At 31.4% G+C, this 144,179-nt stretch overlaps 1 protein-coding gene across 1 annotated transcript; it reads left to right on the top strand.

The window, feature by feature from the left end:
* The first annotated feature begins 44,476 nt into the window (after positions 1–44,476).
* On the top strand, positions 44,477–132,898 carry LOC121132258 (uncharacterized). Its single transcript, XM_040727625.2, has 17 exons — positions 44,477–44,541; positions 44,591–44,737; positions 91,928–92,367; positions 95,370–95,474; positions 95,846–95,954; positions 103,440–104,019; positions 105,733–106,030; positions 106,097–106,206; positions 112,071–112,657; positions 117,656–117,822; positions 117,879–118,115; positions 121,055–121,164; positions 126,818–127,154; positions 127,289–127,363; positions 131,780–132,241; positions 132,305–132,445; positions 132,517–132,898. Exons 6-17 carry the CDS (start codon positions 103,888–103,890, stop codon positions 132,594–132,596), a joined length of 2,736 nt encoding a protein of 911 aa, XP_040583559.2. The 5' UTR covers positions 44,477–44,541; positions 44,591–44,737; positions 91,928–92,367; positions 95,370–95,474; positions 95,846–95,954; positions 103,440–103,887; the 3' UTR covers positions 132,597–132,898.
* Positions 132,899–144,179: the final 11,281 nt, after the last annotated feature.

Genomic DNA, 144,179 nt, shown 5'->3' with positions numbered 1-144,179 from the left:
TCCAAAGTCTCCGATATAGAAAAGTCCAATGGGTTGAAATCTGGTGAGGAAGGGAGCTCTTTGGACCAGAATTATGCTATGTTATCTCTGCAGCACTTTTGGCAGTTGGCTAACTGTGAGAGGGGGCGTCGTCCTGAGTCCACACGTAGTTACCCTTTGGGTAGTTGGTCTTCACCCATGGCACTATGATGTACTTAAGTACCTTATAGTAGGCCTCCAGGCTGATTTTCTGTCTAGCCTTGAGAATGAAAGGAGACATCTTCTTTCCATCAGACCATTGTTTGGGTCGGATATATGGTGTGGCAAGCCCCTTTGACCTTTTCTTTTGTTTCTGTGAGCCAGCAGTCGTTCTGGCAGTTATGGAATTGATCAACTGTGAAAATCTTCCTGTCCCAGAAATTTTTCACAATTGACTCATTTGCTTTGATCCATATCACGATTTTCTTGCGCCTCTCGAGGCTCCTAGCTTTCATTCATCCTGTCCGAAGGTGCGTGTTGCACAACAATGGTTCGATCGATTTTGTTTTGATATTGCGGAGGTGAATGATGCACCTTGCATTGGAAGGCTTTTCATCGAAAATGTTGATGAAATCATGGAAAATATCCATTTTAACCTTCATGTTAACAGTCGCTTAGAAGCTGAAGATTAATCATAAAACTGTTATGAACCATTTTTAAATGGCTGGGTATAAAAAAAATTAATGAGGAGAGGAATCGTGTTTCATCAAGACAATGTCAGGCTTCCCACATTATTGATGGCGCGCCAGAAGCTCAGTGAGCTCGTATGGGAAGTTTGTATTCATCCGGCCTACAGTCTGTATCTAGCACCAGGTAACTACCACCTGGGCATGTCTATTGCACTTGCTCTAACAAATTTGGCTATGATGGAGGCTTATGCAGATTGTTTGTCCCATTATTTTTTGCCAATAGTCACAAGGGGCTGTACAAGAAGGGGATTATGAAGTTAGATTCTCGTTGGCAACAAACTATCGAAAAGAAAAGGGGGCATACTGGTCTTAAATGGGATGAATGTAACACTTCCTATATAGCAATAAATATAGCGAAAAAGATCAAAATTACTTTTTTTTCATTAACATATCAAGTAACACAGGGTGCAGTGAATTGTGTCCTTTCTTTCAAAATGTACTATAATGCCTTGAGGGAGAAAGAGGAGAAGAAAAGATATTTGACATTTTTGCGTCTTTAAAAAATGTTAAGGGTAGAGTTTTTAACAGTTTATAAACTCATATCAACAAAAACTCTCTATAGTGCAACTATTTTATCGGAAAATCCCTGGAAGAGAAGTTATGAACCTTTAAATGTGAAAAACGTGACCCACAATTACATATATATTTTACAATTTGTGTGAGAAAAAGGATTTTAAAAGGCTTTCGGGAGACAATTGTTAGGGAGTTTGGATTTGTGTGAAAAGTTATGGACTTTTCTTTTTGGACCCATCGAAGGATGTTGAAGGTTGGCTATTGAGAGAAATTTTTTGAGCGTAATAAAATGATTTAGTATGGTTTGTCAAGTGGATGGACGAATAAAGATATTGAGATACTGAAGAGTCGTCTTGTGTTTCATCTGCCGTCAATAAGCTATTTTAAAGAATAACATTGTTTTTTAATAGACAGAACAAGTTTACAGAGTTTTTTAATTTGCAACTAACATCTGGTATAAAAAGTTCAAAACAAGAAGATCGATCGAACTCTGCCCTCTCTCACTTATTTTTATTCATTTTCTTGTTTCAAGTGTAGCTACATAAGGATGAAATATATTTGGGTTGGGGCAACAAAATGGGGACTGTTAATTAATGGTTTTTCCTCCTGAATATGAAAAGGTTAATTGAATAGTTTTTGATATTCTGTTGCCGTCAACCTTTTTACATAAACAAACAGTACAATTACACTTGTTCGTCCTGAAATAAGTTCCTGATTTATTCCTTGCGACGTCATGGAGGTTTTTTCCTCTTCTTTTAATATCTCTGTTATAAAATAGAAAAAATCTAACTTAGTAGAAATATAATAAATTCTTTTTATACTGCATTATAATGAAAAATGAAAAAAAATTCCCCAAAATAAGTGCAATGTTCTTAATGTTTATCTCATATTTCCTATTTTGGTTAATAAATATTTCAAAATTAATGAAAAACTCAAAGTTTCGTATAACACTGGATGGCCATTTGACATCAATGTGTTCGTTGTTTTTCTCAAGGATTAGCCTTTTTTGTAAGACTTTCGGGTATGGTAATTTTATCAACCCTAGAAAGTTTTTCCTTAACTTCCACGTCCTCCTTTGTTCTTCGTGGATGTCCCCAGAAAGATAACAGTTCCAGAACATTCGAAACCCCAAGGTCCCGAGTGACATCAACCCAATTTCGACCGCAATTTGGCAAGGGGCCTGCTTCCGGTTCTTAAGAAGTGCTCCTTCACCATTTCTGTCATCATATTTTTTAATGGTCATGTATAATTTCAATTAAGAAAAAAAGGTATAAGGGTTGCTTCCTAACCTGAAGTTTTGGGTCGATACATATTTTTAAGAGTATCTAAGCCCTCCTGCGTTTGTTTTTACTTTTTTCCTTTTCATTTTTGATCTTTTTTTTTTAGAGAAGTAAACTTCAATTTCTTGACATACTGTAATATTTGGGCGTTTGGCGTAAGGAGTTTGGACGAGTAAATACGTCAAAAACGGCTAGAATTATTGAAGAACAACTTGAGGACTTTACACGATAAAATAAATGTTGTGAAGATTGGAAAAACGTGGGGATATGTGTATTGTATCCAATAGAAATAATTTTAGAGGGGACAAAACAAACTTCAATGATTCAATTTGAAATGTGTTATATTTAACATTTCCTTGTACTTTTTTGACAGAAATATATACTTTGTGTATAGACAATATTGTATGTACGTCAACAATCTCAAACGATTTTCTAAACTTTAACATGAAAGTTATAGGTACTATCAGTATCCAGTACAATCACACTTGTTGGTCCTGAAAGAAGTTAACAACTATTCCTTGCAACGTCATAGAGGTTTTCCCCCTTGTTTTAATATCTCTGTTATAAAATAGAAAAACTCTAACTTAGTAGCAATATAATAAATTCTTTTTATATTGCATTATAATGAAAAATGAACATTTTTTCCCCAAAATAAGTGCAATGTTTTTAATATTTATCTCATATTTCTTATTTTGGTTAATAAATATTTAAAAATTAATGAAAAACTCAAAGGATCGACAGTTATGGAGTGATAAGATCAGTCCTAATACTAAACTGGAACGAATAAATGAGGACCTACATAACATTAATGCTGATAACTTACACTTTTTAACAGCATATTTGCTGGATTTCTACTATATATAAGTCAATTTCATCAACGGATCCAGTAGGGATGTCTGTTTAACTTTTAGGAAATTGGGAAAAAAAGCTTTAAATCATGACTTTGGGAATATTTCTCAATTAAAATTCAAAAGAGTTAGAGTGTCATTTTTAAACTATCCCATTAATAGCTTTTTATATTCATTTGTGAAACGTATTTCATTATTATAGAGATAAAAAGGATTTTCATCACATTATTTGAATAGAAGATAAATAATGGTCTAGACTCTAGAAGAAAAAGATTATAAATCTTTGGTCGTTATTTATTATTGTAAGAGAGTAAAGTCTCCATATCTCAAAAGAGGTATTTCCATCATAATTTGCAGATATTAATCACTTTAAATTCATTTCTTTCAATACTAGTTCGTCACTTTATTGGAATGGTTGTCTTCCACTCATTGCTTGAAACCAGTACCCATATTCATGGATGCACCAATATTATTAAGTAAAGCATTTCTTTAACTTCCCCAGTTTAGAATGTCATTCTACATATGATCTATATACATAGTTAGACTGTTTTACAAATACATTATTGAAGTTAAAATCATGAGAAGACACCAAATTTTTAGTTTAAAACTAAAACTTTAGTTTTAAACTTTTGACCTCTAAGTGTAAACCTCCACATGGGATCCTCTAGCCTTGACCTCAACCCCCAAGACTTTGCAGTTTTGGGCGTCTTGAAGAAAAGTGTCTGACCCACATTTCATCTCCATTTTGATTCACCCTGAGATGCCATCATGACAGCGGGGTAAGCCATGGACACTAGTGTTGTGTAGGTCCTTATTTATTCCATCCGGTCCAGTCTTAGCACTGGTCTTATCCGTCCTTGGAATTTTTCGTAAAAATATCGATGGTTTATTAAGCCAAATAAGATATATTAAATATGTAATAAGATTATTGCACATATCTTGATAAAATTTTATATTTTTCATTATAATACAATATAATACGAACATATTATTTTGTTACTTGGTTATATAATTGATCCTATTATATGACGGAATAATTAAAGGGAGGAAAAACTCCCTCATGGACGTGAGAGGGATCGATAAGTACGACTGGACTGCGGTCATTGGTCCTAAATAAAGACCCACACAACATTAATGGACACAGCCTTCATCGCCAAGAGCTGCCAATCTGTTCACCGGTCTGTGGAACCAATATTGACATATTGGTTAAAAAATATAGCTAAATATAATATTTAAGCATATCACAAACTGGTTTTGAGTTGTCTTTTTTAGATTGAATAAAAATCAAATTTTTTATAATTTAATATGCTACTGTATGTTTTGGGTCACCGCTCTGTATATCCAACTGGACTTAAAAATAAGTCTGCTTAAATACTATGACATCCTAAGTTCTTGGGTAAAATTTAAGTTGAGTTGATATAATTGGACCTTATAGTTTAAATGACAAGCTACATTTGTTTCAGATAAGTGCTTATAAGCTTACCCCGAGCTTGTTTTCACAACAATTAAATAGTATAAAGTCACGAAAAGAGTATTGAAGGGTGGACATTTAGGAAATGACTAATTTTAGGAAGCACTCTACCTATCAATGATATAACTCCTTCTCCAAATTCGAATCGGGATCCCTACTGTAGTTACTCACTATATATCTACAAATTAAGCGGACACATTCATCAAATTATTAATTAGTGGAGATAAGATACTATGGAAATAAGCATTTATTTGTAAACTTATCGAAAATGAAATACTCAAAACATATTCAATATGTGGCCTGTCAACACAAAAGCAAGCTGGAATGATTTTTCTCAAAATGAAGTCTGGATTACAATGGTACTTAAAAAATTATGCTCAATATCCATCAACAAATTATTCTAACCAATTCTCCAGGGACACCCCAAATTGGAAACTTGTTATCACACATAAAAATTTGAAATTGATATATTCTAACAGTATAAGCGTAGGCCAAATTAAGTTGTATATATTAAATGAGGATTTCAAGCATGTATAGTTAATAATAAATTTATCCCAAAAATTTGAATACAAAACCTATAATTAAAGGAAATACGTATGTGAAATATTTTGTCTCTATGTTAATATCTATGATATAAAAAACATTTAGGTTGAGGAAAAAGTAATTTCCTACTTCCCGCCCCTTTTTTAAGTAAGTATATCTTCTTCATTATTGGTCATATCGGATCATACGATAAAGTGTTGTAAAGGTTTGAGTATATCTACAAATGCTTGGCTGAGTTAGTCGTGTATAATCATGCGTCGAGATGGAGATTTCAAAGGACGCAACCATATTTTACATTTTTACTACTGATAATCCCCCCCGCTTAATTCTGCCCTCTTCTATGAATAAACGACAGTTTGAAACATGTGATCAAACAAAAGTGGACAGCATTGGTGAATAGGAGACCACAAGACATAATCAAGACAACACCAAGTGATTATATCACTATAGTCACAAGTTCCTATCAATGGCAAACGCACTTGGGGGTACAAAGTTTGTTGCAAATATGAACAAGGGATTCTATGAAAGGGCATTATGAAGTTGGATTCACTATAGCAATAAGTTATCGAGCAGAACGGGCATACTTGGCTTAAATCGGTTGATTGAGCACATCTTATATATCTTTAAAATACAGTGAAAAATACGAAATTACTTTTTCCCAGCTTATTATTAGACATTTTTACTTTTTTAATTTTGGATCATGATTAATTTTGTGTGAATTCAATAGTTACGGAATATCATCTTCATTTTGCAAATTTAGTAAAAGTTGATTTCCATCTGATTTGCTGCATTGAGTCCATCTATGAATTATATTTTCACCACTATTCCTATTGAGAGATAAACATAAACATTTATAACCGTGATACTACATATATATATTTTTTTTTTTCACATTTGGACTAGCAAATAATTATAATCAAGTTTTGCATTATGAGTTATTTATTTCATTCCAAAAACTTGGCATTATACAAGTTTTAATATTCGACAAAGAAAATTAAATTACAATGAAATTTGCAAAATGGATTGCCTTATCAAAGCAATCAGCCCATATTTCAATATGGACATTCACTACATAGTTATACCTAGAGTTGTATGAAATAAGACACAAGTGATATTTTTTTCTAGTTTGCAATCTTAATAATTATTCAACACCTTAAAGAGAGATTATTTACCTAAAAATTAATCACAAGTACGTGTGCTCAGGAATGACTGAGTGTGATACTGATGATTAGTCATGTAAATCGTGTGTATTTCGGGCATGATAAAAAAACGAAAATGGATATGGTAATTAAATATTGTTTTAGAGGAGAGTAACTTAGCTGTCATGACGCTATCATCATCTGTGACCAGGAGAGAGAAGGAAATAAAAAGAAAATTGGCAAGAATTACTCCAATGTCGATCTTTAATTTTACTCTGAGTCAAACAAGGATTTACAGTTAAAACTCTGCAAAAAATACTTAAGGTTAGTTCCAGTCTTTTAATGAGCACGCACGATTATTCAATCAGGTTTTGAATATAACTAAATGTAATAGAACATGAATTTTTCTAATTCAGAAGCTAAATAATAATGACAACAGCTGAGACAAGGAACATTCTTCAGATTTCTAATTACAAAAAAAAAAAAAAAAGGTGAGCTAAAAATATACCAGATCTTCATCACTACTGATAATTCTAATGTCTTTATTGAACTCAGAGAAGAATTGAGAATCGACATCCAAGTATTTTCTGCCTATATCATTGCCAGAGATGGAGTGAATATGTCCTTCACTGACAGCTGTTTGCATTTGGTCTGAAAAAAAAAGTTAATTTATCTAAGTTGCACAACTCCAAGACTATAAGCAATTGTTGAATCAAAAACAACGACATCAACGTTTGTTTACCGGGTGTTTTTTGAAATCTGAAACACTTACTAATTTAATTTAAATAATGAAATTTGAATGATTGAAATTAATTCATATTTCAATAGATTAATGCATAAACAACTATTTAATGAGCAAAACAACCCATAAAAGATGACTTTATCCGCAGCGGGCTCTAGCCGCCTGGAAGCCATCATTACTGCTAAAGGCAGCTACATTAATGACTAAGAGAGCTCAATATATGCTCGTAGCTTCTCAAGCTAACCGGTGCGTTTCACTATTTTGTTTATAAAGATTTATTCTCCTCCAAAATTCTAATTGTCAGGGTGATCATATCATTTTTTCGGTTTTGCATTACCGCAAGTCAAATTACAGGATGTGTGGACAAAATCTGCGCATTTTAAAGACAACATTATTCCATCAACTGATGTCTGATCCGTCTGTTTTTAGTGTTAAAATATTTCCCAAATTATAGACTTTAGTTATTGTTTACCATTTGTAGTAATAGCATCATTTTAAGTGCCCAAGAAAAGTCATTATGTTCAATGAGCGAGATCGTAGGTGCGCTGCTATTCAGATTATGCTTAGTGATCACATTTAAGCAATGCCGACATCTCTGACATTCTGTCAATGCCCGTTAGAACGATCAGAAGTCTCAGGAAGCAGCTGGAGGAGTCATCGGACCCGATGAACGTTGTTGACAGGAAGAAGAAGGAGGAGAAGAGCACCAGGATTGTCCGGGACGTCACCTTCATCAACAAGGTCAGGGACATCATCGACGAGAACCCCCAGCGTTCCATGAGAGCCATGGCAAGTATGTTGTCAACGACAGGCCGTGGATGCGGCAGCAGGACTCGGCTCCGGCCCACAAAGCTAAGCGGACACAAGAATGGTTGAAATGCAATACTTTTGCGTTCGTACCCTTCTCCTCTTGGCCTATCTCATCACCAGATTTGAACCCTTTGGACTACTTTGTCTGGTCCTAACGTGGAGAACATGGCCAATTGTTCCTCCCATAACACCAAGCAGTCTCGTATCACCTGCATCAAGGAAAAATTCAGTGAGATAGAAACAGCGCAGATCCAAAATGCCTGTTCTCGGTTTCGTAGCCGAATTGAGCGGGGTTTGGCCGCAGACGGCGGCTACTTTTAATAAATAGCTGCTCTATACCCTAATAAAGACATTTGTTTTTTATTTTATCAATAAATATTATAAAATAAGCATGTAGTTTTTTTTTGTTTTTTTTTTTTGAAGCGGCAGATTTTGTCCACGCATCCTGTATAAACAATTCTAATTATACCTCTGTATAATATTCACTATGAGTCAATTATTTAACTTCATTAAGATTTTTTTCTAAATCACTACATTATTCTATATTTAGTTTCTTTCATTTGCAGATTGCATTTATATTGATACATTGCTTTGTATCAATAATAGATGAGTATAGTTTATAAGAAATAAAATTATGTATATCTAAATGAAGTGTTGAGATTCTATTCTTGTTTTGTATAAATTTTTTTTGCATTTTCCTAATGAGTTTAAGATCAAACATGTAGTATACATAGAATATTTGTATTAACTTTACCCAGTGTGTCAAACCTGATGGCACCTACTTATGAAATTAATATTCGTTCATTCAAAAATTTGCAAAAGAAAAAAGAATGACTAACTTAATTTTAAATAATGTGTAAAACACTGATTTAAATATTAAAAATAATTTTTGACAAATACTGGGTGGAAACTTGAGACTTACACACTTAGACAGAAAAAAGGAAATAGCCTTCCATTCTTTAATTATACATTTAACAAAAATCTTTATTAATCATTTTCTGATACATAGCCTAATATTAAATTAATTTATACTATTTGGACGCCATTGTTCTCAAAGATGGTGACAATCCTCTTGCAAGTAAGTCGAATGAAGTTTGATTCCATGGTACCCAACTCCACGTCGGCGGAAGCCTTCATGGCTTCAACGTTTGGGTGACAGAGCTAAAATCCCCCTCTCGATGTGCAGCCAGAAAAAAAATGTCGAGGTAATTGACATCCGTACTCCATGGTGGTCCCATTCTCTTGTGCCAGAAAGCGATGTTGTTAGCTAAGAAGGTCTGTGTCATTTTGGGGTTATGAGCAGGGACCCCATGTTGCTCAAAGACAATGCTGCCGTTGGGGAAATTTACCTGGACCTAGGGGAGCAGTTTAGTTTTGAAAACTTCAATGTACACGGCTGTTGTGAGTCTATAAGCCTCCAGATCAGGGACACCACAATGTCATTGGAGGCAACAATGCCTGGTGTCATGTTTGATACTGGATCTTTGGTGCTGGTCACAGTTCGAAGGTCCTCTTTGATTTTGCCTAAGCTGACATAACGGTCATTATGGCCATTATAGACGGGATCGACGTCAAATGTCATCTCATCAGAGAAAAGGATGACTCTGTCTAGCGACAATCTTCCTGTTGTTGAGGAGTCCCTGGCAACGTTGAAGATGGGTCATCTTCATGATGGCTGTGAGGAGGGGCCTCTCAGACCTCACCAGGGACTTTCTGCCCAACTTTTATAATATTTTTGAAGATATTCGTGTGAATGACGTTGAGATTTTTGGGATGGGCGTGGAGATACTTTGTTGGATCCTTTATGATGGTGTCATTCTGCACATCAGCATTTATTGATGGTTTTTTTTTTTTTTGGGGGGGGGGAGCCCTCTTTTATCTCTATGGCCTGCTTGTGGTTTAGCCCCTTCTTAACATTGTAGATTGTCTTATGACTGGCCACCTCTGTTGGAGTGTGACCCACAGGAAGATGAGTTGATGCCCTAAGCCTTGAATCTTTCTCGTCAAATTTTAGAAATTCAAAAATCAGCCTATTCAATTACAGTTCTAATTTCTTCACACATAACTTCTCAAATCAATATAATACAATTGGGTACAAATTGCAACTATTTACTTGAAAATATTAGTGAAAAGATTATTCTATTGCATTTGCTTACAAAATATTAATGCACGTTGCTTGATAGAATTAACCAATCAAGTTCATGAATGAACTAATCAACAAATAGGCTATTATTGAGGGGGAAAGTTTTTAATCTATAATATTTATTAATCATTTTTATTTTGGCATTTCTTCTTATTTTGATATACAGGCCTACATTTTTTCTAAAACGAGAATTTGAGCATCTAACAACGACATGAAGAACTCGAAGCAGGCCATCATTTCACTTCATTTGGAAGGAAAGAGCTGTAGGGCCACAACCAATGCCCTGAAAGACCTCAATGGGTACAAGTAACCGGTCTACTACACGATCAAGCGATATAAGGAGACTGGAGGATCGATGACAGGCCCAGAAGTGGTTACCCGAGGTCCATGAGAACTCCCAGGTTGATCGAGGTAACGAGGTCGAAGATCAACCACAAAAAGAAGCGTTTCATGAGAAAGAGGACTCATCAGGGTGGTGTATCTCGAGAAACCATGTTTAGGAGGACCTAAGGATGAAGCCGTATCGTCTACAAAAGCGGCAGCGTCTCAGCGAGACCACAATGGCCAGAAAGAGCTACTGAAACTGCTCAATGCCTGTACGCACATTTCAATCATTTAGACTGACGAGAAGATCTTCACTATGGAACTGGTTTACAACAGCCAGAACAATCGAGTGCTAGGTTGGAGCATCGATAAATAAATATTTGGCTGTTGAAGTTGTTTAAACACTATATATATAAAAAAATGTATATATAACAAAATAAAAAACATAATTTAAAATAAAGGGCTCTAGATAATATTGTCGCGAACATTTTTGCCCTTTTCACAACCCTTTCCACCTATGGTAATTTTTACTTTTTATTTTCTCATTTTACAGGTTCGAATTTTACCTTTAGTATTGACCGTTAAACATTCATTTATTTCTAATCATAGACGAGTTAATGAATTCTTTGGAAATAGACTACTGATCGCAAATCCGTGACTCATTATTCCTTTCCTTATAAAGAGTTTTTTTTTCTATCTAAGTAGTAGAGATAGAACAGTTAAGATCTAAAGGTAATGTTTGACCATACAGAGTGCCCGGAAATAAACTTGAACAACTTTGATGCTAATTAACAACATCTGATTAGCGTTTGTTTCAGTTTATCTAAAGAAAACAAATAAGAAACTGTCATTTTTGTTGATTCTAATAAATTACCAAGAACCAAATTGGAAAAATATTGTCACTCAACTTCAAGCTCAAAAGAACCCAAAGGAGATTGTAGCCATTGTTGTGGTGTCTCTGGTCACTGTCTATGCCATAAAAAAGTAGAATGAAGAATAACCACACAAAGAATCCCTCCCCCATTATGGTCTTTGAGATAATTTGCAGTCACTGGAAGAGGATGCCCACCCTAAATTTTCGAACAGAATCAGTCTCTCGACACAAAGGTCTACTACAAGGTGCTTATGTACAATGCAAACTCGTTGAATGAAAATTGCCTCAATAGTTATTATTTGTGGGAGTAGAATGAGGCTCCCTGTCGTTCAGCAAAAACAAAAACCCAACCTGTCTTAAGTCCAAATTTGTAAATTTTGATCCTTGGACTTCTGGCCACCATCCTCTCCCGACTTCGACCCTTCAGACTATTATTGATGAAGCATCGTGGAGAGTTGGATGTTTCACTTCATCCCCGAAATTTGAATATCAAGCCCATAATTGACAGAAATCTATATTTATTGACACATGCCCGTATGTTTTTATGAAGTGAAAAGCATATTGAGAATATTTATTTTTCTTAATAACTATTCGAGATTGTTTTGTACGGACGTACCATTAATTTATTATATTAAACAAATATTTCTGTAGCTGTGGGAAAATCTTATTATATTATTAGTATTCCGTAGCTTTAAAAAAAATTGTGATATAAATTCATTTAAAATATATCTATATACACATCAATGTGCTACATTTTAAAGCACCTAATAAATTCATTTGAAAGTTTTTTAATAAATATAAACACATACATACATATATCAAAAGATGCAAACAGATTTTAGTGAAAAGATGTGTTCCTTTTTAAATAAATATATATATGTATATAATGCATCAAGATCTTGGTATCTACGGATATTATTTTTTTTTTTTTTTTCTGGATCATCTCTAAAGCCATAAATTTTTCTTTCTATTTCAAAATAATTATAATATTATGTATAAAATCATTTTATAATGAGGTGTCAAATATATTTTTTTCAAAGATCTACATTTTTCAAACTACATTATACAAATATTTTTCACAGACAAGGAGGTTGTGAGATAATTGCTCTTTATAATAATAAATAATTATTTTTTTAGAGAAGCAACTCAAAAAGTGATTTGTTAAATAAGTATGAATGCTCAAAGTCCAATAAAAGCTGTTGTCGTTAACTTATATATGGAGAGTTATAAAGACTAATCACTTTGGATATGATAAAAAAAACATTAAAACCAAAAATGACATTATGATTCTGTCAATTTAATTAATATTTGGGATGATATCAGCTGTAAATGTAAAAAAAAAAAAAAAAGGATCACCCCATATCTTGGGAATCATTAAAAGAAGCTTCAAAATGCGTTACCCTTCGTTCATGGTTTAACTATGAATATAAGCTTTTTTGTGTTCCCAATCTGAATGATATGGACATTTTATCTGGAATCCTTCCAGAAACTACTTGATTAAGTTCCTAAAAAAGGTGCCAGCTAGGTTTTTATTGTTTTTCCCCCAAATTCAGAAATAACGACAACTATCAATGCAAAATCAAAAGACCTTTTTACCTCATCACTCATAGACGTACGTGTCATTAAGGATATTAATACACTCCAACGAGTTTTAAACAAAATGATAAATCCCCCCCCTCCCTTAATTCATACAAAACAATGGCTACCATTTCCACGAAGCAAGACTCTCGGATTTCAACACCATTTACCTCACAAAACCAAATTTAGACATTTGCGATCATAGTTTTCATTATAGATCCCTTAGTCTCTGAAATTCTAAATAGTGGTATCTCTATACTTTGGCCAAGGAAGTGCAGCTGACCTCAAGCTATTTTTAGTTAATTTTTATTTTTTGTCTAACGTATTTATGTTATTTATATTTAAGGATTATTTTATGTTTGTTAATTATTTCTTTACACTTTGACGTTTTTTTAAATTTTAATTTACTTATGTTAAAGGTATTAATATTACTAACAATGATAATTTTTATTTTTTATAAATAGTAGTTATAAATCAACCATTATAGGCTTTGATTATGACCTATGCTTGATAAAGGTATATATATATCTGGCAATGACGTAGTCTGGTATTCTGCTGTCGATCATCAACTCTGACTCTAACAAGGAATTACTCTTCAAACTTTCCAACAAATCCTCTGTATTAGGCCCCATCTTGATGAGTACAAATAAATGCAGTTACTTTCTATTTCGATGTTCTTTCTTCAAGAATGAAAAATTATGATGACAGCTCAGAAAATTAAAAACTTCAGCCCTTCATTGTTGGCTTAAAATGTCTCAACTATTGATTTATGAATTTGTATCTCGATATCTGGACCCACATTGTAATGAAGACTTTTATAAAAACGATATTTGCATTCTTTGATAGTATCTTACCGGGTGGTCCACTCAAATCTGAAGCCTTAGTAATACAATAATTAATTAAGGTTGAGTGATAGAATTTTATTCATATTTCGATGTATTAAAGCATACACAATTAGTTACAAAAAACAACAAAGTTGAGCTGTCTAGCTTACATATAGGTTGAAAAAATGACACTTGAAGGTGATAGACGAATTTCCATTGGCACACTCCTAGCAACTGGGCGTCTCCAGGACCAACATCTTCGTATTTGGCAATTCCAAAACGTTGGAGAGGAAGAATGGCTCTTTCAAAAAGGCCAAACTGGATCTGAAGGAGTTAAATAAAATACCCCAGGTGAATCCCCTCAAGTCCTTGAGGGGCCATACAAGATATCTCTAGATTTCACACCAGACTGTCTAGAGGGCTATAAAAAAATTGTGAAGAAAGAGCCTTATGAGGGTGAAGAGGCCACTTTTGATACCAACAATGATAGAAACCCATCTCCTTGTTCGCAGGATCCTTTTTAATGATCTCTAGGACGAAAACTTTTGGCCCCTTTCAGCCCTGATGCCAACCCCTCCACCCCACTTTTTGAATGCATGTCAATGGGAAGGCCTGCAGTGTCCGTCATCCAAACACTGCAGCCACCAAAAACCACTGTCAATTAGCACTGGTACGCCATGACAGAGGACTATATCCCCAGTGAGTTCTAGGCCTTCCACCCCCGCCTGGAAGCTATCATTGCCACTAGGAGCGGCTACGTTAATGAATAAGAGGGCTCAGACACGCATCTATTCACAGTATTATTTTTGTAGAATTTAAATTGGTAATTAATAAACTATATCTCGTTTAATTTTAAAATACAAAGTGTTCGGGTTTTAATAGATCACTCCGTATAAATATTTATGCCATGTTTTCAAAAAAAATATATAAAATAGATTGCAAAGTTATCAGATTATTTTTGAATCTATAAATCGCAAAAATACAGTCACTTATCACGACAGTTTCATTGGATATTTCGATCTATACGATTTGTTTTATGATACAATCAATCTTAGTTTTAAGTTATGGGTACAAGTTTATGTCTATTCGTTTATTCAATAGACTTGTATTCAAAATATATTTCATATATTTTGCCTGTCAACACAAAAGCAAGCTAGAACTATTTCCCATCAAATTTTATGTCAATTACATTTGTATTCTTCAAAGAATTATCCTCAATTTCTATCAAAAAGTTATTTTTATTTACCGATTGGGTGTGCTGTAAATTGCATCTGAAGTAATAAATAAAAGAATGAGAAATTGGCAAATTTATTTGATGCAAATATATATATAATTATTGGGTATTTTAACCCGTCCCACAAATTTGAATAAGAAGTGAAAAAAATAATTAGGATTTTCTCTTATTTCTGATTTTTGTTCAAGATTATTTTTATGTTGACGCATCCGATATTTCGCTTTTATCTATGCTATTGCACATAGCACAAAGTTTGATAAATACAAATTAATAGAGTAGTACTAAAAAAATGTTCATATTGAAGTTGGTTTAATGGAGATTTTATATATATCTTCGGTTTTTATGCGGAACTTTTATATCATTTAATTTACTACTTTCTTTGTTACACAAGTCAACTGACAAAAAAAAACCTTTTCGGTTCCATTTCTTGTTTTAGTAACCTTATAGATCCTAAATGCATCGGAATTGTCAAGAATCGGCCTTTTTTGAAGTATTAGAATCTGCTCAATAATCCATATTCCACCAATACCTTCGCATATTTATTTATATCGATAGTATGACTTATCTGAGCTCATTTTTCGATAAATAACTACGGTTATAAATCAATAAAAAAGCTGGGCTGGACAACAATTTGCAGGTTTGTACAAGAAATTTACTTGAAAATAACAATTTAGAAATAGTCATATTTCTTCATACATTTGAATTGTATCATAAGTCGTTCAAGAATCCCGTACACGTAGGAGTTGGGTAAGGTGGTTTACTCGGAAACCATTAAGTAACTTTTTCACTAAATATTTCTTTTTTGTATGTTTGTTGAACAATATTTTTTATAACAGAACTAAAGTTGAGTCCATATTTTCTAGGTCAAGTTCAAGTTATCAGTAATGTCCCGGGTACACTAACAAAGATAAGAACCGGACTCCAGGAGTGTTTTATACATATTTCAATTCATTGGGAAAGTATATAAAACTCAGTTAGGAACTGGAAACAGTTCAAGGTTATTTGATCTCATGTGGGCCAAACCAGTAAAATAATGGAGAGGAGCCTTTTCTTTGTGTAGCAAATATTTATTTTTTATCATGGAAGGATTTGAAATTAGATCATAGGCCAAGGATGGAGGATTTAAGTATCTAACAAAGGAGGTGCATCAAACTCTTTAATATGAACCAACCAGAAATTAATTTACTCCTGAACATAGAGAGTAATTAACTGTTTTAAATTAAAATTTATAAACAAATAACTATGATAGATAAATTAAATGGTTTTTTTTAATCCTATCCCCAATTAATAACAAGGTTAAACATTAAGAAAGTAAGCCAATTTGTTATATTTTATGAAATTCCATTATAAATAATTAGGAATCAGAATTGTCCATAAAAGTAGTTTCAGAGTCAGCGTACAATTTGGTATGGGGTACATCCCTAATCCTAAATTATGTATTTTTTTGATTTTGTGCAAAACTTTATAGGTATTTTTACAATATTAATACGTTTAAGCAAACTTGATAGTAAAATCGGTAATTTTCAGGAAAATATATCCCTTTTTAGCAAGTTTTAATTTTTTTTTAAACTTCAAATATGACTCTATAACTAGTCCAATGAATGCCTTTTCACTTAAGAACAAATAAAACAGTGAGGCTCGACAGAATGAAAGGTTCATATATAAAATTTTAAGCCATATTTGAATTACCATAATATTTTAAAGACTATATGTATATTTAAATGTGAACTATTTTATTTTTCATAAATTCAAAAATTGCCTCAAATCTATCAATTCTCTAAAAATACTTGAAATCCAGATTTGACACAAAGAAACTAATTACGGATTTGTAATTACTTTGTCAAATATTGGTAAAACTATTATTGGAACCTGAAAGATTTTTTAAAGTACACTATTTTTTGTTATTCTGTGTAAGAAATTTAATTTTTGTACATAGAAACTCTACCAACAAAAGGAAATTTGAAAAAATTAACGTGACATAAAAATTCGTAGTACAGGGTGGTTCATTGTAATTTGAGCACTTACATATTCAATAATTAATGATTAAGAGATTGAAATTCATTCATATTTCAACATATTAAAGTAACAATTAGTTACAATAAAACCCTGATCTCTCTAGCTTACGTACAATGACACTTGAACGTGATCGACGAGTTTCCACTCGCATACTCAAAGAAGTTGGGCGTTGAAAGACAAAGAAGAAAGTTGAAACCAGTGAAATCTTGCTTTTATTATTTTTTATCCCATTGGCTCTCAGTTCTAAACAAAATGTCGGACTTTGTGGATGTGTGCAGTACTAATTGTTGTAAAGTTTGGAATCATTTTACTCAAAATAGAAAAGCACATCAAGGCAGATGATTGGCAAAATTTCAATAACTAACAATTCCATCAAAAAAAGTTTTCAGAATTAACCAAATTTGAGCAAGAAGTGTTTAATATCATTGGATGCAATAAAAAATGTATCCAAAAAATACTTTGAATTAAAATTAACGCAAAATTAAGATTTTTAATTCACATAGGTATTCATTTTTTTCAATTTAAGAATTGTTCTTTTTTCTACAGATATTACATGAATATCAATCTCCTAATGAGCTTTGAAATCAGCTAAGAGATGATACTATTTATGCAATTATTAAGCACAAATGGCAATTTAAAGAATCTAAACACTAAAATATAAATTCAATTTTTGTCGAGGATTTTCCCAATTTTTTTTTATAAATTATCTAATTATCGATTACTGGGAATACCAAAAGGATCGATAATTTAGCACTTTTAATTATTTATCACTTGTATTTACTTCTGTCAAAGTAGCTGAACGGATTTTTTGTTTTTTTGTTTTTGCTTTTGTTTGTTTGTTAGTCCCCAGGATTCAGGCAAAAGTTACAGATTGACTATAATCAAACTCCCTAAAAAGATTAGATATTGTCAGAGTAAGAGACCATTAAATTTTAAGTGGTCAAGGTCAAGATAACACAAAATCTTAAAACTAGATAATAGACCAAAACTTTGTAACAAATTGTCTTGATAGTTTGTATTTTCATTAGTCCATTGTATTCATGGATTTGAAACATACCCATAAATAAGTCAATTTATAATAAATTATCTCTCTATATAAGCAAAGCAATTCACGCTATTAAAGCTTTACTTAAAAGCTATTATTTTTGAATGAGAATATTAATAATGCACTGGGGTATATGCCTATATAAGTAAGTAGGAAGGTAGGTTGTTTGGTATACTTGACAATCAACTTATTACCTTTTCTATTAAGATATATTAAAGCTTCATTTGTTGGTATGTAAGTGAAAAGTACTGCTTCCTGAAATTGAATATGTTTAAAGTTCATGATGTCACAGGGTTTTAAGTATTACAGGAATGATCCCATTTTATGGTTTTTGTTAATGCTAAAAAAGGAATCAAACCAATTTTTAACATCCTTTGATAGACACCTATGTATATATTTATAACCAAAATATGTATACGTAGAATAAAGTTTATGAATAAGTTTTAACAATTAAGTATTTACAGTTGACTTTAAATGGATCCTTAGCTTATACATAGGTATGTAGTGTACATGGCTTATAAACAAAGAAAGTCTGGTATTTGCTAAATAATTTATGAGCATAGTTACAGAAAAAGTGGAATAGATTGTATAATTTTTTAATGAAGTTATCTAAAACTACAATATTTAAAATTCAAATTGTTCACCATCTATGACCAAACTCGCTTCAAGATGAGGTCAGAAGCTTTTGCATGCTCTGCCAATTCTGATGTAATCACTGGAAGCCCATTCCCAGATAATGGAAGCTTTTAAATCAATGAGATTAACGTGGTAGATTGTAGAGGCCTTCTTATCAACGTTTCCTCAAAATAATAGTCGTGATGATGATGGCGGCCATTTTTACATAGACCACAATCTTCCAAAGTTATCCAAACACCATTTTTGGGATTTGTTGATTGTATGGCATGGAGCTCCTTCTTGATGTCATATATAATATCTATTGGGATAATTCGCACCTATTTCGGACTTTACAACATCCTGGAGAACCTGGATGTATACTTAAAATCCACTCCGTCCTTTGGAAAGAAATATAGTGAAAAGGCCGCAAAGTAAATCTACAACTCCTTAACTTTAGCGAAATTGTATCAAATCAATGCTACATTGTTTAATTAAACATCTAACAACGTTATTCATTTTTCCACAAAACCATTTTGTCCCCATGATATTTCCCCTAAATATGTATATAAATAAATAAGGTTTAAAAGTCGTTATTGTTTATCTTTGGTTAAAATTGATGTTCCGTTTGAATTTTCCAAATCAAAATATGTAATATTTATTTTTTACAAAATGCATTAAATGTTAGCTTCCTGTTGGAATAAGGATGGAATTATGCTCATAACTCATATTATGGTTGTTTGTCAATCCATCAGTCTTTTCTAGTCTGAATAATCCATCATGTCTTATGATAATTACAACGAATGAGTAATTAGCAATTTTTCTATTCGAATTGTTGCCATGTTTATTTATTTTTGTTTTCTTATAGCAAAACTTTATTACCTACTTTGTTTCTGATTCGAATTCATTAAATAGTGATATTTTGTTGGCGTACGGATTGGAATTTTGGGGCATGATTCCATCTTGTTTCCAAAAGAAAACAACTATTTTAAAGTTTTTTATAATAATACAAATTACGTATTTCTATTAAAAAATTACGAAAGAACATTAACTTCAGCCAAAAATGAAACTATAATTTTTATACATTTATATATTAATGAAAATTATCGTTGGACCAAAAATTCTCTAAGGCAAAATGTACAAAGGCCAAATAGTTTTAGGCAAAATTACCAAGGGCCATCTATATACAAAATATATGGTATATAAAGTAAAAAATAATAATAGGTATTTTTATAATGTTGACGAGCCAGAATTGCAATGTTTATTGGTTATTTAGGTCTAGTTTTGTATGATCTCTATTAACCAGCTATATTTGATAGATGACCTGTGGAATTCTCTATTTCAGCAGTTTGACATTTTTTGTGGGTCCAAAAACTTCATGGGTGTAATTCCAAATATACAATTAATGGATCATTGGACAAAAAAATGCGGATTTCTTTCTTATGACAATGTAGTACCGGGTGCGGTGAAAAAATCTTTACACTTTCAATTTATTTCAGCAACCAGTTGTAACAGGGTATAAAATTTAAAACATGTCAATTTCTAAAGATACACTCAACAATCTTTGAATTTGACGGATTTTCAAAAAAAATTAAAAAACTTTCTTGTTCTTAGAAATCAAAATGATTCTAACTTCTCTAACCACGCATGAACTTAGTGCACATTTTAAGGTTATTGAAGGGGGTAAGGGGCGAGGAAACTATGTTTCAGATTTCATTTCAGATAGAATAAGGAAATATTTCATGGTCGAAATGGCTTATCACCATTTTTTATTATAGGTGATCTAATAAATTATTAATTTGATAATAACAAAGACTAATATACCACTTATGATCAGATGTATCGAAAACATGTATTTGAAAGTTATCTTTTTAATCCAGAACAACTTTAGATATCAATATCTTGGCAACCCTTGCACCCTAATTTATGAAAGTGTTTTCATCAGATTTAACTGACAAAACCGTATAAGAAAAAATACAAAATTATTTAATGGTTCTTCAAATACAAACACTCATTATTGGGTTACTTTGGGCCCCGGAGCACGCCCAATGAGATTATTGAGGTTACTAAGCTCTCCAAATCAACTGTTTACGATGTTATGAAGGCTTCCAAGGAGTCTGAGGGGCCGGGAACACCTGCAACTACTCACTCCCTACTTCTAAATGTTTTGAACAAAGGTAATATCACTTCCTTGCTAGCTTTGATTACCCTGTGTGGGTCTTCTAGGAAAGCGAACTCAATAAATGTAAAAATAACACTGTTGACTGCTTTCAGGCCTCCATTCTTGAGGCAGCGTCCAACATGGACAAGGAGTTCCTCGTCAAGGCCTGTACCAGATTCAGGGGCAGGTTGGAGGCTGTGTATTAAGCTGGAGATGTTTTGATTGAGTGATTTGACTGCATGTACGAGAAATAGATTTGTGAATTGCAGAATTAATTTAGGAAATAAATTTCTATATGTAAAATCCTTAAATTTTCTGGATTTCAAATCTGAATTAATTTTCTCATGAATATAGGAAGGTTAAGTGATTATTTCTTGAAATTCTGGGTCTGCAATCCTTTATGCATAAACAAATCATATTAAATATTCCATCATCTTGAGTGAGCAAAAAGCGAAAAGGCAGCGCATCTCAGATCTCCTAGATGCTGAATTTGAAGTGGTGTAGATCACGGACATTATGAAGTGTTCCAGGAGTCTCGTTTTCAAGGTGGTCGATGAAGAATGATGGAGAACCCCTCTCAAGGAAAGCAATAAGTGGAAGGTCCAATTTAAAGAAGGATCCTGTCTAGTTCCTGTCCAGCTTCGAGAAGAAGATATAGGGAGATCCCACCAAATCGATGAATCGCCTGAATTACGACTTCTCCGTGGCTACTAAGACCATCAGGTTAGCTGTAAAGGGCAACTTTGTTCTTTTTATACAAAAGGACACCAAGTTACCTTTTTACAGGGGTCGTGCATGTCATAATGCTCGAGAGTCAACGTTTTGCGGTCCCACCCTGTACGTTCACTAAAATAAACCGGTTCGAAACTTAAACTTAACCAATATATTATATATTTATAAAAAAATATATAACATAGTTCATAGGTATATATTTCTGGCATCAAAAGATATAAATACATACTCAGTTAATGTTAAAATACAACTTTGGCAATATGTAGAGAGTCATAAACTCTTTTAAATCTTCACACTCAATCAACAATGTCAAGAGGTTATATCTATTTGGTATGTAGTGTATTCTAGAAAATCCATCTAGAAAAAATCTTATAATATTTTTAGTAAATCTTTACAAGTTACATCCATCACAGTGTTCCCTCGCTCACACAAAAATCCACGCATCATTTGAGGCTAACTGTCAGTAAATATTGCCTCTATACTCGTTTTGATAAAAATGTGTGGGACGTCTGCGAAATATCTTTATTTTGCTTCTCAATGTTGATTGGTTGAATCCAAATTTGTTCTTGTCAAGCTGTGAATAATTCCAAACAACAAGTAAATAATAATTCCACAGTTTGAAACAAATTGGCCAACTCCAACTGATTTTGGGTCTTTTTATGTTTCTTTTTGGCGGAAATGTTCTGTGATACAAAGAAAGTAATAACGCAACATATGTATATGTATCAGATAAATCAACCAGGGATTGAAGATAAAAAATAAACAAGTACAATAAACTTAATATTAAATATAGCTACACGCACAAAATAAATTATATATTTTTTTTTAGCGAATTCTTTTTTCGAAATAGGATCAATAAAAATGTTGATGGACGTTTGTAACAAATCAGAAACTAGAAATTATTGAATATAATGGACTAAATAACATTATGAAAACAAATTTATTAAATAATATTGGATAATAATTTCATTAATGATTTTTGGTTGATTTTTTTGGCCCGAAAGAGCTACAATATCTTGAAAAAAGAGCGCCCAAAATATCAAAATTGAGTAATTTGTTTGTAAGGAAAATTTGATTTTGATAATTTAAAATAATTAGTTTTATTTTATATTTATCAAAATGTATTAATTAATTTTGCTGTATTTTACGGAACAATCAAGATTTTAGATAGATTTTCTTCCGTTAATTTTTGCCTTGGATCAATATTGGTATCTCCAAATTAGTAAATGTAGCAAATTTGAAGTTGGCGTGATCATCAAGAGTATTGTTCAATGGAGGCATAACAATTTAGTGCAAAAGTATTTATCCTTTGTCGTAAAATACCTGAGTGATTAATTAACACTCCTCTACCTGGTGGAAACTTTAAATTTACACAATTAGCCTGTCATTCTATAACTTTACAAATACAAAAATCTTTATTAATCTTTTTCTGATACATAGCCAAATGTCAAATTGATTTATTCTATTCGCCCGCCATTGGCTTAACAGATGACGACAAGACTCTTGCAAAAAGAGTTGCAAGTATTCCGAATGAAGTTTGGATCCATGGCAGCTCACTCTTCGCCAACAGAGGCATTTGTGGCTTCAACGTTAAGGTGACAGATGCTGCATGCCCTCCTCTCGATACGAAAGGAAAGTTATGTTGGAAGCTAGAAAGGTCTAAGTAACTTTTGCATTGAGAATGGGGCCCCATCTTGATAAAGCGTCGATGAACATGGCTGTTGTGAGGCTGTAACCCTCCGGGAACAAGATCACGGGGGTCCTAATGGGAATCCGCATTTATTGATGGTTTTTTTTGTTTTGCTTTTGGGAGCATTCCTTCCTCTCTAAAGTATCGTAGTGGTCTTGTCTATTTTTAAAATTGTAGACGTCTTAAGAGTCATTTCTGTCACCCTGGCCACTTCTGTGAAGTGTGACCCACACGAAGAAGATTTGATGTCCTAAATCTTGAATATCTCTGCAAATGACATTTCTAGTCTGTTTAAAAAAAATCCCAAAGCAGCAAGTGCTTGAGATACATGGCTACACATACAATTACAGACAGCTCAAATTTCCGCACATAGAAGTATGTAAGTTTCAAGTTTCCAACCGGTAATTGGTATTTTAAGCTATAGGAAAGAAGAAGGGAATATAATGACGACTAATGTACCCCACGTAGAAATATATTTTCTCTTTCCTATCCTTCTTTTGTGTACTACAGGTGCGTATGTATTGCTCTGTAAACTTACTACGTAAAAAATGTACTAGTTTTGATTTAAAATTAATATGATTAAATTAGTTTAAAAACAGAGGTACAAATATAATTTTCAGACTACATACATAGAGGCCTTTCTGTAATAAGGCACTTTACCAACAAAATAATTATACATATTTGATGATGATTTATCCTTTAACACTACGTAAATAGTATTCACATCCATGGTACTCCAATTTTAATTGATAAACTTTTTAATTATATACAACACATTATAATTATTAGGTATTAATTAATAATTAATTAACTGATAAATTTCATTTTGAGGATACATAAACAACTGAAACTAGAAATAGGAGTATGTCTAAGTATGAGAAAGAGTCTGAAGTTAATTAATTATTGGGCATCAAAATTAATTACACATTCTTGCCGCAGGAATTATTGTTTATATCGGCAATATGTTCATTCAAAGTGGAATTCAGTAACAAACTATTAGCTAAAGTACCCGTGCTCGCTGTAAACACACTGTAAAAATGAATACCTATATAAAAAAATTTGAACAAAGGACGAAAATAATAAATTATAAAAAATATGTGAAACATGTCACACACTCTCATACCTCGTGACAACTTCATCCTTAGTCTAAATCAATTCAACTTGACAGAACAGAGCTTGAAGTCGAACTGAGAAAACATTGTGAGAAATATGATACTTTTTTTCAAATTACCCTCAGAAAGATTGACTACAGCTATGGGATTCCCCATTTTTACAAACAAAAACTATTCTAATGTTACTCCAATTATTAACAAAATGGGAATTTTTGGGTATGACTTGCAATTTTACAATAAATACAATTGAAGAATCAAAACTCTAACTGGAGAGTTTTTTTGAATTTGATTTCGGCCAAATATTCAAATATGGCTCGAAAGCAACCGTCTAACGTGTCAAACAGCACTTGGGTAAGAGTGAGGATGTCAGAGAAGCTGGAGGTATGGATTGGAGCTTCAGTAGTTAATGTTTTTGGATATCCAATCATCCAAGGGCATTAACTACATTAGCTGACTTTAAAGAGCAGCTTATTTTTCCATGGATGTCAATTTTTCAAGGTCCACTGTGTCAAGTTGCATCAAATAGTCTATTAATGTATCCCTACAAGCCCTAAAAGTATCACTCCTTATATCAAATACGGTGCAAATGTGAATCATCAACTCTTGACCTCCTCAATCACCAGATCTGAATCCCCTGGATTATAGTATCTAGTGGTAAGAAATGTTCCAGGCCTGCTGAATCTGACACCAAAAATTTAAAGCCTTAAAGGACTTTTTTAATGAGCAATGTTAGAAGTCTGTAAGCCGTTTTTACTGCCTACCAAGCTCATATTCTAAATTATTTATCCTAAATATCGTTATTATAAATTATAATATTAAATATTTTCTAGATATTCAATGCACAGAAAATTATAGATCATTGTTTAATTCGTTCATTGTAGTCTCAAAACTTTTGCATGACCTGGTATTTGAAAGATCATATCGGAACTCAACAAGGTCAAACATTCGAAAAGATTAATTTATATTTACCAACGTTAGTATTTTGACATGGTCAATTATAAGTTGTATTTTCAAGAGTGTCAAAAGTAGGTGCAAGTTTGATTATATTTACATCAAATGGATAGAAAACCACAAACAATCTTGTATACAAGAAGGTTCAACAATATAAATTTACATATCATTTTTAAATAGTAGTTAGTTTTAGTTAAGAATTTTAATATAAATAAACTAAATATAAAAAAATATATATTTTTTTATTGGCTATCTTTAAGAGTCTGAAATAAGAGGCGCTAGTCTGAAATAATCTTATTTATCAATTTTTTGTTGTATCAATAGTATATATTGTTATACATTTAATACCATTGAGGGCTTATTAAAGTTCCAGGCAACACCCAGAAGTACCACCTATTAATAGGACAAATATATATATATATATAAATATTTTACAAAATATAAACAATAAATAATTTTGCAACAAATTGCCTAGTTTCTTGGGTGTTTAGAATTACTTTATATATAGTTAATATTTTACCAATCTTGCATACAAAATTTTGACTGAAAACTTACTTTTTTGTGCAGAAAACGTTTGTTAGTATTTTTTTTAAATTTCCAACTTAGAAATTGTTTTCAACATTATCCTATACATTTATCATTTTAAATAATGTAATAGATTTTGAAAACAATCTGATCAAAGACGTATGAATATACATTAAGGCTGGGGTTTTTCTTTAAAAACTTTTTTCGAATTTTGATTACGGCTAGTGCGGAAAAATTGAAATATGCTATGAAAATAAAAGTTATTGACGTCAGCTTTTCATTATTTCTACTCTATCTGTTGACATATGAATATCCTTTGAATTATTTATTAATTTGATATCAGTTGATATAGTTATATGATAATTCAAAATTGAATCATTTACAATATAACTTATATTAATTCATGTTTTCTCTTCAAGAGTGAAAGAATTATAATAAGATTTTGAAAAAAATGATATTAATATCTTAGGACCACTTAATATTTGATAAGACAACTGTCCAATGTCTATCTTACCTATAAGTTATAAGACATTGACGCATCTTTCAAAAAATTCAAGGATCAACTTTAGTTGCTTAACTAGTTACATGCACATAATGAGAGAGGCCCTTTCCCAATAAGAGGACCTTTTTAAGATACTACTTACTTGTTTTAACGTACACAAAATAATCATAAATATTCGAAAAGTTTAATGATTTTTTCCCTTGTTTTTACAAAAATATAATTGACACTAATCGATCTTTAAAAATATATATATATATATATTTGAAATGTATTATATGTTGAGATTTTATTTTTACAGGTGATTTTTTTACTTTGAAAGATTTAAAAAAAAAAATCATTAAGTCTTTCAATGAAATAGACAAGTTATTTTTTGTTTCATGGGGAGTGGGCAATTTAGTAATTAACTTTAGACTCTTTATTATACTCACAGAAGAAAAATAGTTAAGCACCAATAAAAAAACTTAGATATTTTTTTATAAAGAAAATTAATCTAATCACTGTAGATCGGGTCTTTATATAACTATGGTTTTTTTAAAGAAAATATAGAATTATACATTAGATTAGTTTCTTTTAATATTTTATGGAATTGCTATAAAATTTTGCTATTTCTAATATCCCATTTACTTTTTTTTTGCTCTCAACTTTTATTAATTATCAGATATTGTGTACGCTGCATAAAATATTATAATTGGGGATTTTCTTTCAAATAAAACATTTTGAGTTTTTTTACTCCAATGCCCCTCCAATTTCCCAACTCTGTATATGACAATGTTTATTTCTATAATTTTATTAAGTTATTAAGTATTTCTTGAATTTTAACATTGTAGTAATATTCCAAGACGTACAAGGACTCGAAAATTAACGTGGTAACCCTGACAATTTTTTTAGGAGGAGAGCTGCTTACTTCTCATAACATTTCATTAGATTTGGTGCAAGAGTGCTATAATGTTAGAGAAATGAAATAAACACCAATCCTTAGTGATTAAAATCGTGTGCATACAGGGCATATTAAAAAACCGAAAATCTACATGGTAACCCTGACAATTTGAAGAATGTTTTGGAGGATATCAGTTAAATCAGCAGTGATAAGAAAGGAGAGGGAGACGGAAATAAACAAGGACATTTGCAAGAATTACTTTGATGTCGATACCCAATTATACTCTTAGTCCAACAAGGACTTACAATTCACAAGATTAGTCTTTTATAAGCACACACGAATATTCAAACACATTTTTGAATAAAATATAATCTATTTGGAAAAGGAAGTTCCCTCCCTACTTATGAATTTAATAATAACAACAAAAGCTAAGGAAAAAAAAGTTCATTCTTCAAGAGATTGGAGATTTGAAATGTGGCTGGAGATCAATCTTGATTCTGACGACAAAACACAGCACCTTGACAAGTCTAAGATAGGTCGCTGAAGTAGCTGAGTGGGCAATGCTATGACTTCATTGGAAATGAAATATGGCCCCCATCATTCCAGATCTTAATCGGATAGATTATTTTATATAGAGCTACCTTGAATCTAAAACAAATTGAATATATCATGTCATCAACGACTCTCTGATTGCCTGCATGGAGGAAAGAATGGCAAATATGGCAAGGAATTACCTTCACAACACCTTCTCCTCCTTCCGTCCGGATCCAGAATGTGATTGATGGTGAAGGCAAATACATAAAACAAGCTCTTTTTCAATATTCATACGTACAATTCAAGTCAACTTTCAAGTAAATCCGTCCCAAAATATGTGCCCTCAGTGACAATTTGAAGATTTTAAAAAAAAAGTGCAAATTACTGTTCAAATTGTAACTACAAAAGTCTTGCACACGTTTGAATCACATTTTTTACAACTCTGGATATCAATTTTATGACATTGGCAATAATTTCAATTGCAGAGATACGGAAACATTACAACGTAGTAAAGACAGAGACTTTGCATATAATAAATATATGCTTAAAATGATTGGCTCTGTAATGTATATAGACGCTATAGATCCCTTTGTCATTCTTAGGTACAGTTTTACAGATACGAAGAAAAATAACTCAGATACCGAGTCACAATCAATATTTATTCACTAATCAATTCCAGAAAACCTCTGGGGATCCTATTTTATGCCTACTCCATAACAATGACTGTCGTCAAAATGGTGGAAAACGAAGAAATAAATTATTTAGGACACTCTCTGTAATTGTCTCATTGCAACGCCTTCAAAATATATAGACCAGTTTAAGATCCAGTAGATTATGTCCAGAATCCAATCCTTTATTTATGCCACAAAGGTATATACTCAAATGGGCTTTGATGGTATGCCCCACTGTTCCCGCCTCAATTAATTTGATGGACTCTTTCTTTTAGTAGGGGAAGCTTTTGGTCTAATACTAATAGGTAATATTTATTTATAAACCAAGCCTCATGGAAACAGGTATTAAAACATCAATAAAGAGAATGTAGATCATATTTTGATATTAATTTGGCTTTTCCCTAATTCCGATTTTTTCTTGGAAACATGCAACTACTAAAGTGTCATAAAAAAAAATAATATGGGTCAAATTGACAATGAAATTTTATATAATATGATAATTTTTCGATATAGAAGCTTTTATTCATTAAAATATGAACGCTTGTCAAATTGTAGTTTGTTAAAATTATGAAATATAGACAATTTATTTGCTACGTACTGAAAACTAAACTCTTGAAATTTTGAATGTACTAGGGACATTACGATAAAAAAAAATTAAAGTCACACGTAGCCATGCCCTTAATCAGAATTGGAATGGGACGTAAAAGTTGTCCTATTAAACAATCTTTGCAGATTACTAATTTCGCTAATTTTTAAATGGAATTTTTCCATTGACAGCTTCTCACCTCTACCCATAAAACAAAACTCTATTAAATGATGTCATCAACAATCAATCTTCATCAGAATAATATATACTTTAATGAGTGCTAAAGTAAGAATACTGACAAATTAGTTCGCACCTAAAGGATACTTAATGTTTTACTAAACTAATTCAAATGGTAAAACGAAGTACTAATATACGTTAATGCTTGTAAAAATGATGTTCCGTAGAGGAAGTTTTAAAATTTGGGACTTTTTGTGAGGGCCAGCCAAATGAGCAGGACCGATTTTAAGCCAAATTTAACTTATTGATAACATTCCAGAGGGCTTTTGAATTATTTTTTTTAAAGTATGTTTAGTTTTAATCATTATGGAAGACGTCTATAGTTAAAGTATGAAAAATTCCATGTGAGTAATTGGTGCAACTTGCAGTTCAAAAGTCGTATATAGTTCCCGAGTATTTTTCCAGTTTCTAGGAACATTAAATCATTTATTTTTTTAAAGATACATTTCTCTTCTATAGCAAAATAATTACTTTGGATTTATGACGGATTATTTATGTATAGAATCAGTTTTAAGATTGGACTTCAAATTGGCTCCAGCCTATGTACGTTCTGTTCCTGTTATTGGTCCTTTTAAGACATCCCATATTTTAAACATAGTTTGCACAATATTTAATCAAAATGACTCATTTCAACAATGGAATTAGTTTAGTAAAACTTTAGTAATCTTTTATACACAAGAATTGTTTGCAATTATTTTTAAGGAATACTTAATCGAAGTTTTTTTTATATTATATATAATATAAAACTGGATTTTAAAATTTTGAAACAGATTTTTTTTACTAATTGTCGACTGATTTTGGGCCTTTTCCCATTTTTTATGGGGAATGTTGCAAAGTACAATAAAAGTTACCAAGAGTTCAACGTATCATGGTTTGTTTGTATCAATTAATTAACGATTAAAATCTAGAAAATTTGACCTACAATACTTTTTAACTATTGATTCCATCACAGAGGTATTACTCCTCAATATAACTATCCCGTCATAACATAAAATAACGTTAAACCTTAGTCATGCAATCATGAATATATTTCATACATTGATGCATGATATTCAAACGCATAAATTAAACGATAATTATGATAATTTATTTCCGTATTTGCCAATGTGCCGACCGACATTTATGGGAATTGCATGTTTGCTTCCCTCTGATTAAATTATAATAATTGAGCTAATTTACAGAATTTGAATTAGTTCGTGTCTTTTTTAATTATTTTTATTGTTGATTTAAGGTTTCTCAAATATATCTTATAATTTTGTAACTTCCTAGGATAGTAATCATAATTTGATTTATGTATGTTTGTGTTTTTATGCATGTAACTGTCTAAAGAGTAGGTATTTGTTTATTTATCCTTGATCTTTATGTCAGAATGCCGCAGAGCGCAATTTATTTCAAGTTCAACTTAACTTTAAATATTATCAAAAAAGAAAATCATTGCAATAAATATTTAGTGGGTTCATATTATCTAGAGGTAAATATTTTATTATTTTTAATTTTTCAAGAGGTTTTGTGAGGACATTTATGTGTTAGAACATCATCTGAAAATAGCGTTCCACACAATTTTTCTTCATTATGTGAGCCCTTATCTCTACTAATTATCTCAATACGGGGCCTAAATCCCTTGCAGGCCTTGACTATGTAGTCAGACTCGAGCATGGATCACTCCTACTTGATGGAAGCCTCTAGAGACTGAAAATTCCAGTGATGAGTAGAACACACCTTCTTCTCCAGACGCACCTAGATAGAGTAGTCCAAGGGGTTAACGTCTAGAGGGGAGGGTGGCCACATGTTGAGGTCCCTAAAGTAAGGAAACTTGTCTCTTAGCGGTGCAATAACAAAAAAAAACAAAGTTGTCCGAAGAAGTACTTTCTGATCCAGAAAAGTTTGATGTAAGTATTGGCATTGAGCCGTTCCTTCCTTTCCACAAAAATAGGGGGGGGCAGACTTCAACTGTGCTGGCTACAATGCCCAAGACCATGGTTAAGCCTGGAATTTTTGTTCTGAAGGCATCTCTCACTGAAGCTGACACGAGCTCCTTAGATATGGCCATGGGGGCATACTGCGTGAGAGAAACTTCCAAATTTATCTCCTTTGTTGATCCATTTTCTCGCTGTAGTTTTTTTGTTTTATACTTTGCAAAGGGAATCTTGAGTAACAGAACCTATTCATCACCGATTTTGAAGACAATCGAGGAATTCATTTCCAATTTATTAAAAAAAATATATTAAATGTTCAACTTGATCAGATCAACGCCGTATTTATTGTTACAACCCGATTAGATAATTGATCATACAGAGTCACGCTCAGACCTAATGAACTTTGATCTGTTAATATACACTGAAAATGTTGCTATTCTGATTTTATATTAAGGATATACTCTTCTTGAAAAATTAATAAATAAATGGAGATGTACCGATAACAAAATTTCAGCCAAGTCTATATTATGTATAAAGGCATTACATGAGCTAAATATAAAAATATTATTATTATTTTTTATTTGACTTTTTATTGATTAATACTAGACAAGAAAATACATAAATATATTAAGCATAACTATGATATATATTTATTTATTAATAATAATATATCAAAAATGAAATGTTTTTTATATGTACATATAGATATGACCAGAGCTTCTGCCATAATATAATTCACGCTTGATTCTTTCTCAAATCAGGTATAAGGAAGGGCTCACATATTTTAAACTTGAGTGAGAATGGAAAATATTATGTCAATTTACTTCATAAAATCATTAACAATCATTTTACAGAGAGGAACATTGCTTGAATCTCTAAAAGCTTCAAAACTACTTGTGCACACAATCGTTTATAAGATTTTTTTCCCCACATTTTTTTGACCCATTATAGAGTCAGTCTTAGCGAGCTAGATCAAAAATATTGAGAGAAGTATTTACAGGGCTCCTAACTTTTAATTTATCTTTTCATAAGATTTGTGCATATGAAAAAAAATCATCTTTATTTGAAAATACTTCTTTGAAATGCTATAATGTTACTAATTCATCGTAATGAACACTGACTTTCAGTCTATTTTCTTCAATCACTGTAGAATATACCTAGATCTGAAGCGTCAAATTACTCAGAACCATGATTTTTTTTAAATGGTTCAAAAGACCAAACCTAGTATCTTTGATGGTGTTAAAGGTCATTATCGATTTTACTACTTACAATTAAATATTAAACATTTAATTACATAATTTTTTTGTTATTCAAGTCTATTTTTACAAATAACTTCTAAAATATAAATTTAAGTAGGAATAATTTTATTTGGGCCCCTACAGATAGAAGCCCCAAGGTTTAAACATAAGTTGGTCTATAATATGATCCTCACCTCTATTTATTGCTTGACCATTTGAAATAACAAAATTTCAAAAAAATTATTTAAATACTTATTTAAAAGTAATGGTGGAGCAAACGAAAAAGTTTATAGATTTTTGTGACATCATCATAAGTCTTAAAAACACAACAAGAAATACTTACGATTACTTAATATAGACTTATAAATTGTTTATGTCCTTCATTCTTACTCGAGTCATAATTAGTTAGGTTCATTAGTGAAGATATGTGAAATTCCTGACATCCCCATGAGCGTACAAGGCGTGGTGCCATAGATAATAAATGTGATAACATATATGGCCACACAGAGAGACAACATATCTACCAGCAGAGATGACAATAGTATGTTGACTGTTGAGGTTTGATTTTTGAAAATATAGGTTAATGATTTGTTAAAAAATCACAAATATATTGTTGGTTACAACTTATGCAAAAGGTTGTTCCATTGCCTGTAGCTGTTTACTTTGGTTTGATATAGGGATATATTCCAACTCAGAGATTTAAAAATGTGTGTTTTTTGTTTTGTTTTTCTCTCTATTTTTTAAAAGAGATGCAACATTTTAAAAAGAATTCATATTCTAAAAGTTAAATGGACAACGATCAATGCTATTTTTTCTAAATATTTATACCCCTTCGGTGCGGCTGAGCGTTAACGTATTCTTGCAGGCATTATTATAAAGCCCATATAAATCATTTAAAATATATTATCATGAATTTTCAAAAAAATGTGTCTAAACTTCAAATAACAAGCCAACATATATGCATGCAAAAAATTTCTAGATGGGAAGTCCATCTTTTATTCTTTCAAAAAATTGCCAAATCGAAATTAACAAAGAAAACTGCAAAAAGTTGTTTTGCACTAAGTTTGCAAAAAGAATTATTTAATAGCATTTTAAAGCAAAACAGACAGCTATCAAAATAAAATTTGTACTTGTAAAACCAAAATAGTTATGAAAACTAAATTATTGAAAGAAAAAATATTTTTCATTTTTCCAAATGTTGCAAAAATTTTAAAAAAATGTTCCGGAAATTAAAAATACTATGAAATAGTATAAGGTTAATAAATATATGTCCAAAAGGCATCGTTTTTGGCATTTCTGTTTATAAATTGAAAATTGACGTTAGCTGAAAAAAAAAAAAAAATTCAATAAATGACTAATATTTCCGCTAAACATCAATTTTATGTATCAAATTTATATTCGAAGACAAATTTCTACAAACTTTATTTAATTTACAAATTCAATATACCATTGAAAATGCATTTTCTTGCACTTGAAAAAAAAAATGCGATTTTCACTGATTTCTGATTTTTCAGATATTTTTTTATTTTGAATAATTTTAGGAAATGTGATTATTCGTATAGTTGTATTTTGAGGCGCCAGTCAGCTTTTGATTGACAACTAAACCCCTTATCTAATCTCCTTGAGCTCCAAAAAATCATTCGTGTGCTTTTGGTATGGAATACACTCCACTTTCATGTTATAGTTCCAGCATCATGGCCTAAAGGCGGGGTCAATCATAAAAGACACCCAATCTGTTATATATAGAGAGAGAGATAACCCAGAAACCGCCATAAATTTAATAAGCTGAGTATATTTACTGTAAATAAAATTAAGAGGATTATTTAAATAGTTGGAGATGTGCTTCATTCAAATCAAGCTCAATTGATTACTTTTGTATTATGATGTATCTACAATTTTATCAAATACAACAAACAGATGTATTAAAATTTTTAAGATCAGAATATTTATTATCAGTTTTATTTTATTTACGAAATTTTGTGTACATATTTTAATTTTATTTTTTACAGTTATCATAGAAAAAAAAAGTTATTATCTTGACGTATATGTATACAAAAATAGAAAGTGGCTAGGTCCAAATCCTTGTCACCTCTCTGTATATATTTATCTATGGTTATAATCCCCACTATTCTTAAAAATAATTTATTGCCAGAGTTTAGCATTATTCTGTACATCCCAACATTTTATACCATTAAGGCTTTATTGCTACAAATTTACCATGGGTATTAAAATACTCTGATGAATACTTGCACCAACTCTTACTGTCAAATACCTACCTGAACTATTGCTATCCTTTCAAATAAGTCTATGACCTTAATAAATTGTCTTTACATTCCAAAAAAGTGTACATAAATAAATAATTAATTGCTGTAGTAATTAAGTAAAAATTTGGAATTTATGTGAAAATGCATTTCATATTCGTATTTAAATAAAAAAATTCTCACAAGTAATTTATTGAAATATTTGTATAAATTGTTGTTAAAACAAATAAAGAATTGATTCTATATATAATACGGTTCTAGAGAACTCTCTCAAAAACTTTATTACCAACAGCCACTTTGCCAAACGAACACATTGCGGAAAAAAATAATTAATATATTTGACAATGATTCATATTACAATACCATGTAATTATCTACTAGGCTACTGCTTGATATTTATGAGGTCAAAGATAAACCTAAAGTAAAGGAGTGTCACTCAGGACTTGGCCAAATACATAAGAGAACCAACAAATTTGATATAAGTAATTGATTCATTCACATTGGCCATTGACTGATTTATTGACGTCTTCTCTTCTTAAAATATTTTTACCTCCTAATTTATTTGTTTCATTAATTATTGAACATTTGAAATGATTCTTGTTTTAATAGCGGTTTGAGAAAACTTTTGGAGTATATGTATAACGAAATAAATCAATTACTAATTAATCAATGGACTTCGAGGCAAATAATTTACATTTTTTTCTTTTAAAATTAGTTTAACATGAATGGGAATCATAACACCAATATTAGTACATCCTGAATGATTATAAAATATATTTATTATAAGTAGATGTAGGATTTTTAGAGCCAAAATGAGTACAAAAAGTGGGATAAAATTTTGAAAAATGAGCAATGAAAATATCAAACTGAAGCAATTTGTAATGCAAGAAAAAAGCAGTTTTATAAAAAAAAAAAATTTAAATAATTAGTGTAATTTATATTGAGAATAACTCATTGATAAATTTTGTAAAACTACATACTTCGACAAATCAAGATTTTAAAAAGATTTTCTTCCCTTAATTTTTGCATTAGATCAGTAATAGTAGTTTTAAATATACATAAAGACTGTTCAACGTTCATATTAGTATTTGCAACAAATTTGAAGTTGACAGGATGAACAGAAGTGTCGTTAGACGGAGGTATCTTATCATCACCACCACTGATTATACGTCCAAACTTTTACATAAATGGAAATCCGGATTTCCATGATTGAAAGAAGTAATTTTTTCTCTGAAGAATTTTACTTTTTTTATTTTTTCAGAAATTGTTTTACTCCTTTTTTCAGGTTCTGAAAGTATATACAGAAAATACAGAAAAATTAGCTTTGATGAAAGGCTTCCAAGGGCTGGATCTTCAAGAACTTGCTGGCAATTTTCGATGGTGAGTGCATCTTTTAATTCAAATCATGTAAAGTTTTCTTTAACTCTTCAAAATAAGTTATGTAGTAGATGGTAGTCTTGACCCGTGACTCTCAACAGATTAGAGTTAAATAATACTATATTTAAACAGAATTAAGAAAAATTTGACGGAAAAGTGTTTTTCCTTTGTTGCAGATTCAAGGATGCTTATTCAATAATAATTTTGCGGCAAATTTCCCCTTCTTCTCATTAAATATTGTAAGAATCTGGCTTCCTCACATATCCAATTATGTAATCATAAGACTGATTACATCATATAGATAGAGGATTTTTGAAGGGAGATTTTCCCTCATGATGATGAATTTTTTGAGCGATTGACGGAGGCCTAACAAATCCTAATTTGGCAAAGTGTCTGTTCGACAAGAAGGTTTTTGGTTTGTCCTTGTAAGGTATATCACACACCTTTGAAACATAAAAAATATATAAATAAATAACGAATTTTTCTCTCCTTCCTCCTACATAATAGACATTTAAACTTGACATAACTAAAATCCCAAAATCCCCCTCCACTCACACAAAAACATCAAATAAACAAATCGAGGACAAACGTTAACTTTATTGATTTTCATTATTTACAAAATATATACATTTAAATATTTAAAAGCATACATAATGTATGCATAGATTGAATTTATTACTTTTTCGTTTGCAAGTCAATTGTCATTTGTTTTTTTCTTTATTTTAGTACGTGAAAAAAAGAAAGATAAAATAATTAAAAAATTGAATTTATTTATTAGTCTGTCCAGGATGTTTTTCTAATGGGGTCAATCATATATTTAAACAATCTTTTAGAGTTATTTTGGGTATGTCTTTCATATAAATTATTGCTACTTATTCAGTGGACAATCTTTTACTTATTTCGTGTACAAGTTGCGACCACAAAATGAGATAAAGAATTTGAAGTACTTTATGCGAGTCAATATGTGGCTTGTCCACACAAAACCAAGCTTGAATGAGATATTTTAGGATTTGTATTCTTCTATGATTAATTGTCAATTTCTAACAATAAATTATTCGTATTAGCTTTCTAAAAGTGTATCAAAAAGTAGTCAAAAAAATTTATCACAATAAAAGAATATGAAATAAATATATTTTATTTCAAAGTGGCCATAGATGGGCCTATATAAGTATCTTAAATTCAAATATTGTTTTAAACTATAGCCATAACGCTTGGGTATCTTAGCTCATTCCACAAATTTGAGTGTAAAGCGTATAATTAACTTATATAGAGGCATTAAATATTAGCCTATGTGTACATGATATACAAGCTAACTTTGTATCAAAAATTATTTTTTTAAAGGTAATTTTGTCTATAGGCAATTATCAAATTAAAAAGATAGAAAGAGATTCTGAAACCTTGCTGGATTATAATTTATTTTATTTTATAAAATCACCTCAAGCCTCAATTAAAATCTTTATACGAGGCTGAAAGCGCGAGCAGACCTTCGACACTTGGTCCCTTAGCAAATCCTGGAATTATTTCTTGATCCGAAGGATAAGTTGGTCTTGGGTGCTGTTGGGAGTTTAGTTTTAGAACTGACAAAATGAAGTCGCCACAATAGGCTGGTAGCCATTTGAGACTTTTTTTTCGAGGTATGGCAAGGAGCCGAGTCCTGCTACCTCATATAAGGAGGCCCATTCCTGAGTAACTTTGCGAACATACTTCCTAATGAGCCCCAAAGTTCAATTAATTGTTAGGTAGTTGCTCTCGGTGTGGATTCCAAGGAAGGCTACGTGCCTTTTTTAAATATTTGGGACGACAAATTCATCAATTGATCCCATTTGTTTATAACTGGTGCAAATTTGAACAAGCTATCTAATAAAAAAATTACTAATGTGTTGCAGAAAACTCCCCAAAATGGTTGCATAGAAACTTGCACAACCTGTCTATATGAAGTAAAATAGGGGATTGGCTCTTGTATTGGATTTTTGTTCGAGATAGTTTATATACTGACGCACCAGCTATATAGTAGATAGATTAATAAATTCATCCTCGACTCTTTTTTAACAAGAATTACTATTTGATAGTATGGACCTTAATTATTGTACTTAAAATCAGTGCTTGCCTTGTTTTCTTTCTGAGTACAAAAAAAAATCTCAAATTTGATTATGCCCTCTAGAAGGCATCATGGTCCTGTATGATGCCTATTAAAGTACCTTATTTGACAAATTGAATTTGTTCAGAAAAACTTTCATCCCCTGTTAGTGAACTGGGATATTATAAAACTCGAAATATATAAATAGGATTCTTAGTCCTTTGAATCCTCATTTAATCGTCAATCCTTTTAGTAAGCCCTGATAAATTGAATCCAATTATTTTCAATCCTATATTTATCTTCATAATGTACTCTGATAAAATACATGTAGTGATGACGTGAAGGGGTAGTTGACGCCGTCAATAATAATAAAAATGACCAAAACATTAGAATTGTAATAGTTGGCTATATTAAAAACATAGATGACCCTTCCAATATTTTATTTTTTTAATTTTTCATTGTAATGAAAATAATTTATTAGCCTAATTATTTGAATTTAGAGATATCAATAGATTTATAAAGTTTTTTTGAAGAGATTATTTGATGAAGTATATTAATATTTTATTAGAATAGTAATATTTAACTTTAATTTTATTTACATTTTTATAATATTAGTGATAGATTTGGGAGATTATTCTGACCAATTATTTCAAAAATGAATAATTTTTTTTATTATTAAATCGAACTAGAGTAGGTCAGTCGCTCATTTTTCATATCATTATTGCCAAAAATCCTTTGTCTTATTCTCTCTTGTTTTTGTTTCTTTTCTAAATCTTATAATTTCCTTTTAAAAAAGTGTGTAAAGATACATATCAACATTCATCAAGAATAATTTTTAAATTTGACAGTATTAATTTTTTGTTTTATATGAAGTAGTCGTTTGTTTCTCAAAAAATTAGTATTGAGAAAAATATTATTTAAAAGACCCTATGGCCTTGACCAAGAAAAAAAGGTAACCAAAATCATATCTTAAGCCATAGAAACTACATGAAAAATTTCAGGAAATCCCTTTTTTGGTATGATCGTGATTTCAGGACTGAGTATGGTCAAACATTTTTTGTAATATAATTATATTGTAGCTATTATTTATATAATACACGCAACTACAATATCAACTGATTAGATTCCCAAATTCGTATAGATTAAAGATTCTGTCGTAAAAATAGTATCATAAAAAGTAAAATTAAAGGTTTTTACTAAAAGAATAACAAATAATTTTTGAAACCCCAAACTGATGTTTTTAGGATTTTATAAAATAAAATATATACTTTTCTCGTAGTCTTATATGATTTAAGTGTTTTTCACATTTTAATTGATATTTACGAGTGTAAAATGGATGATGGAATAACTAAAAAAAAAGATATAAAAATTTAAATAATGTAATTATTAAAATCTTCAACTGTTTGTCATGTAATCAAATTTATTTATTATTTACTGGGTTTCTTTTTTTAACCCAGTCCATTAACCACGCTATCAAAAGGACGTTCACTAACGGAGAGTTTAGTATAATTCATCCATAGGAATAGTTTCCATCATTCTCAAGTTAGGCTATTTAAAATGTTTATTGATTATTCTGACAAATATGATATCCTTCATCTTTGACGTTGATTGATCACGTTAGATTGTTCTATAGAACAACTTTTCTGCCGATTCGGACGGGTCCGTAGGTTTGAGGATGGCAAAGGACTAGACGTCTAAACTTTGGGACCACTAGATCCATATTAGGGTGGAGCTTATTATTTAAATGTTCGAAATATGAAGTCCTTATGTCTCAGAATGTTTCTTTTTGTCTTGATATATCATTGGCTGATTTAAAACCATTTAAAAAAAAAAAGGATGTAGGTAGTGACTTATAATTCTTATGACAACTTCAACACCCAAAAAAGTACACAACTATTTATTTCTCGAAACATATTTTTACACCATTGAAATCACCGTAAAATTTCGTTCTAAAAGCGATGGTGCTCTATCCTGCTGGAATCAGTAAAACTCTTCCCAGTGCTATTCTTGTATCCACAGAGTTACTTGTGACTGTAACATGTCCACATAGACACGTAGATTGACCCTCACCCCCCCCCAGGAAAAAGATCCAAGGTATCAATAAGGCTGGCTTTTGGCTCCTGAACGCGCTGCACTTATTCATGGGATTGTCCACGATACTCTGACCCAGAACCGGGTCTTTGTGGATGTTGTAAGAAATCTGCACGGTGAAGATCTTCTCATCAGTCCAAATGATTTAAACGTGCGTACAAGAATTGGCGAATATCAAAAGCCTATTAAAATGGGTCAAGATCTTGGCCATTATGGGCTCCCAGTAAAGATGCCGGTTTTATATACGATACGGGTTCCTCCTCAGGACCTCTCTGAACATTCTATGGATGCTTTCTCGAGAACCAACAGCCTGATGAGCCATCTTTCTCATGGAGCGCTTCAATTTACGGTTGATCTTCGAATTTGTTGATCAACCAACATGGGTATTCACATGGACCTTGGGCGGCTACTCCTGGGCTTGACATCGACGATCTCGGTCTTCTTGAAACTGTTGATCATGTAATGGACCGATAATTTGGATATATTGAGGTCTTCGAGGGCCTTGGTAATAACCTTAAAGCTCCCCTTCCAAATGAAGCGAAATGATGGTGGAGATCGGGTGCATGATATCGTCGTTAGAGGATCAAGTACACGTTTTACAAAAAGTTTGTTTAACAACAAACAAAGATAGAGGTTACGTGAATTATATACAATAAACAAAATAAAAAAATATTCACCCATCTTAAAAAAATATTATGTTAAATTTGCAGGCCTAAGAGTGACAAATCACTCTGTGGGTAATTTTGCCTCGGGGAAATTTAGCCAAACGACATATTCGCCGCCGATTTATGTTTATACATTATCGGCTCGAACCTTAGTGTTGTATCCCGACCAGGAAAATAATATTACTAACATGATTTAATTATCATTTATTAACGAGGGATTAATGAATTTGATAGTCAGCCCTGTTCTTCTCTTATTTTGAACTGTATACATTTTTTGGGGGATTTTATATATTATTCAAAAATTTATGCGTTGCTTCAAATACCACGTAATGCTAATATAAGATTACTACTACTACAAATATTATGTAGCTATATAATTGTACAAAGTTCATTAAAGTTGACCAAGAGGAATTTTTCATTAAAAATGATCTGTTTTCAATACAACAGGTTGCGTGATTGGAGCATATGCTTCTCCAGATAATATTAGAACTGCATGGATATTTCTTTTTTAATATTATCTATTAATTATTTAATCATTACTTTCCTTTCTTGATCTTATCCTCGCTTTATAATTAATCTGATCAAGATATAACAGTTAAGTTCGAACCGATCCTTAAAAAAGACAGCGAAAATGTCACGCGGTAAAAAGTGTAGGCCATCAAATTACCTGTCACGGATAAGTGTAGCTACATAAACTCTTGTATTCCATCTATACGTCTGTACTTCCGCCGTTCACACCAAAGAGTACATGTTTGGATGACATTGACACTGGTTTTTTATTACATTTCTTTAAGGGAAATGCATATCAAACTAATTTTTATAATATACTAATGAATTGTTAGGCTGGGATAGGAACATTATGATACAAATTGTAACTTGTACAAAATCACAACTTGGACGTAACATATATGAGAAAAAACATTATAAAATTGAGGAACAGGAAGAGTTGAGATACATACAGTTTTTTGAGAAAAAATCCATTTCAATTGTGTACATTTTTAACAAATATTTGTTACAATTACTTTTAAATTATTGACATCTGTTTCCCTAAATAATATATTCATAAATACAAATGACTGTAACAATAAGATGATATCATTTCTACAAATATTGTTTAATATTTTCCGTATTAATCTATAGTAAATATGTTTACATATTTAATGTAGATTTTATCTATATGAAACTTTTTATTCATTAGTTGTATACAAACAGAAGAGATAAATTTTCGTGTATGAATGGAATAGTAAATTATTACAATCTTCCTTTACAAAGAAATATTAAAAAAAAAAGGTTTGGTATGAAACTAACAAGAATTTGCATATAATATTTTTTTGTGAAAAAAAATATTTTGCCTTATTATAGTATAATTACATTTTCTCTCGGAATTATGCATTCATTCAATGCGTTCTGCCATTTATGTACATATAAAATTACACTGCATTTCATTTTCAGCTGTCAATTTTTCTCCCCTCCCCCCTTTCCCCTTGCAGAACTCTCATATTTACCCAAATTTAACACATACACGAAACACGCGCTATTTCTCACGCACATGGATAGTAAAATCAATCATGATAGTATAACTTATAAACATTATAAAGACCTGAAAATAAGCTGCAGGTGCCGTTTAATACTTTATTAAAATTCAAAAAGTATTTTGTTTTTTGTTAAATTGTTCTTCATTTTTTAGAACTTTTTTTAAACCTCAGATCCAGTTTTTATAATACCTTTTTTAAGTTCAAAATATTGTAAAATTGGTATTAAAAACATTTGAATTGTATTCATTGATATCCAAAGATGGAGATGGTTGGAAAATAATAGGTTGGGAGAAAAATTATTTTTGTAATTCCCACTCTTTTTTTAACTCAGTATATCTTGTTTATTATTGGTCGAATCGGATCGTCCGATAAAGCCTTGTTAAGGTGTGAGTGTATAATACCAACGCTTTTTGGACAGTATTGCGCTTGGACTGTTCAGTCGTGAATTATCGTGCGTGAAGTATGGAGGTGTAAAAGGAAGAAATAAATCATATTTTAAATTTTTACTACCTGAAATGGAAAACTTAGTCGAGAGCGACAAGAAAAATTTTCAGTCATTGTTGCACAACAGTGGTTTGAGTGATTTCGTTCTGGTGTAGTGGACTTTCAAAGAACTAGCAGGCTTGCCGTTGAAAATGTTGATAAAACCACAGAAAATATCGAGATAGACCGCCATGTTAGCAGTCTTAGCATCCTCCAGGAGCTCAATATCGATCATAAAACCATTTGAACCATTTTTAGAAGGCCAGATACACAAAAAAAACTCGAATAGGAGACTAGTTGTATTTCATCAGGACAGTACCAGGTCGTACACATCTTTGATGAGGCACAAGAAGCTCTGGGAGATCAGATGGGAAGTTCTTATGCATCCACTACATTTTGAACCTGGCACCATGTGACTACCACCTGTTTTTGTCTATGGGCAATGCACTTGGGGTACAAATTTTGCCTTAATAGAGGCCTGTGAAAATTGGATGTCAGAGTTTTTTAGCAATTGGGACAAGGGCTTCTACGAAAAGGTCATTATGAAGTTGAATTCTCGTTGGCAACAGGTTATCATACAGAACTTGTCAAACTTGGTTTAAATCCGAAAATTGTAACACTTCTTATAATGCAAAAAATACGAAATTACTTCTTCCCCAATCTAATATAAGATATTGATTTTATAAGATTGTAATGCAAAGGAAAACTATGAAACTCTTTTCATTCTATTTCTTGACTCTTTGATGTTGAAAATCTTGGGTAATAATGAAACGTTTGCCATGGTCTAAAAAGTTTTTCCAGAATATCAAAATCCCTTTTCACGACTTTTTACCTCCGCCAATGAAGTTTAACGGAGGCTATGTTTTGCCTCTTTTTGTTTGTTAGACGCCAGAATTACAGTAAACATTATTCTTCGATTGTGACCAAACTTAGAACAAGGACTAAATATGGTCACAGTAAAAGGCCATAAAATTTAGAGAGGTCAAGCTTAAGGTAACACATAACGTAAACATGACTATTACGTTGGAACAAATTGAGATATATGACTCAATTTGATTTCAGGTGTAGATTTTGCAGTCTGCCGAGTGCCCATTTTTTTTCTTCTTATTATAAATAGATATATTTCATAGCATAAATGATAATGAACATTACTTATTACACCATAATTGTTACTATCTATATCGTGAATGAGTGTGCATTAAAATCAGAATCTGATAGTATCTGCCAATGTAAATTCCCATTTGAATGATGTTACGTAAATAAATATCACGAGGAATTTATTTCAAAAAATCTAGAGAGCCCTGTTATTAAATAATAATACCGTAGTTGGAGGGATGAATTGGCTAACCACAAACTGATTTTGAACTTTTTTTCAGTTTCTTTTCGGAAGAAAGGTTCTTATATACAATTAAAGTAACTTGTGTATAATGTTTAAAAAATCACATAAAAAGCAGTGTTTCTATGTTTACCAATAATTCAAAATTGATTGACAACGATCTCTAAGGAGAAATAAACAAATAAACACCATACAATACAGAAAATAAAATTAATCAGTCGATTGACGTATAATGAAAATGTATATGGAAAAAATTATATATCTATCTCTGTTGCTCATCGGTAAATATATAATATATCTCATAACTTTACTTAATGTAAATATATTTAGGTCGTTTGAGTCAATCAGCAGGGAAATGCAGATGTCCTGGACAAGATGATGATCTCTTAAAGAAGGATCCAACTCTTCGATATAGGCTTTATTCGTTAAGAAGAGATCTTATGAAGGATCGAGGGTTTAAAAGTGTATCGTTTTATGGTAGAGTCTTTCTTTATATTATTAATAGTTTCTATATTATATTTTTGTTTGAAAAAGATGCTTATCAGAAAATGAAAAAAAAAAACCCTTCATATATATATTCATATTATGAGTGTTATATCTAGGTAATCTGTAGCATAATAAATAGCTAAGATGGTGGAGTAATTGTATACAATTTGTAGGCGCTAATTGCATATTAATGTACCGTATTGTCCATATATATATTTTAAGCTAAAGTATATAGATACATGTTAAAATGTACCCATTTTTGATTAACATTTCACTGCTCAACGTTAGTGTATAACTATAGTATGTATAAGTCGAGCTAGTTTACTTATATCAATAGGGTGGACCCTAAGTACTATAACAAATATTTAAATTTATATGACTCACAAAGGTTTCGAGATATCGTTGCCAAACATTTCGTGGTAAATAAGTGCTCAATTGTCAACAAAGTTTTTCATTAGCATTTTTTCTTTTTTTTCTTGTCCTTCATTATTTTTTGTGATGAGTTAGTAATTTCTGTTGAAGTTATATTGAACTTTCAAAATGATTGAGTTTTGGCCATATCGGATGCTATCGGATGCAAAAGCGACAGTCAATGATGGAAGGGGAGCCGTCAGCAGATCTTGTAAGGCACCCCGTGTCAAAATTGACAGTTTAGAGTAAGTAAACACCATCCTGATGAAATATCTTCTTCCATGGGCAAATTTCCACCTCAAACAAGGTACTTAGACCTTTCAACACTTTATGACTCCTTCTCATACGTCAAAAATGATGTAGGGGTGATACAAGACTCATCTTCCTAGCTTTTGGAGGAGTTACTTTTGGCATCCACTAAGTCCAGATTTCAACTCAATAGATTTCGAAATCCCTGATGATTTGTTACAGAGTTATAAAAATAAGTCCTTTTTGGACTCAGAGTAAAATTGGGGATCAAGATTGGAATAATTCTAACAAATGTCCTTGTTTATATCCTTTTCTCCTTCCTCTCTAGTCACAGCCGATTTTAGTTGATCAAATGAACCGTCATGAGTATTATTCTTTCTCTCCTCGAAAACATTCTTTAAATTGTCCGGAATACCATGTTGATTTTCGGTTTCTTTTTTTTAACATGATCATTCTGTAGTGGATTCTCATCATTGCTCACCGTCTCTCAATAGCACACACACTCGTGGTATTTGGTTGTCCACTATTCAAAAATAAAATAATACTAATGATAGCTCTGGAAAATCAATTGTTAGCATATCACTTTTCAGTTTCTTTTTGTAGCATACCGGCAAGTTATATTTTCTACAACTCAAATCGTAATGTTGACACTGTCCAACAGCAAAAATTGTACAAAAACAGTTTATGCTTAAATTAGTAGAGTTTGATCTCCGGATTCCAAATATGGCCCTTTTTTTATCTTTGCTAGAATCGCGGCCTTCAGAAAAAAGTTATACTTTTTTTTTTTGTATTTTTGGCTATTTTTAAGGTTTAAATCATTTTTAAGCGCTGGGTGTTAACGATAGAGATAAGTTATGGGAATATATTTAAAAACCTAAGGTTAACAAATTCTAAAACTAGTTTTAAAATGTATGTATCATGCTTATACCTCGAGTTATCATTGTTCAAAGTTGAAAACAGGTGGGTTTTTAATCAGGGGCTCATAGCTACAAGACGAATTGATTCAAAAAGTTTAAAAGTATCTCATTCGATAACTGAAAGTATTAACTATATTTTTTTATAAAAAGACCTTCCCCAAATAAGCTATATATCGTTGTCAATTTGAAATAAGGCCACGACAATATTTAAAGGATAAAACTCATTTTTGAATTAATCTCGTAAGAAAAGTCCATATATTTAGACTTCCCCAGCCGAAACCAAAACCAAGAGAAAGAAAGAAAGAAAGAGAAACGAAGTGCTAAAGGTTTGACATAAAATCCCGCTTGTCTTTTATGATGAAGATCATGAATTATGGATCGACTTTCGCCAATAGAAAAGAGTGCATTTGTGGGGATGAATCCCCGCTAAACCATCCCTGACCACTAGGATCTGATTTTTTTTATAATTTTCTCCGAGTATTCCCTTGAATGTCTACTTTCTGGAATCCCTCACTCTTTACGGGTCGTAAACGAGTCATCAGGTTTTCCATGGAGTTTAAAATAAGCATGCCTAGATCAAGTCATAATGTATGGATATCTAGATGAGTAATGTTCATAGTACAGAATAAAAAGTTAATTTAATCATCAGAATATTTGTTCTAGGATTTCCTTAATAGGCTTTACTTATCTTATACATCACCAGAGTCTCACGTATTGATGAATCAAATAATATATGTTTAGCCAATGACGAAAAAAGGTAATGACGTAATGTTTCATGGCATTGTGTTCGGAATGTGTTCAGTCTATATTCTATGAAATCAAGAATAAGGAGATCAAACTCTACTAAGTTGACCATATGCTGTTCTAGTGATTTAAAAAAAGTGTGTTTTTGTTGGACAGTGTTATGCATATGCATGTATACTGATAATAAGTTGATGCAACTGAAAAACAAAGTAAAGATAAATAAATAGAGCTTATGTTTACTCATGGATCAACAACAAAATTCAATGAAGTATTGCGTATGTACAACAAGTCAATAAAATATGTTGTTTTGACTTTTTAGAGCAATGAAAACACGTTCAATATCTCAAAAGTTACATGCCTACAAACATATGTACATAAAATAGTTTATATTTATAGTTAAGTTGTGCATTGAATAATGGAGCAATCATTTTTGTTATAAAAATAAAAAATGCACTTATAAGATTTATCAAACTTTTATTTTAAAAAATAAAATAAAAATATTTCTAGAAGTATTTTCTTATACACTCATATATGCAGAAAAAAGAAAAATGTTGTTTTGGATAAACAAGACGTCAAATATCAGCCAAAGACTTGATGCAAACAACATAAACATACATTTTTCAAATATCACTTCTTTTAAAAGAAAAAAAAAATTATAGGACCGAAGTTGCAAATTTTTTTGTTTTTACTCAAAACTTGAACTTTGAATCACCTATTTTTAACAGAGACTGAAAATTGTTTGCTTAGGTTACAGCTCAAGGGTCAATTTGGGTTTGGACTTTACTCCAGACTGCCACACCAAAAGCCCTATGACTATTCCATGGGGGGGTCATTTGGCAAGCAAAGAAGCTGTGCTAAACTTAACCAAAATTTTGATTACCTCAAGTCCTCTAGCTGTCAGGTTGCAGTGGATGGCCATGTCTGACCCCTTAATCAACAAGTACATCAGCTCCATTAGGCCCAAGTTATAGTCCATGGTCGCAGCTAAAGAAAATCATTAGAAAGATATATCGATAAAGAAGTCTGTGATAGAGCCTCAATGCTGTACTTCTTTTCATTCTCGCAAAAGTTTGCCCTAACTATTCCTGGTCTATTGGCCTTTTGACAATTTTGACACATATGCTTTATGTTATTCTTTAAATGACAAATTTGACAAATAATTTTTTAGACAAGACGACAACTTATCCTTCAAATTCAAATTTAGAGTTTTTCAAAACAGAGTAGTTTGAACGATATCAATTACTTTTTAAAACAGGAAATTGATTATATTTCTCTCAAAAATGATGACATTAATTTTTTTTTTTATGACTTCATTTATTGTGATAGCAATATAAATTCCACAAAAGTGTGGGGGGGGGGCAATAGCCCCTATGGCTTGCCACAATTCTTCAAATAGCCATACATCCCAATACAGGGTGTCCCGCTAATTGCAGTATTAGGGATCAAGATAAAACCCCGTTGTTAAGGTACTTTTTTAGTACTAAAATCCGTAAAATGGGATAAATTAATTTTCAAGGTCCATTTTTTTATATTTTTCCTTTGTTTTTTTAGTAAGGTTAGAACAATAAAAACATTTTCTTCGGCATAAATAAAAATAATATAAGACAGACAACATATTTGTTAAATGGTTTGTAGAATTTAATTTTAATCAGTTACTTACTTTATTTTAAATGCAGTCAATTAAATACTGTAAAATTTAGAGAATCAGAACTAAACCAATATTTATTCATCAACCTTTTTAATTGCAAGTTTGTTTAATAATTAATATCCCAAATCCAATACTTACAGTGTAGATAGTAATCAAAAACTCCTCCTCAACAGCTACAAAAATTCGTTTTTACCTTCATATATTGTTTGTTATTTATAATTTATTATTGTATATAAAAACCACCATATGATGCACTATTTTTTTTTTTTTTTTTTTTTGCTCTTTCTAAAAAGTTTGAGTATCTTATGCAAAGTCCGAAAATGTCATGAAGCAATTGATGAATGATATCAAAGGCCCAGTCCCAAGTACCCTCGATTGCCCTTGGTATCTTCAACTCGAACGCTCCATATCTTGCCACCGCCGAAATTAAAATAGTAAGAATGTCCTCGCAAACCACAGGTTCTCCTACAATTATATTCTTAGCTAGGCAACTCTTTACATTTAATAAAGCATTCCCTATCGACTTAGCTTCAGGTGTACATTCTTTCTTTTTTGATGACATGCCGAATCGAACTATTGCCGTTATTATATTAACTTTATTGTCCTCCAGGCCCTTCAAAGTTTAAACTAATAAATGATCTCAGAATATGTAATTGTAGACATTCCGAAAAAGCGTGTCTAATGGTAATGAATAATTTACCACAATCTTTACATGGAGTGTTGAAAAATAAAATTCCTGTGGCTATCTGAAATTGAGCTGTTAATTTTCATCCATCAGTAATTCGGAAAGTTGAAGACATAATCCTATGCATCCAATTACGAGATAGATTTAGTTCCCTAATCCATCCATCACACCTTGCCGATGCAGAGACCTCTTCTTAAATAGAAAAAATCATTCTCAAAGGCCAAGGAACGGGAACATTGTGTAGATTGGCGTGTCTAATGATAGAAAATTTAAACTTCCCTTCAAAAAATAACAGAGTGAACACCGATATCATGTGTTGTTATCTGATTTTCTGTAAGTGCATCCCATTCCAACGACACAGGGTCACTTAAATTCTTAAAAAAAAGGTTTCTTTCCAAGATTCTTATGAATTATATACACGGCCGTTCCACAATCGTAAGTGGGAGTCGCTTTCCAAAGAACCCGTTGTGTTGCAGCAAACACAGGGGAATTGTTGTAGATATATCCATTTATAAGATCAGTTCCAAGTATAACATATTCATAGTCCCACTCGATGTGATGTACTCGATTCTTCGTAATATCAACAAAAACTTTCGAATAAATTTTTGTGATTATGTCCACAAAAGATTTGAGCCCCCCCCAATCGATTTCTTTGTCTCTTTAAAGCAGAAATGTAATTCCGATGAAAAAGATTCTCTAACCAAAAATTTCCCTTCAAAATGGCATCCTCCGGCAATATTGGTAAAAGAGATAGCTTTATTTAAAATATTTAGAATAACAAAAGTGTTATAAAGGTCTTTTCTTTATTGAAGGTTAAAATTTGGCAATCGTTTTGATGCGATTATTGACTCTCGTTTTTAATTCCAGCCAAATTAATTCACTGCAATTTTTTTTTTAAATTCAATTTTTTACACAGCCTCTTTCCAGGAAAAAATACCTTTCAAGCTAAGTACTGGCTTTAAAATTGTTATGGGTGCTTGACTCCTTACAATGAATAAATAAAGAATAATGCTTTAAACAAAACATTTTTGAACGAAAAAAAGCCCTGGACTTTTCAGCCCATTATTAAATAATCTAATTTGTCAACTTAAGGACTCACATTTTTGTAATTCAATATTATAATGTATACTTACTTTTTATCTTTCGGAGCAGTCGAATCCGGGTCTAAGCTCCCTTAAATTATCCTTCGTTTATATTATAAAGAGTGGCCCACCCAACTTTTTTTTTTATATTGCTATAAAATAAAGACCAATAGATATTTTTCAATAATTTGTTTTTTTATTTGAAAGCCTCAATATTCCGGTTAATGATGAAACACCATTTTATTCATATGGCCACCGTGGGTGGCCTTACAGTAGCCCATTCTGTCGAACCAATTTTCCAAGACATTTTAGGTTGTGTGAGCTTCAATAGCTGCAATGGCGACTCCAATTTCGTGTTTCAAATCGTCAATCATCTCTGGATGGTTGGCGTAACATATATCCTGGACGGTTCCCCACAAAACATAGTCCAACGGAGTTGCCGTTTCGGCTTATGATGCGATTGTCGAAGACAGTGCGCAAAAGATCCACTATAACATTGGCTGTGTGGTACGTAGCGCCATCTTGTTGGAACCAAATGTAGTCAATGTCTTCCTTTTCTATTTGGGAAGCAAAAAATCTTCCAACATGACCTGATAGCGCTCACCATTGACCGTAACGGCAGCTCCTTGCTCGTTTTTTCGCTTTCGGCAACAGCAGCAATGTTTTCGATTGAACGCACTGGACGAACACGGGAACGCGTTGTTTTATCCATTAACGAATCAGTTTCGCGCACACACTTCACAAATTTATCCACAAACTGCATGGAAGGCGCTTTATTTCGAACGACGTAATTTGCTTGCAGTTTCGTTTGAAGACTCTCCATTTTGGAAGTAAGTCTTGGATATTTTCCAATTTTTTTCGAGCGTAAACTTAATCATTTCGTAAACCGAAAACCTTTTACAAAATATTAAACACAATGAGAATGTTACTACAGCTGTCAGACATCAAAAAAGTGGTAGTTTAAAATGCAACCGCTATATGGGCCACCCGCTAAAATGTTTCCTTTAAAGACAAGATATCGCGTCTCCCAAAAAAAAAAAAAAGAAGATATTTTTGAAAACAAAATTATCGTGTAAAATCCGTAGAGTGGTAAAACATAACACTCCTCTAAAAATATATTTTTAACCTCAAAATCATTTTTCATCTAATATCTCAAAATAAACATAATAAATTTAAAGCTATACTTATTACATAATCATTCAACCATAATATCAAAGATAATTAAAAAATAATAAACATTTAAACTAATAAAAATATTGATAGGATGGATCACGATTTAAAAAATTACACTAAAAATGTTAAATAAGTTTAATACATCAATTTTAACATTTTAATATTGCATTATTTTCTGTTAATCGCTCCTTTAATTCAGGAGACGCGTTGCCCATCTAGTTCTTTATAGCTATATATTTATTCTGTATTCCATTCTCGTCAATGCGTCCACATCATCGTTGATATTGATGTCTTGATCATCCTCTTTATCCCTTGATGTCTTGGCTTTTATTAGTTCTTTCCTTGTACATGACTGTCTATATTTTTGTTATCAAGGCTTCTATTTGAAACTTTTCTAATTGACTTGAGGCTGTTCAGACTAGCCAATCACCCTTCGTGATTCAGTAGTTATATTTTTTTTTAAACATCTCCTCCACTGTGTAAATAAATTGTGTCACAGACAGACATTGGAAGAAAAGTTTCTGAATTTTCAATCGCCTAGGCACATAATGTGTAGTATTTAGTCCCCACTCCTGATTGGTTAGTATAGAGTAAGGATGTAACCATTCAAAATTGGAACCACTTTTGTTGATATGAAGTACAAGGCAAGGGTTCCCCAATACTGCTTTAAGATCCCTGTTAAACCTAAAATTATCACACCACGGTCGTGCCCTTTATCAATTGATGCACCACTGTCGAACTGCTAAGCTTTTACCATTTCCAATACTCTCTAATTGTTTTTGAGTACAAAGTATTAACAAAAATGGAGTCCGTGGGTAGATGAATACCTTTTTATTATTTTATTTGTTCCGTCTCACCTTGAAATCGAGAATAACATTGTCAAATTGATACAAATTATTCATTATTTCCACAAAATAATATGTACTACATCATACAAGCTTTTTAATGACCAAGAAAAAAAGTCCTATGGCAGACGTTCTGAAGTTAAAACTGCCCCTGTCTCCCCTACCATAGAATGTCCGGCTATCCTTATTTTTAAATACTTTTTTTACTCATAAAGAATATAATTATAGTACTCAAAATTGAAAATATAATAATATTTATATATCTATATGATTTATGAATCTGTAAACCTTATGTCTGAGAGTCTTCTTAATATCTCTTTTTCCTTCTTTTTCGGTGTGACGTTACATAGAATATAATATGGACATTTGACTATAAATTCTTTAAAATCTTTCTTTTTTTAGCTCATAAATTCTTCAAACAAAGATATTTATAAAGTGTCAAAGGTATATTATTATTATTTTATGTGACAAAAATATATAAATATTTATATATATATATATATTTGGCTACAATCAGCCAGGCCTACCTTTCCAAGTATATCTAAATATAATTTTTTTTCAATATATTCATAAACGTTTATAAAATATTATATATACCGGGTGATCCATTGAAATCTAAACAATTACCAATTCAATCATTAATGAAGGTTGAATAATTATAATGAATTGATATATCAATCTATTAAAGCATAAACAATTAGTTACAAAAAAAAACAAATCTGAGCTCTCTAGCTTAGGTACAAGCCGAGAAAATGACACTTGAACGTGATCGACAAATTTCCATTCGCAAATTCCAAGCAGTTGGGCGTCTCTTTGACTATTGCCTACGCTGTCAGCAAGTCCGAAACGTTGGAAAGGAAGACACCTCTCTGAAAAGGCCAAACTGAACCCGGAGGAGTTAAATAACAGCTCAGGGCGATCCCTTCAAGTAAATGAGGAACCATACAAGAGATTTCGGGGTTTCACAACAGAATGCCTTTAGAGTTACCAAAAAAGTAGGGAGGAAAGAGTCTTGTGAATGTAGAGAGGCCACTTTTGACACAAGCAATTGAAGAAACCCATCTTCTCCATTGCAAGCCTGTTTTGAATAAATTATTAATGAGGTTTTCGACACGTTTGGCCCTCTGCAGCCCTGATCCCAACCCCCTCGACTACACCTTTTGGATGCATGTTAAGGGGAATGCCTACAGTTTCCGTCATCCAAACACCCAGCCCCTCAAAGTCAATGTAAGCCAATCCTGGTACGCCATGAAAGAGGACTACATCCACAGCGAGTACCACCCCTTCCAACAGAAGCAGGCATTGCCGCTAAGGACGGCTACATGATTGATTAAAAGAGCTCAGACAATCATTTATTGATAGTATTAATTTTTTTGATATTCTATTATTAATTAATAAATAATATATTTTTGAAGTTTAAAATTCATACGGACCACTCGGTACAATACGAGTATTTAACTTTTATAACTTTTTTTCAATAAACTGAAAAACGTTTATAAAATATTCTGTATATAGAAAAAAATCTATATGTATTTATTTCACATCATTCTATTTACCATTTTAGTTTTCAATATACGAGATACCACGAGTGCTCACCACTTTGAAAAGATTATTATCAGTAACGGATAAAGATCAAATAAGGTGAAATCCTTTTTCGTCATAATAAAATCATAATAAGTAGATATTGTGTATTCTATTGATCCTCCGTGATAAAATAAATTTCCCATCTTTTGTTAAGTCACGAACTGTAATGGAGTTTTGTAAGATGAATGTCGTATTATTTGATCAAAACTAACTTTGAGTTAATTAGATACAATTTTGACGCAGATACATACATATATAATGATGTAAATTATGTGTATTTTTTGGCTGTTCCGCTGTTTTGGAATTGGTATTCTGAAGATTTTTTTTTTTTTTCCGACACCTGTTGTTTTTATTATTTTGCTTCTCAGTGGTGAACTTATTTTCCAAATACATTCAATTTTGTTACAAACTTGATTGAACATTCGTGTGTGCTCATAAAAAGACAGAGACTAACATATAGGATTTACTGGGGAGTTATAATTGTAAATCCTTGTTGGACTCAGAGTAGAATTGATGATTGACATGGGAGTAATTCTTGGCAATTTTCTTTGTTTATATCATTCCCCCTCCTCCCTTGTCACAGCTGATTATAGTTGACCTCATTAAATCTTATGAAAACTAAGCTGCTCTCCTCAAAACATTTTTCAAATTGTCAGGGTTACCATGTTGACTTTCAGTTGTTGTTTTTTGACATGCCCAAAATACACACTATCATCATCAATATGTATATTTTAATAGAGGGTGGGGATTTTAAATCCAGAAAATTTCAGGATAATGTATATTACAATCTATTTCCCAAAATTACTTCAGGATTTCAATAATTTTTGTAGTTGTCCAAGGGGTTCAGATCTGGGTTGCTATAAAGGCACATTTCTTTGTCAAAACATAAAGATAAAAAAATGTTGGTTTTTCTGCAATAGATTCGACTCTTATAACCAATTTGCACAAACTGTACCAATTTAAAATTATATCATGACACAAGGATTTCTTGATATCAATTTTAAGCTCTCTAGCATCATTATCCATGGAACTTTATGCATTCTTGGGGGTGTGCCGACACGGAGGCACACAATAATGGCCGCACAGCATTCGTATTCGGAGAAGATCTCTGAGATGGTGTATTTTTCTTATTTCAACTGAATTTGATGAACACACTTTTATAAACACAGATCTCAGTGTTACCAAGATATATTAGGTATAAACTGATTTGGGATATCAAAATTCTACTCTGTTTATTTATATTAGAGAAATATAGTTTTTGTAAATGTTTCACAAATAAAAAAAAGTTTTTGTGGACAAATTTGTGTCTTTTGTATATGAATACAGTATGTCTTAATATAACTCAGACACTTTTTGAAGCAATCATAGCTTCATTTCATTTCATTTATTTACCATAAAACTTTTGAAGATGTTCTGTTGACTCAAGAGCTTTAATAATTGCCTTTAATGATTATTTGAGGTCAATAAACATCCAAGTCATTTTATAACAAATTTGCAAATTATTTACTCTTTGTTTTATATATAAAATATTTATTGTGGACCATGTAAAAAAAAATCTGTGAGCAACAGGTATATCGCCAGGAATACAGAGGATGTGCCCCATTTGTTGGATGCACTTAAAGTATGCTCAATTTCTTATGATGTTTGGAATAATTGCCATTATATTACCTAGAAAACATTTTTATATCAGTAGCAAAAATATTTTGCCACGGTATATTTTTCCAGTTCTCAAAAGCTCCTATGGGGCAAAAAATTGTGTAGGGAACAATAAACACTTAATACCACACATCAATAACAAATCAATCCTACTTAATCCTCCGTTAGTTAACAGGGGTATTTTCACCCAGAGATTTATAAAAAATCTTCTTTTTCTATGAAACTACATTTTACAGCCCATACTTTTTTAGTATACTACTGTAACATTAAATCATATTATATGCAGTTCCGTATTTATCTTGGTAATACCTTGCTTAGGATTTATTTGTATATTTAGCAAATTTTAGTCGAGGTTTAGTGAGTTTAATTTACTGTATTGCTTAATCGTTCCTTTGTTTTCCCTTTTTATTTGTAGATTTTTTTTTTTTACATTGTAGCCATGATTAAATATTAGGCTGGGAACAAAGTAATTTGGTATTTTCCGCTTTATTTCAATGCTTTATAAGAAGTTTTGCAATCATCCGGTTTCAACCAAATATACCTTGTTCTGTTTGCTAAATTGTTGTGAACGAGAATCCAACTTCATAATGCCTTTTTCGTAGAAGCCCTTGTCCCATTGGTAAAAAACTCGACAGCCAATTTTGACAGGCCTCTAATGAGGCCGAATTTGGCCCCCAGTGTCAGGTCCAAAATGTAGGGTGGATGCATAAGAACTTCCTATCCGAGCCAATAGACCTTCTTGTGTGTTATCAAAGATGTCTGCGGCCTGTCGTCGTCTTGATGAAACACGATTTTTCTCCTAATTACCAATTATTTTTGTATCAAGCTATCTTCAAATACTTCAAAACGGTTTGACTTTTGAAGATCAGCTCCTGGGCGATACTACGACTGCTAGGATGACGTTCTATCTCGAAATATTCTATGTTTTTACCGAAATTTTCGACAACAGGCCTTCCAGTGCATGGTGTATCATTCATTTCCACTACACTGTAATGAAATCCCTGGAACTACTATTGTGCAACACGACCCGAAAGAGGATTTGCCCCCATGCAATGTAAATTTTCTTGGTTTCTTTCAGAGATTTATTTCCTTTTAAATAGTAAAATATGACGAATTTCTTCCTTGGGTACCTACATACTCAACGTAGTATAATTCACGACTGAACTGGTCAAGAGCAATATTTTTAAAAGCGTCTGTAGTATACACTCACACCTTTACAACGGCTTATCGTATGATCTAATGTGACCAATAATAAACTAGATATACTTAGTTAAAAAATACTAAATTACTTTTTCCATAACTAATTATAATACACGCAACCTCCTCAAAACTCATCAGTACTAATTTGATTCCCAAAATTTGGATATAAATAATGAAAGTAATCATAATAAATGATAAATTATATCTTATTGAAACTCTGTACTCATATTATTAATATTATTTTAGAATATTGATTTTTAATGTCTAATATTCATACAAGTATTTGATACATTTAAGAGTGCAAAATGGATGGAATAATTTTTAAAATGATTCAATTTTTATACGACGTAATTATTATAACTCGAAATATGTACCATGTAACTAAATACTCATTATTTAAGGGGTATATTTTTCCCCAGTTCATTAACTGTGTCATAGAGATGACTTTTATTAACGGAGAGTTCAAATGAATATTAGGGGTCAGGGAATTTTGGTCATAGGGACTTTCTCCTCCGTCATCTCCAAACTAAAAGCCTTTCACTATTAGGTGTTGATTGCCCTTGACAAAAAGGCCTGGGCTACCCTTCACCAAATGATCACCAGCTTAAAGATATAGGCCTAACTCTCCGAATTGATCTTAAAGTTATTATACGAATGAATTATTTAAAGATTGTAGAGGTGTGTTGCTGAATCAGCTGTATTGCTGAATGTTGACTGAGTAACATCTCTAAATATTTAGCTTAACTTATTATTAATAAAAAGTATTGAAAAAGTTTTAACTTTTTTATATATATCATAAAAGCGTCCGAGGAAAACTGAATATTTGGTACTATCCTTCTGATCATAAAGAAAATGCCTACATTAGCAATATTTATTGCAGTATCATCGTGACATTGTTTTTTTTACATTAACGATTGACCAATAGGGTATTAGGAGGCTAAAAAAACATTCTAATCCCCAACAAATAAGTAAACAAGCTACCAATAAATAAAAATCCCTTATGTGATGTGGGTGTTTTTCAATCTTTGAGCTGCAAGACGATGCTACTATCCTTGGCTATAAAACCAACTAGGTACTTTAGGTAGTGAAGGGATATAGTCAGGAATTACTCCAATGTCGATCTTCAATTCTACTCTGAGTCCAATAGGGACTCCAATAGGTGGTTGACGGGCACAGAGGGGTTCCTGTCTGATCCTGGAGAATATATGAGGTCTTCCCCTATCTTCTAACACACGGCAACATTGTGAATCGCCTTCCCTGAGCCCCTGTCAGCTCCCAGATAGCCTTCTGAGACAATCCCGTGTGAAGAAGCGATTCGATCTCAATCCTCTTCTCGTACTGTGTGCTCACGGTGGTGACCAGAACAATATGTTTTTTTTTAAGAAATGGACAACTAATTATGTGTTCTATAGCATTGTTCTTCGGTACAATGTAAAAAAAATGAGCCTTAATCTCTTAAAATTTGTATAATATAGATGAGTAAATGATAAAGGTTGATCCTCTATATACAGAGTGGGATGTGTGTTTGTTTTTGTACCTCTGGCAACAGCTTGTATGTGATCTAATAAAACATTATGACGACTAAGCTGCTCTTCTCGTAAACCTTCTCTATGTTGTTAGTATTGCCACGTTAATTTTCGGGTTCTTTTACTTTTAAATATTTGTGGTACATGTTTTATCCGTCACTGCATATTAGTGTCATAAATGTTGATTAGCTGATCACAAATTAGCCCTTGCTGAGCTGTAAACAATTTCCTACTATTAGATGAAGAATAAAACTACAGTAAGAAATAATTGATAAACTACAAATCAACTGATTTTGATTCTTTTTTATACCTCTTTCTGGAGAAAAGGTTGATATAGATAGAATCATTTTGATTTTATTCATATAGCAATTTTAAATCAGCAGTTGCTTTGTGTTTAACATGAAATTATTTCCCAATGCTTTACAATGAGGCAAAATACAAAGCAAAAATCATTCAAGTTGTGTACAATGTACATATTGATCATAAACAATGACTAGGCAGTATGCTTTAGATTAAATATGTTTGTATTAATATCCATATTTGTATGAAAATTGTAAATACAAGGTAAATGATCCTAAATTCGTGGATATTTTAATAGATTTACAAAGAGTTTCTTCAATATCAATTTGTTAAATTGCTATTGTACGATTTAACAGTACCTAAATATTTAGATATTTTTAGAAACGTTAGAAATTCAGTGTCATATAATTTTTTTTAACCAGTACCCCGTCCTACTCTGCTTTAACAACAAACTTTGAGCCCCTTCTACAGCTGTACATGCCCAAGTTTGATGTTGTTTGTTTTGACGGCTAGCTAACCGTCAGTTTGACTTCAGTTAAAAAAATCGAGTCAATCAACGAATTATTTAGTCCACAATCGTGGAAAAGGCAAAGTGTTCTTATTGGGATCCGGACGAGGCAATGTTAGGATTGTAAACTTCAAAACCTGGACAAGTCCTGTATTTTAAGAGATAAGTTGAAACTGGAAAAGTTTGTTGGTCTGGAATTTTTTATTTTGACTTTGTTAGACCCAGTGTTTGGCCTCCAATGATAGTTTTTACATATGGGTAAAATTTCAGTCTTCAAAAGTACCTATTAATATTAAAAGATATATATTAACTGTGAATTTGAGTATTGCACGTTGTTTCATTAGATCAAATACAGGCAGTTGTGACGAAGAAAGAGATGGAAATTAACAAGGACATAAGCAATAATTACTCCGATGTCAACCTTCATTTCTACTCTGAGTCCAATAAGAACTATCAATTATAGTTTCGCAACAAAATCCTAAAGATTAATCTCCATCTCTTAGGAGCATCCTCCAATGTTTTATCAGGTTTCGTATAAAAATTTATAAGGCACCCCTTTAGTATCAGCTCTTGTAATTATATAATATTTTGTTAAATAATTATATTTTTTAAGCCCTGTCGTAAATTTGAACTTGAGAATAAATATTTCCAGTACTAGAAAATGTGACTTTTTAAATTTGACCACACTTTAAATCTGGGCAACAAACACGTACAAAAACTTTGTGTCATAGTTTTACAAGTAACTCCAAGCAATGTCAGGTACTTTGGTTGTGAGTGCCTCATACGTTTGAAGGGTTACATCATCGGCGAGTAATTTTTTCAAAATGTAATGACACTACAGATTGCGGTTAAAACCCCAATTTTAGTATAACAGGGCAATAAATGCATCAGTACCACGGTATAACTAAACAAGACTGCATTTTATTTTATTTTGTGATTATTTTTATCATTGAAATCCTATTGCAGAAACTTACTGAAAACTGGAAACTTGGAACTTACAGACTTGGAAGGAAAGAAGAAAAATCCCCTCTTATTCTTAAATTATAAATTTAACAAAAAACTTTATTAATCTTTTTCCAATACAAACATAATGACAAATTGATTCATTCTATTCGACCGTCATTGGTATCACAGATGGCAATACGCCTCTTGCAAAAAGAGTTGCTAGTGTTACAGATAAAGTCGGAGTCTCACTCTTCATCGAAAGAGGCATTCATGGCTTCAACGGACGAGTGACAGATGCAACAAACCCTTATCTCGATTATCAGCCAGAAAGAAAAGTCGAAATGATTGATTTTCTGGACTGGATAATGGCCACATTCTTGTGTCCCAAAAAGGGATGTTGTTAGACATAAAGATCTGAGTAATTTTTGCACTCTGAGTGGAGCATTATTTTGCTGAAAAAGACGTTGATGAAAGGGCATTTTTCCGGGAGCAGGCTGGCCTTGAAAATGTCGATGTAAATGACTCTCTGAGCCGTTAATCCTCCAATAACTAGATCGGGGTTGCCCATATACCGATGGGGATAGTAATGCCTACCGTCATGGTTGATGCCTTCCTCTCTATGATCTCGCTGTGATCTAGCCACTTTTTAACATTTCAAATTGTCTTACAAGCCATTCCCGTTAGCCTAACCACTTCTGTTGGAGGTTAACCCACACGAAGAAGAGTTGATAACCTAAGGCTTGAACCTTGCTGCGATTCAATTTCTCGTCCAAATTTAAAAAAATCAAAAAGCAGTTGGTATTTGAGATATATGGTTGCCTATAGAATTACAGACAGTTCTAATTTCCTCACAGTAAACCTCTCAAATCAATCTAATACATGTGTGTAAGTTTCTTGTTTCCACCTGGTAGATTGCTACTTAATTTTCTGGCCTAAAAAGAAAAACAATAGATCGTAAGCTCCATCTGTTGTATCCAATTGATAGCTTGTCATTTACAAGTATCAACTTAATAATAATAATAAAAACTTTATAATCGTTATGTTACTTACACGTGATTTCATTTTTTTATAATGATTTGAAACATTATTAATTAAATATTGTTCTTTTGATCATTTATCAGACTACACAGGATCCAACATAAACAAATCTTCTTTATAGCCAATTTTGTATGGAATTTCCTTTCGATGGCGTTCATACTGCTTCATTAAGATGCTTCAATCTACCTATAAGACAAATAAAGATTTTTTTTATTAGCTTATGCATAGCATGGATGTATTCTGACACAATCCCCGATTTTAGAAGACCTTCACGAAATTCGTCTTGGAGCAAACTCCGCCCTCACTTGAATTCGTTACAACACTTTTTCATTTTACTCTAGGTTTTGTACATGATCACCAATTAAGGTATTAATTTCATCGACGCACAGTTTCCTTGATAACCTCCATTCAAAGTTATGAAAAATGATTGCACAAAAGCTCCAAATCCATTATCCTTACCAGAAATAATATTTCGAATCCATATAAAATATACAATCACGTGTAAATAACAAAATGTTGCAATAAAGTTGATTCTCGTAAATACCAAGCTATAAACTGTATAAAACAAATGGAACTGACAAAGCATAGTTTCTTTGATGCCAGAAATACATGTAACAAATTTACGTATGAGCTCCGTATTAAATATGAAAATTAGTAACTTAATTTCATTGAAGAACCAAATCCAAAAACTCTTGTATCGATTGTCATTTAACTCTGTTCAGTTTTATTCATTTTTAGTAGAGTTTACGTAAGAAAAAAGGTTAATAGTCCATATTTCCGAAACAGTAAAGAGAAAAAAAATAAAAATTAATTAACATGCATTTTTTAGCAAATTTACCACGCGCCATATTCATAAATTGTCGTTTAGTTGCTAAACTGACATTTTTATTTAATTTTTTTTGCCGTAAGAAATAATTTATTTCTAATGAGATGTTTTTGAAAATATTATCATATATATAAAAGTCTATTAAAAATTCATGCCTTCCATAATCAATGAATATGTAAAGTCTTCAATAACGAAAATTATGCATGCACGTAGACATAAAATAAAAAATATCTAAAATTCAATATTTATCCAATTATAGTAATTGAAAAATGTGCAGCAAAACTAATTAAATAGACTTATGCTCAAAATTAAGTAAATAATACTTTTGTGACTCAGAGATTTGAGGTCAATGTTTCAGAGAAACAAGATATATTAGAGATCGAAAAAATAAGTTTGTTACAAGGGTTAAAATTCTCAATAATAAAACCCCTTTTTAAAATTAATGTTTTTAGAATTAGAATGATGTATTTCAACAAAAAATTATTGAGGGGCAGTTTCTGAATCTTTGTGATTTCCAAATATACATAATTTATGAATTGGGACACCTAAATTTATAAAACAAGATTGTACCCCTGGGTATTTATAATAACATCAACTTTTTCTCTTTCAATCTTATAGGATGTCCATTAAGAAAATAATGGCCTTTCATTATGTGGCAATTAGAACCAACTTAAGTATTCAGCGATTTAATACAATTTGACTAAATTGAGATCTATTCCTTTGCTAAACATCTTGCTAATTATTTTTAAAAAATAACATTGATTTAACTCAAGAGCCATCTAGCGTGGAAAAAATTATGTATGGATGTTTGAAAATATATACAGTGCTCCCTGATGTATATCCTATACATTTTTTTCTTCTTAGTAATAACTATGTATTTATATTTATGAAATCTCGCAGACGTTTTGATTGTAGAGTCGAGCGTGTGTATCGAAGGCGCATCCAGGTAGTGCTCTAGAGACTAAAGTACTCTTTGGCTCATCAGCCATAAATAGAGTTCAAAATTTTGGAATGAAAAACTACTGCTAAAAATTAGAGGAAGAAAAGAGGTTGTTGCGTGTGCTCTTTTTCTTTAATTATTAAATCGCTCGTCATGTTGTCCACTTCTCCCTCTGAAGTAAGCATTATTGCCAATATTTGTTGTAAATAATTTTAAAAACGTATAATAAAAAATGTAAATATAATTAAAATATTTTTAAAAAGTGGAGAGACCACTTTTGATACGAGTAATAAAAGAAACCCATCCCCTCCGTTGCAAGACTCTTATGAATTAATCTTTTGAACTCTTTTTTGACACTTTTGCCCCCATATAGACCTGATGCCAACCTCCTCGACTATACCTTTTGTACATGTCGAGGAGAAGGACTGATGTGTCTGTCAATCAAGCACCGAGACCCTCAAAGCCACTGTCAGTCAGAACGGGGATACCATGCTAGAAGACTACATACGCAGCGGTTGCTAGGCCTTTCACTGCAGCCTGGTAGCCAAAATTGCCGCTAAGGGCGCTATATTAATGATTAAGAGAGATTAGACACACATTTATATTTTGTCTGTTACGCTACGCCTAAAAACTCAAGGTAATCCCGAATACTTCCGCCAGTATATGGTAAATTAAACATCTACATACAACGTAGAGTAAAAGTATATTTTAGTCTCTTCTGGGAAGTATATAAAACTAACACCACCCCAGGGTAGGAATATATTTAAGTTAACATTTAGATCTTATAGAGATCTACAAAAAGTATATAGCAAATGTAGGAATAGGTATATATGCATGTATAATTATCCTTACGAGAAAAAATAAACCGAAATTTCATTGCTAATAGTCTATTTTACATATTGTAATAAAATATTTTTTTCCAAGTTTATCGAATTATCCAAACTTTTTCCACATGTGTTTGTAATTATCGTTTTAATATTATATGCACTTATATATTTTTAGAGTATTTTGATCATGCCATTACGACTTTAAATATGCATTAACTGCGAGATTTTTATTTGATTATAAAAGTTTTTATATCCATATTCTTTGTTTCATTAAGAAATTATTGAAATTAAACTTGTAAATATTTTATGGTAAGCCTGAAATGAACTCACCAACTGAGTAATTGGTTGTGTTTTTTTCAATTTATTGTATTAATTTAAAATATATAACCCTTTCAAATTCACAAAGACGTACATTCAACATTTTACTATTCGTCTATATTAAATCGAAGGATGTATTGCTCTCAAAACTTAAGTGTTTCGTCCTAAATCTTAAGAATGCATCCAAATTAGACGCCTTTACTTATTTCCTAAATATCCTTCATCTATTTCGGTTCTACATAATTTTACCGTAAACCTTTTCACCGCCGGTAATTTTTCCGCTTACATTTTTGCTGGTTGTTGATTCTAAGTGAAATCAATCAAAAAAATGACATTTTTCACAGCACCAACTTAGATTTTTTTTACCAATTTAGCACATATTTTAATATCAGTCAAATACTTTAAAGTACAAAATTTCAGCCTTTTTTATTCTCAGATTAATAATTTAGAGGCTTCTAATTTTTAACTTCGACTCCACTTACTTTATTTTTAAATTGCTGTTTTTTGAGTGTTTTTAAAGATATGAAATGCAAATGTGTGCGTAGGTAGAGCAAATTTATGAATATTGGGTCATTCAAAGCCAAATCAATCACTCAAAAATCTCAATCCACTGTATCTATTGTATATTTTGATGATATATTACAAATTAACATATAAAAATTAGAGTAAAATTAAAAATGGACATGTTTCATTTTATTCCAGGTCAAAACATCAACCTTGTGAGCTTATGCGTTAAAATTCAAATTCTTTGATTATACAATAACACACAACAAAAGAATAAAACAGTTATATATTATATGGTTTTTTAAATTAGATCAATATATCCAAAACATTCAAAATACAGCAATTTAAAAATAGGATAAAATTTTGGGTTTACGAGTTTTTAACTTATATTAAAATATATGCCAAATTTGAAAAAAATCGAAGATGGTGTTGTTTTTGAGTAATTGATTTGGTTTGGAATTACTCTACTGGTAATTTTGCATCGGAGAGATTTAGCTGCATGCCATATTCTTCGCCTTTTGTGCTTTTATATTATTGGTTCGAAGTGATAACTGTTGTATCTGGTAGTAGGTCAAAACGTCAACCGAGAAAATGTCAAGTGGACTAAACGTCGAACGGAAAAAACGTCGACCGGAAAATTACATTTCAAAATATGAAAAACTGTTTCTACGACATTTCACTCCAGATATTCCAGCACGAGATATTGAGCCCACCACCCCTACATAAACTAGAAGAAAGGAACCCTCATAAACCCATCTTTAAACTTCAAAATTTTGGGCTATTTCGGGTACCGCAGGGCCTCAACATGAGATGAAACCCGAAACAGTCTCATATTTTGGGGGCCCTTTCGGGTTTTAAATTGAGGTTGGGTAAATTTAAATAGTGGCGGGGAGTTTCAACCCATTTCGGGGCAAGGCCTTGAAATAAAAAAGTAAGTACTACGTCTACTACCGTAGATCGTGTTCCATTAAGACACTCTAAGGAAAGAGGCAACATACATATCAATAAAAGAAAAAAATTAACACATTGAATATTGATAGGAATAAAATTTTCTACTTGCACTATGAGCATCTTTTGAGTCGCGTCATTGATAGGTAAATCATGAAAATAAAGTTCCCAAATTTGTCATTAGTGGAGAAAGCAAATGCTGAGATTTTGTAGAATAAGATATTTCAGAGGGTCAATGCACTTGGACTGCAAAAGGAGGATATAAGGAGCTAGGCTTATGACAATACTAAGAGTATATTATCTAACATCAAGGGTTTGCAAGGAAGGATCAAGAGTGAAGTTGTAGAAGCAATGTACTCACCATATAATGCCCACAATTGGAATTTGGGGATTGCAAATGCCACCAAGGAGTAGCAAAATCTGAATTGCATCACAATGATGCATAAAATAGCCCTCTCCTTTAATTACTCTCCTAAGTGGTAGAGATATCCAGAAAAAGGAATTGATCTGCCGCCTAAAAATAAGAATAGTGTGAAGAATTGATTGTACTCTACCGGACGAGATGATGTCAAGAGATTTGAAGGGACTGAAAATTTGTCAGAGACTCTTGTAACTGTTTGTCAAACTATGGTCATGCCCTCATATATACTCGGACGATCAAAAGTTCAAATCTTTACTGGAGGGGGTACTCCAACTGGGAAAGTAAAACTATCTTCCGTGCACAGAGAATAGTTGCTTTCATCAGAACTTCGATAACTTTGCATCCCTTATATCTAAGAAACATTTTACAGCCGTTGAAGGGTATCAAAATGAAACTGCAAAGGAAAGTTCTGGATATTTTCTCTGGCTTGTCAAAAACGGCTAATGTGTTGGATGATGGCTTGAGAAAGATGAAAAGTGGAATGTTTGCGGCAAAATTACCGGTCACAATCTATCTCAATTATCTTGGTGGTATTGAAGAAAGCAAAATACGTGGCATGTAGGTAGAAGTTTATATATTAAACCTAATATTTTCTGCAAAATTTAAAACAATATGATGCATCTCTTGCCACCAATATCATAACATATTTATCACGGTGTTACCTCGCTAACACAAAAATACTCTATGTAATTTGTTGGCAGCTGTCAATTCCCTTTCTTCTTTGATACGTCATGGCTATTTCATAATTTATTATTTTTCATACATACATACAGGAGTAATAAGTTATTCTATACATATGCTCCGTTTCCAAAAGAACAGGATTACAATTCCTTGTAGTTCCTTTGTCGTTTATATAATATCTAAATAAGCCATTTTATTATTTATATGTAGAAATTTTGACTATTTCTTCATAGAATTAATAGAATAACTAATCGTAACTATTTTTTTAATCAAATCTTACTAAACAATATTATAATATACAGAATCGAATAAAATACTATATAGATTTTAATAATCTGTAATTTATTTTAAAAATGGTGAAAACATAATAGGACCGTGATAGTCTCTGAGTAAATAAGATATAAATAGCAGTTGGTATGATTAACTTATTTGGCTAACTACTAGATGATTTTGAGCCTCTTTTCTGTTTTTTTTTTTTAATGATGAAAGGTTGCATGAATACATGAAGATGACAATGTGTTATTGGAATGTAATATCAGTTTTAATGTTGGCGATTTCTTGTTTCAATTTACAATATAGAATGACAAAGTTACGATAGTATTATTCATCGAAATATTATTGTATATTGGTATAATTGAAGTTTTTTGTTTGTTTTTATATGCATAAATATAAGGTGTCTGGTCAGTAATTGTCTATTTGCTTGACTAAGGGGGTGTACTATCTCTTCTTGTCCATTTTACAAATGTATATTTATATTGTATGTTTTTTTAAATGCGATTGCTTTTTAATGATTTTATGCATATAGGAGGTAACTTTATACGTTTGTCATAATATGACAGATTCGTAAGAATAATGCGTTATTCTTACTTATTACATATGTAAAAATAAGAAAACGTTACGTCTTCATCCATCTTTATGGTCTTGGATAACTCGAAATCTGAGATTTGCAAGGTATCATAAGCTTTCAAGTTTTTTTATAGCCTCCAGTAGTTTGTACACTAAAAAAAAGGAACTATTAAATTAATCCATATAGAGAGATTGAAAGAAATGTACTGTTTTAAAATATAATAAATATGTCCGTATAACTAAAAAGTAAATAAAAATATCTATACTTATTTCGTCTTACGAGTCAAAATGATCCGTTTTCAACCTAGGCTTTATGCTTAGGTACACCATCTTACCTTGGCTGAAGACCAACTACCCGGAGACAATTGGTCATTCCATGATTATTTTTTAGTATGAATAAGCCCTCATGTCGAATGATAATCATTTATTAATTGATAACAGAGAAGTGATTATCACTTCTTCCATTCGAATCACTGTCGTGTTTGTTTATTATTGAATAAACATTTAAAGTACAACAACGGTAAAGATTCATTTTAAATTCAAGCCACATCCTACTTAATTGAGCTTATACAATAATGATCATTAGTGAATATATTTGTATAAAATATTTAATTTTTTTTGTACAAAATAACACTAATTAATTTATATAAATGACATATCCAATATACACTTTGTATTGTGTTAGGCCTCATTTATTTGATACAATGCAGTCTTACAACCGTTCTATCAGTCCTTGGGGCCGGTCCTTCGGACTGTCAGTACCAGAACTGATTAAAAAGAAAAGAAATAAAGTTGATTGATGCCATCAAGGAACAAACTGTAAAAGTTTTAGGACTGATATGTAGGTCTGAACTTGGGTGAACCGAGACTGTTATGTAGGGCTGAACTGGAGTGGACCAAGACTTAAATAGACGTACACAAGACTAATATCAATATATTAAAAAAAAAAATTAACCAAATGTTTGTGTGGGGAAATTGTTTTAATTATAATAATCAAAACTAAATATTTTATATTATTTACGTGTTACTTCAAAATATTATCTAATAATTCATTATCATATTTTATCGTTTTAAATTTACTGCGATTATGAATTGGATTATTTTATTTATTAATACAGTAAATGTCTATATTAGCATATTTTAAAAGGAAATATGGAATCAGTTTAACGATTAAAAAAATCTTCAATTATTGATTTTTTTCATAATAATCTGCATGTCATTATGCAATTGGTATGTTTGAGAAAAAAGAGCTACTTCAACTGTCCCGCGTTGCAACTGTCTCTCCTTCAAAACTACATTTAGTCAAGACTCATGAAACATTACTTTCCCTCAGACTCTCAACAATCTCTTCAAACACGATGATTACTTTAATTATATTCCTATTAAAAATGATGTAAAGCATTTATTCCATTAAAGTCAAATATTTAACAAATTATATCACGCATTAAATATATTCATACTTTTATAACTGTTTGTGCAATAGTATAATCATAAAATAAAAAATTTAAAGATTTTTATATTGGAAATAATGAGTAGGATAAATATCAAAAAGGTAAATTAAAAATGTATTTAGTCCAGATATGGAAGCATTATTTAATGACTTAAAAATGACCAATTAATCATTTCCATTCGCAGCAAATAACTCAACGTTTATTCGCTCAAAAATAGATAAATACGAATGGGAATCATAAATATACCCAAGAACTCAATGAGTTATAATCAATTTTGTTATGTTTTTCGACGAAATAATTGATAATGTCATTTATCACATAATTATCAAAACGCCCCTAAATATTAGGTTGGGGTAAAAGTAATTTCGCATTTCTTTTTTACCCCCTTTTTTAAGTAAGTATATCTGTTCATTAATTTCAAAATGGGATTAGACAATATAGCGTTTGGACAGTAACTCAATTGGCTGGTTCAGTCGTCAATTATAGTGCATTGAGTATTTATAGACCCAATACTAACTTTTGTTTCAATTAAATAAATTTTTTATAGCTCTTGACTCATCAAACTACACGTTACGATTGATTATAAAAGATACTTATAAAGATGGAATACAATAAACAAAAAGAGAACAATGGTAAATGATAAACGGATTAATGGACAGACAGAAGTCATCCTTTCTATACCGCACAATATAATTCCCCCCTCAGCTACATTTGGCTTAAGATCGTAAATTGAAATAGATTTGGGTTTCCCATTTTTTAGAATTTTAATTTTTTTTCTTAATTTACGTAAAACTTTGTAGGGGGCTGAATAGAAAGGGTCAAAACATTTATTTATACATAGAAGGGTTCCAAATATGAACTTTGTCACAGTAAACATACTTTGACTCCTTTTTTTTTTTTTAATTGTGATATGATTTTAGTATTGTTTTCACATTTTTGTCCCATTTCAAAATTACTGCTGGAGACCAGATCAGTTGGCTAAAAACTAACTCTGCAGGAGATAAATGTTCGCCATATTTGATGGTTGTATGTAGGTCTAATAATATTTTAGGAAAAACATCCATCCAATTTTGACCTGATTCAAGAATCTTAAAACGTATAGCCTCCTTTAGAGTACGGTGCTCTCTCTTAATTAGTCCATTACCTTGTGGATGATATGGTGTAGCTTGGATGTTACTGATGCTGAACTTTTGGCTCATTTTTTCCACAAAGTTGACGTAAATTATCCTCCACGATCAGTTGTAATAATTTTGGGACAACCATATCAAGAAAACTAATTGTGACAAAATTGTCCCAGTGTTGGCAAAGGAATTTGGGAATATTTCAAGCAATTTTGTACACCTGTCTATTACTCTTAGGGCCATTGTTTTGATATTCACAACCCATGCCAATAATATTGCCCTTGAATCTTTTTATTAGTATTTTTAATTCCCTTGTGTACGGAAAAATTGGATAATTTTCTACAATAATATTTTTTAAACTATTGGCCTAGCTGTCTTAACACGAACATCACACCAAATAGTATGACCGTCTACCTCGACTTGCTCGGCTGGAGGATAGTCCTTTGTAACATTAATTATAGTTTGCTTTACCTCCCATTCTCTCCAGTCAATGAAGTCTAACTTAACCATATCATTCTTGACAGAAAATTTGAAGGAAAATTATTTTTCCCTGTAATATATTTCATCCTTTCCAAACAACACTACAGGTCTCAATTGAAGAAATTAGCCATATTTTATATTTTTACTACCTAAAAGGAAAACACGCGTCATTTCTGAAGTTGATTGTGACTGGCGATAAAAAATGGATCACTTACTTCAATCTCAAGCGACAGAGGTTGTAGTCGGAAGCCAAGAAAGTGGACCAGACCATGGCCAAGCTAGGATTGACTAACAGAAATATGTTGCTGTGTGTTAGCCGGCATTAATTTACTATAAGCTTCTACCCCAATTAATGAAGGCTCAATTTTCCCCTCTACTATGAAAAACTCGACCATTTGAATCTGACAATCAAACAGAAGCGGCCAACATTGATGAATAGAAGAAAAAACGTTTTTTATTCGGACAACGCCAAGCCGCAAACATCTTTGATAACACGCCAGAAGCGCTGGGAGATCGGATCCGGGAAGTTCCTATACATCCAGCCTACAGTCTGGGCCTGGCACCATGTAACTACTACTTGTTACTGGTTATGGCCAACGCACTCGGGTATACAAATTAGGCCTCAATAGAGACCTGTGAAATTTTTTTTATACCGATAGGGACAAATTCTTCTACAAATAGGGCATTATCAAGTTGGATTATCGTCGGCAACAATTTATCGAACAGAACAGGGCATATTTGGCTTAAATCAGATGATTATAACACTTCTTAAAAAGCATTGAATTAAAGCGGAAAATACGAAATTACTTTTTCTCCAACCTATTATGTTAAAAAAATTTCTAGCACTTTATCAAATGAAAACTGTTTCACCCCCCTAAATAAATGTATAATATTACGGATCTGATCCAAGCTAAAGATTTTAGTTAGTTTGAGGACGATTAAACTATTCAAAAGACTTAATGTGCGGTCCATGAACACAAAAGCAAGCTTAAAATGATTTATTCATATCAAAAATGAGTCTGGACTACATTTACAATAATCAACTAATGATTTTCCATTTCTAATAATAAACTACTCTGATTCATTTTTAGTAGCAGCAAATTCCGCTAGAAACTAGTATTGTATCCTTCCTTAATTATTTCGTACAGTCCAGTCATAAATCAACTTACATACGCTCTTTAGACCAGTCCTTTAGACCCTTGGATTGTCAGTACTATAGGATCGTTCAGTTAAATCCGGACCATATTTAACAATATTCTGAACAATGAGGAAGCATTTTACTCTACTTTTTTAAATTTAACGTACGTTGAGTGTTAGCTTCGAGTAAGTTGGGCAACTTTTAATTCAAAACAATTCGTTACGATGAAGGAGTCCCGGAGGAATACTATCATCAAATTGGCTTACGCAGGACACAGCCCGACATCAACAAGATGCTCGGGTATCCTAAGAGCACAGTTTACTTCGCCTATGTACAACGGCTGGAAGGAAGAGGGGACATATAGGATAAAAACCCACAAGTTTCGGAGTAATAAAAAACGCACCTCTGATTCCTCATAGGCTTGAAACAGTCTGTGAAGGCATCTGCTGGGACTACGATTAACGTTCTTGCAAAAAAAAAAAGCGCCAAGTAAGCTGTGCAACAGTCTTCAGGGCAAAAAATCACCCAAGGAGGAAGTCATACCGCTTCTAAAAAAGGCATATCTTTATAGACAAAATGAAAGCTACCCGGGGTTCCCGCGGAAACAAGTTGCTGAACGATTTGAAGTCCCATGGTTACAGAATCATCTTAATTCGGATGACGAACAATGGACTGTCGAAAGATCCTACGACATCCAAAACGACAGATGGTTGGCAACAGAGAGATTTAATGTCCCTTGTATCGTTAAAACCTAGTTTCTGGCCAGCATCATGCCCTTATGGTCATTGGGAGCAACGGTAGTGGCATGTCTCCCATCTTCTTTGAGCTAAAAGAGAGCGTGGTTGACTACAGATACCATGAAATGCTATCTGACCAAGTGATCCCTTGGATGAAATCTGAGGTCAAGCTGGTTCCCTCCCACAAGGCCTGCAAGATCCAAAAACTTTGATAAGAGAAGGTGTTATTTTGGGACACCAGACCTAGCCTCTTACTTCCCCAATATCAATCCCATGGATTACTTCTTTTAGAGGAAGTTAGAGAGTAAGGTCTGTTCCAATTCACACAACAACATTAACTCCTTGAAGGGCTCCGTCATCAAGTACTGGGACGTGCCCAAGGCCTGCAAATCCTTCAAGCCTCGTATCGAGTAAATGATTGGTGAAGATGGAAGACACATTGAATGATTTTTTTTATGTGTATTAGTAGAACTTGTAAATATAATTTCAAACCTCAACTTGCTTTCCTTGTGGATCAGGATGCAGTTAAAGGTGGTCTGATTTACGTGAATAAGTTTTAGTTCTGATATACAGGACTGAACTGAACCGGAATGAGACTGAACCAAACGGGACTGATGTTTTCAATCCTAAATCCTAGTGTTTACACAACACTATTTCATCCGTAGAATTTTTTGTTTATTGTTAAATAATCAAAAAAATCCTTATTTTCTATTTGAAAGGCTATATCCGAGCCAAATAAAGTTACAGAAACCGAATGAATGTAAAGCCTACGATTGATCAAAATGAGTTTTTTCTCAGGATTGGTTTTGAGGTGATGCACCACATATGTACGATTTTAAATTTATATATCGTTATTTTATTTAGTAATAGAAATAATTGAGTCATAAGAGTATTAAATGGAATATAAATGTTAAATAATTCCTTGATACCTTTTAATTACAATATAATTCCTGAAAAAAAACCCAGAGTATTTTAAGAATTTAATTCTAGCTTTAATACGTATTAGGGTGAGGCTCAAAACCGACAATTTCTTACGTTGTGACAAATAACATTTAAACTTTTGTATGGACTTAAACATATGTGTAAAATTTCGAAAAAAAAGAAGGATTATATATTAACAAAGACGTGTGTTTATCGATTTAATTTGTCTACAATATATAAAGTCGTTGGTTTCTTTGACTTGTGAACTTTCTTGTCCTATTTCACTTTCTCATACTTATTTTCATTCTTTTTACTGGTTTTGGAACCTCCAGAGGAATCATAACCGGCATTTCAAAGAATGTTGATAATCCTATTTTTATCAAAGTGTTCTTTGGGTGCAGTGATTCGCATAAAATTTTAGTGTAGTCCTCAAATTTTAAGTTTATCTACATAATTAACGTGTATGGTACAAACGAGACATCGTCTGCGTATTTTTAAGCAATTATTAATGACGATATAAAAAAATCCAGACGCAATTTTATTAACTAATGATCCTAATGTTTATGTTGATGTAAAAAAACAACTATGTAAATGGTCCTCTTCTTGAAAAGTTCCTTTTGCGGCTCAATCTAATTGACACCTTCAGTGATCCTGTATCGTAGAGAAGAAAGGAGCAATCATCTAGAATTGACCTGGCTTTGAGTTATGTATCAGAATTTGTTTCAAGGTTATGATCGCTTATGACCTTGACCTCTCAAAATTAGTGGCCTTTTAAAGTGACCGTTTTTAATCTTTGTTCCAAGTTTGATCAAAATCGATACGTAATTTTTACCAAAATCCTGGTGACAAAAAACATAAGCAAATAATAGCCTCCGTTCAACTTCGTTGTGGAAGTAAAAATGGGCATTTTATGTTAATTTAAAGTAGATATATCAAAAGTACCGAATTTTAGTGTTTTTATTCTGTTTTTGAATAGTTATATTTATTATTTATTACCAAAAAATGGAAGAGAGTTGAAAAAAATATCAATATTGAAATTGCACAAGGCATGTGATTGAGGTCCGTACATAGTTTTTGGGGCAAAGTAGGGACATCAGTCTCACCCTAATAAACAAATATAGGTAGATTTATCATTCATACATTATAATGGATTATCCTACCAAAGAAATTAGTTCACCAAAAGAAGTAATTGAGCACGTACTAACTATGAAGTTAAAATTACAAAGATTATATTGTCCTACGTACCGAACTACGGTTGTATTGAATCAATAAGAATATTACTATTTCCATCTCGTAATATGAAAGAATGAAGGCCATACAAAGAAAAAAAATGATCCTTCACACACTAAAGGTATTTCTCACATATGTATGTAGGTACTAGGTAACTAAAATCTGTGAATCAAGACAAATAAGATTAATTTTCAGGTATACATACAAATAAAAACAAAATGGGATATTTTTATGTATTATAATTAAAATGGTCAAATTTGTATGGAGATGTACGTGATCGGATATTATTAATAATATTTTTATTCTTAAATTATATTATTTAATTTCTGTTGTTGTTTTTTTGGTAGGACAATGTAAGAATTTGAAAAAGTTTAGATATTAATAAAAATGAAAGTTAAAACACTTTTTGATATTTTTAATACTTATTTTCTTTACTACAGGGTGAGGAATATATTAAACTCGTGAAAATATGGTTTAGTTTATAAATTCAATATAAATATATATATTAGCATAATCGTTTGTGAAAATGAACAAATTGTATAGGGTGGTCCATAAAAATTGGGAACAAATTCAATCGCTTATATCCCGGCTTTTTGTTTTAAAAAATCATTTAGTTTCGTATAGCCACTCGTGTTGTTTGTAAACAAAAAAAAAAACAATCGACAATTAGGGATGGAGAAGACCAGAAGAACCGTTCCATGCCAATTGTGCCACAATGGATTCACTCTGCATAAGATTATCAAGCGTCTCGTGTATTTAAAAAGTAAAGTTTACCGGGTTTGTGTAGAAGATCCACAGGAAATATCAAAAGGTGAGAGCTGACAAAAATCTATCCCCCGAGGTTCGGGACGGAGCTCTATAAGTGAATCGATACAAACCCAACCACCTTCATTTCCAATAGCGCAAAGATTATGAACTTGAGCAAGACGACCATGAAGAGAGCCATAAGTATTGACCTCAGATATTTCTCTAGGGTAAGGGAGGTCAAGCATTATTTTAAAATTCAGAAAGTATTTTTAATAAAAAGATGTAGGAACAGTTTGACATTGTTTGTGAAAAAGAGTAGTGGTGTGTCCATCCTTATTTTGGGCCGAAGACTACAGTCTCTTCCCGTTCAGTCTTAGTCCGGTCCAGTTCAGCCCTGCATATCAGTTCTAAAAACTTACATATAAAGTTGGGTCCTCAGTCCGTCACCCAACATTATTTATCATCTGTTTAATTAGATATATTACTCAAAGTCCCAAGGACTGACCCTATTACTCGACTGAACTTGACCAAAAAAATAACAACTAAAACAACAATAAGCACTCTGTTTGCAAGTGCCACAATTCATTTTCTATTAAAAACAGTCGAAAAACTATATTTACAAAGTACGAATGGTACTAGTTCAAGTTTTGCATGTTTAATTTACATTATTTGGATGGACAAAGTAGCCCAAAAAGAAGAAATTGCACCTTACAACAAGACAGTACAGCGGCCACAAGGCCAAAAAAAGTGCAGGATATCTAGGCCACAAAATGTCATCACTTTTGGAGCCCGAGTTTTTGGGCCTGCAAATAGCCGGGACCTGAACCCATGCGATTTATATCACTGGAGGAGGGTCAAGCAATAGACGATACCAAGTATCTTCTGTGAAGGCCCTCAGAAAGTTTATTAACCGTCAATGGCTAAGAATTACTCCTTACTATTTTTATATGAACAATATCTAGTTAAAAGTATTTATAAATGTTTCATTTTTGCATTTATGTGTTGTTTTTAACAGATCTTTACTTAAAATGCCCAAGACTAGATTTAAAAAAAATAGTTTTCTGTCGATTTAGAAAATTAAATTGTGTAGATTAATTTTACCCCCTTAAAAATGACATATTCTAATACACATTACTGTATAATTACTATTCAAGAAATGATAATAAATAGTCACAGATGAAACCCCATTTTATTTCACTTTTTTAAGCCATGGTTATTTCATCAAACATTTCTTAAAACCTCTTTAAAAAATGTGAAATTATGAATTAAGCATTTCTTATTATTATTAAAAATATTATGAGTTGCACAAATTCAAAAATCTCTTTTCTTTTGTTTCAAAGTATTTTCATAAGTCATACAAAGCATTTTTAAATAATAGATTTTAATATACCAATTATACTATAAGTTAATTTGCTCAAGCCTTATAAAGGGCCTCTGTTTTTTGTATGACTTTAAATAAGAGACTTAAAGAAGTCAAGTTTTCTTTGTTTGAAAACGTGAGGAACTTTTTTGCATATATGGCTTGAATGGTTGATGAATCACAATCATTGTTCTTCAACCCTATATAAGAACACTACGGAAATTAAACCATTTATTTGATTCAAATTACTTTTTTATTGTATTTAATATGTGTATTATTTCTTTAAAAATGAGGAATCATAAATCAAATTATGATATTTTGCACTGTTCTTTTTAACCATGTGTATCATTCTTTATAGACTGTAGGGTTTTTGTTCTATTAATGAATGTTCAAGAGGCTTTTTTATAACAAGGAACTCTATAAATAAATGGCATGGTAACCTTAATATCTAATCGATAAATACTAATTAAAAACAGGGGATATCAAGTATATTTAAATTGGGGTTAATCTTTCTGCCTTTAAAATATGAAATACTGATTACAATTAGCCAAATAATCGACTTTATGGTATTTAATTTTGAAACATTTTTGTGCAACCTGAAGTTGTTTATTTATTAAATATTCTAAAAGAAAATTAAAAGTTAAATTAAAATAGATCAATGGAAATTGAGGAGCTCATTTCATTTTTTTTTTTTGACACCAAATCTTTTGCATTTGTTAAAAATGATTTCTTTTTTAGCTGTAGCTAGTATATAAATCAATTGAAAATAACATTAGCTTTGATATATTGTCTTGCATTTTATTAGATTTTTGTAAGAGACAGAGTTTAAGAAGAGAAAACATAGAGACTGTGTAATCTGGGCCATTAATTTGGAAGGATGGGACTATTACACATTTTCCACCTAACAATCCAAATAAAGGTCGAAAATGCTTTTTTTTTTAATGTAAATAAAAGCTAAAATTGAATATAAATCTTATTTACATAATTCGGACATCACATTATGATAACCTTGAATTTTCCTCCATATAGTTATTTAATTTCAAAATATGGCGTTGAATCGAAGTTATACTCTAAAACCTGATTTTTAAAAAAGGTTATTAAAGATTTAAAAGATAATTTTTGTGTTCTATGTCTTAAGTGTGGGTTTTAGCGGGTGGGTGGGCCAATTTTGTTGCATAGAGATACAGAGAGTTAAGATCAAATTTAAGATTGCGTTCTCCAGTGTTTTTGTTCGGATGCAGTTGTCTGAAGGTGTCTCTTTTTTACCAGAAGAATCGATTTTGTATCTTCAAAATTGAGTTAATTTTTGACCATCATGGCGACAGCCGCTCCAGATATAAAGTAGATTGAATTTACAAAGGAGGTACGGCATTGTGCCGTGACAATATTTTTTGTCCACAACAACATGGAGTTTGCAAATCAGTAGGACTCAAATGCGACTGACGTTCTAATCTGAACAGTGCTAAAGATTCAGCACTTTTTCATGAGTCTGACAGGTCGCTAATGTAGCTAAGGGAACACTGCTATGACTTGATTAGGAAGAAAAGATGGGCTCCCAGGCAGTCTGGATCTTAATAAAGTCGATTTTTAAAATATCGAACATCTCATGCGATCAAGTACTATCTGATTGCCGGCATCAAGCAGGCAATTTACTAGCATGCCAAGGAACTACTTTGTCAACGCCAGCTCTTAGTTCCAGGCCCGGATCCAAGCAGTGATTGATACTGGAAGTGGAAACATCAAGTTAGCTCTTTTTCAACCATTATGTGTACAATTCAAACTAATTTTTTATTAAATCCACTAAAAATTAATGCCCCAGTCACAATTTAAAGATTTTTGAAAAATGCGCCGGTTTGATCTTAACAGCCTGTAATTGCCAAAAAATAACTCTATTAAAATGTTGAGCCTGCTTAATTCTTTGAGTATACTCATGGACAACTAAATTATGTAGATATTGTATATACATATATATTATAAAGTGTGACCTGGAGAGATAACGAACTTCTATTTCAAATATGTATTTTTATTATGGGTCGATAGACTTGAGGCACTTAATCTCCTTACTGTTATAATCTAGATAAGTAGATCCTTCAAATATATTTTATAAAAATATTATGTACTGGGTGAAGAATAAAAATATTCACAAGATGCATATTATGCTTGAATTGTATTATCCTTTAAATGAACCCAATTCTTAAAATATCTTATATATAAAATCATTTTTATTCTGACCAAGAAAACTGTCAAATATTACGAGTTTGAATTATAGATGAATTATTCGCGAAATAAAATACATTCCTTCATCATCAGAGAAGAAAATCATCAGATCGCCATGATGTTTGAGTTCATTAATAAGACTCCTACAATAGTTCAAAAAAAGTTTTTGATGCTTTTGAGTCAAGAAGTGTCTCTGAAGCAAGTTTCTTTGACTTCTTAGGAGCAGCCTTGACCACCATTGATACGCTATTCTTCGCGAATTTTTTTTTGACAAGATACTGTTAAATTTGGTGCATCTAGTCCCAAATACTGATTAAAGGAACAATCGCAGTAGGGCGACCAAAAAAACCAGAAACCGAACTTATTCCATACTGCCTTAGGCGTTGTGTTGAGTGACTTAGATAAATGATGAATTTATATAACACGGCGTTACCTCACTAACACACAAATATCCTATGAATTTAATTTTTTTCAACTGTAGATTCCCCCCTTTGACTTGATACGTCATGGCTATTTTATAATTTATTATTTCGGATCAATAAACAAAGTAATAAGCCATGAATACTAATTGCCCTTTCTCAAAAAGGCAGGAATACAATTTCTTGTTGATCTTTGTTGTATATCTTATTATTTCTATAAAGACATTTTGACCCTCATATCGAAATAAAAATGTATAACTACGCTTTTAATTCAGTATTTAAAAAAAACACATATTACAGTATCGAATATAATATTATGTGGGATCTTAGTATCATAATATATTTGTTATGACATTGATAGTACTTAAGAAATATATAGCCGTTGGTGTGATTGACTTATTTGGCTAACTACCAGATGATTTCCGGCCTTTTTCCTGTTTGTTTTTGGAGGAAAGGTTGCGTAATACAATACAGATAACAATATGATAAATTTCTGAATGTGTTTTTCACTGTGTTTTATATAATATATACATTCGGCTCAAAATTAATGAACATCCCCATGGTATTTGTGTCAAAGCCCCATTTAGGGGTGAGAACCACTGATTTAATAATATTTCAGAGTATAATAAGTTTTGTATTTCCTTTCTGACAGTTGAGAGAGAATCAAAAAGTTCAACCTAGTAGCTCCAATTATTTTTTTTAAATCCGTCTCTTACAGACTTTCAAATTTTGAATTGTAGAGTTTGTAAATTGCTCATGTCCACCCTGTAATTGCCGCCTATAGTTAATGTTATCTGCTTGATCCTTTATTTTAAATTGTGTCGCATATCCTATTCAAAAGTGCGTGCTATTATCTATTTCCTTAAGCGAGATGAATGCATAGCTAACTAACAGACTAGTAAGTTAGAGTGATAAACTATATTAGTACAAAAGGTATACAAAAAATATATAATTCATTGCTAATTTATGTTTCATGTTTCAGCAATAATAATAGGCAAAAAATAAATAATAAAAGCAACCTGTCAAGTAGAGACATTATGTCTCTATAAATCATGGCCAAAGGAAAGTAGAAAAAAAAAGAGATACACATTTGCTCTAAATTTGTAATATTTATAAATAATAGGTTGGGTAAAAAGTAATTTCGTATTTTTCGCTTTATAAAAAGTGTCACAATCTTCCTATTTAAGCCAAGTATGCCACCTTCTCTTTAATAACTTGTTGCCAACGAGAATCCAACCTCATAATTCCCCTTCTCGTGAAACTCTTGTCCCTATTGGCAAAAATATTGTACAACCAATTTTCAGAGGCCTCTATTAATACCTATGGAGAGGAACAGGCGGTAGTCACTTGGTACAATTAGGGACTCTAAGCTGTATGCATAAAAACTTATCATCAAAGATATGTGCGGCATGGCTTTATCTTGATTATGTTTTGTTATCTCCAATTCACACACGCTGGCCACTTCTGTTTTATCGCCAGCTGTAAATGATCGAGTTGTTCACATAAGATGGCAGAATATAGGGAGGGAAAAATAGATAGAACTGCTGTTCTTCAACTGAAAGAGTATTGGTTCCTTATACATTGCAAAATTAAAGTTAGTCAAAAGGTAAATATGGCAAATTTCTTTCTTTGAGACCTACATACTCAACGCACAAGAATTCACGAATGAACTGGTCAAGTACAATACTGTTCTAAAAGCGTTTGTAGTATATGATCACGCCTTTTACAACACCTTATAGTATGATCCGATGTTATCAATAATGAACAAGATATACTTAGTTAAAAAAAGGGTAAGAAATACGAAAGTACTTTTTCCTGCAACCTAATATATAGGTGTGTGCAAAGATAGAGATAGTTTGAAGTAAATGTTTTTGTTTCTTGACATTTTTTTAAATATACAAGGTGGGGAATTTAAGTTAAGAAAATTTGAGAATAATGTATTGGAAAAATCATATTCCCAAAATTAAGTCAAAAACTACAAATCTTGTGCTCTTAAATGACGGAGATCATAGTGAAGTCCATCACTCAAACCAGCAACTGCCAGTTTCAGTCATAACCTCTTACCTGAGCTTGACAAAAGTCTTGATAAGTAACTCCTTGTTCATATTGGCCACTGCCTCGAGAATGGAAGCTTGCAAGGAGTCTATTTTGTTATGTGAACGTTTTTTGGAAATTATTTCCAAGACACCCGACATATTCAGATCCGGCGTGATAGGGCGCCACATTTCCTTTCACCTTTTCCACAGGAAGTCTGGAGTTGTTTGTTTTTTTGCCTCTCCGAAAGATCATTCTTGCAGATGTTCCCAACCCGTCAGTCTCCTTGAAAGCCTTGGCAATATGGTAAACAGTTCATTTTGACCACTTCGTAAAGTCAATAACTTCGTGTACGCAGTCACACAATAGCGGCCACATGGTGTTCTTATTTGGAAGACATCACAAGGACTTTGTATTTTTTCTTATACAATTTTGTCAGTTAAATCTAATGAGCGCACTTTCATATACATAAATCTCAGAGTTGCCAGGATATTGAGGTCTAAACTTCTTCAGGATTTAAAACCCTGTCCTATATGTAATAACGTTAAATATTTGGTAAAATACATCAATTGCAATTAGTTCTTTGATTTGTTTTAGATTCAACGTATTTCCAGACAAAATAATTCATTTGGACTGCTGGAGTCTATCTTTCTCTCCCAATGAAGTCATAGCAGTGCTCACAGAGCCACTTCATGAGAATGACATGACAAGGCACTGAATCTTTGACAAACCTTTTGCACGGTTCGGATTGGGACGCCTTTTACATTTGAGACCTCTCAATTGGACATATCCATCTTCTTGTGGACACAATCATATTCAAGCCACAACGCCGTTCCTACTAGGTAAATTCAATCTTCTTTATATCTGGTGCAGCTCTTGCCATGATGGCCAAAACTTTCACTAAAGTTTTTGTTAGAACAACGTTTCTTTTGGCAAAAAAGAGACTCCATCAGACAGTCCATCATAACAAAATCGCCGGCGTACGCAAGTGTTTTTTTTGTTTGTTTTTTTTATCATAACGATATCACCACTCATATAAAAATAAGTTAGGCAAATTTCCTATACTTGATTTTGATTCATAACTACTTTTGTATTACCTCACCAAATACCTATTTACCAAAAAAGTTGAAATTTTTGCAAATCAAGCAAGAAAAATGTCAGGATAAGATATCTTCTTATTGGCTATATCTAGTTTGATATAATGCGACTGAGCTTTGACCAGTAAGAGAGAAAATGTTGTTGATTGCAAATAAAAAATATTTTAGGTACTCTTACCAATAGTAAATCACATCTAGTGGTTTTGTTAGTTTAACAAGATTGCTAAAACTGCTTCTATAATATAATACAAACAACGAAAATCTATATGAACCATTTTGGTTTGAGTTTTTTCCTTTGTTTTTTATTAAAAAAGTAATTCACATTAATAATGTTTCCAAATTGTCAGATTTCATTAAATGATTAATTATTCAAATGCAACGTATGGAACAACAAATACTAGACATAGTATTATTTTAGAATCAATCTACTCATTAGGGATGCACCAATTAATCAATAATCTGCAAAGGCTGCTAATGATTATTTATTTATTTTTTAAATAAAAATAAACGGTTCAAGTTCTCAAATACAAAAAAAAGGCAATAATTACATAGATGTTTACAGCAACTTCTTCGGTCACTCAGCCATAAAAGGAAATTGATACCATCCCATAGCATACGTATAAGAGATTTTTTTTTTGCTGATAATTGTCGAAATATTAAAATATTAATAACTAAATCAATACAAATTTTGAACCTTTTTATGTCTTTTTCTTTAATGGTCCTTTAATTGTTTGGATAGAGTTGCACGGATTAAGTTTAAGTAAATGCTTGAATATTGCTAGGTTTGACTAACTTTGGAACTTAGGGTAGTAGACGGGTGTAAAGGGGGGAACTTCCCTTTCCTCAAAGTCGGCAAAACTAGCAATATTCTAGCCTTATTTGTAACTCCTTGAACAAATTAACATATTCCAAGAGGGCACTGATTCAAGAATTGCTCTGTTTGAGAAGAATTACCCTCATAATCTAAGGTGTATTACTATATACAGGTTGTGCAAGCTATAGGTATATACCCTCACTTTGGCGCACTCTCTTCGGCAAATGCGGGGACTTAGGCAGCGCACTCTTTATTTCGTTAGATAGTTTGTTCCAGCCTGCACCAGTTGGAAAAAATGGAATCAATTGACGAATTCGTTGTCTCAAATATTTGGTAAAGGGACAGAACCCTCCTTAAAACCGTGCCATGAGGGACAACATAACATGATTTCTCGAACCAAGGTGAAGCTCTGGATCGACATGGTTGCTAACAGGAGACCTTACATATGGGAGCAGGACTGGCTCCCTACCAAACCTCGAAAAAAGTCTTAAATGTTTCCAATACAATTTTGAAGACTTCATCTCAAATCATCTTTGTCCTCCTAACTCACTGGATCTGAATCCGATGGATTTTTGTCGAAGGATCAAGTTACAAAACGCTTTTGGTCTAGTCTAAAGGCAGGAATTGATTATGGACGTGATTTTGTTGATTAAAATAAGTCAAAATCCATCAAGCTTTCAGAATCTGGTTTTATTTTTTTACTCTGATGACTGGTGGGAGAGAAAATTGCGTCTGCAAAATCATTCTTTTCCCAGCACAGATAGCTTGTACACCCTGTATTTCCAACTGACATATATGAAGAGAACTGAGAGAAGATTGAAGTGGATTATGTTCAACTTTATTTTATTAATATTCCGATAAATTCATAATAGGAAAACAACATTGAACATTGATCCTTTCAAATATTACATATAATGAATAAATTGAACTTTTGAATAGACAATCGATATCCATCTCATTATTGAGAAATATGCCTTTTAACTTGAATACACAGAGACGTATGTATATATATCAAGATATATGATACACATTTTACCAAGGACTTTAAACATTTAAAAAAAAATATTGTCAAATATTAAGACGATTCTTTCATAAGATTAATACCAATGTTTGGCTTCAGTTTGAAGGACCTAGACCGGTCTGACATCATGGAATTCGAAAGACATGTAATACCTAGTTGTCTATTAAAAACTGAACACTTACTAATTCAATACTAAATGAAGGTTGAGTGATTGAAATTAATTCATATTTCGATATATTAAAACAAACAAATGTTACAAAACTCAGCCTTCTTTTGACACCAACAATGAAAGAAACTCATCTCCTCAATTACAAGACTCTTTTGAACGAGTTTTGAGCTCTTTTTCGACACTTTTAGCCCCCTGCAGCCCTGATCCCAATCCCTTCAAGTACAACTTTTGGGCCTGCACTGTCTGTCAACCAAGTACCGAGGCTCTCAAAGCCACTGTCTCCCAGATCTGGGACGCCATGACAGAGGACTAAATCAGCAGTGGGTTCCAGAGCTTCTACCACCGTGAAGACATCATTGCTGCTCAGGAGGCTATATTAATTATTAGTAGAGCTCAAACCTAGATCTATTTATAATATTAATTGTGTTGAAATTCTATTGTTAATTAATAAAGTATATCTTGTTGAAGTTTAGAATTCAAAGAGTTCCAATTTTAATGGACCACTCGGTAAAGCATCTGTTATTTTTTGGTTTTGTATCTAGTTTGAGTATACAAATATTTAAGTCTTAAGATCGGAACCGGCAAGGATCCGAGAAATATGGATCCGTCCTATTTTTACTTGAACCGAGTCTTAACACAGTTATATACATACCTACAACAAACGAAAATAAAATGTCTTGAATCCACGTTTCTTCATCAATACTACTACTCGTGACATTTTTTTTTTTTTTTTTTGATGTCTTGATTAAAAAGAAGTATAAAAAAAGATAGAAATACAAAATGAAGAGAGTAAATGATGGATTAAAGCTCAGAATATGGAACATGGGTAATGGGTAATATTCTTAGTATTGATTAGTGTTCTCATTTATTTAGATTACAAACTTCATCAGGGGCATCATTTATCATTCATATTATAGATTCAAGAATGTACTTTTTTAGTAAAGATATCTCGTTTGTAAAGTTAAAATACAGGAATGTAGGTAATAATATATTACTTCCAGTCTCTTTAAACGATAATGTTTTTTTCTCTTCTATTTTTTTTCAAAGTGTTCATTAGAAATTCGACCTGTTGATGTGCATTGTACCTAGGTAATGATCATTTATATATGTATTAGTTCTAATGATTCAATATTATTATTCGTACTCTACATATAGCTCGTGAAGAAAATCGTGTGTATTTGGGGCATGTTAAAAAAAAACACCGAAAAACAACATTTTTACCCTGACAATTTGAAGAAAATTTTGAAGGAGATCAGCTACAACTAGCTGTGACAAGGGAGGAGGGGAAGAAGGACTTTGGCAAAACATTTTTCAAATTGTCAAGATTACCGTACTTATCATCAGCTTCTTTTTTCATTAACTTGCCCATAATAAACGCGAATTTTCATCATTATTTATTTGAATTATACTTTATCAGTGTAACTCCATCTGACCAATTAAAGGAATATTAAAATAAAAAGATAAAAAAGTGCTAAAAGTTGATTGGTTAAGTTCAAATTAAATTTTTGTTAAGCTGGACAAAGCTATAACCTTTTTAGCCCTTTTATGTCTAGCTCTTTTAAAAGAAAGGTTGCGATAAACATTAAAGATAACAACATCCTGTGATACATGATATTAGATCATATCTAAAAATGATATAGACGCATCTTATAAAGAGTTTATCTTACATCGTAATTAATGTATTTTCTACAGAGTTCCTTTGGCACTCCTTTCGAAAAGGATTTTGACAGGGAAATATATGAGACGAAAAACAATTATTACACATACAATATATATATATATATAGAAAGAGATATTATCATACGCAAAACAAAGAAAAATATGCTTGTAATTATTATTACAGACCTCTGGAGTCAGACACTTTCCTTAAAGCTATTTGTGTTAATATTAATCTTCTTAATATATACGTACATACTTTGTAAATATATCTATATAAACCAATATCTTAGCATTAGCTAATTTATGTCTTATTTTTCTGTATAAAGTCATTTTTTATAAATTGTGCTCACATTATTTTTATATCACATACAAAAACATAATCATCTTAATTCAGCTCGTCAGTTACAGTTGTTAATTTATTGGCAATCAAGATGGTACAAGTTTTAAGCACAAAGTCCTCCGTAGTTGCTCTTCTATATGGAATATGTCTACATTTACTTGTCTGTCATTTTGTCAAAACCTTAATAATTTCCTTGCAGAATCCATTTGAGAATATATATGTACAGGGTGTAACCTCTACTGGGTACAACAAAGTGGGGGAAAAAATATGACAACAAGGTCATCCATTGTAGTGATATATAAAGCAAATTCCTTCTGTCTACCTCCACACATTTCCATTCTGACTCTCCACACAAGGGTACCAAGTGACTAACACCTATTCCTGTCTATGTCCAACTCGCTTGGGGGTACAAATTTGTCCTCAATAGAAACTTGTGAAAATTGGTTGATAGATTTTGTTTTGCCAATAGAAAAATGTGCTTCTTCAAGAAGGGTATTATGAGGATAGACTCTCATTGGAAACAAGTTATCGAAGAGAACAGGCTAACTTGGCTCAAAATCGGAAGATTGGGACACTTTTATTAAGCATCACTTCATAGTGAATATGTAGCATATATATGCTATTTTGTACGATATTTTTTTTTGTAAAAGCTATGTTTTTATAAACTTGCGCCACTTAAATAAGTCGTATAATACACACCCAAAGCATGATTATTCTGTAAACATCAAAGTTCAATTTGCACATTTTATATTTAGAAAAGTTGTTAAATGAAGTCATTAAATTTTATTGATAGGTAATGAATTTACTATGAATTATAAAAAGAGATATTTCTTGAATTTATGTTCTATAAAATACTTTTTTTTCTTTAATATCATTAAGCTAATATCGAGAGTATTAAATTTTAATGTTGTCCAACAAGATTAGAAAATTATTGGGTACATTGAATTGGTTTTCCTGCAAGTTATACCTTATCGTTCTATGTCAAAATTGGAATCAGCGAGAACGGATTGTTCAAATTCAATTATCACAAACCATTAATAATAAGGAAATAATTCGCTAGTTCAACGAGGTGACGCTTTGATCCTTATTGCTCGAATAAATTTCCTAGTTGGATTAGACAATCATTGGTGTTTCTACTGTATAATAAAACACACAGCAATACTTTTCTGGCAATCAATCCAGGCCTTGCTACGGTCTGGATCGCTTTTTTTGGAGTTCCATCTCGATCTCTGTCGCTAGAAATTGACGTAAGTGATCCCTCGAATATTGGAGATTAATTTTCCTCGTGATGAATTTACTTTGGGATGAACTTTCCTCGTGATGAACTTGTCTAGGGGTGACAAGAGCGTGGTGAACTTTCCGTACACGTGTTTGCAGTAACAAAATACTAGCGAATATTAAAATAACCTATTCTAATCGAGTCGGAAGTTCAATAATTATCTACTTGGCTCGAAAAAACAACAACTAGATACGTATTCATTCGATAGCTAATAGAATAGTTTGTTGCATATGTCACTGAATCATATATAACTAAGAGATATTAAGTTGTTCGTTTTTTTCAAATTCCCATATGAGTGAATTAATGCATATATAACCTACATACATTATGTAAATCAAAATAATTACATGATATGAAATCTTTATATTTGGTTGAAATATAAATAAATATTTTTTTAAGTCTTTGATGAATGGTTGCTTTAGACCCATTTCTAAGTTTATTTTTATTAAAGTGATTGATTAACTTCTTGTTTTTTTCTTTCCTTTTTTTTTGGAGCATGATCAATCAAATATCGAATATAATTAATAAATATAATCTGATATTTACTGTGTAACCGTAGTATTAAAAAAAATAAGAATTGAGATAAAAAAAATAACTATATTTATATAGATTTTATATGAAAATTTAGAACGTTTATGATACAAGTTTTCTATATTGGGTAAACCATAAGTCTTAGGACTATACCGGATACTCTAACCTAGCACCCGGTCGTCTTGAATTATAAGCAACTCCCACGGTGAAGTAATCTCGTAACTCCAAATTATTGGAACGTACGTACATGAATTGAAGAATTTTTCAAGTACCTTCACCCGGGTGTACCTCTTGGCCATTAATGGCTTCCTGAGAAGCTGCCACTTTTTAGAGGATACGGCTTCATCCTCAAGTCCTCCCTGACCACCCTATACATAGTTTCTCGAGATTTATCTTTCTCATTGAGCACTTCCTTTTGCGGTGGATCTTCGACCTCGTTGTTTCGATCAACCTGGGTGTCTTCATGGACCTCGGCGACCATTGGTCTCCCTGTGGGTGGGCAGGGGAATAGATAGCGGAGGGAAAGGACAGATGAATTGATGGCCATATTGTCGGATTAATTCTTATCCAACTATATCTTAAATAAAATAATCGGCCAAAAAATATTTCTATTACATTGAAAACTTAAACTATATTTTTATTAAAATAAACAGAAATAAATTAAAAGTAGCAATTATTGCATAATTATCCAATGATGACGTCAAAGATAATTAACATTTCAACGAGTAAAAATGTTTCTTGGATCAAAATTAAAAAAATATACCAATACACAAATTTCAACGCTTTACAATTGCATCATGATAAAGAGTGGCCCACGAAACTTTTACTTTTTAATATTGCTATAAAAAAAGACAAATGGATATTTTCAATAACTTTTTTTTATTTGAAAGCCTCAACATTCCAGTTAATAATGAAACACCACTTTATTCATATGGCCTCCATCGCTGGTCTTAAAGTAGCCCATTCTGTCGACCCAATTTTTCAATACATTTTCGATTGTGTGAGCTTCAATGTGCAATGGCGACTCCAATTTCGTATTTCAAATCGTCAATCGTCTCTGGATGGTTGCATAACATTTATCCTTCACGGTTCCCCACAAAAAATAGTCCAACGGAGTCAAATCGCAGCTACGAGGTGCCCAGTTGACGTTGCCGTTTCTGCTTATGATGCGATTGTCGAAGACAGTGCGCAAAAGATCCACTGTAACGTTGGCTGTGTGGCACGTAGCGCCATCCTGTTGGAACCAAATGTCGTCGATGTCTTCCTTTTCCATTTGGGAAACAAAAAAATCTTCCAATATCGCCCGATAGCGCTCACCATTGACCCTAACGGCAGCTCCTTGCTCGTTTTTTTGCTTTCGGCAACAGCAGCAATGTTTTCGATTGAGTGCACTGGACGAACACGGGAATGCGTTCTTTTATCCATTAACGAACCAGTTTTGCGCACACGCTTCACAAATTTATCCACAAACTGCTTGGAGGGCGCTTTATTTCGACTGACGTAATTTTCTTGCATTTTCGTTTGAAGACTACCCATTTTGGAAGTAAGTCTTCAGTATTTCACAATTTTGTTCAAGCGTAAACTTAACCATTTCGTAAGCTGGAAACTTTTTACAAAATATTAGAGACAATAAAAATGATATTATAGCTGTCAAACGTCAAAAAATTGGTAGTTTAAAATGCAACCGCTAGATGGTCCACCCGTTAGATAATTAGTTATGTTAATCGTTTGTATTTTTTAGGTGGCCCGCTTTTTTATGTATCTGTGATTTTAAGAATGAACTTGCTATTCCTTAACAGTTGCCATTATTATTAAATGCCTAAGTGATGAAATTCCTTTCTTGAATGGATTGATTTATATTCAAACCCCGATTGAACATTCGTATGTGCTCATAAAAGACGGAGCGTAACCTTTTTACTATGCTCCATTTTTATTTTGTAGAAATAATTCCATATTCATTGATATCGAAAGTAAATAACTAGATACTTGATTACTTGAGACTCATATACATTTTTGAAGTTTCCGTGGTTCGAGTTCAAACAATGTCAAGTTTTCAAAAGATATTTTGGAGGATTTGGAGTAATTTAAAAAAAAATGTATCAACGTATGTCGAGTATTACTCAAATACAACTTAATTTTTATTAATCTTGGAATCGTTCTTCCAAAAAGAAATGAACGAAAGACCGAAAATCTGTTGGTAGTCAACTGATTGTTCTCAACTTCTGCGGTCCTCTGAGTCATTAATTCTTAAAAAAGGTGCATATCTTAAAAGAGATCAAATAAATTCAACAAATAATATTCTTACACTGATAACGGGAGGAGGGCAGAAAAATTGGGTATACGTCATTATTTTAGTGAGTTAATGCCGTGTTCTACTATTAAAGACTAAAACTTTGTCAAACATTAATGGAAAATGACGAAATTGGCTTATGTTAATTTTATTTTGATCTTTTTTATTACTCAATTTGAAAGAAAGGTTGAGATATTTAATGATGATCTCTCCTTGGAGTTTGTCATTTACAAAGTGGTCCATTAAAATCTGAACAACTTCAATTTTAAACTTCAACAAGATATAATTTATTAATTAGCCATAGAATTTCAACAAGATTCATACGATAAATTTATATGTCTCTGAGCTCTCTTAATCATTAATGTAGCCACCCTTAACGGCAATAATGGCTGCATCCGCTGCAGATGCAGTCCTCTCTCACGGCGTCACAGTGGCTTTGAGGGCCTCGGTGTTTGGATGAAGGATACTGAAGGCCTTCCTCAACATACACCCAAAAGGTGTAGGTCGAGATGGCTGGCATTTAGGCTGTAAGGGGGACAAAAGTGTGAAAAAAAGAGTTCAAAAGAACTCAAAAGATTCTTAATATAACGATATATGAATTAATTTCAATCACTCAACCTTCATTAATTATTGAATTAGTAAGTGTTCAGATTTCAATGGGAAAACATTGTATATTCCTAATATTGACTCTATTTAAATTGAAGTTCAATTCGGTTTATTATAATATAATAATTAGTATAATAGTATATATAACAGTATTAAATACTTACTAATTCAATAATTAATGAAGATTGAGTGATTGAAATTAATTCATATATCGTTATATTAAGAATCTTTTGAGTTCTTTTGAACTCTTTTTTCACACTTTTATATATACTATTATTATATAATATACTAATATATTTATATTATTAATAAATATTTTACACATCTTAGTTATGAATGCTATGAATTGTTTTATCCAAATGCTCATGCCCATATATATATTGCCTACAGTTAAATGATATTATGATAGCCTGGAGTCCTCAGATAAAGAAACTTTTGTCATGGAATAGTTATTATAATTTACTGACCATTGATATGAGTCATTATATTATTTTAATTGTCGTTCATACTAATATTAAAGGCTCATCTTAATTTATTTATTTAAAGACCTTTAGGACTTAAGAATGAATTTCTATATTATTATTGTAGAAATATATTCAAAGAATATCTTCGAATTCAAGTAGTAGAATTTGATTTTATTGTTTTTTAACATATTATTTTATTTTGCATATTAACAACTTTGATTTTATTATGCATAGAGACCCCCAGGCCAAACATTCCCTCAATGGACATTCTACAAATAATATTTCCAAAGCACAAAATAATCGATTTACTTCAAATGAGCCATGAAAACTACGAGGCTCAACTCGAAGAATTAAAAAAAGTCCAAGAGCTACGTCAAAAAAACATACAGAATGGGTTATTTAATATTATAAACACATCCATTCAATATAAAATCAGTTCTCCTCTTTCACAAAATGGGGAGTATGTTTACAAAATCATGGACAAAGAGGATCGTGCTAGTGGAGAAGCCCTTGGGATCGGCATTGATCCTCTCCACAATTATGGAGCATGCTCTTGTTCCTATCAAAGAATTTATCGCTATAGAAAGTCTCTTCAGATGACTGAGATGGATGAATCTGTTTTTTCTATTGGTTCAGATGCATTTACTGCCTTTAAAAGCGACTGTGAAATGAAAGTAAGTATTTATATATTTAATGTAAATTTATTTAACCTTCTAACCTTGATAAATGTTTAAAATTATCATAAAATATTATGTGCATTAATAAATAATGATAAAACCACGGATATTGGTAGTTAAACGCGTATATATTACTTGTTAAATGTGCCACAAAATTGTTTCCTACTCTATGATATATCGGTTGTATTTACTGGGGCTTCCACAGGATTATGCATATTTTTTTAGGGGGGAGTCGGTTTTTTGATTTTTTTTTAAATTATATTTTTTATAAAAACAAATGACAAAAGTTAAATTTTAAATATTAAACTTTTGAAAAAAAATTCATAAATTTATAACTATTCACAGCAAATTAAATTTTTTTGAAAAAAATTAATTTCATTTTAGAAAACATTTCAAAAAACATTCTCAAAAAAAAAACAATATCAAAAATCTACAGATGTTCACAAAAATTAAATTTTTTGAAAAAAAAAAAAAAAAAATTTCAAAAATTAAATTTTAAATATTAATGTTTTTAAAATAATTCATAAATTTATAGCTATTCATAGCAAATTGAATTTTTTTTTTTTTTTAAAGTTGAAAAATTAACTTTATTTTGGGAAAACACTTCAAAAATCCGAAGTTATTCTCAAAAAATAAGTTTCTTTTGCAAAAAAAAACTTCAAAAATCTATAGATATTCACAAAAAATTAATTTTGACAAAAAAAGTTAAAAATTAAATGTCAAATATTAATTTTTGAGAGTTAAATTTTAAAAATCCAGATATTCACTGCATATAAATTTTTTGGAAAAAATTAGAAAAATGAATTATTTTGTAAAAAAAAATGAATTAAATTTTATAGTAAAGAGCAAAAATTATTTAATTTGAGTAATTTCTAAATTTCAAATTTACAATTGATATTTTAATTAAATCAAATTTCTATCAACTAGATCCCTTCATCTCTCTATAATGGCTAAATTAATATAATCTATTTTTGATTTTGATTAATTAAGCACAAAAAAGTAAAATAATTTAAGAAAAGTCTTTGGCCCGTGCAAGTGTAATATTTAATTTATTGCCTGCAATTAAAAGACTCTAGGCAAGAGTGGACACTCAAGGCCGGGAATGAATGATTTAGTAGTTCTCAATTCTGATTGGCTTAAAATTAGAAGCTGCTACATGTTCCTTCAGGCACGCAGCCAGTCTTCGGCCTAGTGAAAAGAGAAGAATAAGGGTGACTACGTCATAAAAATAACACAGTATTATAAGTCGGTGTTAGGAACGTAGTCTTCCTTGTTTTTTGGATTGAATTGTTTATTTTTCCCTAAATCGCTATTTTCCTAGAGTCCTTTAGCTATGTAAATAATCTTTTTGTATGACGTAATCAAAAATAATAAATATAGATTGTAGCATAATACTACAATGAATACATGTTGAAATGATGTATAGGTACTTAATTTCACTATAAATTTTTAATGGAGTATACAAAATGATTTAAATCATAGATTTCACCCCTAAAATGTTATTATGGCTGCATAAAAAGAGTTAAGAAACTCTCCATATCAAAACAAAGTAATTTGGGAGGATTCAGGGCTCATTTTTTTGTTATTTTTTTTCTTGGCCAAGAATGGCCAAGAATATTCTCATATTTGAGTTCCGAACTATTTTATTTGTAAATCTGTTTAAATAATTTTCTGTAGGCATTGAATTTTTTCTGATGGTGTTAACTGAGCCATCTAGATACCAAATTTATTTATTTATACTTTTCGGCGTTCAATTAAAACATAAAACATAATAGTGGTATCATAAGCATATATATAAACAAAGCAAAAGTTAAGTTAAAACTACTTAATAAGGACAACATATGCACATAATGTAAAATACGGATATAAATAACATCAATAAAAACTATTAAAATGATACAATTCACGCCATTTTTTTTTTTTTTTTTTTTTTTTTTTTTTTTTTTTTTGCTACTTTGATTGACATCTCCACGATTGTTATAAATTTGTAGGTTGGTGTCGTTTGATGATTTTTTTGATGGTTTGAAATGTACAAAGATGAGTGTACTAACACTATTAATAAAACATTTATAGCCACTTGAAATGATTTAAATAACTCTTTTTAGAGATTTTGGAATAAAATAAATCGCAGTTAATATATGTGAAAAATTAATAAGTTAGGAAATTTGGTATCTAGATGGTTCAGCTAACACCAATAGAATAAATTCAATGGCTACAGAAAATTATTTAAACGGGTTTACAAATAAAATAGTTTGGAACTCAAATATGAGAATATCCTTTTATGGTTAAATTAATCAGGACTTTGAGACCTATATACCGCGTGGTCCATTAAAATCTGAACACTTTAAATTATAAACTTCAACAAGATATACATAATTTATTAATTAACAATGGAATTTCAACAAAATTACTACGATAAATACATGTGTGTCTGAGCTCTCTTTTTCAATAACGTAGCAGTCCTTAGCAGCATTGATGGCTTCACGAGAACGACGGAAGATCTGCCACCCACTCCAGATGTTGTCCTCTATCATGGTGTGCCAATGCTGGGTGTCAATGGATTTGAGAGCTTCGGTGTTACAGCACTGTGGGGGAGGCCAAAAGTGTCAAAAGAGACTTACAACGGAGGAGGTGGGTTTGACCTTCTTGACAGAGCCTTTCTTCATCGCCAACGTTTCAGACTTGCTGACGGCGTAGACGGTGGTCCTGAAGACGCCCAACTTCTTGGAGTGAGCGAATGGATATTCGTCAATCACACTCAAGTTTCATTTTCTGGACTTGTACGTAAGCTAGAGAGCTGCTAATGTTTTTTTTTTTTTAGTAACTTACTGTTTATGCTTTAAAAATCAAAATATGAATTAATTTTAATCCCTCAACCTTCATTAATTATTGAATTAGTAAATGATCAGATTTCAAGGGACCACCCGGTATATGGCTCCACTAGCCGTTGATAAAAAGTTATGAAATATAATTTTCAAACTATAATGAATCTTTTACAGATGGATCAGTTAATGGACAAAAATGAAGATGCAATTCATTTTGGATACATGGCATCAAATATGGTTGAAGTCAAATACCTTTCCACAGGAGCAGAAAACATAACTGTAAGGATTATAACAATATAATTAAGTATAATGTAAAGAGATAAAAGTAAGTAATTTATTTATATCTTGTGGATATCATGATAAAAGCTTATATCGGATTTAATCTGAGGTATTTAACTTATTTTTTTCTCGTAAGAGGTATATTTTTATGAGTGGATAGCATGAGAATTGCCCCAATTGAACGTATTTAAAAATTGCAAATAATTTATTTATTGACTTTTCATATTTGTAGGTACACACTACACACATATTTAAACAAAAATAGTTGTCTCATATTTTTTTAGAGGTGTGTTGTATGTATCCACATACCATTCTCAATAAATCATGATCTATAATTTAAAGTTATATTTTATACCATAAATTATATATAGGTGAATGTGGGGTTGGAATTGGAATTTGCAAAAAATATATCAAAGGAAAAACTAAGAAAAATGGACGGAACTATAGAGCAAGTTTATAATGCTTCAAACAACTTGAAAGGTAGGGATTGCAAAAAAAAATCCAAATAACTTGTACAGGGGATTCCGCTTAAGCCGGAGCTGAAGGGACCGACAAAACGATCAACCATACAGGACTAGCTTTTTCATTCACTCTCAACCTCGAGTGTAAAAAGAGAAAGGGAACATTTGAAGAAAAAACAACACAAATCCTTGTTAGCCTTCTGTATTTTTCTTGTTGCCAACCGTTGAATAGATTGAACTGATGATTTTCAAAATAAATGAAAATGACACGAGTTCCAAACGAATATGTATAAATTAATTCAAAAATCAAAATACTATAATATACATTTTTTGTGTTCATTATATGTAGATTAACTTGCTTTAAATCATACAAGAATCACCTTATAAAAATTAATGAAAACAGCTTAAACACCAAAATAATTACATTTGCGTTATTCAAAAAAGCTAGCCATTATGAAAGAGTTGGTTGTATTGAATTTATATATAGGTTGTGCAATATTAGTTATAATCATGTATTAAACAAGAGAATGATAGTAAGACGAGAAAATATTTTTCTACGTTCTATAAGTACATTAGTCGTCCAAGCATTCACCTTTTTCTTTCCAAAAACAAAAATATAATATACTTACTCCAGTATTTATTATGAATGGAAAATTATATATATGATTTTTAAGATTTTGATTCACTATTAAAATAAAATATTCTGAGAATCTACTATGATCAAATACTTTTACAAGGAAAAATATGAAGAAAACTAAAATATTCACCCATTATAACGAAAAATCCGTCGTAGATGAATCCGTCTTGGACGGCAATATCATCAGTTAACTTAGAATTTGTAAAAGATTCCTCAATCACTCATATTTTTAAACTGGTCATGAACTAAAAAGAGAAAATTTGGGTTATAATTAGATTACAAAATAGCTTTTGATGATTATTTAATGATATTTTTCAAAGGGGAATGCACTTGCTAAAACATACCTTCATTAAGTTCTCTTTTTCAAGTAAAAATATATCTTTGATGAAATCAGTATCATGATTGCATGATCGGGTATGTAAAAAAGCCAGATTCCGACAATATTCAATGAAAGGAAAGAGAAAATTGGCGCAAAAATTGACTGTTGAATAATGCCCTTTGTATCTTGCAATAGATGAGAAATACTTTTGTATTAAATTGCAAAATCCTGATCTTCCATATATGTAAAAGGTAGAGCGTATAATCAGTGGTAGTGAAGATGAGATGCCTACATCTAACTCCTGTTCTAGTTTCTAATGTGGACGTTGAACAGTCTTGTAGTATGTTTAAAACTACGAATTCTGATTGAAGGCCAAAATTAAAGGAGAAAACATTTCTAAATATTGATTTATTGATATAATATAGAACATTTTTATCAATACATTATGATAAATTAAAAACACCAATATTTACTTTAAATTATCCATATAAAACTGTGTTTTTCTTTAAATACAAACTGCTCAATTTTTATATTTTAGGTAATCATTTCACAAAATTTTAGCCCTCATTTTTTACCCTTTTGGAGTAAATAAAATGGTTCAAGAATGCTAAGTCTAAAACATCAGTATAACCCTTATTAAATAACTATTGTGGAAACTTTTATAAATATACACTATAAATAAATATCCGATAACGCCTTACGGGTGTGTGGAGGAGGGATGCCAGGGGGTCCACTGTATTTATAATATTATTTAACAATTGATTGCAATGTAAAAGTTCATTTTGTTTTCAATTTGATTATTTAGTAGAACAGTCAAAGTCATTACAAAAAGTGTTTACATACCAATAAAGATAAATGCCAAATCTATTTGCAAAAAAATTTAAATAGTAATGAATAGAAAGGTTATTACAAATATTAATGCACTTCATTATTTCTGTATACATAGTATGAACATATATAAAATTCATTTTCACATAATCATTCATCGTGTATACAAATTTTCAATTGTAAGATTACATTCAATTATCTCAAAGTAATACATTTGACAAGGGGTTAAATTCTCTATGGATTTGAATTTTTTTTTTTGTGAAAAGATATCGATTTTGGAAAAAAAAATCCACAAAATCCAAACTCCTCCCAAATATAATCCTGTGGACACCCTGTGGCCTAGAATGGACGGTGGTACTCTACCCTAAATAAGGATCAACACAACACTACGTGTTGTCGTTTAAGGTTATTACTCTAACATTTTAACTTTTAGAGACATGAATTAAAAACAAAACTTGTTTATTATTGTATCAGCTGTCGTTTGATTGTGTAATGAAAGCTTGTGATTAAAAATAACGGGAATCAAATCGAAATTAATATATCTAGGGTGTAAACAGAGGGTTAATAATCTTCAATTGAACTTTCGTATCGAATTAGGTTTTTAAATCGTATTTGTTCTCTCTCTCGATAGTACAATGTAAAAATTTAGTAACTTATTTGATAATGACACTTTTATTGTGCAGTTTCAAATTGGGATTTCATTACCTATGTATCTGGTAAGGTTCAGAAAAATGGAAGCTACATAGAGTCAAAAGATCCACTTTATTTTGGGGGATCTTTAATCGAGGGTGCAAACTAGTTATTCTACATAGTATTAAAATAATTTATGTGTGTGCATGATGTACGTTCCACTTAGAAAAAAAATGTTAAAAACATAATTATTTCAAAAATAGAAACAAATACAGTCTTTAGACATAAAATAAAAGTTTTTTAGAATTTTGATTTACGTACAAAAGGTCATGTTTAATTATGATCCAACTAGATTCTCGAGCTGTGGAGGGAAAGTTTGATTTTTCGCAAATTTTTCATTAAACAAGATCAATTCTCAAAGCTTTTTTAGTATGGTTTGTCCATTCAAAAATTCGAAAAAATAAAAGTCTAAAAAACGAATTAGTGTACTAAACTAAAATTAAAAAAGAGACAAAAAATGAGCGAGTTAATCTTAGTATGTATCTTCAATCTTCATTATGGTTAAAAAAGGAACATGGCAAATTAGCAATGGCAATGACAATAAATAAATCACAGGGTGAAACATTTCAAAAAATTGTTTTATATTTACCGAATCTGTATTTTCACAATGTCAATTATATGTTGCATTTTCAAGAACGTCAAAAAGGAAGATTATATTTATATCAAATGCGCAGAAACAAACAAAAATGTTGAATACACGGAGGTTTTACAATAGAAATTGACCTATGATTTAATTATCCATAGTTAATAATAAATCGTTTTAATTAAAATGTTTTTAATTTTTTTTTAGCTATCTTTAAAATAACGTGTTTTTGCTATTCATAGGCTAAATATTCTGATATTTCATCCACCGAGTTCTACAGAGAATTGAACCCCTTTTCTAAACATTTATTTTCGTAAAAAAAAGTCGTTGGACAAAATTATACAACAGAGCAAAAATCTTAAGTTTTAAATTATTTTCCAAAAAATTAATTTCTTGTGAAAAGTTATGGATTTTTTTTTCCCCCAAATTTGAGTGAGCATTGCTATGACTTCATTGGGAAGAAAATATGACCACCCTGAGCGTTCACAAGATTGTATATATATATATAGATTTTTTTTCTTTTTTTTTGAGGGAGAATTGGTTTTTGATTAGTTGTTGATAAAAATTAAAAAAATAAAATTTTTGTGAAAAACCTTACTTTTAATTAAATTGAGAAATTAAATTTCTTGGAAAAAATTTCAAAAATTAACTATGATTTATTAAATTTCTTAAAAAAAAATTATAAATATTATATTTTTTGAACAAAAATTTCAACAATCCACAGTTGTTTACAAAAAATAAAATCTTTTAGAAAAAAAAATTTGAAAACTGAATTTTCTTTTTTTAAATTTAAAAAACTAGTTATATACAAAATTCAAAATTCAATATTTTTAAAAAAATTTGAAAATTAAATTTCAATTATTTTGAAAAAATTAATTTCAAATATTAAATTTTTTGAAAAAATTTTAAAAAATTCGTAGTTATTCAACAAAAAATGAAAAAAAAATTTCGAATTTTAAAATTTTTTGAAAAAAATTTCAAAATTATATTTCTAATTTTAAATTTTCTTGTACACATCAAAAATTCTTTAATTTGGGTAGGGCTACAGCCTCTCCAGCCCACCAGGATTCTGGATATAAATACGTTGTATTAATTTTTCAAGGGGTTCGTTGAATCTAAAACAAATCTACCATATATTGACATCAAGTATACAGTGACCAACATACAAAGGAACTTCCTTGTCAACACTTGTTCCTCCTGCCGGACCCGTAACCAGGCTGTGATTGATTCTGAAGACGGATACATCATATGAGAAAAATTTTTAAAGTTCATATGTACAATTCAAGTCAATTTTGAAGGAAATCTACTAACAAATGTAGGATTCGTGTCAATTGAAAGATTTTTGAAAAATGCACCGATGTGATCTTAACACCCTGCATATTTGCGATAAGTTTGAAAACTGGCTTAATTTGAAAAGGAATATTTTATGGTCATACATTTTAATTATAATTTACCAAAAAAGTATTTTGAATAAATACATATTATGTGAGCAATAATATTCTATTTGTGTCAAAGATGCCTAAGATGTTGCTATTACCAGAAGAACAGTAGATATTGTTCTTTTGTGAAACCGCAATGTATTTTTTTTTGTCTGTCTATGGTTAAATGAAGTACTTTTCTTTGAGTTGGTAAAATATATATGTTCTTGATAGGTCTAATTGAACATTATTCTTCGAATGTGCCTATAATTAAATGTCAGAAATTACTTACTGCATTATTTATTCATCTTGATGAGAAGAAACTCATCCGAGTAGTCAGGTAGTCGTTTGATTGTTTACTCTGTAATTGAGTTTGTTTACACATTATGTTGAATGAAAATGGGAGAAGGGTTCTCTAATTGATCTGACAGAGTGCTTACATGGTATAATAAAAACATCGTATGAATCCGTGAAATATCGAGGGTTGTCATAATATCAATATTTTCGAACGGATTCTGGTAGGAAAATTGGTATATGTATTTAAATAAATTTTTGACTAAAAATGCATAACAAAAAAGTGTAATTCGCATGCAATCCAGGGGACGTCTGCAGAATTTTTGTTTTGCTAGTGGGAAGAGGGCCTTGCTATATCACTGATTATTCTAAAATTTGCTGTATAACGTAATTGGTATTTCAGTACTGTTATCACGGAGGTGTCATTCTTTAAATTTTGGATTTTCGACGTAGTAACTTTAAAATGAACGCCTTTTGTAAAAATAGAGGGGAGAGGGTACAAAAAAAAATCCTCACTAGACTAAATATTGTCACAATTTAGAAAATGTGAGTCAAAATGGTAATTAAAAGTGAACAAATTATTTATAAAGACAATTCCTTTATAAATTTTGGGAAAAAAAGAAAGGGCTCTAAAAAAATCAATTAATCTTATTTATTTTTTAAATGTCACCATATATTAAAGACGGAAAAATTTAAAAAAATTGCAAACCTCCTAATGCAATTTAGAATAAGTCCACTAATCTTTAAAGGGTAAAAATTTTACTATTTTGTCTAAGAGGAAGGGGAGGTCTTAATCTATAAAAATGAGCTAATTTAATTTTAGCACAACTTTTCTAGTGGCCACATATCTTTGTTGAATATTTGTTGTTTTGAAAAAAAATGAAATCAGCCATCAAACTCCCACACGGAAAATTACTTTTTTCAAACATGAATTCATGTTTTGTTTTTCTTTTTAAAACTATTTTTCAAATAAGAAAAAAAACCTCACAAATGTCGTTATTATTACAACAATAGTTATATATTATTTTAAGTTAATAAAGTATAGTTTTAAGGTCATATAAAAGGCCAAAGGTGAACTTCTTCTAGAATTTTATTTTAGCGTATCCCATTTGTAGGGTGATCCATTTGTTCGATCTTCTATTGTATTTCGATGAAAAAGTTATAATTGTAAAGTTTCAGTCTTCAAAAGGTGTTTTTTTTTACCTTTATTGTCATTGGAAAAGAACTTTTTTGAACGACATAAAAACCCCACAATTACAAATATGAGAATTAAAACCAGAGTACGTACTTTAACTTCCAAAACAACAGTTAATGCCCTACCAAACAAAATTCAGTTATAGAATGAAAAAATCCTCCAACTATTGAGAAAATGGTCAATAAAAACATTATTAATAATTAATTAAATTGTTTTTATAATGATGTACACTAGGGAGTATCGCAGGCGCCCCAAAATTGAGATATCACGCATTCTGACCCCTCAAAAGTTGCGAATGGTAAATAGAAATCCGTTGTACTAAAAAAAAATCCAGGAGAAAAAAGTTTACCCCAGTTTGTGCGGAAAGGTTTCTGTAATAAGATTTTTTGTAAATCTTCATCTACTGATTTTCCAATTGAGCCCCTATAAATTCTAAGTCCTTGATGACCACCATCAATTTGTTTGAATGCTTCCTTCAATGTCAATTCGTTCATATGAAGTTGACACACCAACCATTGAAGGGGGCTTTGGAGAGAAAGTTCACCCCATTACAATGTCAGACCAAATTCCTACATTTTTGTTGCAACCATTGCATATTTCATATGACCTCCATAGGCAATTCATAATTCCTAATAAAATAAACTATGAATCAAATCGTTTCATGAATATGATTGATTGGTCTAAGATAGTATTTTCAGTTCTTCCAATTTAACAATATTGGTCAGATAAAGAACTTCAGAAAGCAAAGAATGAGCCTTTAAAATTAGAGAAATATCCATGTCATTCCCAATCTGTAGAAAGGGCAGTGAAACAAGTTTCAGAGGCTTCCTGTAAGGTGTACGGATATAACCAAAGATATGGATACATTTTGTCAACCTTAAAATCAAGAGATAAACTAAGGAAATTCAAAACTAAGTGTCAGTACCTGGTTTGATATATTTACATATAATATGTTTAAAAATAGTATAAAGCAAAGATTAAGGATAATTATCCACATTATTATACATATACTAACTTATATAGAATAAAAAAATAAGATATTGGCAGAATTTTCTCCCTTTTATAAGTAATTTTTATTTTTTCGTCTATTATCGCACTAAATCCGGGGGCGTGCAACGTTTATTTCGCTGTAGAAGTAAGGGATTTAACTCTAGCAAAAAATTACATATCATGCAATATCATATTTTAAAACATATAAAGCTTTTTTATAAATAAAGAAAAAAGTTTATTTATAATTTTTTTTTTTTTTTTTTAAGGGTGGGGTAAATTTTTTTCTCCAGGATTTTTCTTTAGTAAAACGGACTTTTATTTACCATTTGCAACTTTTGAGGGATCAGAATGCGTGATAGCTCAATTTTGGGCTCCCGTGATACCCCCTAATGTACACTCCCCCCAAAAAAAAAATGCTAAAAAAATACGGGATGTCACATATTGACGATGACCAATATTAATTAAACACTATTTTAAAAGTATCATTCTCCCGGTATAACTGTGATAACCACATACCGAACACCACTAATTATGTCTAATATTTTTTCAGAGCCAGTTTGTTTTTTGAAAGACCTTAACTATCCCTCCAACATTCTACACCTTCAGAACGAAACCCAATATGATGAAGTGATCCCATCCTCAAAAGTTATATCTTTTGCATGCCTCAACACATCTTTAAGCATTCCCTTATCCCATGATCCAGATAAGAATTTATACATGGAAGTTTTATGTTCCAATGGTGACTTTATTTTTCCTAATTCCAATGAAAAATGGCCATCCAATTGTAGTTTAATACCTCACTGTTCCATCAATTCGTCACAATCCTTATCAAATAACATAATACGTCTCCTGGGACAAGAGATCCCTTTTCGAAGAGTTGGAGAGTCTATTCATTATCAATGCATGGACGGCATATTTCTTCAAACAGGAAATGCTATTCTTAGCAAACTTTGTGAATCTGACTTGAAGTTTCATGGTAATTCCTCAGAGTTATTAGAATGCAAACCCTTCAAAAGTGCAAACTACCAGAGATGAGTCCCGGCTTAGAAATGACTCCGGTGTATGAGGAAATGGTTGCTGGAGATGCTGGGAAATTAGGATGTATTAAACCGTTTCATCATATTGAAGGAGTATGAAATTGTATATCAGGGTCCTCCGCAGTGGGTGGGATGTAGGGTCTGTAGCCATCTCCACAAATTTAAAGAATTTTAGATTTTAACTACAAAGTAAAAAATTTCATTTAATTTTCCAAATTTTTAACTAAAAACTTTTATTTTTTGTGAATAGATTTTAAATTTTGAAAAAAAAAAAAATTAATATTTGAAATTTAATTTTCAAATATTTTTGTCAACAAGATTGGATTTTGTAAATTTTTTCCTAAAATTTTTTTTTTTTTTTTTGTAAACAGCTGCAAACTTTTGAAATTTTTTCCACAAAATTTAATTTTTTGGTAAAAACTGTGAATTTTAGCCATTTTCTTTCCAAAAAATTTAATATTTCAAACTTATTTTTTATTTTTTGAACAGCTGTAGACTAAATTTGATTTTTTTAAATTTTAAAGTTTAATTAATAAGGCCTATAATTATAATTTAATTTTATATACAATATATCAGGAGCGTTATATACTATTTATATTTGGTTTATTTTTGTGATATCTTTATTCCTAATACTAAATCGTATCTACAAATATATAGTTATAATTTGTTTCATCAAATAAATATTTAATATTACAAGGTAACAAAGACAAAAAAAAATACTAGTGATTTCTTTTCTCTTAAAGTACCACCTTTACAAGTAAATATTTACTATCGATAATAAAAATATCATCAAAATATTAATGTAGCATTACTTTTTTGATTTTTTTTTTATATATATTTATATATATACAGGGAGCGGGGATCAAATTGTCGCCTACTTTAAACCTTGATAACTTGAAGACGGCATTATCAAATAAAAAACTGGTTACCAAATAGGAAAGCTATTCTTGTCAGCTGACGATACGGACTTCAGTTAACATCATGCCGTCATCATATGAGGACATAAAGAGCTATAAGTAGAACAAGGAGCTTTCGAGGTCCGCCGTAGTCATGGCATTGGTTAATAATGGAGGTGAAATCTCCAATTCAACGATTGCATCAACCTTAAGAGTGAATTTACGGACTGTTCAGCGTATCTGTAAGAAGCTAGAGGACACCTGGGATGTTGATGCCACCATAAAGAGGGCACCCAAGGAGGAGGGCGCCGACAGGAAGGTCAGGGACACCGACTTTGTCGACATGGTGAAGAAGATGGTTGAGGATGACCCTACCAGGTCCATGAAGGCCGGAGACACGATGTGGCAACAGGACTCAGCACCCTGCCATGTGTCCAAAATCTCCATGCAGTGGTTAACCGAGAACTGTTATGACGTCGTAACCAAGGATTTGTGGCCTCCTAACTCTCCCGACCTTAATCCTTTGGACTATTTTGTCTGGGACTATGTCTCTCGACAAAGCCCCAGACATCCCCATAGCACCAAGGCCAGCCTGATGGACTCCATCAAGGAGATATTCGGCAACATGGACAATGAGATGGTCAGAAGATCCTGCGGCCGGTTCAGAGGCCGTATTGAGGCCGTTATTGATGCCAACGGTGATTATATCGAATGAATGGCTACTCTATACCTATATGCTCGTCATAGTTTTGATTTTCAATAAAAAAGTTCAAAATGTATATTTTGTGTTGTTTTTTGTAGAAAAATATTTTGGCGACAATTTGATCCACATTCCCTTTATATATAATCCTGGGGATACCACAATATATACACCATTTCTGTATGTTTGAATATGTTTTTTTCTCCTTAGATACAAAATGTAGAAGTTGATATTCTCTGTAATCGATCGTCAGAATCCGAGCATGGAGTATTAGTCAATTTTCCACATCCATCTCCAAAATGTGTTCCTATTCCCTGCACATGCCTGGGTGATTCTTCCTTAACTCCTGAAGAAGCATTAAATATTATAGAAAATGCATGCCATAACTTGGACAATGTTCGGATGTTTGAAAGAGATCAGTTTGTAATCCCAAAAAGGGACATTTGTGGATCCTTTAATACTCAGTCTCCTAATAAAGAGAATCAATGCTCTTGTACCAAAGTTGAGAGTAGGTCTTGTAATTATATATTATACAGCATTTTAGTGATAATTGTACTTCAAAAATAAATAATAGTTTCAAGTCTATGGCAGCAATACAATCTGACGGCATTAGAATGGAAGGATTCTTTAGGAAACATATCGTCTCTAGAGTACATTTCCGCCAAAAACTTAATAGAGAACTCGGTAAGTAGTAAAAACAATTAACAATCCCGGATTAATTAATTTTTTAAGCTTTAAAATGATAAAATCCATTAAGTAATTAAAATAAATTAATGTTATATGGTACCATGAACAACTACAAATGTTCTTATCCTCAATTTGCAGAAACACTCATAGAGCTAATATTTTCCTTGCCAATTTTTTTACAGATTAAAATACTTAAAAACACCATAAAAATATAGCTAGCAAAGTTAAATACAATTTAATGATTTTTAATGGCAAATGAATTACACACTATTTTTTATATATAATATTTATACAATAGTCGTTTAAATAAACAGCAATTAAGTCATAAAAAAATGGTATTTGGTCTTTATCATACTCGTTGGTTTCTGTTTAAATGGTTACAAGGAGTAATAAAAAGGATCAAATGAGTTGGTTTTTTACTATTGTCATGATAACGATGAGTTAATGGTTTATGGAGGATTTACGAAATAATATAAAATATTTTTCATATCAACTTCGACAGCTATTTCAGTTTCGTCTTGTCTTCGTCAGCCAATAGTCTTCATCGACAATTAGTCTTCGTCATCATTTCGTCAGCTTTTGTCTCCGTCATCATTTCGTCTGCGTCATAATATTTTCTTCGTCAGACATCGTCCTTGTTTTGTCATAATTATCTTTTATTTCGTCTTCGTCAGAGTTACCTCTGCATTGGAAACAATTTTTTTAGTTTGATTTATATTTTCTTAGTAATAAATAATAGGGTTTTAAAGTACAAAACAAATATGTCAATATGGCCAAGAGTAGGTTCATGACCCATAACCAAATCATTGTAATTGGCAAAATACCCTTATTCGAGAATCTATTTACTTTTTCGGCCCACAGAGGTTGTGCAATATATTTTATGGGATAGTGTTCTTTAAAATTGAGTACACTATCTTTTAAGACGTAATGATGAAAAAAAAAAAAAACTTACAGACAATAAAAGTATCACATGATATGATCAAAGTCATGACCAAGAAGGAGAACAAGAAGAAAAAGAGCAAAATGATTATCAATATGTATATTAATATTTCTCTGGCTCGACTCTCAATTAATGTTTCTTGGAGCCTGGAAGATATGTACTGCAATCTATCACGGAGTAGTAAATAGCGAATACAGCAATTTCTGTCATTTTCAAAAAGTGTTGCATTTTAGACGGAGGAGCCTGTATATATACAATGCACATTTATTGAAATAATATAATCCTTTTAAAAATATTATTAGCGTTTTAGGTCAACAACAAATTTACGATACAATACTCTCATTAGTTATCAAAGCATTAATGTCATGTGAATACAAATCTATATTTTCTATGATTTACTTCTAAATGACTTATTATATTTAGAGTTATCTTTATGCACCATTGTTTTTTTAGAGGAAATTATATTAATTGTGATAATGCTTTTTAATTAATTCTATGGAAATGCATATTTTATAATTCCTCCTTTTTGCATTTCAAATTGCCCTAGAATGGGATAACAGTGATAAAGAATAATATTTACGTTGTTTTTTTTTCTACAAAAATAAAAGTTTTATGTTATATTTTTAGTATAATATATATAATTTACTGCAAAAAATCTCATAAATATTACTGATAAAAATAATTAATTAATTATAATCTATCGTTTATTTTTTTGAAATACTTTTTAACTTTAAAACAGAATAAATTATATTTGGTCTGAGTTAAAATGATTAAGCAAATACATATTTACATAGTGCAAAGGATTTGAGTCTTTGTGTCATTTTAATCAATGTTTTAATTTTTGTATGCGAGGGTTTATTTTTATGATTCAACGGATTCTAAAAGGAAATGAAAGAATTCAAACAGTAGATATGTTAAAAAAGAGCCTTTTCCAGCATGCATGGGTTATTATAATCGGATAGCTGATTATGGAAACTGACCTAATCATGTCAGTTTTCGAGGTGTATTAATAAACAGAGTGCTCAGATCAAATTGGCGCATTTTTCAAGAAACTTTAAATTGTCACAGCCGCCACATTTTGCAGTAGATTTACTTGAAAATTGTTTTTATCTGTACATATGATTGTTGAAAAAGAGCTCCTTTGATGTATCCGCCTCCAATATCAATCATAGCCTAGATCCGTGCCCGGGAGTAGGAGTATACCTTCAAAGGGTAGCTCCTAGGCATTGCCTCCTTGATGAAGGCAAACAGATGTTCAATTTGTTTTAGATTCAACGTCATGGCACAACGCCGTTCCACCTCTATAAATTCATTCATCTTTATATATGGAGCAGCTGTCGTCATGGTTCCCAAAATGTTACTAAAGTTTGTTGATAGAACAAAGTTTCTGCCGGGGAGTAATGTAATACCATATACATCATAACAAAATCACCAGTGCATGCAAACACCGATTTGATCTTAACGCCTTTATTTATTTTTATGAAGCTGCCACCATTCTTTCTCAACGTGATCGACAAGTTTCCATATTAATATGAAAATGTCCAAGTCGATTCACAAAGTCTTCAGTTCTAGTCTCTCCCTCAGGGAATTATATTAGTCTTTTTGAAGTAAATACAATTTTGAAGTTATTGGATACATTAGAACAAAACGTAATTCAATGGAATTATTTTCGACGTTAGATGAAAAAATTTATTCACATATGATCCTGGGTACTTGGAAAATTGCCTGAGGTGAAAAATTCCCCGAAGACGAATATCACAAAGAAGGATAATTGTCCTACGCCCATTTTTTAGTTATCTTTGAACATAATTCCTTGAATCCGCATCTTTTGAAATGTATATATCTTTAAATGTCGCTAAAATATAAGACTATTTCTCTGGCACTCCAAGCAGTTTGGGATCTCCAGAACCACCTTCTACGCCATCAACAACTCCGAAACATTGGAGAACGCTCTGTCAAAAATCCCCAACTGGACCCAGAAGAGTTACAGAAAACAGCGAAGGTCAATACTTCAGATCTCAGGATTTCCCACCAGACTGTCCAGAGAGATGGCAAAAAAGTGAGTAGAAAGAGCCTTGTGATGGTAAAGAGGCCACTTTTGACACCAGCAATGAAAGAAACCCATCTCCTCCGTTGCAAGACTCTTTTTGTGTTCTTTTGAAGTCTTTTTCGACTTTTTTAGACCACCTATTGCACTGATCTCCATCCCCTCGACAACACCTTTAGGGTTTATTTCAAAAGGAAGGACTTCAGTGTCCGTCATCCAAACATCAAGGCTCACAAAGACACTTCCAGCCAGAAACGACACGCCATGACAGAGGACTGCATCTGCAACGGGTGCCAGGGTTTCCGCCAATGCCTGGAACCCTTCATTGCCACTAAGACTGGCTACATTAATGATTCAGATCTATTTATAGTATTAATTTTATTGAAATGATATTGTTCATTTAAATTTATATTTTGTTGATGTTTAAAATTCAAAGTGTTCAGGTTTTAATGAACCACTTTGTAAATTCGTCATGAAAAATGGAAACATATCCTTTGTTTTTTTTCTATACATTTTTTTCAAAATCTATATTTCCATAAATTTAATGTGTTCCCCCTCGGACATATTTCCTCGGGGAGGCAAATTTACCCATCTGTCAATTTTCCTCGTACCATGATCTTGATATCAAAAATATGAATTCGTATTATATCAAAAAGAGTTGAAGAAATTTTATTTGATGACCTTTATTTCTAGGTAATGCATATTTACATATTTTTTAATTACTTCAACCACTTAACGCTTTTGCAAATATATTAATAATCATTTTGCTCTTTTTCTTCTTGGTCTCCTTCTTGGTCATGACTTTGATCATACAACCAGGAAATTTAAGGTTATTCAATGCATAAATATTAAATATACAATTCACATTGTACATACAAACCTACCCGTCCAAAAAAAAATGTTGAAAGTGAATATTTACTGAGTCAGAAAACCTGTTACGCGATAAAATATGACTACAGAACAAATTTCAGGTCAATCATAGAATGGAATACTTAGAAATAGAGTTGATATAAGTAAAGTCTTGCAAAAAAACTCACCATAGTTTGAACTCAAACCACAGAACATCGAAATTTATATAAAATCTCCAGTAATCAAGTTTGTAATTATTTATTCCGATATTAAGGAATGCCTCATTATTCCTGAGAAATACAAATTTATAAATAATTATTCTAAATACTGGATATTTATACCACCAAATTTACAAATATTTTTTATGTAACTACTCATAACAAAAGATAGGAATGACCCATAACCTAAAGATTATATCAACTATACAAATATAACTAGTTCTAAGGCCCACTACATTCTTACAGATTATCATTGACAGCTTTGACGGCACAGGCCAAGGACCACGGAATATTTTATTGTTATAAACGTTATTTTTATTTAAGAACCAATATGAAGAATTGCACTATATATATATATTGATTAAATGACCCGCTAAAGTGATGGAACACTAAAAAAAAATGAATTAAATTAAGTTAACCATTAGATATTATTAATACTTGAGTTCTTAGTAAGAGATTATTCATATATAGTTTCAAAGAAGAGAAACAAGATAAATTACGATGAAATAGATATGTTCATTACCCTTCAGGGTAATATCGATTAACATAGTATTAAAGCGAAGATAATTCAATAATTATCAGAACTGTAAATAAACCCGAATAGCTTAATAAATAAACAAAAATATTTCTTCAATCCCCATTTATTACAAAAATAATCGATTTTGCTAATGTTCTTTTTTTATTATTATGAAATTGTACATCTTCAACTTACGACAAACTATAATCTTTGTCATTGATTTAAAAAATGAGGAATTTATTCTACTTTCAATGAAAGGGTCTTTTTTTTTTTTTTTTGTACTTACAAAACATTTTCTCCAATTTAGAAAAAGACACGGAAATAGTTAAAATATTTTATTTTAATGTTCCTTTAATTGGTTAGATAGAGTTGCAATTATTTACGTATAAGTAAACATTATCGTATTAAATTGACTCCATTTAAACTAGGAATATTTTGGTGAAATCCATATAAATATAGAAAGTATATTTCTTCCTCTAGGAATCGCCTAATGTATATATATATATATATTTATTTATTTTTGAATCTGCGAACATGAACCTACAAGCTATCCTCTTTACATTTTTTCTTTCAATAAGATCTTTCAAGGCGAAAAATAAAACTAAATTATATAGATATAGTTTTTAAAAAAACACTCTACAAACCTTAAAGAGCATAAACTTTGGGTTAAAATGTATTTTTTTATAACTCTTGAACTGAAAGCCATGAGAAATACACCATCCCCATACAAGACCAAAAAAACTTTGACTTGTGTTGTTTTAGTAATATTTATTTAACATCTATGGATTACTATTTTATGTCAATACTTTACATGAGGTTAATGTTTTAACAAGTTAGATCCTTTTTTATTTGTTCGTAAATTAGCAATAGGGCTGTTTCAATCCTATTTAGGACTAAACGTTGCAGTCCCGTCCTGTTCACTCTTGGTCCGCTCCAGTTTAGTCCTAAAAAATTATAAAATTTGGTCCTTAATGACGTCACTACAGTTTGTTCGTTCTTTTTTTTTAAATCAGTTCTAGTACAGTTCAGTCATAAGGACCCGTCCTAAGCCTAATAAAAATGAACCAAATACATGAGGAATAACACAACACTAATTACCAATAACAAAAATCAATTCTAATCCCACACAAAACTAGTCTTTTAAAATATATATTTAAATATGTATTTCATATCATTTGACATAACAGGACTAAATGACCTAATATTTACTATTGGGTTTGTGAATTCTCCCTAATCAGCTTAGTAAGCTTTTTTTTATTTATGATAATGTACAAACTCTCTTTTTTTCAGTTGAATAATTTATTCTTCAAATGGAATATGAATATTTCCTTACATTACATTCGCTCTGTACTCATCCACTTAGAGCCTTTGGATAATGATGAAGTACAAATCCTCATAATACACCAGTTTAAAAAAAGCAGCATTGACTCCAAAGCTCTTACAGAAAGTATAAACCAATTATTAGAGTCCATTGGAGGAAAAATACCCAATCAAACTATCGTATTTAATTCAAAGAGTCAACTCATGGAACCTCCAGTTTGTTTATATAGTCATTTGATCCAACAAATCCCTTCCAATTTATCCCTCAAACCTTTTAATGAACCAAAACAAGTATATTTCTCTGGAGAAAGAGTGGATTTAGTCTGTCATAATGATTCCCAAACACTCAAGGGCCCTGACCTATATTGGGATAGCAACTCAACGGATGGAAGAATAAGTTTAGTTTGTAGAACGAACGGAGAGTTTCAATCCTTACCCAACAGATCATATAGCTGTGTTGCAACGTGTTCCATGGATGTACCTATGCCATCAAATGAATCCGGCCTTTACTTAAAGGACCGTAAGCCGGATGTGGTTTTTGAGGGAGAATTGATTCGGTATGTATCTACTTTTGCATATTTTTTTATAAATATATATTTTTTTTTGTATCCATACTTGAAAATAGAATTTCAATAGAAGTGCTAAAAATTTGCAAAATAGTATCTATCATCATTAGCTCATATACTTATATAGGAGTATGAATAGAAATTTGCATTTGAATGGACATTTAAAAATATATATATATTCATAAATAGTGAATTTTGTATAGGATGTTCTTTTTTAACCAAATGTCTGGCTATTTTTGAAGCCTCGTACGTGTTACCTCGCAAAAACAAAAATTTTTATCTTTTTGTCTGCTGGCCATTCCCTCCTCTGACTTGATATGTCATGGTTATTTAATAACTTTTTTTTTTTTTTGAAAAAAAAACAAAGTAATAAGTTATGCAATACTTATAGAATTTCTTGTTGATCTGTCGTGATATAAAAATACATATACATTGGCCATTTTATTATTTATATGATTTTTTTTTGGCAATCATATAGAAAAACATGGCTACACTTATAATTAAATATTACAAACCAACACTGTAAAAAAGTATTGAATAAAATACTGTGTCGGATTTTAATATTATGAAATGCAAATATATTATTCGTTTTAAAAATTGTGGAGAAATAATTAAACAATGTTAGTCTGGGAGTATCTAAAACATAAATCGCAGTTGGTAAGATTGACTTATTTGGCTAATTATTAGAGGAGTTTAGGCCTCTTTTCTGTTTCTTTTTGGAGGAATGGTTGCGTGATGCAACGAAGGTAGTCGATTGATGAATAATATAATTCATTTAAAAATTCCGTTAAAAAATGTCCCATGAAAAAAGTGGCCTTTATCATTTATATTACAAAATTCGGTCTAGACCGATTTTATAGATCTCAGATTGATGACGTCATGTGTAATTCCAAATTGTCAACATATATATAACGACGTAATATGAAGTTTATATATTTTCATATGTATGAAATTCTTATAAATGGATAGAAGATAAAATCGATTTTTAAAGTGAGATGGAAAAAATTAGTCCAAATCAGATAAAACAAAAAACCTTAGGATCGAACCCAAAAAAATAGATAACTGGCCTATTGTACAAGTTGCAAACAAAAAATGAGTAGAATAATTTTAAATGAACGATTTACAGTACTTGTGGTAATGATTATACAATAATTGAATATTCCATAGATGATCATCATATTAATGGTCTATTGTTAGACTACTTTAATCAAAATTACTAATATTTAAGTATTCTATGACACATTATAAAGTTCAAATACTTACAGATATATTACTCATAAATACATAATAATGATGTTGTAATTAAATAATGTATTTTAAGACGAAAATTTGAAACTTGAATAATATGCTTATACAAGTTGTAACTTATACACGATGTGTGTATGTGTAGATGTTCCTTATACAAATTTTGCACGGGACCCTCTTTTCAGCTAGGATAGGCTACAACGGGGTGTTGATTTTTTGGGAGCTTATATAAGGGGGGCGTATTATACCTAAAAACCGTTTTTTGCCACTCAAGCAGATTAGATATGGGGTTGAGTTATTTATCAATAAGTGATAGGCGTTTCAAAAGCAACTATATGAATTACTACGTTTTCTAACTTTATTCTAAATCAAAAAAGTTACGGGCTAAAAAAGAAATCTGTGAAAATTGTAATTTCCTTTCTTTTAAGTAAAAAAAAAAGACTTTCGAATAGAATATAGCATTAGTAAATGGAATAAAGTTTGTAGAAATTTGTCTGGAGATTCGTTTGCATTTAAATTTGTCAAATAAAAGTTGATGTTTAATTGTAATTTTTTTCATCAAACGTTAATTTACAGTTTTTTAAGGAAAATTGAGAAACGACGATGGTTTTTGCGCAAAAAAATGTGGCAAATTTTCAATTTTGAGAATATTTTATTAGATTATTTTTGCAATATTTGCAAAAATGAACCAGTTATCGAGTCTTATTTTTTCAGACAACATTATCCTTCATAGTGTCTTTGTTTTTTGCAAGTACAAAAAAATAATGGTAGGTTTGTGTTTCATTTACAATTCCAATAAATGCTATTAATTATTTTTTTGTAAAATTAGTCTAAAAAAAGTTTTTGCAATTTTCTTTGGGAACTTCGATTTGAGATTGAGAATGTTGTCAAGTTTATAACGCATTATTCTTTTTATTCAAAATAATACTACTAAGGTTGCAGGAGGCAATAATAAGAGTTTGTTTTGGTTTTTGGTTGTTGTTTTTTTTTTTGGGGGGGGGCGAGTTGCGATGATGAGACTTTGTCGATTACCTTACTTAACCGGATTGATATAGAGTGAAGAATCCAAGATAATCTTTTGAGAAAACAACGGAACATTATATAATAATTATTAGTATATAGAAGTATTTTCTGAATATTTTCTCAATTAATTTGACCCTTTCCAATGTGATTCCTTAGTACTCTTATATTTGAATAACATTCTTAACAATATTTGTAACTATATTTTTTCTGAATAGCTTATATATGAATAACATTCTTAAGAATATTTGTAACTATATTTTTTCTGAATACTTTTAAGAGTACGAACTTCAAAAAAAAAAAACCCATGTCATAGGATTTACCCCAATATACGGTAACTTCATATTCAATTTAAAAAAATGTTATATATGCAAAAAATGTTATGAAAACATTATTGCCAAAGTATAAAGAAAAAAAAAATTTTATGCACAAAAAATGTTATGAAAACATTATTGCAAAGTATAAAAAATGGCACTCCAGCCATTTTCATTGGAAATTGATTTCGCCAATTATTGGCCAGAGGTTTAACCTTTTCATATAATATATGTGTTCAAAAAATTAAAATTGAGTCTCAATGGGACCACCTTCATTCAGACCTATAATTAGAAAAGGTCATAATCGCTATTTTAGTCAATTCTGTCTTATTTACATATAAATTACAATATAATTATATTGATTTTTACAAATTTTGTAATGCATATAAGTCTACTGCACTTTTCCAACTTGTTTTGTTATTATACGTATTTGAGTGGTTTTTACTTGTTCTATCATGTTTGACCAAGATCCGAAATTGAAAATAATAGAGTACTTGTATTTTCTTGTTTTTATTTATTTGCATTTTTAGTTGATTACATATGGACTCATTCGCCTTTGAAACTTAGTAATGAAGTACAGCATTATAGAAATTGATATAAAGTGAATAATTTGTTAAAATACAGTTATATTAAATTGCTTATTTGCATCGTTAGTTAATATGGTTTTTGCAACAACAAAAAAAAGATACTGCAGAAAATTTTGTGTAGGTCTTACAAACATTCAAATAAAAAATATAATAGAAACATCTTTAAACACCCTCATAGCCCCTGTTGAGACAATTTCCTACTTTAATAAAACCTGGGAACAGACTTTACTCTGAACGTAAAAAAAAGCTTCCCCAAATAAAAGATAATGACGAACAGGAATCTCCAATTTCAACGCAGGAAATAATTTATCTGGACGAAACTATATCAGTTACACACGACGAAGTGTTTAAGAAAAGCACTGAAATTGAAACTTTAAACTGTTCATTATCTCTACTTGAAAAAATTCCAATAGATCAACTAGAAGCTGCCAGAGCTAAAAACTATACAAACTGAAAACAGAACAGAGGAAATGAATCTCTAAAAAAAAGAGACTAGACATGATTCCTGACCCAGTGTGATGGATACCCCAAATACTTAAATATGCGAGAAAGAGAGGTATGTTTGCATCTCCTAATCCAAAGCAGGGAAAGGAAATAAAAGGTTAATAAAGTAGTAGAATAATGGCGATTACGACCTTTTCCAGTTATAGGCCTAAATAAAGGTGATCTCATTGAGATCCAACACTAATTATTTGAACAACTATAGAATATGAGTAAGTTAAACTTTTGACCTAAAATTGGCAAAATTAATATTGAAGCATGGCAGTACGCCTTTTTTTATATTTTGCAATAATGTTTTCATAACATTTTTTACACATAAGCAATTTTTTTATAAAATATGAATTGGAAAAAAAAGAAAAATTTACTTATTCTTAAGAGTAGTTATGCCTTACTCGAATGTCTTTCGAAGGAAGCCAAACTTTGAGGTACTCCTAAATGGGCCCTCGTGCCTTCACAAGTCTAAAATTTTACAAATATTGTTTCTTTGATGGGATCACGCTCCTGACCAAAATTGATGAAAATCAGTTGTGACCAATTCAAAAATTTCAAAAAAGTGTGACATGGAATGCCCCAGATTTAACTTATCTTATGAACAGTTCTTGTGCAAAAGCCTGGTAATATACATAGATTGGCGATTAAAAAACTATAAAGTTATTTTCAATTTTTTTTAATAAAAATTCTGGGTTTCAAAACTACGTGGGAGTAGTGATAATAACTTCATTCATATAAAACTAGCATACCAATTATCTTAATAACTTTCGAGGCGTTGAATGAGAGACAATTCAATGGAGTATTAGCAAACTATTAAAATATGTTATTCGCTAGGGTGTGTGACAATCTTTAGCTTGTTGTTGTAACAAGCTGTCTAAAAAAAATGGCGCATCCGAGAAGAATTGTCAGAGCACCCTCATCTAAGTAACATACGTTTATACAAAAAATAATATATCATTCAGGTAATTGTATAATTTTGCTTAATGGCAGCACCATTCTCTGTTGCTTTATTTACAAACTAATATAAGTAACCAACGCTCATGACTTAAAATGTAATTACCTCATAGAGATGAAATACATCGAGTGATGAAACTGAGCAATAGCAAGGGAAATACTATGACGCTGCGATAGCAAACGAAAGCAAAAAGATAAATAAAATATACAATTGGATATTCACTAAATTTTCGGCCAAATGGTCCTTCAATGAAATGTCCGTCAAAAATAATAACTCGGCAAAATTTCATTCGGCCAAAAGTCCACTCAGGGTCAACAATAATCTGAAGACTGCCCATATCGTTTATTAATACTTCCTTAACGTTCCTATGTATTAGGTTTGAATGTCAAAACTCCTCACTTGCACTACAAATTTTTGATGGATCTGGAGAGATAGATAGCAACAAAGACTTAATTTCCATTCAGTGTGGACCAGATGGAAGATATAACATAACAAAGAAGAAGAACCATGATGAATTTGATTTTCCGACATGTTTACCGAGAGGTGAATCATAATCTGAGCTGTTTTTCCCTTACTAAAGTATATTTCATTATTTTCAGCTAAAAAATGTACATGTCTAGGAGACATAGAGGATCTACATACGGCTATGAGTATACTTGAAAAGTATGTATATGGGACTCCCGGTCACATTTCAAAAGATACAACAATAGACTCAATAACTAAATATGTGCATGAAGTCATAACACCTACAAAAAATCGTAAAGGAACAATAGATTTGCAAAACGTGACGAAAGAGAATGAATGTACCTGTAGAACGTATCAAAATCAAGGAACAAGTGAGTCTCAAAGTTTTGTTTATTTTTAAATTAGGTCAGAAATTTAGAAGAATTCAAGTTATAGAACATTGAAAAAAAACAAAAAACTTCATTCCACCTATAAAATTATATGTAATACTTAGGCATAAGAATTTTGTCTAAATCGTGTTGAGCGTAAAAAGCACACCTGAGGGAATGTTCAGAGACGACATATTTTTCGACAAAGATCACTATAAACTATACTGCGTGCGGCTGTTGTTTAATAACGAACATTGTGCACCTACAACAGCTGTGCACGTGCAGGTAGGACGTTGTTGTTTTGGTAGCTAGAACATTTGGGGTAAGTTAAAAAGATGTCATCGATCAATGAAGTATTTATTCCACAATCGTGGAAAAGGCAGTGTGTCCTTGTTGCGATCCGCGCTGGACGAGACAATGCTCAGATTGCAAACTCCCAAAACATGAACAATCCTTTTTTCTGGAGAGTCAGGAAGGAAATAGAAGAGTCTGGAGGTTATTATGATTCAACAGCAAAGCAATCTGATCACAAGATGAGGTCAGGTTGCTTGAGCAAATTGGCCAAAATCAATTATGATTAGCCATCCAATTAATGAGGGACATTGCCAGGGATGTCAAATACAGGGTGTCCACGATAAATTGGATCAACTTTAAACTTCATCCAGATCCATAATGTGGATATTCGGGATTAAATCATGCTAATATAAAAGGCTCCATGAACAATACACTATTACTTCCACCACAATTGTTTTGATAACAAACAATAGTCATCATGGAACAAGCCAGGAGAGACGCCATCCTTGAATTGGCTCATGCGGGACCCAAGCCCTCTGCTATCTACAAGCTTCTTAACTACCCCCAAGACCACGGTGTACCGGGTCTTCAATGCCTGGGAGGTTGAGAGGAATGTCTGTGGCAAGGCCCACAACATGAGAAGTGACAAAATCCGCACTCCCCGCTTCCTTGAAGGCCTCTGGAAGTCCATCCAGGCTTTGCCGGGGACTTCCTTGTTCAAGTTGGCCAAGAACCGTGGAGTGAGCAAGCAGCTGGTTTCCAAGGCTGTGAATGAGGACCTCGGGTACAAGTCATACCCAATAGCCAAACAACACATCCTCACGGTATCCATGAAGGCCACTCATGGTGAGGTGATGCCTCCTTTCTTCTTCAATCCCAAGGAAAGGGTTAACGCGATAAGGTACTGCGAAGTCATGGAGGAGTTCGTCATCCCCTGGATGAAGGATACGGACGCTGGGAAGGAGTTCATATTCCAACAAGACTCAGCGCCCGCACACCTCGCCATGAGGACCACTAACCTCTTCAACTCCCACGACATCACTTTCTGGGATCGCAACACCTAGACCTCCAACTCACCCGACCTCAATCCGTGTGATTACTACTGGTAGGGGAAGTTGGAGAGGGAGGTGTGCAAAATCAGCCACAAGAGGATCGCGGCCCTGAAGGGCTCCATTACGAGGGAGTGGAATGCTGCCGTCATATCTAACTATTTCATATTAACAAATACACTACAAATTCCATTTTTATCAAGCAGGTTGAATTTTAAGATAGTTCCAATTTATCGTGGACACCCTGTATACTGAAAGGTGGATCAAAAAGAGTGTGGCAGACAAGAAGGCTCAGCTACATACTACTCTGCAAAGAAAACGTTGACATAATTGTCATAATTATTATGATGATGCATTGTTTCACCCAGAGTTTGGCCTTCAAGCTACCAGACCTCATCGACATGGACTTCTTTGTGTTTGGCACAGTTGAGCAACCCACCAATATATCCTCATACAACAAAAAATCCGAGATTAAGTATAGGATTCAGGAGAAGCTCTTGAATCTACCAAAGAAGACTGTCATCAAGACCTGCTCCCGATTTCGAGGTTGAGTTGATAACCTAATTGACACCAATAAAGATTATATTGAAAAAATAATGATTTATTTTTATGATTCAGCGTTAATTTAGGATTGGTTTTTATTATAATCAGATGATTAGTTTATGTGAAAATCCTTCTTTTTTTTTTAAATTTTCATATGCGTTGGTAAATAGAGGGCGCATATGGCGTATTTCCTCTTTGCTGGTGCCCGTTTTGGACGCGAACCCAAACAATACGGTGTCAAACAATTACAAAAACTGTCACGGAAGTTGTTGTAGCACGAAGTCTTATTTTTCTAACACCATGCAGTGTAAAACTGTTTTACTTATACAGCGCAAGATACACATTACCAAAGTAATCTTTTGGGGAAATGATGAATTTTCTTTTGCTACATCTATTATGTGAATGTATGTAGTATAACACTTTTGAGCATGAAGTCATAAAAATAAGGAAAGGAATTATAAGCGGCATTGTCAAAATATGTTATTGTCTTGAGAAATTACTGAAATACGTAAATGACAACATCTATGTATAGTTTGAGTGCTTTAATCATCTACATAATTCAGTAATTCAGATTTAATTATAAAAGAATGATTAGGATAATTATTTAATACAATATTAGCCGTAAATTTGAGTAAGTAAAATTAAAAAGGTCAAACTTTTTAAATGTCAGATAAAAAAAAGGTTTAGTTGAGATATTCTAAACGTAGAAAAAACTTTTTCAATTTTGATTGAAAATCTACTAAATTGAGATGAAGGTTGAATTTTTGGTCAGGTTTAAGATAGATATTATTGTTCAAATAGTTGAGCTTTATTTTTTTAATTTCTAAGAGCAATCTAACCTTATTATTTTCAGTTGCTACTTATGTAAATTGTGTATATCTCTTTAAGGTCTATTTTTGCTTTGTGATCAAACAATGTTATTTTTTTACTGCTTGATCAATTTATCTTTTGAATAACTAGAAAATATTTAAGTATTTTCTGTAAATGTTTGCACACAAAAAGTATGTCAAAAAATCATTCCCAAATCCTTATCAAATCAACTTTTTCCATTTTCAGGAAATTCAATTTGGTTCTCGGTAGAAATCCTCAACCTTCCTTGGAAAGACGAATATCTCCGTTTGAAAGACAAAAAAACCATTTTTGCTAAGGGACTTTTGGACAAAATGGTAATATCAATTTATACCTGTATTGGAATTTTGTAAAAAACATTTTATTTAAATTCAAAACATATGTCACAAAATGTTATTTATATGCACAAAATTGTGTGTAGTGTAGTTTCAGTCCATATTTATTTGGTACAGTCCAATCTTAGGACTGGTACTTCAGACCGTCAGTACCAGAGCTGATTAAAAAAAGAAAGAATCAAGTTGATTGACGTCATCAAGGACTGAACTTTAAAAGTTTTAGGACTGATATGCAGTACTTAAATGGACTTGACCGAGACTGAATTGGACGGGACTGCAGTTCTCAGTCCTAAATAAGGACTGACGCATCACTAACTGTACGAACATATTGATCTTGGGTTTCGGTTGGAGACTTTTATAATTTTGTTAGTTGTTGATGACGTCATGTGTGTTAAAAAATTATAAACATTCGTACAATGACGACATTTTATGTCGAAAGTATTTTACATGTGTACCTGCTAAATTTCAGACTGATCTGCTCACCCATTTTGGATTCCATATGTGATAACACTGAAAACCGACTTATGAATATATACGTATCTAAGCTATGATAAAAATTTAGGGGTGTTTCAGAAAAAAGGGGCAATTTACTCCACTTTTTATTTTATTGTCAACTGCAAATTTCGTGCTCATTTAATTATTTAATAGAATCAACATTCTTTAAAGTGTTTTACATTTCCGATAGGTATAATTTGTTAGAGTTTTAATAATATAGCACTCTGCAAAGATTGAAGCCAATAACTAATTCAACTGAATGGTGTTTTTTTTTTTTTTGCTGTTATACCCGTGAAGTCACGTTATTGACCTATGAACATACGTATAAATGTTTAAATAATTAATTTTAAGTGCATTAGCATTTACTTATGATAAAGGATTCTTACTTATAATATGTTATGCTTAAACCAGGTTTTCCTTCATACCATATGTATAAACGTAGCATAAACCCATTCGAGATAATGTAAAATAATACAAAACTTGAATATGAAGATATAATTAAATTATGTTATAGACCTAGGTACATTCTACTGCATTCATATTTATCTACAGACATAGTAATCGAGAAAATCAAATTAACCAAAAATAGCCGTGGATTAGAAATTTATATAGAAGTTACCTACTTGAGAAAATATTATTTAGAGCTTAAAGAAATTATCGCAACATTTCTATATCATATCAATAGAAGGATCTTTAGAGTTGTAAATAACTAGCATTTCCTCACGTGCGATGGTTTTTGTAATTGGCAATCATGGTTATATTTAATTAAAGTGGTGGATGATAAAGTTGAGTCGCTCACGACTTTCAAAAATTTGACAGAAGTAAGAAATCCCATTGTAATAACGTAACAAATCTATGAAAACGTTGGCCCGTACTTGTATTTTACTCTAAGATTCCAAGGAATCTAACTCAAAATGTAAGATTTACTATTGTTAAACAGGGCCTGGGACTATATAAAGGGGAACTTGCATCTTATTTCCATACTATACATCTATCTAAGTTTATGAATATAATATGGTAGACTATCATTACTATGAGTTGTTTTGTAACTTTGAACAACTGCATCTAACCATTTATGAATATTTTTCCATTTTCTTTAGAAAGGGTATATATACCATTTTCTTAATATTAAGATTTAGAAAAAAAAAGTCTGTATATTGAAGAATTAATAATGCATTAAGAATAAGATATTATGTATTTAACAGGAAATGCTCATGTGAAAAAAATAAACTTACAATAACATCTTAATTTGTCATTTATGTTGATATAAAGTTCAATGTAATTATTATCTTGCTACCAAAACCGAAAATGATGTATTGAATAATCCTCTATTGCCTTGGGATTTTTACTATTTTCTCCAGTAAGAGATATATATCTTAGCAAATATTTCAATAATACTAGTGAAATCAAATTTTCTAAAAATAACAACTTCTATATTGCTTGCAATAGATTTTAATACAGACCATAGAATATTTATATAACCAAATGAAGGTTTTTGAAATTTCCACTAGACTGACAACAATCACAATAACAAAATAGCATTTGTGTGTCCAAAATAAAACCAAATTAATCAATAAGTTAAAAAATAAATTATTATTTTGTTCCATTTTAAGTTTTATTTTGAACAAAACAACTTATAATTAGCTAGTATGACAAACATTCAATAATTTATTTATTTGTGTGGAGATCTTAGATCTTTGCAAAAGTAATATCCGAATATGGTGACCACCAATTTGTCTGTTAGAAAAAGATTCCCGACTCAATAAGTGTAGGAATTTCAATGACATTCAGATATTTCAACACATGTCTACAGAAGTGAAGAGGTATGTTATATATTTTGTCAAACACATAATCACTTAACAGCTCCAAATAACTATTAATATATAATACCAGAATAGAATATGCATTGCAGACCAAAATATCGAGATTATCTTTACAAGTCTAGAATCATCTTCCACTTGTTTTCCAATGACAAAAGTGAGTCATTAATAATGAAGAAATTAGGCATGAGTTTGAAGTGTACAGGAGATATAATTATCCGTATAGATCGTATATCACTAAGTCCAACTTAGTAATGAAATTGATATAAATGTAATGGAGATGAGCCATTTCTGTGTTATATACATCAAGGACTGTGAAGAACTATTATTAAAAAATTTAATAAAATATCATCATCGCTAAGGTGCTCTCCTTCCATATATTTTTTTAATTGTCAGGGTTACCATCCCATTTCGGCTTCCTTTTTTTTTAACAAACCGGCAGTGCTTAGAATTTACAACACTATGTATCCCTTTTCCTTCATTACATAGATGTTGTTGTCCATGATGTGGTGTTGGTCCTTATTTATTCAGTCCAGTTCAGTCTGGCCTTAAGGCCGGTCTTATCCATCCCACTCTAGACCTATTCTATAGATAAATTCTTCATGAGGTCTGTTGTAATTTTCTAAATTGTGAACATCGGCACAATGACGTCATATGAAGGTGTATGTGTTTCGTAAATCAATTTTGTACAACTCATAAATCGTTCTATTGATTAAGATTTTTTTTTTCTATATATTGAGGTCCAAAAAATCGATCCACGATTTAAAAACAATATAAATTCCCCTAGAAGGAACTCCGAATCTCTGGTAAAAAATTCAAATAACAGCGTGGCATCATTTTCTGGTGATTTGAACTTCGCTTTCAGCTTGGATTTGTCACATTTTAAAATGTTTTCCGTCATAATTATCGTTTCTCATCCTATGTGTTTAGGCTGTGATACTATCCCTGTGCATCAGCTGACAGGGCATACTGCTGCACATTAAAATATCCCTCTAGTCTGATACAATCGTACAATTAAGATGCCGTATGGCTAGACCAAAACTAGACTGGATTGTTATCCTCAGTCCTGAATTAGACTAAACTGCATGTCGATAAGTTTGAAAATCCCCAAATCCTGGCAATTATACAAATTTGTAATAGCAATTATATTCTTTTTGAGACCATGTAATCCAGAAAAATACTTTCGTTCAAGACTATTTAGCAGAACTAACAAATTACTCCATCTTTTGCACATATTAAATGACTTCGTGACTCGGGCACACGAATATTATATTATTTATACGTTTAATAAGTGTGAAAGCTGTCAATATTTTAATGAATACACTTGAGGTTTTTCTTCATATATACATACATAATCGTATCCATTAATAATACGCTCATTTTCTAAATGAGTACGAATATTAATGAATTATTTATTGAATAAGAAAATGATCAAATTTAATTTGACTAAATCAAAAATAAACGTCATACGTATCATATTTTACTAGACAACTTAATTAATACCATTGGAAATATATAGCACTGAATCATTTAAGAAAAATAACTTTGCACTAGACTTAAGATTTTTGAGCGAATTTTTTTGCCTAAATTGAGCAAGAAAAAGAACAAAAATGATCACCCAAAAATATCAAAATTGAGCAGTTTGTATTTAAAGAAAAATACAGTTTTATTATAATAATTTAGAGTAAATATTGTTTTTTAAATTTGTCGACAAAACAACTATCATAATCTTCAGTTGATTGTACTAATGCATATAATTTGAAGTTTATTACAAGCACCAGTAGCGTCTTTAGCCCCTTTTTGGGGGGAAGGGGGAACTTGAAACTTTTTTTTGCCCCTAATTAATTTTAAATTATATATATATAATAAACCTATTTATATAACGGTGTTGATAATTTTTGGGGCTAAGCCCTCCCCCCACCAAATGATGAAAGCTAACAGCCCCTTTAAAATGCAATATATATCGTCTTTTTTTTGTGGGATTCAAATTAGATTGCACAAAAGTCCATCAGAACTAAGGGAAATTCTTCGCAAAAATATTTTTACTTATTTGCTATATTCAAGGAGAATTATTAATCAGTCAATTTTGTGTGGCAAATTTTCCCTTTTTCTCATAGGGTATTATTAAAGTATTTCTATCACAGATTTCCGATCATTAATGTTTGATCAGTCCATAGACATATCCCCATTCAGTCTTTTTTTCCAGTCCCTTCAGTCTTTTTTTTTTTTTTTTTTTATCAATCTGCTCCTATGTTATAATACAACGGTCGCATGGACGGATAAATTGGTTTTTTAGTCCTACGGTCCTAGCTATCTTTTTATTTTCTGCACTTATAGTTAGGATTGAAGAATATGCTAACTAAGAAAATAATTAATGATAGCTAGAACGTATAATAATACGTTCTAGTTATACACTTCCTACTTTTAACTTCAGATATATTTCACGACGTTACCTCGCTAACACAAAAATACCTAATATATTTTGCTGTCAGATGTCGATGCCTTCGTCTCACTTGATACGTCAAATATATATTATTTTTGATAAATCACATATCTCCACCAAGTATCTTGCTTGAAAGAAATTATGAATTATGATTAACTTCAGCGAATCAAATGACGTTGTTAGTAGTAATTACGTAATTACAGCTGTTGTAATCTCTACAAAAGACTGATATGGAAAAAAAAAAATTGAACTGAAAATTTTTATTAGGATCGGACGGATAGGACTGTAATTTTTTAGACCAATCCAACACTAACGATCCTATAATCATAACCCTAATTGAATAACATATATAGGTTTTCCTCCAAAAATAGAGAAATATGTTTTTCTAAGGCTTTACCACTTAATAAAAAGGGTTTCCCAGGTGGATTTTCCCCTCCAAAAATATCACCAAGCTATTGTTTTATTTAGGTAGAATACAAATTTTCTCTAGGAATGAACGGAGCGAGAACCTACACACATTGAGTTTTGGAGAAAAATTTCTCCCTCGCATGTTGTCAAATGAGCTACGTCGATTTTAAGTTAATATAAAGTTAATTGATCGAAAGTTCCGGATTTTTTTTCGTTATAATTCGCAATGTATTATAATTTTAGTATGAATTTAAAAGAAAAATTTATAACAAGGGTAGACGAAAGTTTATTAATTCTTCTTTTGGATGAAGATGTTTTCTCCACAACGCTCTAGCATAGAATGAACCGATGTAATTTAAAAAAAAAAGAACAATTATGCTAACCGGGTTTTCTTTTCTAATAACAAATCCCGTCCCTTTAATTGTTGGCCACATATTGATTAAATTAAGGATGAACTTTAAAATTGTAGGTTAATGAATACTTGTATTCCCTTCCTGAACTCCGCAACGCTGGGTATGTCCGTTCAGAGATATTTCAATTCCTGAGAGGATCTGTGGATTTAATTGAAAAGAGAAAGGGACTCGATTCCACAAGACGATCAGTAATCCATAGTGACTTGCGCATCATATCCAATTTAAATAATCAAGAGGAAATTGGAACAAGAGTTTGGATGGAATTTCAGTTTATGAATATGACGGTAGTTATTTTTAAAAGCATTCTGGAGAACGAAATCAAGGATGATTTGTTTGGGCCTAAAATATGGATTGAGGGGGATTGTTTGGAGAAGGAAAAATGCGTTATAGAGTGTAAGTAGTGGAAATATCGAAACAAAAATAATAAATTATGAAAGACGACTCATTGAAAATAATATCATTTTTATTTTGTAGAACATTCCGAATAAAAGTAACTAACTTATTTATAATGTAACTTTTTTTTATAGCTATCAAACGGTGTAACAATGATGTATTAGGATCACTTGCTGGATTAGGCTTCAATCATGACAACTATATAACAGGTATTCTATTTGGTATATTTTTTTATGTGTTAAATAACTCTTTCATAAGGAACAGTATCAAATTAACATGTATACATAATTTGACATTATAAATGCGTTGCATTTTTTTTATGGAATTTAAAGAATTCTTCGAAATAAACCATTTAAAAAAAAAAATTATTTTTATTAAAGAGAAAAAAAGTTGAAAAAAGTCCAAAATACGGAGAAATACTGCATTTATCATTCAACATAAAGTTTTTAAACATAATTCTGTGAATATTAAGTAAAAATTATAATATGAATTAAATAATGCTACTTTTTTTAAATTTGCTAATCCCTCCTCCCCTATTGGTCAGATGGAGTTGCACCAATTAGGTACAAGTAGACTAAACCCTTTCACAAAGTAGACACAATGGATTTTTAACCCATTACTTTAGGTGAACCCTTACATTTTGAAAAACACCATTTTCTCTGTATTTGTGTTAATTTAAGCTAAATTAAAGTACCATTATTTCTGAGATCAACATTGACAAACTGCTTCGGGCATAAAACTTTGGGTATTGTAAGTTATGAAAACGTCGGTTTCGCCGAATGAAATTTTCCCTCAGACAATTTGTCGAACGGGCATTTTGCCGAAGGACTATTTGGGACATTTAACTCCTATAACAGTACATATGTATATGAGTTATGAGTAAATTAATGAGTGTTTACGTTGCGTGAATATACATTACAATAGCTTTCAAAATAACATAGTTATTAACTCAGCAGCGAAGAGTTTTTTTTGTCTGGAAGATTATTGTTATCTATATTCACACAACCTAATCTGCGTATAACATTTAAATTTCTTAATAAATATTAAAAACTAAATTAGCCAAATATCAATCAAAATCGACATTTTTTAAATGATTTTTTTTTTTTAAAATGGAAATATAAGGATTATTTTATAACTTCAGCTAAGATATAAAGCACTTGAATATCAAAGAAAAAAGATACTAACTTCCCAGTAAGGAAATTTTACTCAATTTTTTGGCAGTTATATATATATATATATTATTAATTGTAATCAAGATAAAGTAAAAAATAATTCAGTTTTCAAATGTTGAAAGGTTTGTATTAATTTGTTATTTACTTTGATTTTCTTTTATGTAGTTCTTTCATGACGAAATATAGCATTAAATCGTAGTTATACTCTGAAAACTGGATTTAAAAAAAAGGCTTTAAAGGTCAAACCTTTATCGGATGGAAATCTTAATGGTCGCATTTTTATTCTAGGATTTAAATCACAATAATAAATCTGGGGCAGGCACTCCAAGACCTTCATTTTGTTGCAGAGTGTAATTTATTGATAAAGGAAAAGAGTGATTAGCATTTTTTCCATTCGAATCGCTGTCGTATTTTGTTTATTATTAAATTTATTTGAACGAGGTAATACAACAGTAAAGATTCGAACCACATCCTGCTGTGTTGTGTTTATATAATGATAATTAATTAACTTAATTCAATTTTTTTTTCTGCAAAATAAACATCAATCTATTAAATATCATTTTTAGCAAAATGTCCCAAAAAATCAAATGTTTGTTCGGCAAATTGTATTTCGGCTAAATGTACATTCGACAAAATTTCCTTTAGAAAAAAATGTTTTCGCCCAATAGTCTCTCACGTAAAATGTCATTTAAGATTCTTGTACTTTTCAATATTTTTTTTATTGCTCACAGATTTTTAAAATTCAAAATCAAGTAAAGCTTAAATCATGGGTATCATCGTTGTTCATGTGTCATATGTAGAGTTTAGTATTTTGTAATTAAAAAACTACCTTTAAAGAACCGAAAAGGAAAAACGGTGGTTGAGTGGATCTTTCTTATTTTTTGTTCATTATTTAATCAGTAGGCGTGGTGCTAAATTCTCCTTATGAAGTGAGAATTTTTTCCCTATCCTTGGTATAAATTGTTTTTAAAATGCATAATAAAATTAATACATAATATGTACTCAATTATAATTAAAATATTTTCTCTAAACTAATGCTATTTTAAATGTGAAAGGTTCTCCTCTTAATTTAGGTGTACCATAAGTCTCGCTTTCGCCTTCTCTTCGAGCTCTTTTTTCATTATAAAATATCCAGCTAGTACATGATAAGAGAAAAAGTAACTTCGTATTTCCCACTTTTTTTTTTAACAAAATATATCTTGTTCATTATTGGTCAAATCAAATTATATGAAAAGGCATTTTAAAGCTGTGGTTGTATACTATAAACGTTTTTTGGACAGTATTCTGTTTGTCTAGTTTAAAAGCGAATTATTGTGCATCCTGTTTAGAAATCTCAAAGGAAAAAATACCATGTATTTTAGAATGTCATTGACCGAAACAAAATTGATCTAATTCTGGCGATGAAAAATGGATAACTTACGACAATGTCCAGTGACAGAGATCGTTGTTAAAAGCCAACGAAGCGGTCCAGATCGTGTCCAAGCCAGGATTGAATGCCAGTGAGGTGTTGCTGGGTGTTTGATGGGATTAGCGGGGAATGATTTACTATAAGTTGCTCCTTTATAGACACACGCTCAATTTTTCCGTATACTGAACAACTCGACCATTTGAAGATGGCGATCGAACTGAAGTTGCCAATATTGATCAAAAGGATACAACAAGACAACACCAGGGCCCACACATCTTTGATGACGTGCCAGAAGCTCCGGGAGCTCAGATGGAAAGTTCTTATGCATCTACCCTTCAGTCCAGAACTGGCACCTTTGTGAATACCAACTGTTCCTGTCTATAGCCAACGCGCTTGGAGATTAAAATATGTCATCAATAGAAGCTTGTGAAAAATTTTTGTCCAAGTTTTTCCCAATAGGGACAAGGGCTTCTACAAGAAGGCATTATGAAGTTGAATTTTCGTTAAAACAAGTTATCGAACATAATAGGGCATACTTGGCTTAAATTGGCTGATTTTAAAACTTTTTATAAAGCATTGAAATAAAGCAAAAAAATACGAAATAACTTCTTCTCTAACCTATTATTATTATTTTGGTTAGTTTACTCATAGCTTATTAGCTTGAATTGATCAAAATATATACAATATGTTCTCCTCCCTTTAAAATGCCAGTGTAGCATTGTGAGCGACCTTAAAGTTGACATCGTATGTACTATGTCAATCTCTCCTCTAAACTAGGAAATATCTTTTCAATTTTTCAAAGAGGTATATGTATACAAAATACTTTTCAAAACAGACTATTACATTGGAAATGTAAATACTTTGAGTACATTCTATCAAAAAATTACCGTAATTGTTGAAGAAAACACGAATTTCACATTTACTCATTCAAATTTATTTTGTACCCTTCAAAGTAATCTCTATTGGGTGCAATACATATATGCCAACGTTTGTTCCAGTCATCAAAACATTTTTTATAGGCACTTTTTCATATGACATTTAGCTCCTTCCACGAATTTTGTTTTACGGATTCAATAGACTCAAAGTAGATTCCACAGATTTGTAGCTTCGAACAAAAAAAAAGTTTCACGGTGATAAATTACGTGAATATGGTGGTTGATCGATGGTATTTATTGCGTGTTTGGCTTTAAATTCCCTCACAATCGTGGCTTTGTGCGATTGCACGTTATCGTCGTGTAAAATTTTCAGTCAGAATGTTACCAAATGACTTGCCAGACCTGTTAAAGCAATGTGATAACTCCCTTAAGCTGTTAGGACGTTTTTTCAACAGAATTTCCTTCACTGCGTCGATGTTCAGTTCGGTGATAGACGGAAAAGGTTGTTCAGAACGCCCTCCTTGAACGCTATGTACCACTCATATACACGGGTTTTTCATAAAACTGATTCACCAAAAGCTTTTTCTAACATTTTCATCGCGTCAACACATGCAATTTCGTTCCCAACACAAATCTATCAAATTTAAGGCCAATTCTTTGTTCAATAATTGGGTTCAATGTAAAAATCGTGGGCACTAGTGAGGTAGACTGACTTATCCAACTGTTGCATGCAAACTAGTCGACAGATTACGTTCAAACTTAGCATCATAATGAAAAACAGTACTACAGAACTGGAATAAAAAATGTTTTTAAATTCCTTCAGTGCGGGCTGTTTAATTTAAGCATTCCTGCTGTTTTTTTGACAGATTGTATATTTCTGACTGGCTTAATCTCTCACTGTCATTTCAATTTTTTTAACTGGATACTAAATGCATCATTTCTCAAAGTGGGTGCCGCAGCACAATGTTGTGGTCCCTGACCGTCTTAGGAGCCCTTCCAAAAATAAAATAAAAACGTATATGACATATAATTTTTTTTGAATACAAAAATCTGGCATTGCATTTTTAAATAAATTTAAATAACATACATAAATACATTCCTTTTTCATATGAAAACATAACATTTTCAATTCATTTAAGATAAATATATTTTTGATATAATTACTTATAGGAAGTAGAAAATTAGCATCTGGAGTTCAAGTTGGTTCAACAGTAAATTTAATTTGTAATAATCCTTTTCAAATTATTGCTGAAGACGTTCTAGATCATGACCCCACGGACAACAAAATTACAATTGAATGCTTGATAAATGGAAAGTTCAACTTTCCTAACATGAAGGATCTTCCAGAATGTAAAGCTTATTGTGAAGATAAACGGCATCCAGCGCCTCCGACCTACTCGGGCCTCGTAATTAATCAAAAACATTTAAATAAGACAAAATATTGGAAGGATGATTACATCAGTTATTTATGCAAGGATCAAAAACTAGGAGTCAATGGAGCAGATGAATCCAAATATAGATTTTACTGTTTAACAACTGATTCTCACGTAGCAGCACAATTCCATTTTCCCAACATGAAAAAAAATGAGACCTGGCCGATCTGCGAGACTAAAACTACGACAGTTCCTCCAGGTAATTACAACCGTGAACCATTTTCAACAATTGAATTAATACTAAAGATTTATCACGTTTAAGTTATCATCAAAGCTATAGATAATGCCAAGAAAAATATCACAGGCGATTTGATTAGACAAATAACTGCAGATCAATATTATCATGAGAAGTACTCAGAGGATCCAAACTACTTAAGCAGCATTACAATTCCATTTTTTTTCTGTGAGTACAGAGCTTTGATTAATAAATTGAAAGTAACCGTCATTTGATATTATTTTTTTATATGATTTCAGGTCCGTTGCTCATATTTATTGGAATTCTATATATTCTTAGATTGGATCATCCTTTCTTAAAGCTGAAAAGTGACTCATAGGTTGTAATATACGAATGATCGTGTTTGTTTTTCTCATTCTAAGATTAAATAAAATTACTTGCTCATGATGACTCAAAACTATCATCCTTAATCACCAATATATTCGAAAGAGATCCTCCTTTTGATTATACACAACTCCATCAAATGAAATAATAATTTATAATTATGATATGTTAGCGTATTACCAAATTTCAAATCATATAAATATTAGATGCTAATTAAATTTAAGATAATTATAAATAATAAACGAATGCATTGGATTTTTATGAAACTACAAAATAAAGAGTTTGATTAAAATATCATAAACATATTGAACTTGTTATTAGTTGAACTAACAGCTGAAACATTAAGCAATATTGAAGAAAATTTGGGTTAATTTTATAAAGTATGCGAAGCAAAAAGGTCTGAACGTTTTCTCGTTTTATTTTGACAATAAAATTAATATAATAAGGATTATCCGATTTAGATGGTTCCAAAAGGTTTTCTAGCTAATTGTCAGTTCCTGAGCAATGGAATAAGTGCTCACATGCCGGTCCAACTCGAATATTTCCATTATTTTATCGACATTTTCGATGATTGGCCTACCAGAGCTTGACTCATCTTCGACGTCCATAATACAGGACGGAATCCTTGGAACCTCTACTTTACTGTTCCATTTGATTTTATTTTTTTTTGGTTTCATCAACAGCATAATTTTTATTTTGCCCACATGCTCCACCTTTGCATCTTGGTTGGTCGTAGTGATACTGAAGAATGTACCGAATTTTTACTTTTTTTTAACTTCCATTTTAGAATGCTCTAACAGACAGCTGGTTTCACCAAACACAAAACTGTTAATGAACTTTTTTTAAGTGTAACCTTAACCTTTAAGCATACTTTAACCTTTTTTTGATACAATGTATTAATCGTGAGATATAGCGACATATAAGACATCTAGCAAAAAACGCTCTGAACTTTTCACTTAACCTATTATTATATAGCAAAATATATTAAGTCCGCAGGATAGAAAAGGCTGCCTCCGGTCATAGAGTTGGAGAACCCCTCTTTAATCTATATGAATTTCGAAATTAATCTTCAATAGTTCACTATATAAAATAATCTCCTTATCAATCAGTCCCAAGCATGAATTACAAGTAGTTATTTTTAAGCAATGATTTTGTTTTTAATAAAATAACACTTTCCAACTTATTGAACTCATAGTTGTCTATTGAATGTGATAGTAGAGGTTCATTTAGCAAAGATACATGCTAATTGATGCACTTTTTATTGGAAGATGTTTGATCCAGAGAGATTTTAATTTAACAAGGACAAACATCACAAGAAATGGATAAGCGTCTTTTGTTTCACAGCCGAGAAAAATAGAACATGCTCGAAATATTTATAGCATTCCATAAGCTTATAATTTTCTCAATTTAGAAATTTTATGAAATTGAGGTGCAGTTGAGGCTATCTGAACATTTTTGATAAGTATTATAATATCATTTTAATTAGAAATAAAAAATTTAATTGTTATATTGAAAATTGTTGTCTATATTTTTTGAAGAAAATTTGAAATTGAATATATTTCTCCACAAAACTGGTCTAATAAGGAATAACAATTATATTTCTCCAGATAAAAAGTTGAGAAATATAAATATATTTATTAAATATTTAAAAGATACCCGGGAAATCAAATTTTCTAGCGCATCCCTTCTCTCATTTTGCTTGAATAGTTTGTAATACAGACCAATAATAGTTCTATAACTGATAATAGAAACAGATTTTGAAACTTTTACTCGACTGACAATAATAGAAATAGCATTTGCACGTTCAAAAGAAAACTGAAAGAATAAATATGGTACAAAAATAAAATAACAGAGAACTCATAAATAGGGAATTTAAATTTTGAAGAATATCATTGATGTTCTAATTTCTTTATTATTTGTCGAATCCATACAAGTACACGTACTACTATTTTGGTACATTTCAACTATTCACTTCATTAAAACAATTATAAATAGCTTCTATGCCAAAAATTTAGTTATTAACTTTGTGGAGAGTAATTTCAATATGGTGACAAGTAATTTAACTGTGTAGAAGAAGATTCCCAATCTAATCAATTTCTGAAATGCAACAACATTCGGATATTTCAATAGAAGACTAAATAAATTAAGAGCTCACTTATATTTCGTTTAAACACTTAATCCCTTAAAAGTTCTAATAAATATTTTTATGTAATAGCAGACCAAAATACTAAGAAAAGAAAAGGACAATATCTTTAACAGACTAAAATTATCTTACATTTGTTTTTTAACGACAAAAGAGACTCACAAGAAATTGTCCAGGTTATAGAACTATCCACAAGAGTGTTTGCTATTTGGAACGTTTACCAATTTTAAAATTATCATGGATCACAAGATGTATTTATAGACTGGTAACAACCTTCTAAAATATTTTTTCTATTCCATCAAAAACCGATACCCTCTATGGTTTTGATCGAATGTACCGGAAGTTCTTCAAAATGAAGTCAAATTGAAAGAAAAAAAAAATCTTAATATAATTTTGACTTTATTATTATCTTGATGTCGTTGAATAAAAATCATCAAGTAATTATTCGCGACATACAGATATAGATAAATAATGATGGATTTCCTTTTTATTCAGAAGTTTATATTATTATGTTTTTTAAAGAAAAAAAAAATTTGTTACGTTTTTCTGAATTCAATAAATTTTATTCTATCAACTTTTTTAGAATTTAACATACAAATGTGAATATACAATTTACATACATATCGAGTGATCGAATAAAATCGGAACACTTTCAATCTTAAACTTCAACAAAATATAATTTATTAATTAAGAATATAATTAAGTATAAATAATATAGACAGATTTGGATTCCATTTCTACTCACTATTAAAGATTTATCATGACATCATTTCTAATCCATAAAAACTATAAATCATTCTTGTCCGTCTGCCATCCATCACCAATCTCCAGTACCGACTACCCACTGTCATAACCCACCTAAACAGCCCAAAATATAAGCTACTAACAATTGTAGAAACATAAACCGTATAACATCATTTAAATATCATTCTTCAACGTGGGAATGATATGTCTAGCAATGAATTTACTGACAATGAAATTACTAGGAATAAAAGACACGGGATGAATTTACTGGTAATGAATTTACCGGTCAGGGTACCATAGATTGTATGAAAGTTTCTCCACAAGTAAAAGTTTAATTTGTTCAAGCAGAGAGATTGTATTCTTTAATAGTAGAATGATTGATTCTCCTAGTAGAGATAATGTAATGATGATTTAATCAACGATTCTACTGGATTTCATTCTCTACTCTGACATATATATACAATAGTAGTCATTGACTACACAAACAATATACTTCCTTAAATAAATAGATCAACTTGTTCACGGAACTTTTACAAATATATGCAACCTCTCACCATCCACGTATAATATGTATTTTCTCAATTTTATCCATCTTTTTTATTTGTCGTTTTCAAGATATTATGGACCTCATTAATTTTGACATAATTCTTTAATATTTTTTCGAACACCACATTGTTGAAAACGGATATGTGGAATGTTTCTTTGCACTTCTGTACATATTCTGAGCTTTCTTATAACTGTCCATATTTAAAACAAATATATAAACATATTTAATACTTCAGAAAAATCAAATTGCAAAGTTTGGCGTTGAAATGTTGAATTTTAAAAGGTCTCTTAAAAATTCGTTGAAAGAGCCAATAAGTCACTTGTTATGGTTCTAATACTTGGGTTGATACATTGGAAGTATGAATTCACAGTCCTTCGAGAATTCGAGTCCTTTAGGCAACTACGTAATACAGACTGTTTCGTTCTCTTTGTATAAGAAAGAATGTTTATGAAGAGACGAAGACCATCGTTCTATTGCAATTTCAGATTGTTCCAATTCTTCTGAGCTTTACAGTTTTCCTCCCAACGACTCGATCTTTGACTACCTGCCCGAATCTTCTTAATGATTTGTAGCTCCACAGCCAACCACCTCTTCTTCTGACACATCCTGGATTATAACAAAGTGGAAATTGCCGATTTTTCTTTGTATTATGCAAATGATTGTCCGTCAATCTCAGAGCCTTATGTCCAATATGAATCATCCATCATGACTAAGGATATTATTAATAACGGAGAATTAAGTGATTAGCACTCCTTCCATTGGAACCAATGTCGTGTTTATTTTTTTATTGTAATATTTAGTTATTTTATTAGTTTAAAAGAATCTTGCCATTTTTTCCACTTATACTCTTTTCCTTTTTTTTCTTAACTTTTTTCCTTGACATTTTTTCCTGGCCAGTACGTAAGCTGCTTCTATATTTAAAAAAAAATGCAATACCATTAATAAAATACTCAAAATTATAAAAAAAAAATTTTAATAAATAATTAGTTAATTACATTTGCTGTTTATGATTTTTTTTTATATGGGTATATTAGTTCTAATCGAAACACACAAACAGGAATAACATTTGTAATTGAACAAGTATCGAAACCATAATTAACTTGTTTGACTGGCAACAGCAAGTTTTGAATAAACTTGAAATGTAGTTTGATCGTAAAAAATTATTTATAATTGACGAAGGAAAAAAACTTTATTGTCAAAATGGTTGGTAATGAAAAATAATTATTATTGGTGTTGTTAAGGTGGCAATTTGATGGCTGCCTATGGCACTAAATCAGATATTGCCATGTCTTGATGGAATGAAATAGAATGCTGGTCATACAAATTTATAGAGAGTTTGAAGAATGGGATGTTCATGTCAACCAAATACAATGGAGCAATTAAGTTATTTAGACTTCCAAAAGTGATTGTGCTCTCGAATGAAAACATTCTACCAAATAAATTTTCTATAGACAGATATTACGTTTTTATATTATAATTCATCTGAATTAATTCAAAAGGATTTTCTTAAATAAAAATAACAAAGCTTAATATTGTGCCATAATTCTTGGTGGGTTAACTTTCAGATGTAGTTTCATTCTAAAGTTTTATTAATAGGGGGAATGATGGTCGTTTTTGAAGAGACAAATTTCTTTGAATTTGGTTTTCCATGTCAAACGTATTTTTAGATTGAGATCAAGGGGTATTTGGTTGTGGGCTTTTTGAACGTAGATAGAGGTTTAGAAAGGATGTATTTAACTAACTGAAAATATGGAATATAGAAATATTGTTGTAATTTATATTTACAAAACCTAACCAACTTACTAAACGAAAGTTCATTCATAAATATTAAAACAAAATTGACCTTTTTTAAAGGCAATTTAAAAAAAAAAAAAAAATATAAGGGCTATTCTATAACTTCAGCTAAGATATAAAGTACTTGAAGAAAAAGAAAGAAAGATATTAGCTTCTAAGTAAGTTCTTTCAGATAATCGATTTTTTGTGGTTATCCAAATTTTTATTAATTTTAATCAAGATAACGTAATAAATAATTCATTTTTTCAAATTGAGAAATGTTTGTACCAGTTTGTTATTTACATTGATTTTAATCTACATAGTTATTTAATGTCAAAAATAGGTCACTAAATCCGAGTTAAATCCTAAAAAATGGACTTAAAAAAAGCTTTCAAGGCCAAACCTTTCAAGTTTAAAAGTTAGTAGTAGTTCCCAAATTGATTTTGTTGTTGTCATTTTATGAAATTAATGTTTTGTTCTAAACATTCTTTAACATGTTTTTTTTCTAAAAAGGTACTGCGTTCAACTTCCATTCGTGCATGTTGTCACGGTTGCAAATTTTACAATTTCATCACACAAGTTACAATCTGTACACAAAATATGTATCTTATTTCAATCGTTTTTTATATTATAGAAAAATAGTGCTCCTAAGGTCTCAAAATATATATTTTGACAAAAATATAGGCACAACAAAGTTTGAGCAGGATCAATAAATAGTTAAAGGTTCAACGACGACTCTAGCTTATTTGTCTTATTGGCTAAAGTTGCATATTTCCTTTAAACAAACAAAATATGTTGTTGTTTTTTTAACTTAAAAAACTATCCCTTTAAATGAACAACTCTTTAACGGAAAAGCATAACTGCATATAACGTGTATCTTTTTGAAATTTTCTATAAATGAAGACTATAAAAATTACGGCTTTGAAATTCACTGGTTGGAAAAGCCATCCCCCTCCCCCATACTCAGAACCCTTAGAATTACTTTAACTTTCCTATTCATTTTTTAGTATTCATTGTAGGGCTATTTGATTTTTTTTTATAATCGGCATTTATTGAAAGCCAATATCAATGGTATAAATTGATAAAAATTTAACAAAAAGTATAATAATATTACTAATATTAAAGTTAGCTGAAGCAAATACAATCCTACTGTACGTCTGCTAAAGTATTACGAAAAGTTTGTGGCTTATCAACTCTGCACGCATTAAGGTCATAAAATATAAATTTGAGGTTGCGTTGATTTTTAAAATTGTTCCGCCATATTAAAATTAATATTTTTTTGTATCTACGTTTATATTATGCTGGGATATAATGAAGAAGGATGTCGAACAATAATAATACATTCAAGACTCCAGTTTAAATAATTGTATGCATATGATTTTTGTAAATGCCCTCACAGAAAAAAATTTAGGGCAGTAAAATAATATTTTCCCCCTGAATACAGAAATGAAACATTGACCATCTTCTATTAGCTCCAGGATCACTGTATCTCTTGCATCTCCTATTTTCTTGCTCATTAACTATAGCTTTTAACTATGAAATTAGACGTTTCTAAGCTAATTTCTGGAATAAATTTTTAAAATCATATAGGTATATAGCACTTTTGAACAAGGTCCATTGTATATATTAGTCTTCCTCTTTCCTTATTGATGGTGCAAAGGGAAAAATTAACAAATTTTAACTTATTGGTATACGAGACATTCTAAATACTAAATCATTTTTTCAATTTCCGTAATCATTTACATCATCCTGCTTTAGAAGATGTCAAATTCGTATTTCACCTTTCGTAAGATTAAGGAGTGTGTTTTGGGTACGAAGATTCCCTCTTTTTAATTGGCCATGGCATGTAGAACAAGAGGATTTGTTATCCGATATATCGTCTTCAAAGTCCTTATTCAAAATTTGTAATGAGTCGACACTTGAATTATAGTAGGTCTCTACTCCTTTCTACAGATATTTTCAATCCATAGCCCCTAAAGATTTAGGAGTATCGGTTCCACTCCTACAACTTTACAGCATTAATCTGAGTAGGGAAAACGTCTTTTTACTGTAAGTTCAATTCAAATCTCAAGCCATGACAAAGTCCTTGACTATTTTCATCGAGTCCTCAGAGTTCATTCAAGCTCATTTCAAGTCTATTACTATAATATACTATATAGAGTCCATAGTATTAACGCTTTTCCTGAGTCCGCAATATACTAGCATTAGAGCCTAAGACGAGTCGAAGGACTTAGCTATGGAGTCCAAGTCAATACTCAAGTCTTCAAAATATGGACTCAAGTTCAACTCGGTCCAAGTTCCCACCTCTGGCAATAATTGACCATCGTATCTTAAGTAATACATTTATTATTATAATAACAATTAATAAATCCTAAATCTATAATTGAAAACTCATCTTCTCTTTGGAGGGATATTCTATTCAAATAAGAAAAAATCAAAGAACAAAATAATTTCTTATTTCTTCACAGCAATTTTAGAGTGTGAGGCGTCCTTCATCCCTCTTTCTTCATTAGATCCGAGTCGTGGGTGTTTTTAATGAAAAAGAACATAAATAAAATAAACAATGCAATTTCCTTGGACCTTTGTCGTCAAATCTCCAAAATAAAGTTATACATTGTTAAATAAAAGTTTCAAAGCCGATTATCTGTCAAAAACAGGATCTAATCAAACACTGGTGGCTTTGAAACGGAGAGTTTTGAAAATACTTATTAACATAAATTTCTAAAAATTGGATATAGTGAACTTTTCAACTGAAAAATATCAGTTTCCTTTATCAGAATTTGACTTACTTTCGAATACTTCTCAATGTAATATAATTAACAATAAACTGTAACAATACTTGTATTGTATCATGATCAAAATTGTTGAAAATACTATTACAAAAGATGGGCCTTCTTTTTACATAGGCTTCCTGAATATATGTTTATATTTGCCAAAGCTGTCATCACTAGTCATAATCAGAGATGCAAAAAAAGCTATAATAAATATGCTTTTTACAGTTATTACCTGAATCAGGGAGAGTGCTCCCTGTCAGAATATATCATATATCTTTTTATTTGCCAAAGCTATCATCATTACTCTTTTATTCTCTTTTAATGCTTCAAATGCTCAAATCAAGGGGGTTCAGAATTGGCGAAGACAGACACCAAACTTCTTTCCACCAAAACGTATCTGAGCCCAGTTTCTTGCAAAGATACTGCTGAACGGCATTTGATGTAAGGGCAGTAGCTCCATTTTGCATCCATATCAAACCCCCACAACCATAGGTTTTCATTGTCTTAGGTAACATCCCATGGTCTCGAGTAAGCTTGCGTGCACATGTAGAAGAGTTGGCTTCAATTGAGGCTTTCACTTCAGTAATTTTTGAAGGTGTTCTTATTGTGCGAGACTACAGCCATGACCCGCTTTTCTATTTTTTTACACATCTGCTCCATGGTCAAATATCTCAATAAGAAGGCGAAATTAAAAGAAACTTATTTTCTACGCAACATTAATTAAGGTTGCATGCAACCGTAAAATTTTAACTTTCTGCGACAATTAATAACAAAGTTACAGTGCACCAAATTCGTGCACCAGCTACTCGTCTCCCACCCGACATATATAATATGTTGAAGAAAATCCATACAAAAATTGAGAAGCATCCCGGCCAATCAATGTATGCAATAGCTCACAGCATTGACAAAGTGTTTCGGTCAACTGTTCACCATGCCATCAATAAAAAAATCGCTACCCCAGTAATGCACCTAGCAAGGGACTTCATCTAGCCCTGCCAAACAGGGAGAAAATGTTGACCCGAACCAAGGCTTTGAGCAAGCTAAAACAGAATCCAACAAACTCTACTTCCTAGATCTCTGGACGTCCCTTTGCCAACGTTTTTGACATGCTGGATATTGTGAATGGTCCTCACATTGACTCCAAACGGTGGCAGTAATGTCTTTAGGGGCTACAAGTGCATCAAGCAAATCGGATTCATGAACTCATTTGCCTCCTGTATACTTATTTGGTGGACGATTCAAAACAAGAACTGCATCAAAACAAAGCTTATTTACGACGCAATCAAAATAAATCACACATCATCTTAAACACTGTACATCGATGTTCAATATATTAAATTACCGATTTCTTATTTTTTAAATTAATTTATTCATAATTATTAAATGATAATTGTATCTTTAATAATAATAGAATGAGTTTCTTTCTTTAATCCAATTAGCATCAAAAGGTTTGACTCCCTTTACTCGTGGAGAAACCAAATATTTTTGATGTATGCAATTGATGTCCGAATCGTTATAATGGACAAACGCTGTAGTAAATATAGGGGGCCCAGCAGTATATAATACATCAGGTACATATTTTCTATATGTTTTGTATCTGACAAAGTCTAACATAAATTTCAAAAATTGAGATCCTTTGGGGAACCCAAAGAAGGAACAATTTAGATTCTTAAAAATTCCATCTGTAGAAGCTACGAAGCTCTTACTAAATATATCTATTGGAAATGGTTTTAGGGCTATGGTATCGATATCAGTATAAATGCCTCCAAAGCTAAAAACAATTTCACATCGCAGTATATCAGAGAGTACTCCATTTCTTCTTTTTTTCCTTGCATCATCAATAAGCTCTGGAACGTTCGGCTGAAGATGTTGTACGTTCTTTGTTCTGAGTCTGGAGAAATCAAAAGTATAGAAAAAATATAAATTTAGAAATTAGTGATGTAAATCGTGTGAATTTTTTAGCTACTCCGCTTTTTTCGAATTGATAATTTGAATAATTTATTTTCCCCAGCTGTTGTTATTATTAATATTTAATTCTTGAGTGGTGAAATTATTTCCTTAATACATTTAAATAATATTAAAAACCTGATTGAACATTCTTGTGTGCTCATAAAAGACATAGTGTAACCTTAATGATTTGTTGCAGAGTTAAAATTGTAAGTCCTTGTTGGACTCCGAGTAGAATTGGGCATTGACGTCGAATTAATTCTCGCCAATGCCCTTCTTTATTTCCTTGTCCCCCTCCTCCCTTGTCACATCTGATTGTAGCTGATCTAATGAAACGTCATAACAGCTAAGCTTATATTATATTATATAATTTAAAGACATTATTATCGTGTGCAATATCGTTGCGGACAATAAAATTATTGAATAATGAAGAAACTTGCCATGAAAGACCCAATTTAATATCTCCAGCCTACAGGTTTACAGGTGAAACACTGTGCCCCAAAGCAATTTGAAATCCACCACTGGCGTGTTTATAAGCAGTTATTACCCTTCTATAATATGCCATAACACCCCAAACCACAGATTGTGCAGGTGAACGGATAGGCCCCGAGGTAGGTCAAATTCTATCGTTGTGGATTCTCTAAGGATCAAACAACCCTTTTAATATCCAAAAATACATACACCCAAGTCCTCAGCTTGCACCGTTGAAGTATGGGACCTCAAAGGAGTTTAAACTCCACCGTCCCACGTTTCTAAGCATCAGGGATCCCTTCAATTTTGCTAGAATACACCCAGGCCCATGGATTGTGTAGATGAGCTCCTGGGGTCAAGGTATTTATGTTAAACTCTTTAGCGCCACTTCTCCGAGCATTCAGAAACCCTTCTTATACCCAAAAATACACTGCAGCTCTCAGGTTGTACAGGACCTCAAGGTAGCTTAAACTCTACAGCCGTCGCGTTTATAAGCAACAAGAACCCCTTCTGTTGATTAGAAACGCGACAAAGGTAGAGGTTAAAGGGTATTTTGTCCCAGCACTTCCCTGAACTACCTGATAGTCGGGGTATATTTTGTATATTGGTAGGGTTCCTTGATCCTTAGAGATGCGGCTGTCGAAGGATTTAACCTGCCTCGGAGCAAAGCAGCTCTTGTACACAGCCCGTGGGCCATAATGTATTATAGCATATTGGGAGGGGTCCTTGGTAATTAGAAACGCGTCTGTGGTAGATACGAAAAACATACTACTATGTTGTTCTTATACAATGATCATTAATTAGTATAAAAATATTTTCTAAAAAAGAACGCTCATTAATTTACTTATATAACATTTATATTATTTATAGTATATCAACAATATCTATTTACCATACTATCATTTTAAATGGAATTAATATATACAATCGTTTTTCGGCCAATTGTACCAATTAGTCCGTTGGCGAAATGTCCGTTCGGCAAATTATCTTTCGTCAAATTGTCCTTCACCAAAAATGTTTTTGTCCAATTGTCCTAGAACCATCATCAATTTCTGTAAAGAAATCATTCTTTTTAACCCTTTGGAGGATAATAAAAGAACGAGAAATTGATAGGTTTTGTTTGAATTCCATATCGAAGCTAATAAAAGTTTCTTAAATCAAATAAAAATTCAAAACTAC

The sequence above is a fragment of the Lepeophtheirus salmonis genome, chromosome 2 (assembly GCF_016086655.4).
Source record: "Lepeophtheirus salmonis chromosome 2, UVic_Lsal_1.4, whole genome shotgun sequence".
NCBI lineage: Eukaryota > Metazoa > Arthropoda > Copepoda > Siphonostomatoida > Caligidae > Lepeophtheirus > Lepeophtheirus salmonis.
The sequence above is the reverse complement of the archived record's forward strand: the minus strand, read 5'-3'. Positions and strand labels throughout refer to the sequence as shown.

What these genes read in the sequence shown, in the direction of transcription:
- LOC121132258 (XM_040727625.2), top strand. Translation starts at nt 103,888, where the DNA reads ATGCAAACCCTTCAAAAGTGCAAACTACCAGAGATGAGTCCCGGCTTA. An exon ending in AAAACTTAATAGAGAACTCG is followed by an intron (nt 106,207 to 112,070) that starts GTAAGTAGTAAA and finishes TCTTTTTTTCAG; the next exon opens with TTGAATAATTTATTCTTCAA. An exon ending in TACAATTCCATTTTTTTTCT is followed by an intron (nt 132,446 to 132,516) that starts GTGAGTACAGAG and finishes ATATGATTTCAG; the next exon opens with GTCCGTTGCTCATATTTATT.